This window comes from Notamacropus eugenii, chromosome 5 (genome assembly GCF_028372415.1).
Source record: "Notamacropus eugenii isolate mMacEug1 chromosome 5, mMacEug1.pri_v2, whole genome shotgun sequence".
Taxonomy (NCBI): Eukaryota; Metazoa; Chordata; class Mammalia; order Diprotodontia; family Macropodidae; genus Notamacropus; species Notamacropus eugenii.
In genome coordinates this window covers 311,518,521-311,637,068 of record NC_092876.1, presented here as the reverse complement: position 1 = coordinate 311,637,068, position 118,548 = coordinate 311,518,521, and the positions used below count along the sequence as shown (strand labels likewise).

The 118,548-nt window shown below is 39.6% G+C and overlaps 2 long non-coding RNA genes across 3 annotated transcripts; one reads left to right on the top strand and one right to left on the bottom strand.

The window, feature by feature from the left end:
* Positions 1-21,486: 21,486 nt before the first annotated feature.
* On the bottom strand, positions 21,487-52,155 carry LOC140506321 (uncharacterized). Its single transcript, XR_011967886.1, has 3 exons — positions 51,978-52,155; positions 51,094-51,181; positions 21,487-21,961 (listed from the first exon to the last, which is right to left on the bottom strand). It is a non-coding gene; the product is annotated as an uncharacterized lncRNA (long non-coding RNA).
* A 21,471-nt stretch (positions 52,156-73,626) lies between these two features.
* On the top strand, positions 73,627-110,099 carry LOC140506320 (uncharacterized). Of its 2 annotated transcripts, none has more exons than XR_011967885.1 (5): positions 73,627-75,315; positions 76,246-76,330; positions 83,073-83,182; positions 90,746-90,791; positions 106,501-110,099. It is a non-coding gene; the product is annotated as an uncharacterized lncRNA (long non-coding RNA). The 2 variants fall into 2 exon arrangements; XR_011967884.1 differs by having other exon boundaries at positions 90,746-90,816.
* The last annotated feature ends 8,449 nt before the right edge of the window (positions 110,100-118,548 follow it).

Below are 118,548 nucleotides of genomic sequence, written 5' to 3'. Positions count from 1 at the left end.
TGCTCAAGGTTGTTCTTAAAACAATATTGCTGTTACTGGGCATAACAGTCTCTTGGTTTTGCTCCTTTCACTCTTCATTATTTTGTGCAAGTTTATCCATGTTTTTTCTAAGATTATCAAGCTCATTGTTTCTTATAGCACAGTAGTATCTCATCAACAATCATATACCACATTGTTCAGCCATTAAGTTTAATTTCTAGCTCTAAATTTTCTTATACTGAATCTGGGACAAAGATTTAGAGTTGATTGGGGCCCCAGGAGTCATCAAGCTCAATCCCATTATTTTAAGGAATTGTTTTCTTCAGTGAGCTTTTGGATCTCCTTTCCCATTTGGTCAATTCTGCTTTTTAAGGCATTCTTTTCCTCATTGGCTTTTTGGACCTCTTTTACCATTTGGCCTAGTCTGTTTTTTAAGGCGTTAACTTTCTTCAGTATTTTTTTTTGTGCCTCCTTTACCAAGCTGTTGACTCTTTTTTTCATGATTTTCTTGTATCACTCTCATTTTCATTGACGTTAAACATTGACGTTTAGCTGTTCATTAAAGTAACGTTCTGCTTCCAGGGTGAAGGGTGCCCTCTCCCATTTCAGGGATTTTGTGTAGTTTTCAGAGATACTTCTAAAGACCTCTATGTTTTCAGTCCTTCCAAGGAGGTGTGATCTAAGGAGATGTATTTACTCCTCACCTGACGTGTATTCTAGTCTGTGAGTGACCACAAACACTCTTTTCTGGCCTGGAATTGTGAGGAGGGTCCCCTCTCCACTGTGACCACAAACACTGCTGTGCTAGTGCTCATCCTTACCCTGAGACTGCCACCTAGTAATGGGATCTGGATTAAGTATGGACAAAGCAACAGAGTCCTGCCTCAGTGCTAGCAAAAAGACCCCTGTAATCCCCTTCTGACCGATTGTTCGATCCCTTTACCATCTCTGGACTGAGAGCTCAAGAAGCAGCCACTGCCACTGCTGCTGATTCAGTCACTCCCAAGGCCTGCTCCTGGTTTGCTGGGGCCAGGGCTGTGCAGCCTGCGCTGAGCTGTGCTCCACTCTCAACCAGGTGCAATGGACCTTTCCTGCTGACCTTCTAAGTTGTCTTTGGCATCTGTGGGCTGAGAAGACTTGTAAGTTCATTGGCACAAGAAACCTGGAGTAAGGGGACTTCCCTCTATCAAGGCAGGTCTTCTTCTTTACTGAAACGTAGCTTTTGAGAGCTTCTAGGCAGAGCATGAAAATATTAAATAACTTTCCCTGTCACCTAGCCAGAGTATGTCAGATGTTAGATTTAAAGTCAGGTCTTTCTTGCTCCAAGGCGAGATCTTTATCCGCTAAGCCATACTGCCTCTTATATATGTTCATAGATCAAATAAAAACCAGACTGAGTACAAGTATCTGAATTCTGGTCAAGTTCCAACCCTCATCTTGGGAATGTGGCCCAGTTTGTCCTATCATGGCCTTACCAACTGAACCTTAGTGACAGACAGCTAATCCTGGGTAGCACTCCCCTACCCCCCACCCCTGGGTTGGAAATCTCCCCCTCCACTCTATAGAAGGTAGTCTCGATTTTTTTCTCTCTGCCTCTTGCTATTCACCTCTGATGTTTGTTTCCTCTGTCTCAATTCTGACCTCATGGTTCAGCTGAAAATGCTCTTTCCAAAGTTTCTCATGATCTTTTAAATTAAATAATTAGATTAATCAGTTAATCCCACCTTCTACAGGAAGCCTTCTCCAGTTCCTCTTAAATCCATCTCCTTCCCTCTGCTTATTTTTCCCTATTTAAACTGAACACAGCTTGCTTTGCACATATTTCTTTGCACATCGCATCCTCTATTAGACTATAAACTGTGTGAGAGCAGAGACTGTCTTTTGCCTCTTTTAAAAATCCTCAGTGCTTAGCACAATGGCTAGCACATATTTGGTGCTTAATACATGTTTCTTGATTGAATTCTAGGCCTTCCTTCTTTTTGAAAAAATAAATTTATTTTTTACATCCTTTTTTAAAAAAAATTGAGTTACAAATTCTCTCTCCCTCCCACCCTTTCCCCACCTACTGAGAAGGCAGGCAATATAATATCATTTATACATGTGAAATCATGCAAAATATATTTCCATATTGACCTTATCCCCAAAAAGACAAGAAAAATAGAGAAAGTGAAAAATTATACTTCAATTTACATTTAAGGTTTATCAGTTCTCTCTCTTGAGGTGGCTAGCATTTTTTCATCATGAGTCCTTTGGAGTTGTCTTGGATCATTGCATTGATCAGGGTGGCCAAGTGTTATGTGGTTTATCATCATTACACAGTTTCTCCTGGTTCTGCTTACTTCACTTCATATCAATTCATAGAAGTCTTCTCATGTTTTTTTTTTTTTCCTGAAACCATTCTCCTAGTTATTTCTAATAGCACAATAGTATTCCATCACAATCATATACCACATTTTGTTCAGTCATTTCCCAATTGATGAGCATCTTAATGTTCAATTCTTTAACAACACAAAGAGCTGCTACAAATATTTTTCATATGGATGAGTCATTTTATTTTTTTTTAAATCTCTTTGAAGTACAGAAGGTAGAACTTCCTTCTGATGATAATTTCCTGTTCACACCATTTATAGTTTATGTGTACATAATCACAATCCATTAGATGGTGAGCACCTCCAAGGCAGGGCATGTTTTTTGCCTTATCCCCACACAGTGGCTGGCACACAGTAGTCACTTCTTGTCCACTCATTTTTCAGTCAAATCTGACTCTCTGTGACCCTATCTGGGGTTTTCTTGGCAAAGACGCTGGAGTGGTTTGCTATTTCCTTTTCCAACTTATTTCACAGATGAGGAAACTGAGGCAAACAGAGTTAAGTGACTTATCCAGAGTGTCTGAGTCTAGATTTGAACTCAAACCTTCCCATCTCCAGGTCTAGTGTGCCACTTAGCTGTCTTCAGGCAACTTTGTAAGACTATAAGTCAGTCACTCACTTAGTGAACAAGATTGTATTAAGCAGTTACCATGTGTCAGGGACTGCGCTAAGCCATGGAAATACAAAGAAAGGCAATAACGCAGTAGGAGCTCACATTCTAAAGGAAAAGACCATATGTAAGAAACTACGTCCCGCCAAGATATAAGCAGTGTAAATGGAAGGTGATTGTGGCTGTTTGTCTTTCATTCCTAACGAGGACCATTACATCAGGGAAATGGAAGGTAATCCAAGGAGGAAGGAGTGAAGGAACATAACTAAGAAAGGTCTCCGATAGAAAGTTGTGTTGTTTGCCCTTTGTATTTGAAGAGGACCCTTGGCATCGTGGGGTGTTTGACTCAGTGTTTGAGTTGAGCCTTGAAAGGAAGCCAGGAGGCAGAGATGAGGAGAGGGAGTATTCCAGGCATGGGAGACAGCTAGGGGCATAGACAGAGTCCAGAGATGGAGTATCACGTGTAAGCAACAGAAAGCAGAGCAATGTAGCTAGATCAGAGAGTTCATGGAGGGGAGGAAAATATAAAGAAAGATTGAATATGAAAGACTTCCAATGAGAAATAGAGGATTTTGTATTTGATCCTGGAAGTAAAAGGGAGCCTTAAGGGTTCCTTGAAGGGTGCTTAGCACATAGTATTTGCTATGTATTTGGTGACTTTACTTAGGAAGTTGAGTAGGGGAGAATGACCTTCACTTATGAATGAGTTGCCAATCTGAATAGGAGGACAGTTTCTACACCAGGAAATCAAGGTCCTGACTTCCCCAGCCCTAGTTCTAAAAGGAAACCTGAAGGCAGCAATCTTTTTGTTTCTTGAGTCTCCCAATGTTGGAGTCCCGCCCACCTCCCCCCCTCCCTATCCTCTCCCCATCCCCCCCAATGTTTGGCGTGTAGTTAGTGTCTAAGAGGTACTCTTTAAATTGAACAGAATAAAATTTCACAGATTCAGAATTGGGGGGACCTTAGAGCTCACCTGGCCCAGCTTTATCTCTTTGAGTTAAAACATTCTTGCCCACTTTGTAAGCAGTACCCGAAAGGACAGCCCTTTGATTATGTGACACTGTGGCTGCATGCGTATCAGAGACTTGACTTCTGATTGACTGAGGGAATACTGAGCTGGGATTTTACATGTCTGCATGAGGGGAGAAGGGCTCTTTTTAGACGATTAGAGGAATTTGAGAAGTGGTCATGAGAAGCAAACTTGAACTTTTGGATGTCTAGGGCTCTTGGGGAGCTTGACCACATCACGTCCCTTGACTTCCAGTGCTTGCAACTCCAGATAGTGCTGAGAGCAGACTCTTCTTGGTGAAACTGTTCCCTTAGCTAGTAATGAGTTATATTTCTTCCCATAGACACAGTCACACTGCATCATGATCATCAGGCTGTCCTTCAAGGTATCATTCACAAAGTGGCAAAGATGTTTCCTATAGGCATGGAAACTGAGACCCAAACACATGAAGTGACTTGCTCAAATCACTCAGGGAGTGAAATAGCAGATCTGGGATATTAATGAAGGTCCTTTGACTTTAATTCAGGGTTCTTTCCATTACACCAAGCATGGAGAACACTGTGTCCCTCAATCATTTCTCTTAAATAATGACTAAACTAGAGATAGATTACCCAGGAACTAGCAGATGTACCATGGGAAAAAAAAAGAAAAAGTCAAATGTGGCTGGAAAAAAAATTGGCCCATGATTTCCTACGTATTAGCAGGGCCCTTTGTATACAAAACAGGGCTGGAGGACTGGAGCTTTGCCAGGGGACTGAAGGTAGGTCAGATACAAAGTGCTTACTATAAAGGAGAAACCAAGACTTTTTGTCCTGTTTGTTGTTGCTTTGAAATAAAAAATTCCCTTCTGAAGTCTCCTCCCAGCAGGGAAGAGGGCGGAGGTGGTCCAGGTGATATCTTGTGAGGTTCTAAGGTGGGGCCACTTGGAGGGGAAAGCTCCTTCAATTCACTAAGCATTTATTAAGAATCTACTGCATTCCTGGCACTCTACCACACCGTGGAGATACAAAGTCAAAGATAAAACAATCCTTGTTCTCACCGAGTTTACATTCTATTGGGGGAGGGGGGCGGCATGGAGTGGGAAGGAGCACAGCATGTATACAGGTAAATAAATATATATGTATGAAGACTTTGGGGGGGTTGGAAGAGGGATTGCATGGAAATCCATCAGATTCCAGACGAAGTTTAAAAATCGTAATCCCCAAGTGGGGAAAGGTCTTTAGCGATCATCTAGTCACTTCCTCATCTTTAAAAAAAAGGTTTTTTTAACAGAAAAAGAAACTGTCTTGTAGTAGAAAAATGACTTGTCCAAGGTCATACAGTCAGTAATAGGCAAAGCCAAGACAAGAACTCTTTTCTTTAGATGTTTGTTTTAGTGCTTTTTCCATTGGCATGGACTTTTCAAATGCTAGTGCTGATTCTGATCAGGCACCAGTGCTAACAGAAGTATACAGATGTGTATCTTGTGTCTTTGACTTTTGTGGGGGTGGATTTTGACCTAGGATGGGAAATAGAGATAGGAAGTATAAAGAAGAGTGTCTTCAGTAAAACCAGAGTTTAGCAAGCATAAGGCGACTGTAAGATGACTAAGAGCAAGTTATAGAGCTGTATAAAGAAGCCAGGTGTCAAATGAGGGAAATTTCAAGGAAGACCCCATGAAAAGTTAGAAGGCTGAATCCACTTGGGAACATTGGTCAAGGTCATGTGCTAGAGAAAGGGAGAGGCTAACCTCTTAAGGTACCTGTGGCTACATTGGAATTGAAAAAATGTGAACATATGGAAAGTAGTTTCAACTTGGAGCATGGAAAAGACCTTGATTCCTCAGTGACCAGGAGAATTCAGAAAATATCTTTAGGACTAGACTGGATGCAGAAGAGAGAGCTATGAGAGGTGGCAGAAGAAAGGGTAAGCAAAGGTAAATCTTTTCTTATCCCTGTGGGAAGATTTAAGGATTGTGGCTACTGGAGTGTACCATCCAACTTGAGGATGAAATTGGAAGGGCCTAGAGATTTTCAACAGAGTTAAGCTGGCTGAGTAATATGATACTGATTCCTTGTAATTTGCCTAGTCTGTATCTAGCTTGTATCCCAGATATTTAATCCTTAAATGCTTTAAAAAATTTTTTTTAAAAAAGCAACTTAAAAGCTGACTGTTGAGGACATTGTGAGAAGAAGAGACATGAAGGGGAAAGACTCTGGATATTAGGAAATGATCTTTGGATAGGAATTTCTCCATCCCTCTTCTCTCCATCGGCCCATTCTTCTTTTCCTCCATTTGTACTTTCCACCTCTCCCCATTCAAAATATTCTTGCAAGGAGTTTTCTCTTGGCTACATGAACACATTTCCATGACAGTGGGAAGGACAGAAATATGCAATCAAACAGCAAACACTAATCAATCCTCTACAAAGACAAAAATAAAACATTCTCTGCCCTCAGGGAGCTTCATTTTATTAGTGGTGACCATATAAACACATATGATGACACTGACCTGCTGTGATTTCATATACTACATGTAATAACAGTGGACACCTTGCATACATTGTATCATTTGAATTTCACAGCCTTAAGAGGCATTTGCTATTATCATCATTTCCTTGCAAATGAAAGAAAAATGAGGTTTAGAAATGTTAAGTGACTTGCCCAAGGTAACACAGCTAGCAAATTTTAGAATTGAGATTTGAACCCAGATCTATCCTGACCTTAAGTACCATACTTAAAACTCCCACTGTGCAATGCATGATACCTTGTCCAAGAGATTTGCTTCTTAACTGAACACCTACAAATAGGAGTTATATTAACTTTAAGGGATATTACTTATTCGAAATGTGTTTTGTAAAAAAAAAATTATATATATGTATAAAATAAACACATTTCATGTATATGTCATTCTACAAATATATAGGTCATACAAATACATGTTCTATGTATAGAATACATGCATATATATAAAATGAACATATTCTCTCTCTATATGTCACAAATATATATTCTCTCTCTATATGTAGGTCATTATTGACTGAGAATTAGGGGAGGAGAAGGTGGCTTTTGAGTTGAGTTTTGAGGAATGGTAGGAAATTAAGAAACAGAGGGCAAGGGAGGAAATTCCAGGTGTGGAGAACAGGCTAGCAAAAGTCCAAAGGCAATAAGAAGGGCTGGTTTGTCTACACAAGACAAGGCTGGCACTAAACCGTAGAGGGTCTTGAATGCTAAGCAAACTTTACTGAGTAGGCAGTAGAGAACCTGCTCAAAGGCTTTGTTGCCTCCAAGGAACATTTTTGTTGCTGTTCATGATGTGTTCTTGAAGAGGATCAAAGGTGGATGAAGGGAGATGTCTTGACTTCTATGTGAGCTGGATTTAAGTGAGGCATGGCTGTGAAGTCACCTAGGGAACTGTGAAGAGCAAAGGCAAAGAGGTGAAATGGAGACAAAGTGTGCAGAGGACAGTGAAGAGGAGTCAGCTCTAATAGAATGGAAGCTTCATGCTGAGGAGTAGTGAGAAGTATTAATGATGATACCTGATAATAATTCATGATTATACATCTACACAGCACTTTATATTTCTTCAAATGCTTTCATATGCTTTATGGTATGTGATAAATAACTTACAAAATCCCTGTGAAGTATATAGAAAAAACTCTGTCCTCACTCTTAAAGGAAAGGAAACCAAGGCACAGGAAAATTAAGTGACAGCTGAGTTAGTGGTAAGTGGTAAGTAGAACCCCAATGTCTTGATTCTTGGTCCGGTGCTCATTCCAGTGCTTCCATCCAACAATCTATTTGACTCAGGTCCAAGATTAATGAGAGTGTTTGTCATGGAGTCAAAATCAGACAAAATGTAGGCTTCCTAAGTATTTGTCTTTTCTTATTATTTTTATATTTTATTATTATTACATTTTTTATCATAAAATAATATTCCATTATAGTTTTATACTATTCCATATACAATAGTATAATATTCCATGTACCATTATATTCACATACTATTTTCAGTCTTTCCCCAAACAATGACTACCCACCAACTTTATTTCTGGTTCTTTGTTATCCCTAAAGAGTGTTACCATTAATATTTTGAGTACGTTTGATCTTTGCTTCTGTCTTTGACTTCCATGGGGTAAACCTGACAAATAGCATAGCCCAATTTATTTTTATTAATCTTTAAATGTTGTAAATTATATTTCTATTGAGCTGAATTCTGCTCCCTATGACTTGCATCTCATTCCTTATTCTCCTTTTTGGCCCTGGGATCTCATTGTCAAGAGACCAGAATTTATTCCTTTCTATTCAGTAATTCTCACTAGGGGAAAGGCAGATTCATGAGAAGGTAGAGCTCTCTCAAAGCATTTGGGTCAGATTCTCTAAGGTTACACACTCTTCACAGTCTCATGTCACCCCAGTTCTGTTTACCCAGGAAAGATAATCAGGGATTGTCTAATCAGAATCTTCCAGGACCCACTCCTTCCTAAAGTTCTGGCCAAAGGTCTTAGGCCAGATGTGTCTCCTCCTGGGATCCCTGCTTCCCAGCCCCTGGTGAGTCAGAGGCCAGATCACTTTATCTGGGACCTTTATTCTGGGGCTGATTTCTGTTCTCTTAATTCAGAATACTCTGGGATAGACATCTATAGACTCAAGGCACAATTGCTGGTTCTGGCCAGACTTCCTGCAAACCTAACTTGATCAGGGTGCATGTCTCCTTGTACCTGAGAGTTTGTTCCACTGAAGTCAGAGACACAAGAGTGCTCCAGGATGTGAACACAACTATCCAAGGCTGTCACCAGGAATACGTAGCTGCACAACACAGGTCTCCAGATTCAATTAGATCTGGAGGGCACTACCATCCTCCCAGTAGGGAGCCTAGACTTGCATGGATCACTGAACAATAAAAACTTCTGACAAATGTAGAGCACTCTAAGGTTTGCAAATTGATTCATGTACTTTATTACATTTGGTCTTCATCACCCTCTGAGACAAGCATAGCAGGTTTTGTTGTCACTCTCATTTTACAGAGGATGAAATGGAGGTTCAGAAGATTTAAGTGATTTGCCCATGGCCATACAGCTAGGATGTGTCTGAGGCAGGATGTGAACCCAGGTTTTATCTAATTGCAGGCCCAGTAGTCTGTCTACTATACCCTCAAATCCTCAGTTTACTTCTCAAACCGAGGTTCCCAATCAGCATCTCTTGTTGCCCTCATGATGAATGGCATGGCACAAAGAACTGGTTCCTGAGGCACTTCTTTCCTTTCTTTTCCCCTTTGCCCACCAACTCCTTTCCTCATGGCCATTTCTTTTATCCATAAGATGGGTTTTTATCCCTTGTTATCACTCCAGTTTCCAGAACCAATAACCACTGATTTATTATGGGATATAGAATAATCAACCCAACAGATGCCTAAGCATGTGTCCGTCACAAGTATGTTACCTCCTCAGTGGTTAATGAAGGAGAAGTCATTGAATTGTCAGGGCTTGTTTCTCCCACTGACTTTCACTGGATCCACTTGAGGGAGAATTCTGAGAAATTCAAAGTCCTCATTCTGGGTGGAAATGAGAAGGCAGAGAGGAGGAGGGCTATTGTTACAACATAATAAACATAGTTCTCATCTTTATGGCACTTTAAGGCTCACAAAGTGTTTTCCTCACCAGAACACGGTGGAATAAGTTATGTAAGCATATTTATACTCATTTTGCCAGTTGATAAACTTAAAGGGCAAAATTCACAGTTGTTGGATATAAAGAATGAGAATCTGAATGTATCTTGCATGGATCTGAGAGGTCACAGTAGAAATATATTGGCCAGGTTAACATATGAAACCCAACGCTACCGGGACCATATTAGTATGAGAAGGTAAGTAATATGGAAAAACAGAATGGAGACAGATTGTGATGGGTTTTCAATGCTAGAAAGAGGAGTGTTTCTGTCTTATCCCTGAGGCAATAGGAAGCCACTACTGAGATAGGTGATTCATGGAATGTCATGTGTCTCAAGAAATAGCAATAAGGATAGTTTGACTGGAATGTAGAGTTTGAGAAAGGGAATAACCCATCATCAGCTTCAAAAGCAGTGTGGAGCCTTGAAGGCAATAACTAGAAAAGCCAATCTACTGACTTGACCCTGAATACAGTAATAATAGCTCACATTCCTACGGGGCTCCTTAGTTGACCAAGCATTTTCCTCTTATCATTTAAGGAGTATAGTAGAAAGATTATTGAATTTGGATTCAAGTAACCTGGGTTCAAGTCTTGGCTCTGATGCTTATTCCTTCGCTAAGTCCATTATGGTTTCCTCCTGTGACATGAGGGCCTTGGACTAAGTTCTCTCCAAGGTACCTTCCATCTCAAATCTATGATCCTTGATTATCTCCATATTACAGGTGACAAAACTGAGGCTCAAAAAATGAAAAGAACTCACTCAAGGATATTTCAAGAGTATAAATAAAACTATTAGGGAAATACAAATTTCCTGCCTCCTACATTGTTTAAGTCTCTCTGTGCTGTACTCTTGGTGATAGGGTGTTTGAGCATGGACCAATTTATTATGAAAATATGAAATCCATGTTTCACCATTTGTCAGCTCTGAAAATTGGATGTCAGAAAGTATGAGCCCTATTGCTAACTAAGGATACTCCTTATTTCCCTGGCTAGAAAGGAAGGACTAGGGACCACAGATAAAAATGATTCTTTGTAAAGAAAGGAAGATAGAAGGAAAAGAGAGAGGAAGGGAGGGAGTAAATAAAGAAAGGAAGGAAGGAGGAAGGAGAGAAATAAGAAGAAAAGAAGGGAGGGAGGAAGGCAGGCTTTCTGAAGTGTGCTTTGGATAAAAACATAAGAAAGAAAAGAAAGACTACCTACCCTCAAGGAGCTTATATTCTAATGGAGGAATATAGTTAAAAAAAAAAAAGAGGTAAAAAGGAGGGGCAGGGGGACTGAAGGTACCCAGTGGAAGGGCATAGTTCTGAAGTCAAAATCCAGGAACAGGACTGAAAAGGGGATGGACAAAATGGAGAAAGAGGAAGAATTCCTCCATGGGAAGGAGTCATTAGCAGCTGAGGAGATCAGGAAAAATATTAGATAGAAGATAGCCCTTGAGCTGAGTTTTGCATAATCTAGGGATTTTAAGTGGGGGAGGTAAAGAATGAATGAGTTCCAGGAATGTAGGATAGCCTGTACAGAAGGATGGAGATGAGAAATGGAACATCATGGAACATGAGGAACAGCAAGGCTAGCCCAGAAAGAGCGGACAGTGATTTCCTTAGAACCATTTTGTGAGGTGGATGGGTTGTAATATCTATTTTACAGATGAGACTGAGACTCAGAGAGGTAAAGTAACTTGCTCCTGGTCAGGTAGCTAATAAGGGTCAGTTAGGTACTGATCTCAGTTCACTTGACTCTGAATCCAACTTTCTTCTTTCTTTCCTGATATAGTCTAACAATCTATGAAGGCTTAGAATCAGGAGACAAAAAATTAATTAGACTAGAATCAGTAAGGGTAGGACATGGAATTTAGATGACTGGGCACCAGGACAGACTCAAGAGGTGATTTCATAGCCACAGGAATGAATCAGAAAGTGGATCATAGCAAATAAGATGGTGGGTAGAGAGAGGCATATTGGGATAAAATAGACAGGAGCATTCAGGGACAAGCAAGAGCCTCCAGGACCAATTAGAAGACAGTTATGAGACATTATGCCCCATCCAACAATTTGTAGGTAGATCTTAAACTCAAAAAGTGTCATATGACCAGAGAGCTAGTGTGGTGTAGTATGATAGACAGAGTTTCAGACTTGGAGTATGGAAGATTTGGATTAAAATCTATCCTCAGACTTTGTTGTTTTCAGACGTATCTGACTCTTTGTGACCCCTTTTAGGGATTTCTTGGCAAAGATACTAGAGTGATTTGCCATTTCCTTCTCTAGTTCATTTTATAGATGAGGAAACTGAGGCAAACATGGTTAAGTGACTTGCGCAGGGTCACACAGCTACTGTGTTTGAGGCCAGATTTGAAAGTCTTCTTGATTCTGGACCAGTTGCTCAATCCACTTTGCCACCTAGCTGCCCCCATCCCCCACGGGCTAGTCATTTACTTCTCAGATCCTCCTATCAAATGAGTGGGCAGGAGTCCACACTGTCTGAGGTTCCTTGCAGCTTTCAATCTATGATTCTATAAACAAAGTCAAAAGTCCCACTTAAGAACAAATTGCAGGGAGGTCTCTTTGACCCTGAAAGCCCCTCCCAATGGGGCTACAACTTTCAGCAAGATAAGACTCTTCCCCTTTATTTAGTTCCATATTCTTCTGTGAGGATTCTCTATTACAGATGTATCAAACTTGAAACCCATAAAATTCCCAGTGCATCCTGAGCCAGACTAAAAGGTAATTGGGAAATGTTTAACACAATAAATAAAAGTAGAATACAATATCAATGATGTTAATCTGTGGTTTTCTAAGTCACTATACACCCTTCAGGGACCCATTTCTATTTGAGTGTGACACCTCTACCCACAGAAATTGAAAATTGCATCTATGGTCCCTCTGGGTAAGTAAAATGAACATCCTCAGAAGGCTAGAGAAGCCATCAGGGCCACACCTCTGCTTGGCCCCTCTTCCCCACTTCTGTGCTTCAAAGATTTTCCATTTTCAATTGGGAAATACCAGAAGAGAAACTGTTCATGCCATCTGTTCATTTATAGAGTGTACTGAGGTTAGGACAGGGAGGAGGTATGCATTCAGAAACAAATGGGATGCAAAAGCAAAAGATATCAGTAAAAATTATTTTAAAAAGAGAGGAAAAAAAGAAAATGTTCCAAACATATACCAGGTACTAACACTAACCAGTAGGAGACTGTGTGGTGCTGTGGAATTAGTAAGGAGGCTTGGGTTTAAGAGTGAGCTCTGCCAGGTGGCTCAGCGGATAGAGTGCCTGATCTGGATAGAGTGCCTGATCTGGAATCCAGGAAGATTGAGTTCAAATCCACCAATCCAGTTGGGTGACCCTGGGCAAGTCATCTAACCTCTGTTTGCCTCAGTTTTCCCATCTATAAGACTGGAACAATAATAGCACTCATCCCTTCATAGGGTTGTTGTGAAGATAAAACAAGATTTTTGTAAAGCATTTTGCAAACCTTAAGGCACTATATAAATTCTAGCCCTCATTAAGCACTACCGCTTATTCTGTGCTAGACCTTGTGCAAAGTCCTTGATGTCCCTAATGAGCCTCTGTTCCCTAATTTCTAAAAAAGGAGTAATAACCACAGTTGCACTAACTGCCTCTGGGGGTGGGGGCTGCCAGAAGAACCATATAAATGTGATCTGTTGTTAAGAACAATATGGATGGGGGCTATTTTTATTGTTATTATTAGATGGAACAGGACCTTTGCCCTTAAGGGAGATGCTAATCTTCCATAGCAAACCAGACACAAACAATCCTAATGTTTATATATATACAAGTGACTCCCAATAAGCACACCTTTGGGTCAGTCTATTTATTTAATGGGGAAAGGCTTCCTGGAGAAGGGTACTTCGCAGTGCAAATGTAGATCATGGGCTTCAAAAAAAAAAGTTATTAAAAAAGAGTCTGCCTGCTGAATTCATATCTTTGGGATAACCCTGCAGAGTACTCACCAGAATAGATGGGGAGAACAGCACAGCTTTGGGTAAAACACAGCAAGGAAAGTAGGAGTAAATGATTAGGTTAGGCTAAGAAGAGAAGTAGCCTACAGTATTTACTGAGCATCTACTGTGTGGGCCATCTTCTAAGTGCTAGGAGGATAGAACTTTTGGTCCCTGTGCTCAGGGAATGTATAGTCTAGTAAAACTGAACCAACACCAAGGAAACAGCTGGGGAAAGGTATAGAACCAAGTTATTTAGATCAGGGATGGGGAACCTGCAGTGTTGAGGCCACATGTGGCCCTCTAGGTCCTCAAATATGGCCCTCTGATTGAATCCAGACTTCACAGAACAAATCCCCTTAATAAAAGGGTTTGTTCTGTAAAACTTGAACTCAGTCAAAAGCCTGCACCCAAGGACCTAGAAGGTCACAGGTCGCAGTTTCCCAACCCCTGGTTTTGATGATAAAAAACTTTTCAGAGAAGGAAGGGCTGGGCATTTAGGGGATGTGTTTGAGAGTCTGGGACCTGAACTTAGTTTTGAAGAATGGACATAATTGGTAGATAGCAACAACTAAAGCAGACATTTATCAAGTACCTATCATATGTGGAGCCTTGCAGTAGGTGCTGACACAAATAAAGAGTTTAGAGGAATAAGATGCAGCCCCTTTTTAATGGAATTTAGGGTGTAGTAGGGGGATGGGCAGATAGGTGGCACAGTAGATAATGTGGTCTGGAGTCAGGAAGATGTGAGTTCAGACCTGACCTCAGATACTTACTAGCTGTGTGACCCTGGACAAATCACTTAACTCTGCCTCAGTTTCCTTATCTGTAAAAAAAGATCTGGAGAAGGAAATGGCAAACCACTCCAGTATCTTTGCCAAGAAAACCCCAGATGGGGTCACAAAGGGTAGGACATAACTGAAACTACTGAACAGCAACAAGGAGGATGGAAACACCAACACAGATAGCTTTCTATGGAAAATATGAGTCTCACCCAATAGCTTGCTAGCCCACGTTCTGTCTGAGATATTTTGGATAATCATAATTATTAAGTTATGACTCAAGCCCCCAGTGTAATGACTATTTCTTCATAGATCAAGAACAAACCATGTATCTTATAGTAAAACATTTAAATATGATCATAAGCCTAGAACTGTAAGATAACTCAGCGGCTATTTAAGCAACTGATGGTTCATTGGTTAGAGTCTGGGCCTGGAGTCAGGAAGATCTAAGTTCAAATCTGGCCTCAGATACTTACCGATAGTGTGACCTGGACAAGTCACTTTACCTCTGTTTACTTCAGTTTGATCAACTTTAAAGTGGGGATACTAATTGCATCTGCCTTGCAGGGTTGTAGTAAAGATGAAATGAGATGGTATTTGTGCATATAAAGTGCTATATAAAGGCTTATTCCTCCTCCTTCCCATCTAGCCTAACACCCTCACTTTATCAGTAAAGAAACTGAGATCTAGGGAAGACAAGTAACTTGCCCAAGGTTATGGCAATAGCAATTATCAGAAGTAGGGGTAGAATATCTGATAAGTGATTGGGATTCTAGATCAGATTCCAGAGCCTGGGTTCTTGTTCTCTCTGCTGTAGAGAAATAATAACAAAGTAAATGAACAGGATAATGACTGGGTATCAAAATAATTTTCAGCTCTCCTTAGACAAATGTGTATTCCTTTATATTCTCTGGAGGGTCTGACTTGCCTAGGGTCACACAGCTAAGTATATGAGAGGCTTTGAACACCAAGTCCAAAAATACTATCCACTGCACCAGCTAACTGTCTTGAAATCCTTTCCCCAAACACCACATTTTTGAAAGGATATTGTTCAGAGGACAGAGACCAGATCTAGAAACTGAGTTATATGAAATTATATGAAGAATGATTAAAAAAAATGGGGATGTTTATATTCCAAAAGAATGAGGGCAAGGACCTTTTCATCTTTGTCTTTGTATACAAAGAGCCTAGCATGGTACAGGACTCACAACAGGTACTTAATAAACACTTGCTGATTTATTAATTAATTGATATTTAGCCTGAATAAGAGAAGAGAGGAGCTTGACAGGTCTCTTCAAGGTTTTGCAAGGCTTTTTTGTAGAAAAGAGAGAAATTCCAAAGGGTAGCATTAGGGCTAGTGGATGGAGGTTATGGGGAGGCAAACTTTGATCCAAAATATAAAACAATTTTTAACAATTGAAAGTGTCCAGTAATAGTAGTGAGTTGCCTAGCGCCGGAAGTGTTCAAGCAGAAGTTAGGTGATTGTCAGGGATACTATAGAAATGGTTCCTGCACTGGTTCCCAGCTGACCTCCAGGAGCCCTTCAAATGCTAAGATTATGCCATGATTCTCTTCTGGCAAATGAGAAGGATTCTGGAGGTGAGATGAGTGAATAATCGCCATGGCTCCCTCAGAAACATGCCCTTATACAAGAGCCCCCAGGTGGAAACAGGGAGGGGCTCTGTCTCCTGCTCTGTTTGGCTCTAGGCACAGGTGAGCCAGAGCTCTACTTGGCAATGCCATCAGGTTGACGTGAGGCCCTGAAACGGTTCCATATTTCAAATAAACTTATATTGGATGCCACTGGGATTTTTTCCAAAAACAATCTGTCTTTGAGAATGGAAGCTGGGACTTGAAAAAGCTGGCCTGTCACAGTCCCTTTGAGATAGGATTCTGTAACTGAGTGAGAGGGCCTCTGGGGGTGGTAGCATTCCTTCTGAGCCTTCCTTCCAGATCCCAACCACAGCACCTCTCCTTCCCCCTGCCACCCAATGTCTCTTTGAAGCATTGTAGCAATGCTGGCAAAAACAAAAGCACCGAGTTTCTTGGGGATATTTACTTGCCTGTGATCATGTTGAGACTGAAATAAGATCACCCATGGAGAAGCCAGATGCTTTATAGGAAGATGAAGAGGAGGAAAAGATGGTGGTAGAGAAGAAGGGTGAAGAATACGTAGAGTTATAGAAAATGATGGAAGCTGGGAGTGGAGGAGATGGAGAGGAAGGGGGCTAGCTCATTCTCATGACAGTGGAATTGTTTTTTGACTGTAAATACTGCCAATGGCTGCTGCCCCAAGGACAATTCCCTTTCATGAGATCCTTATGCAATGGGGCCCAAGGTGTGCCCCATTTTGGTGTGGCAAGATGGAGGGGATAGAATTGAAAGGGTTGTTTGATTTTGTTCAAGACAAAAGGCTTAGGTGTGTTTTTGGAAGGCAGGCCAGAAAGGAAGGGACATAGTTTGACTCTTGGCTGCAAGCCCTCACATCACCTTGATTACAATGCCAGGCAGAGTTCTAGCTCCCTGTGCCTGGAGCCAAACTTGGAGGCAGAAAGACTTTCCCAGTTTCTGCCTGATGTGGGAGTGGCATCTCCGAATGGCATCCAGTCCTGTTTTCCCATCTGGAAGTTCTTATTAGCATTACTGGGTCTTTCTAACCTTATCTTGTGATCCACAGCTCACAGAGGGAGAAGGAGAGGAGAAGGAGGGAGAGAAAGAGGAGAGGGAGAGGGAGAGAACAGGGAGAGGGAGAGGAAGATGGACAGAGAGAGAGACAGAGAGAGAAACAGAGAGATACAAAGAGAAAGAGAGACAGAGAGAGAGAGACTATTTTGGGGCAGCTAGATGACACAGTGGATACAAGTGGATAGAGGGCTGGGTCTGGAGTCAGGAAGACCTGAGTTCAAATCCAGTCTCAAATGCTTACTAGCTGTGTGACCCTAGGCAAGTCATTTAACTTCTGTGTGCCTCAGTTTCCTCAACCATAAAATGGGTAGAGTAATAGCACCTACCTCCTAGGGTTGTTGTGAGAATCAAATCAGATAATATTTGTAAAGTGTTCAGGACAGTACTTGGCACATAGAAGGCTCTATATAACTGCTTATTCCCTTTCCCCATAATACCCACCCCCACCCCCACATTCATACCCACACATAGTTATTAAAGCTTAAAGCTGCACTATGACTTTTGGGGCCCCCTGTATAAACCAAATTGTAAACATAATTAGACTTCAGAGAACTTAGGGAAGGCTTCATGGAAGAAATAATTCTTAAACTGAGTATATGGATGGATTTTTTCTATATTTGTTGTATTTGTATGTGCTTTATTGAATCCTATCTATTCTTCCTGTCCTGTCTCCAATGTAAAATCTTCCCTGATGATTCTCACTATTTTTTCTTAATTCTCATAACCTTACATGTCTAGTTTGATCATTATTTTGTGTGTATTGGAGTTGGCTGCCTCATTAAATTTTAGGTTCCTCTAGGGCAGGCATCATGTTTTAGTCTTTCCTTGATTTATTTTATTTTATTTAATTAAAAAACAACAACACCCAAACCATTAATGTCCATCTAGTTCTGTTTGTAGATTACACTGTGCTGTTTTTAGCAAGCTCACAAATACCGAATAAGATCCATGACTACTCAAAAGAGTTTGGCTCAACAACGCACACAGGTCAAATAGATTGGTTGAGGAATGTCTATTGCTTAGAACATGATAAGTGATTGGAAGGATGGTCCATTTTATTAGTTTATCAGTATGTATATGCTGGGCAGGCACTGTGCATAATTGCACAGGACAATAGGCTAGTTTGGTTTTGGGGAAAGAGCAACACTTTTGATGATACCACATTCCTCTCTGAAATAAATAAATAATTGTGTGTGTATGTGTGTGTGTGTGTGTGTGTGTGTTTGTACATATATCTATAGTTATATATATATATATATATACATATATCTTTTAATCATCAATGTCTTTTCAGTGATGCTATATGATTATTTATCATGAAACACTATAAATTTCACAGAACCAAAATAGCTAAGGAAACAAAAGGCAATGGAGAGATATATAGTGAGTGTTAATTGGCTGCAAAATATTATCCGTGGAGGTCTGTTTGCAAGAAGCAGAAGAAAAGACATTGTCCAGAAGATGTAGAACTGAAAAAAGAGGTGGGCGATTGTACAGTGAAAGTAAGATGTAAGGAATGGACAGCCCAAGGAGTACACTGGTACTCATGTAATGTTAAAAGACAGAGAGGCAGGCTCCTAGAATATTGGGTAGGCCCCTTGTAGAGGATTTGGGGAGGACTTGGAAAGAGTCTTCCAGAATGAAAAGGCAAGAATGGGTGCTAACCTATACTCCGTTGGACTGTGAGATCCTTGAGGGTAGGAACTGTTTTTTGCTTTTCTCTGTATCCCCACCACTTAACACAGTACTGGCATGTAGTGGGTCCTTAGTAAATTCTGTCTATATCATCAAAAGAAATATTCTCACCAATAACATCATGTATCCATTGAAGAACTGAAGGCATACTCAAGTTTTTGTTCCTGGGTCTTGAGATGCAAAGAAAAATGTCACACAGACGCTGCTTTAAAGAGCAGAAGAATGTAAAAATGGGAAAACTACATGTATACAAATTATTATAATTAAAAAAGAGAATGAAATGAACACACAGAGGTACAAATTGAGCAGTATGAAAAGTCAAGGAGAATCATGACTTCAGAGGACTTCTCAGAAGAAATGTGGTGAACTCAGGTTCAGAATGAGACAGGCATGTCAGACATAGGCAGTGGAAGTGGATTGATTTATGCTGCTAAACTTTATTACAAATAAGGGTTCTACTCTGAGTGGGATAATTGGTAAATGACAGTAATATGTTAAAAATAACATCAATAAATCATTTTAATACTGGAGGATGGAGAGATCACTTTCAACTGTAAGAACAGGGTAGGCCTCATAGTGTACATAGCCCCTAGATTGGCCTTAGAAGGAAGGAGCTTCAACAGATTGAGATGAGGTAGGGATGAAGGTACTTCAGGAATAAGGGCCAGTGGGAACCAAGTCAGAGAGATGTGAGAAGGCAAGTTGGAGAATTATACAGTTGGGTCGGAATATGGCATATGTGCAAAAAAGTGATATGAAAATAGATTGGAAGTATAGTTTGGAGCCTGATAATGGAAATCTTTGTCTTGCTAGCCAGGTCTGGCAAAGGCCTGAGTACATAGTAGGCATTCTACAAAGACTTGTTGACTTACCTCCTATGATTGGGACCAGTGTGCTCAGTGGTCCCTGGATCCTGGACAAGCCAGCAGGGCCTCATTTCTAAGGTTGCAGCAGTCCTTTAGGGTACCCTATCAAATGCACCTTCGCTGTTCAGCACGGACAGAATGTACCTAAGAAGTGAAAGGAACAGGGAGTGGAAGGTGACAGAAGGAATGGAAAACATTAACTGAGAGTGATTATCTGGCAATGGCCCTGCCTGTTTTGGAAACCCATGAAATCTCTCCCTCGTGAGTCACTCTCTGCTTCTCTGACCGCTTAGTGCTTCCTTGTTGACCCTATGACAAGGAAATTGTTTTCATTTCTCATTAGCCTATTTTGGAATGATTAACTTTTCCCTTTTTCCCTCTTTCTTCCATTCCTTTCCTTTTTTGCTCCCCCTAAACTTACTCCCCAAGGCACGAAGAAAAATGACCCATATGCACAGCATGCAATGAGGAACCTGGAGCTCTTTCTCTCCATCTCTTTGAGCAAGTGTAAGGCCTGGGCCTCCGCAGAGTACTTTATTGGCTGGATTGTTTCCATCTCCCTTACTTCTGTTATAGGACCATAAGACAGGGCCTTAGAAATCAATTAGTGCAAATATTATTTTTGTTTTTCATTTGCTTCAGTCATGTCTAAATCTTCATGAACCCGTATGGGATTTTCTTGGCAAGGATACTGGAGTGACTTGCCATTTCCTTCTCCAGCTCATTTTACAGGTGAGGAAACTGAGGCAACCAGGGTTAAGTGATATGTCCAGGGTCACATAGCTAGTAAATGTCTGAGGCCAGATTTGAACTCATGAAGATGAATCTTCACTCTATCCGCTGCACCTAGCTGCCTAATTCTGTACCTAACAGATGGCTTAAAACATGATTATGGAAAGGTGGAAAGGAGAATGAACCAATTAGAGGCTGATCATAGGGTGTTCACAGAATCCCAGAAATGGCTGAAAATTAGCACCAGTTGTCATTTATTCCTTCTTTCCCACAAAAGACTGATCGGAAAAAAATGGACAAAAATTATAGCTCAAAGGACTGAGGCTAGCTATGAGGTATCTAAGAGGCAGAGGGGCTTTCTTCTTTGTAGGCTTTTAAGTAATCCAGGCAACCTGTGCTGCCAGGTGTTAGCACTGGACTGAAGCCAACAATGGAACTAGAAGTTTGGAGAGCTGAGTTCTAATACTAACTCTTCCCCCAACCAGCTTATTTTCCCTTAGTTTTCTCATCCATAAAATGAGGAGTTATCTTAGATCAGTGTTTTCCAATCCTTGTTCTGCAGAATCTATGGTTTTCCGTGAAACAAAGGGTCTATAGGAAAATTTCAGTGCTGGTGCAATTTCCCTTCTGAACTAAAGCGTTAAATTATGAGCGTGCTTAAATGAAGAATCCTTGATTTCGTTAGATTGCTGTCTTCTGTCTATCCATGAAGATTGTGCCTCTTCTGCCCCTTAGAGGGCTTTCTTAGGCCTTGCTGGTTCATAGATGACAGACGTGATCCATTATTAGATCCATCCCCAAAGTCTTTCTGGCTTGGAAGAATCAGGAAAATTTGTCATCCACTGGCAGAATCTTTGAGAACTCAGGGTTGTCTCCTTTGTAAAGTAAGACTTCTAGCAGAAGATTAGTTATGAATTAACATTTTGAATGTATCAATATATTTAATCATATACATATGTATCAAAAATAATTATTACATGTAGTAATCATTCAGAATGAAACTAGTGTAGTCTTACTCTGAGCTCACTTTCTCCGAGCAAGGCTGGATTCATTTTCCCCCCTCTAGAACTCCGAGGTTCTACAGGTAACCCTGAGGGACAGTGCAATGCCTTTCTTTAATGCTAATGGGCCAAGTCCCCAATTTGGTGTGTCCTCCCTAATGTTAGTTACCAGTGATTTGCATCCCTGTTTAGCATGGAATCAGGAAGACCTGAGTTCATATCCAGACTCATCCTTAATAGCCATCACTTCACTTCTGTTTGTCTCAGTTTTCTCAGTTGTATAATAAGGATAATACCAGGTTAGAATAACACTTATCTCTTAGGATTGTTGTCAGGATTAGATGAGGCAATATTGGTAAAGAGCTTAGCACATATTAGGTACCAGATAAATGTTTATTCTCTTTCCCCTTTTACATAAAGGGATATTTATTTCAAGGGTCAAACAGATTGTTCCTCACTGCATGGCTTCCAGAAAAACCCTAGCGTTGGCTTCAGCTCCTAGACTCCTGATGGTTCCCTCTCCAGACCTTCTAAAGTTCAAAAGATTGTAGCTGTCTTCACTCCTTCACCAGCACCTAGCCCAGTGCCTGGAACATAGTAGCAGCTCATCTTCCTGGCTTGAACTCCAACCTAGCAGGAAAGAGCAGGGAAAAAGAGGCTCATTTTGTCCATGTAGTGTTTGCTGAATGCATCCCATTTCTGGTGCAGCAATCAGCCTATCTCTTTATTACCTGGTTTGTGGACTGGAAGCAGAAAACATTTGTGCATTCCATCATGTGCAAAACAGTATCACGCCCTGACCTCTTCCAGATGTGCTGGTAGCAGACAGGCAGTCAACAAGCATTTATTAAGTGCCTACTATGTGCCACTCAGCTAAGTGCTGAGTGGACCAAGAAAAACAAAAAACAGTTCATGATCTCAAGGAGGATATTAGATCAATGTCTCTTCTAACTCTTATATATTATCATTATGGGGGGTTACTGAGAACCCATTTAAGTGCTTAGGTGCTTTGATGTGAGGTAAGGACCCATTAGATGGCACAGTAGACAGAGTGCTAGTCCTGGAGTCAGGAAGATTAAACTTCCTGAATTGAAATCCAGCCCCAGCCACTTGTTAGCTGTGTGACCCTGGGCAGTTCTCAACCCTGTTGCCTCAGTTTTCTTACCTGTAAAATGAGCTGGAGATGGAAATTTTAAACTGTTTTAGTATCTTTGTCAAGACCCCAAATGGGGTTATGAAGAGTCAGACACAACTGAACAACAACAAATGGTGTGAAGTGCAGAAGGGAAGGAGAATATAAGAGGAAATCTCTACCCTTGAGGGTCTCACTGCCTAGTTATAAAGCACTTGACAACATCAGAAATAATATAGAAATACATATAACAAAGAAAATGTGTAATTAATGATTATATTTTATATTCCAAATGTCAAAGGAATTAATAGAAAGGTCAGTAAAAGTTTAAGTCATAGTGATGATGCACATTTATTAATCACCTATTTTATGAAACTGAGTAACTCTATTACTGTGTAAGGGAATGTACAAAATTCATGTAAAATAAAGGGCTGGACTTTATGGAGCTGATAGTCTAGGAGGGGCAAGATATTGACATGGATATTTCTTCCTTCCCTTCTCCTTCCTTTTGGAACTTATCCATGATTTCATCTTTGTAGGGAACTCCTGTATTGATTGACACAGATACTCTCACCCTTGGAAGAAAGTCTGAAATCTCATCCCAAGGAAGAATTCTCTAAAGTCTCTAGTGTAGCGATCTGAAGACCGGGACATCATAGAGGCTGACAACTCCTCTTATGTTGGCTTGCTTCCAGAGTCTTTCTCCCCTTTCAGCTAGCCACCTGTAACTTCAACCCACCAATCCATTCATCAGAAAGTACTTACTTTGTGCCAGGCACTGTGCTAATCAGTAGGGATACAAAGAAGAAGAAAAAACAGCCCTTTCCTCAAAGGGGGAAACATAATATGTAGGTGGGAAAGGCCATCTCAATTTGGCCCACAGGGAGGCAAAAGTAGATATCTCTAGAGGCTCCTCAAAAGAATAGATATCTCTAGAGTCTCTAAAGAAAACTTTAATTCCTGCCAGGAAGGGAAGCAGAAGATTGGGGCTTGAGGCCACCACTCTGTTCTCAGAGTAAGGAAGTACCAAGCTAGAATTATATCTACCTGCCTCTTAAAATGTTGTTAGTCTAGGGGAAGTAACTTTCAGGTTCTTGCTGAACTCCTGATTACTATTCATTAATGGGGAAAGAGGGCCTCAAGCTTTATATACAAGATTTGATTGTCTTCCCACAAAATACAAGTTCAGCAATAAACACACATAGCAAATACCAAAGAAACCCATTTATCCAAGTATGCAGCAAAACAAAAATCAGAGAAAATATACATATGAGAAATATGTAAGATGACATATTGAAAGAACTTTCCTTTGGAAATGAAATAAATCAGCTCGACTAAGAGATACAGAGTCTTAGATATCACCCAAGGGGAAATTCCTTGAAATCCCTAGTGTAATAATCCAAGGACAGGGACATGAAGGATGACTCCTCTTATGGTGACTTCTGCCCAGTATCTTTCTTTCCCTTCAGTGACCTGAAGAGTGTCTTCAGGCATTGCTCTCCACCTATGCCAATGGGCTTTGGGACTCATTACCTATAAATAAGTAGATATGGTAAAGGTGTCTGTATATAGATTTTTAGGGGCTAGATGAACTTGAATGGGAAAAAAAGAATCCATCTTTATTTTTACTCTCCTCCAACTGAAACTTGGCATTTATTTCAACTCTGAGAACATCATTCTAAGAAGGGATCCATAGGCTTCACTGTAAAAAAGGAATCAGGATACAAAAAAAATGTTAAGAACCCTTGACTGACATGATAAATATAGAGTAGATGGGAGATAGCCTTAGAGGAGAAAGGCACTAATAATCTTAGAAATTTGCTTGGGCATGAAGTGCTGAAGTGATTGATCACACAGCTAATAAGTGTTATTTTGAACCCAGATCTTCCTGTCTCCAAGGCCAACCCTCTATCCACTATACTATGCTGTCACTTACAAATAACTATAATCCTCCATATTTCACGATAAATGCATTAGAAGGTTACCAAACAAAATACTTTGTGAAGTCTGATGGAAAAGGTCATTACTAACCCTCAAAAGACTTCATGACAAAGGTAGAAGAGCTGAGTCTGGAAGGATGGATAGAATTTGACGAAGTGGACAGGTGATGGAAAGATGTTCCACACTAGGAAAACAATGGCCCCCATGATGTGCAGGTGGCAGTGATCATGGTAGAAAGGAGTACCAATCAGCCTGTGGAGAGATGGACCTGACTGGAGCTTGGAGTTGGTGTTGGAGAGCAGTAGAAGGAGACAAGGCTATTGGCAATATGCTATGGCTTTCCTTTGCCCCTACTGAGGAGAACCCTCTAACTCAGTAATTCCATATGGTCCACTGGGTCACTTAGAGCAGCTGCCTGAGTTGGCTGCTGAGTACTGGTTTTGAGGGTGGTTCAAATTACTCTCTGATGTTCTAGGGCCAAACCATGTCCCTGGCTTGCGTCCCAGACTCCCCCAGGGCTTGGCTTCAAGACACTTTGTCCTGTCCTCAGAAGAGTTGGCCTTTGAGCAAACTGGACTGAAAGATTAAGTTTGCCATCTCTGCTTTTGAAGGTTATTTATTAGTAGTTATATGAGGATCAGTTACAAGAAATGAGGATATTTAGCCTAAAAAAAGACTTGGGTGGGACAGACCACCTTCAAATATTTAAAGAAATATCGTATAGGAGTTGACTCATTCTGACTAATGAATGTCTAGACTAATTCTGTGACTAATTCTCACTCTGGAAAGGAGAATTAGGTATTAGTTATATAGGAGGTAGAATTTGGTTCAGTATAAAGAAGATCTTTCTAATAACTAGAGTTGTCTATGAATGGAATATACATAATGAATTCCCCATTACAAGAAGTGACCAAGCTGAGTCATCAAACATTTGCCAGGAATATCATAGAGAGAATTTGTTCTTCATATAGGGGTTGGATTGGATGGCTTCTGGGGTCTCTTGTGATTATGAAATTCTAAAAATCAAATGGATGGAGCTGAATTTAGAATAAAATAGGTTGGGAAAGACAGAGCTCAGAGCTGACCTGTGGGGTTAGTGGAACTGAGGAACATGATGCTAGGCTCTCCAAATCATTGGAGTGAAAGTATGATCCATAAAGATGAACTATTATATTTCTTTGTAACCTTATTTGGTATTTGTCTGCAACATCAGAATACCTTACATTATCCATATTGGTGTATATTCTCTACCTTTGATTAATCTACCAATCCATCAGAAATTCTTGAGGTCTTATTATGTGTAAGACTGAGGATTGACCCAATGGGAAGTAAGATAATGTATGACACACTCCTTCCTATTAAGTAGCATATACTGCATATAGTTCAGAAGTTTTTAATCTGAGGGTCTGTGAACTTTTTAGGAAAATATGTTGATATTAATTTCAATATAATTGGTTTCCTTTGTACCATGCATTTAATACCATGCATTTTACTTGGTGCATTTAAGAACATTATTCTGAGAAGAGCCCCACCAACTTTACCAGACTGCTGGAGGGATTCATGACACACATAAAAGGTTAGGAACCTTTGCTTTAGTTGGAGGGACAAGATACATATATACATATATGGAATATATGTACTAAATGCCACAGATGGTTCAGAGAAGGGAGAAATCACTGGGGATTGGGGCAATCAAGTAAGACTTTGTAGAAGATGAGGAGTCCTTGAAGAATGTATAAAATTGAGATAAAGGACTGAGAAAGGCCTTCTAAGAAGTTGAAATAGTATGGACAGAAAAAGGAAAATAACTGCAGAACTTTTGGAGGATGACTACTAAACTACACTAGTTGGCATACAGGGTTCATGCTAGGGAGTAGCGGGTTAGGATAATACTGAAAAGATTGAATGGAGCCATGTTGGGGAAGGATCTATGGTCAGCCTGAGGAATTGGAACTTGGTCCTATAGCCTGCAAATAGAGGATTCTAGATCAGGGAACAGCCGTAATAAAAAGTAGTTTTTGCTACACAACATCCAGATTTGAGAGCAGAAAGGGAAGGAGCCACTGTTATTGAAAAGCCCAACATATGATTGGAATAATTTCCATTGGGAAAAAGTTAGAAAGGAGGTAAACAAGGTTGTTTAGACAAGATCTGACTCATGATAGATCTTGTACCTTCTTTTAAAAGAATCTCTTTTCCTCATATAACAATGTGCCTTCTTTTAGATTTGTATAATGGAAGCAAAAAATATTCACCAATGGACCACATCTTCACCATCTCACAATTGACTGAAAGAAGTGGAGAATATAAGATCTCATTGTATTTATTGCTTGTTGATTACACAATATTAATTAATAGGCTCTTTTACAACAAGGTGTCTCCCATCTCTATATTAAAATCATCCCGAGATTCTTTGGAAGATGTAACAACAGAATAGGAATAACTCTTTTCAGTAATCTTTTGGTAATAAATACCAGGCAAGGCATAGAACAGGGAGATGTATGCTGTCCAAAAGTATTTGCCATTTTGATGGAGATCTAGTCATGAGTCTAGGTTAAGGAGGGATTTCCTGTGGATAATGAAGTCCTCCAGATATTGCTGTTTGTGGAAGACATTGTGCCAATTGAATGAAGCCCTAAGACATGGCAGATCCTCTTGGAAGAGATTTATAATCACTCAATGTGAAGAATATCTATTGCTCAGATTTCAACATGCATCTGAATGGACAACCTATACGGTTTGTGTGATGATTAGTATTTCTATAACTGGGAGAGATAATAAAGATAGAAAATGATCTAGGCCTAGCATTGGAAAGAAAGAGGAAAGCTGGATTTCTTTTGGGACATTGTAAAGTGTTTTTACTGACTCCAAGCTTCTTCTAACAGTGTAGGACCATCTTTTCAATTCAGATGTTTTATTCCTATTACTACTGACAACCAGGCTTGGAATTCCATGCTTCAGAAGAATTAAAGATGCCCAAAGAGGGCACTAGAAAGGTTCATGTGAAGTATGAGTAGGCTGAAGCACATGAAATAACAAGGAATAAAGAATACCATCAGAGAATTATATGATGGAAACGAAGATGTATTTGTCCCATGGAGAGAGCAAGGGATTACAGGTAGTCAGCCAGGTGAACCATTGGTATCCTCAGGATATCATGAGAGAGTGAAGAAGGGCTCCAGCCTGTTAGATGGATCCCCTATGGTAAACTTTTGGGAGGACTTGGATGAGAATGGACTGTTGGAGGGGACTTAAGAACTGATGAGATCCCAGCTTATGGCAGCAACAACATCCTCATCCCTCCTCCCAAACAGGTTAAACTAATTTTTTTACCTTAAAAGGTATTAAGACCATCCTTGAGATTTGGTCAGTTCAGGCAACTGAAGGCTTAGACTATTGGTATCTCTTCCTTATCCCCTGAAGACAACACAGCCACCACGAGGAACTACAGACACTCTATGACACTCAGCTGGTGGATCACAATGGAACTTTAGACAAAGGGAGCTTTTCTCAGGTTAATCCACTCTAGGCATCAATGCCCATCTTCCTTGAATATCCTTCCCCTGTTATGGATAAATAGCTATAAGGTGGAGGCAACTAGATGGTTTAACGGATGGAACACTGGACTTAGAGTCAGGAAGATCTGAGTTCAGATTCAATCTGAGACATTTACTAGTTGCATGATCCACTTGATTGTAAACTCCTGTAGGACAAGGACCTTCTTTTGGCATTTTTTGTATGCCCCTCACTTAGCACAGTGCTTGGTGCACAGTAGGCATTTAATATTTATTGACTATTAATTGAATGATCCTAGGAGCAAGTTGCAGCTTTTGTTTGCCTCAGTTTCCTCATCTGTAAAATGGGAACAATCGTAGCACTTCGCGTGGAGGGTTGTTATGAGGATCAGATGAGATAATGATAGTAAAGCACTTAGCACAGGGCCTGGTACAGAGTAAGTGCTCTGTAACAATAACAATAACAAATTATTGTTATTCATTATCAAAAGACAAACAAGTATCTCATTTTGTTCCATTATTGAACCTAAACTACCAGGAGACCGGCCTAAGTCAGGCCCAACCTGGAACACATGCCTATTGGAGTCTAATGGAATCACTCCTAATTTAGTCAATACTGCCTACCTGAACAAAGACTCTTTGGGCCCTGTGGGGTATTGTTTCTATAAGTGAGGGCCCCAATAGCTACTGTTCTGCTTGTCTATATTTTGCTCCCAGAAGACTAGGTAAAGGGAAAGAGGGGTAATTCTTGAATGAGGGAAGGGGGAGGGAAATACATGATTTGTTATTGTTCAGTCGTGTCCAATTCTTTGTGACTGCATTTGGGGTTTTCTTGGCAAAGATCCAGGAGTGGTTTTCCATTTCCTTCTCCAGCTCATTTTACAAATGAGAAAACTGAGGCAAACAGGGTTAAGTGACTTGCCCAGGGTCACACAGGTAGTAATTGAGATCAGATTTGAACTCAGGGAGATGAGTCTTCCTAACTACAAGCCTGGCACTCTATCTACTGCACTTACCTAGCTGCCTGAAATAAGTGGTCTCTGTAATAATATATAATTACCAGAAGATTCTCTTTTCCAAAAATATTCCCTACAGATTTTCCATTATCTAAGGGAAAGAACAGAAACTCAGGAGTCAGAGGACATAGGCTCAAATCCTAACTGATGTTACCACCCATGTGACCTGGAGTAACTGCCCTGGGTCTCCATTTCCACATCGATAGAACGGGGGTTGAAACAGATGATTTTTGAGGTCTTTTACAACTTTAGATTGATGATCTTCTGAGCCTATGTACTTATTACATATCTTTTAAAAATATAAATGAAGGTGATTTTAGCCTCATTAGCATCTTAGTGTGTTCAACTATGTAGTTTTTATCTGCAGGAAAGTCTGGGCAGATAGGTGGTACAGTGGGGGCCTGGAATCAGAAAGACTCATCTTCCAGAGTTCAAATCTAGCCTCAGACACTTATTAAGTGACTCTGAGTCACTTAACCCTGTTTGCCTCAGTATCTTCATCTGGAAAATGAGCTGGAGAAGGAAATGGCAAACCACTCCAGTATATTTGTCAAGAAAATCCTAGATGGGGTCATGGAGAGTCACTACTGAACTAAAACAACGTCGAGGCAAAATCAGTGGCATTGAACTTGGAGTTTGGCTGTCATTTGTCAGACCCTCCTCTTGAACCCAGAGGTATGGGCCTCTTGCCTGTCTAGGACTGCACTGAGGTTTGGATGGGGTTAGTCTGGGACAGAAGCATGAGCTCCAGATCCTCCTGGGGTGCAAAGTCAGTCACGCACCTGCTAGTTTCAGGTGCAATGTGGTTTGCAACCTGGCAATCTCAGGTCCAACCTTCTGCCTTTCCTTTCTTCCTTTCCTTCTCTATCAGTGAGAAAATCTGCATTACAAATTGTAAACTTAGCAGTACAACTTTGGGGAAGTTTCCAAGTCAGTCAGATGATTTCAGTGAATTACAAAGGTGGGAAGAGAGCCAACTTTGGTTCAGTGAGCCCGAGGGCAAAATATTATTAGATGGAGAGGACTGTGGTAGCTGGGGCCAGGAATGAGAGGGAGTGGGATATGGAGGTGATCTAAGACATGGGGCAAGCAGAGGAGGTAGCAACCTACCTGTGTCATTAGAGGGACACCAGAAAAGTCTACCACCCATTCCAAAAAGAAAGAAAATCTCTCCTATCAGCCTAGTGCTTTCTACACTGTCCTGAAAACTTTCTTCCCATTGTTGGCAGGATAAAGTCCAAACCTCTTTCCCTGGCATTCAAAACCTTCCACAGTGTGACATTAACCTACATTTGCAGCATTATCTCCCACTACGCTACTGCACACACTGCTCCAGGCAAACTCATTTACTCACTATCTCCTGAAAAGAGCAGGACAAGTCCTGGTTCCATCGCTTTACACATAAACTTTCCCTGGCCTGGAATGCCTTTCCAGCCCTTTCTTCTAGAATTAGATGACGCTCTGACTCTTCCATGAAGTCTTCCCTGACCACTCTTGTGTTTCTCTCCATTCACTCTTTGAGCCCCTACAGAACTCACTGATCAATTAACTAAACAACAAGCATCTATTAAGCACCTACTGTGTACACCCCCACTAGGTGGCTCCTATTAAGCACCAAGTACCAGGCAGGAGGTAGCTAGGTAGCTCAGTGGCTAGAGAGCTGAGGGTAGAGTGAGGAAAAACCTGTGTTCAAATCTGCTCTCAGACATCTACTAGCTATGTGATCCTGAGCACTTAACCTCTGTTTGTTGTAATCCACTTGGGAAGGAAACGGCAAACCACTGCAGCATCTTTGCCAAGAAAATCCCATGGACAGTATGATCCACGGGGTCACGAAGAGTTGGACAGAGTGAACAACAGGGCACTTATGCTAGGTGCTGGGGATTCAACACCAAAAATGAAAACAATCTCTGCCTTGAAGGAGCTTGCGTTTTATTAAGGACATCACTTCTCATCCCCTGAGGTAGCGAGGTGGCCCTGAGCTGGGTTTGGAGTCAGGAAGAAAGACCTGAGTTCAAATCCCACCTCAGGTATTTAATAGCTGTGTGACCCCCGGGCAAGTCACTTAACTTCTGCCTGCCTCAGTTGCTTATACTATAAAATGGGAATAATACAGTACTTACCTCACAGGGTAATTGTGAGGATCTAACAAAGAAAATTTTGATAAAGCACACAGCACAATTCCTGGCACATAGGAGCTCTGTGAAAACTTCATCCTTTCCTTTTCAATTTGGCCTTTCATCAGCACTTCCCTGAAGCTGCTCTCTAAGGTCACCAGCTCTCTCTTTATTATTTAAGCCAAAGGTCTTTTCTCATTCTTCAAGCTTCTCTATCTTCCCTGTTTGATACTGTTCATCACTTCCTCCTTCTGGTTACTTTCCCATCCCCTTGCTTTTTTTTGTAACATGGTTCTTTGCTGGCTCTCCTACCAGACTGACTGATCCTTCTCAATCTCCTTTGGAAGATCATCAACCATGTCCAGCCTCTAAGACTGGAAATGCTCTAGGACTCTTCTCCCTTTTCCTCTCCTCTCCCGACCCCCCTTCCAATTATTCTTCTTAAAGTGAATTTTTCTTCAACTTCCCTCTTCCTCTCAGGGGTGCTAGCATATTATCATTCTTCCAGCCATCTAGGGTAGCTTTTTAAATTCTTCATTCTTATCCTGCCCCCCCTCCCCATATCCATTCCATTGCCAAGGCTTATTGGTCCTACTTCATCAACATCTCTCATATCGGATTTCAGTGCATGCTAAAATAATTATAATAATAGTAACTCACATTTATATAGTGTCTACTGTGTGCCAGGCACTATGCTAAGCACTTTGCAAATATTATTTGGTCCCCATGACAACCCTGGGCGTTGCTATTATTATCCTTATTTTACAGATGTGGAAAATGAAGTTAAAAGACTTGCCCAGGGTCATGCAGCTAGTAAGTGTCCAAGGTTGGATTTATATTCAGCTCTTCCTGATGCCAAGCCTGGAACTCTACCCACTGTACCATCTATCCAACCCTATTATAATAGCCCTCTAATTGACATTTCTATATCTATTCTCCAATCCATCCTCCACAAGGCTACTAAAATGATATGCTGAAGACATAAATCTGACTATATTATTCCCCTGCTCAAGAAGCTTCCATGACTCCCTATTGCCTCTAGGATAAAATAAATTCCTCTTTTTGGCACTTAGGGAACTTTACAACTTTCCTTTTCTACTTTTGCCAGCTGATTGTATATTACTCTCCTTCATGCAGTCTGTGTTCTAGTCACAGTGGCCTACTTGCTATTCTCCATTCATGAATTCCCATCTCCCACTTCTGTGTCTTTGCCTGAGTTGGGCTCCAATGCTTGGAATGCATTTTCTCCTCATGTCTTGAAACCCATACCTTTTTTAAGGCTCAGCTTAAGGGCTAGTTCCCATATACAACCAGTGTTCTATGGGTCACTACCCAAATCACCTTGTAGATGTTGTGTACGTATCTTGCATTTGGTTATTTGTGAATATGTTGTAGTATCCTCCCCCTTCCAAAGGACTGTAAGCCATTTGTGGACAGACACTTTCTTGCTCCTGTCTTTGTGTCCATAGTACAAAGCACTCTGCCTGGTGCATAGGAAAGCACTCTGCCTGGTGCATAGGAAGGTGCCTCTGACTTAGCAGAGACTTGTTGGTGGATTCCCTGGCTTTCTATGACAAATCATTTGGCACTTAACCTACATACAGTGACATGTGTTATTCTTTTTTCTTTAGTGTGTGTCTTGTCTCCACAGATTAGATTGTAAACAGCTGGAGGGCAGTTACCATGTTTAAATCTTTTTGCATCACTAGCACAGTGATTCCGTTGGTGGTGAGGATCCCCACCATTCCGCCACTGGAGACTCATTCATTTGGGGTATTTTTTTTCCTCCTGTGATCATTTTTGAAAGAGAGAAATGATTTCAGAATAATAACTCATTATGTCACTAGCCCTTAACTGTGAAGGAGTTTATCAGGGCATTTCCTTCCTGAAAGGAAGAACTGGGGTAAAGTGAAAGTCAGAGTCATTTGTTCTAGTTATTCTGTTGTTTTCAGTCAGACAAGACTCTTTATGATCCCTTTTTGGGATTTTCTTGGTGAAGATACTAGAGTGGTTTGCCATTTCCTTCTCTACTCATTTTACAGATGAGTAACTAAGGCAAACAAGGTTAAGTGACTTGCCCAGGGTCACGTTGCTAGTAAGTGTCAGAGACCAGATCTGAACTCACAGAGATGAGTCTTCCTGACCCCAGAGCCAACACTGTCCACTGTTCCACATGGCTGCCTATAGGTCATATGATGTCAGAATTGGGAGTAATAGAAGTAATAGAATGTAGATATATCGCTTTGTGGAAGAGGCCCCCTCACGACCCAAAGAAGCACTTTGGAGAATTTTCCTATCTTTGACTTAGAGTTCACACTCAGGTATAAGCTGGAAACTTTAGATACTTTCTCACAAAGGTGGCCATCAGCTGGCCTTAAGAGCAACTGAGCTCATAAGGTTTCAAACATAGAAGAGTTAAATTTACACAATATAGACTGGAATTTAAGCCCAAAGCCAAACAATCAGCCCTTTTAATGGAACACTCTTTCTTTAGGGTGTCTTGAATTTCTATGACTTATAATACTTCCTTGGGCTTCGTAGTGGAAATGGGATTTGATCTGAGTCTTGAAGAAAAAGGAGTGATCAGCTGGATGAAGAGTGATTGGGGGAAAGGGGAAGCATTTATGTTGGAGACAGAGTTGATCAAGGGGACAGATAAGGAGGAAACCATTTGGGATTGGTAGAGCAATGATTGGGACAATTTTCAATATTACTTTTTATAAATGGAAGTTCAAGATTCATATATTTTTAGAAGTATAGGTCCAGGAGACTTTAGAAAGGACCTTAGATCAGTTAGTCCAACTTTCCTTATTTTATGCTGAGAACACAGAGACCCAGAATGATTATCTGACTTAATGAGAAATTTTAGAAAACAGCAGAGCCAAGATAGATCTTTTCTTGTTCTTAAACTTCTGCTGATGAAAGGTTACCTTGAAAAAATCACCTTCACTTTTTGAACCTTAATCATGTTGAGAGCAGAAACTTGGTCTTCTCTTAATATCCTTGCTAGTTATGTAGGACAATCCATATACTCAGTGAAAACTGCCTCGGGTCTTGGTGAGAAGAAATGGTCCTCTCCAGGGCAGTTGAGTTCCTAAAACAGGACCTGTCTCTGGACTGAAAATACTTTTATGAAGAGATCCACATCATTTGCATGGGTGAGGGGTACTGACATCTCTCTATTTTGGGTGCATCTGGATAGCCTAGGCTGATTTCTTCTTGGGAAGTTCCCAAATTAAATACTGCTACCATTCACAGGACTGGTTTTTTTTCCCCCTCTCTCTTCAGTAACTTCCTTCTCCTATATCTAGACTCCTTGATTCCATTGCTTTTCATTCCTCTTGGGGCATTGAAAGCTCAAGTAACTTAGGGCCAAATAGCCAGTATATAGCAGAGGTGAGATTTGAACATAGGCCTTCCTGATCCTGAGATCACTGGCTCTTTATTCACTACACCCATTCTTCCTTTCTTTGTAAACCTTAAACCTTAAGATAAACTTTAAACTTTAATCCTTTTATTAAGGGGATTTGTTCTGTGGAGTTTGGATTAAATCAAAGGGCCACACTTGAGGACCTAGAAGACCAAATGTCACCTCAAGGCCACAGGTTCTCCAGCCCTGCCATAAAGGAATAGGAATGATGTAGAAAGAGTATGGGCCCTGAAATCAGGAGGACCTGAGTTCAAATGTGACCCCAGACACTTATTAGCTATGTGACTCTGGGCAAATCACTTAACTCCAATTGCTTCAAAAAAAAAAGGAATATTAATGAGTCAGTCAATAAACATTTATTAAGCACCTTCTGTATGTCAGAGACTATGCTAAGGGTTAAGGGGTTAGGAATATGATGAAAGACGAAAGATTTCCTGTTCTCAATGAACTCAGTTTAATAGAAGAGACAACATGCAAATAACTATGTACAAATGACATATATGTGTGTATATAGATATATATACCTATGTTCATATATTAATATATACCTGTATTTCTATACACATAGGTATATAGATATATATGTATATATGTGCATATAAGTAAATATATGTATTCTCTCTATATATACACATACACATACACATATACACATACATGTACATATACACACAGATATACAGGATACATAGAAGATTAGCATTATGGGGGATTGGGGAAAGCTTTTTGCAAAAGGTAGAATTTTATCTGGGACTTGAAGGAAGCTACTGTTATGATGATAAGGACTACAGATTTAGAGGCAGAAGCTGGCTCAGAGTTGTCCAATCCAAGGCCTCCATTTTATAGGTTTCGTGATTTGACCAAGTTCTCATAAGCAGTAAGCTATAGAATGGGATTGGAAACCAGGTCCTCTAGCGTGAAACTTTTTTTTTTTCCTACTGTATCATAATAAAGTGTGACTATTGTTAATGCTATAAGTAATAACAAAAAATAAGAATTAAAAATAACAATATGTAAGAGTTTTATAGTAAATAAAGCACTTTAAACAATCTTGCCTTATAATGAATTATTACTTATGTTTTCTATAGGGATACTTACAGCATGAGATTGAAAATCCCCTGAGGGCATGGAATTTGTCTTCTATTTCTTTGGTATCCTTTCCTACATGTCTTTCACAGAGCATAAAATGGGAGACTATCCCTACTTTACCAAGTCATATCTTCTCCTTTGATATACCCCTTTCATTTCAGTTCAATTCAACTTTAGTCACTTGCCCAATTCTAATTTTTAAGGAATTATTTTTTTCAGTGTGATTTTGTACCTTCTTTTCCATGTATTCAATTCTACTTTTTAAGATAGTCTTCACTTTAGTGGACTTTTGTGCCTCTTTTACCATTTGGCCTAGTCTGTTTTTTAAGGTGTTATTTCTTCAGTACTTTTTTTTTTTTTGGTGTGTGTGCCTTCTTTACCAAGCTGTTGACTCTTTTTTTCATGATTTTCTTATATCACTCTCATTTCTTGCCCCAATTTTTCTTCTACCTCTCTTAGTTCATTTCAAGCTATTTCAGGAATTCTTTATGGGTCTGGGACCAATTTACACTTTTCTTTGAGGATATGGCTAGAGCTGTTTTGACTTTATTGTCTTCTTCTGAATTTGTATTTTGATTTTCCCTGTCACCATAGTAATTTTCTGTGGTCAGGTTCTCTTTTTTTGTTGTTGTTGTCTGCTCATTTGCCAGCCTATCTTTTGACTTTTAACTTTATGTTAAAGTTAGGCTGTTGTCCCAGGGTGGAGGGGGCACTATCCCAAACCTCAGATCTTTTCATGCTACTGTTTTCAGAGCTAATTCTAGGGGTCTATAAGCTTTCAATTCTTCTAACATGGTATGATCTAAGGAGAGGTGTGGTTACTGCCCTTCTGCCCTGTGTTGTGTTCTTTAACAATCACAAGCACTCTTTTCTACCCTGGAACTATGAACAGGGTGCCCCTTCCCTGTGGCCACATGCTCTAGTGTGCTGGTGCTGTTACTATCCCTGGGACTATGACCTAGAATTGCATATGGGCAATACAAATGAGTCCTGCACCTACTGCCAGCAAAAGCTGTAATCACCTTCTGATCCATTTTCTGATCCCCTTACTGTTTGTGGGCTGAGCTCTCCAGAAGCCACTAATGAAGACTGCTGCCAGTTCAGTCCCCTCTAAGGTCTGCTGCTGGACTGTGCTCCATTCTTACCCCAGTGAGACAGATCTTTTCTGTCAGATGTCTAAGTCATCTTGGGCAAGAAAATTGTTTCACCCCAGCCTTTTGTTGGTTCTACCACTCCAGAATTCATTTTAAAGCATTATTTTAGAGTTGTTTGGAGAGGAATTTGAGAGAGCTCAGGCAAGTTCCTGCCTTTACTCCTCCAACTTGGCTCCACTCGAATTCAACTCCAGTCAAAGTATTTATTGAATGTCTCTGATAAGGGTGGTGGTGATGACACAGGAAAGAGGGTGGGGGAGACACCTCTGATGTGTGTCTTTCAATTCAACTCAATTCAACTCCAACCAAAATATTTACTGAGTGCCTATGGACTGTGAGGGACACAGGAAAGGTATATGATACAGCCAATACTTCTGAGGAATTTTTGGTACTATTGGGAGGCAAGAATATATCATAGGAAACAGTTGCAGAGTAAGAGAAAAAGTCTAAAAGACTAAACTTAATCACAAATGCCAAGAAATTTGGTAGAGTAGACAATAAGCTTTATGAGCAGTCAGGGGAGAGAGAAAGAAATTCTTATTAGGGGTCATTAGGAAGCCCTTATTGGAACAGGTGACCAATGGGCCTAGTAGAGAAAGATGGGTGACATCCCTATTACTCCTCTTTATGGGACTTCAGGGTTTCCCAAGTGCTTTTCTTACAATGATACTATATAGTACATAGGATGATCATTATCTCCATTTTATAGCTCAGGGGTTGTGACTCGATCAGGGTCATGATTTGTAAGGGACAAAGACAGGATTCAGACACAGGTCTCCTGACTCTACTTTATCATCCCAAATTGGGGGGGGGTGGATAGTAAGTGTAAGAACTCAGGGGGTTAATGCAGTCTTGGTGAGGCAGTGACATTCTTTGTGTTTCTGCTTCCTTTTCTGCTAAACAGGGTGTGGGGAAGGGGAGATTAATATCTGTGTTTCATCGTGGCTGCTCCCCTGCTTCTCTACCTTTCCCTTGACCTTCCCCTCACCTCCTTTGGTGTCATGATACTCAAGGGAGATGTCAGAAAAACAGTCTGAGTTCCTTGGACCAGAGTCCTCATAAACACTCCAAGCCGCAGGAGCAGAGCTGCCTGCGCTGAGTGACAATTCTTGATAGAACATCAATATGATGCGTGGCTCACTGCCGCCATGAGATTAGGTGGAGTCCCTGCATTTGTTCAGGTGTATTGGCTGAGACACTGGAGAGAAGGGTGAGGCAGAGGTGGGAGGGAAGTTAAGGGGGAATAAAAATGTAATGGAAGATATAACAATGTTTCTTCCCTTCCAGTTCTGTTGAAAAGGACAAACTATGCTACTAGTAACATATTTATATGTTATGATGATATGAATGACATTATATTACTTTATTTCGATTATAATTTCAATTTATATAATTAATGTATATTAGTTGGAATTAAATTAATAAAATGGAGTTACATTAATATAATATATAATTGTGGAATTATATATTAATAGAATTAAATTAATATAATTAATTGGAATTAATGGAATTAAATTAATATAATTATGTATCATAATCTATTGGGCAGCTAGGTGGCACACTGAATAGACTGCTTGACCTGGAGTCAGAGAGACTCTTCATCGTGAGTTCAAATCTGGTCTCAGACACTTAGTACCTGTGTGACCTTGGGCAAGTCACTTAACCCTGTTTGCCTTAGTTTCTTCATTTGGAAAATGAGTTGGAGAAGATGGCAAACTAGTATCTTTGTCAAAAAAATCCCAAATGGGGTCATAAAGAGTCAGACAATATTGGAAAACAACTAAGCAACAACAAAATCGCTTATAATTGGAACTATTATAACCTACTTGTGTAGAATCAGTTCAATTCCAAAGGTCATAAGTCTAGAGCTAGAAAGAAATTCCGAGACCAGATAGGCACACCAGTAGCAAGTTTCAGGGGTAAGATCTGGATTTACGGGGTTCTTATCTGATATTAATATGTTGAGGCAGTAATGAAGAAAATACACAAATATATGTTGTTTATGAAATTGACCCACCCACACAGATCCTCACATATGATTCAGTGGCCTCCATTTCTATTAGAGTTGGGCACCACTGGGTTAGAGCATGTGCATGGCCTACGGAAAAAAGCACTAAGCTATGCAATCTGAAAGCCCTGGTTAAAATCTCATCCTCCACTTATTATTCTCTCTATGACCTTGGGGAGGTCCCCTATCCTCCCTAGGCCTCAGCTGTAAAATGACAAGGGGGGAGGAGGCGGGTTTCACTAGATGGGCTCTGAAGGTCCTTTCCAGCTCTTTACTTACATATGTGTGTGCATATAGTGTGATGTCTGTAATTCTATTTGCATGCATATGTACATATATGTATTTATAGGCACCTACTGCTATTTCCTCTTCCCCTCTGGAGAACAGGCCAGCTCTAATAGATCCTACCAAACTGGAATGACAGACCGTGTCTCTCATTCAAGGACCAGCCCATCCCAGGTCAGAGAAATTCCTTACCGTGGGGCTTGCCAATAGGGGTGATGAGTATTTGGAGTTGTAACAACTCATGAAGAACGTGTGCAAGGATATGGAGGGGTTGTAACCTGTCTTGAGAGTAAAAACATTTCTATGGGTGAAATAAAATCATGACTCCTTGAAATATTGAATAAAATGTTTTAAAATAAATTTTTATTGATCTTTTTGTTTTCACATTGCCTACATTTCCCTCTATATCCCTCCCCCTCCAGATAAAGCATTATTCTATCATCATCATTGTCAAACTTGTCTACATAGATGGATCGATTCAGATATAGCGATAGTTAGATATGATACATAGATATAGATATATAGAGAAAGATGTAGACAGAGACAGAGAGATTGAGACAGAGACACACAGAAAGAGAGAGAGATAGAAAAAGAAGGGAAGAGAGGGAAAGAAAGGGAGAGAGGTAAAAAGAGAGAGGGGGAGGGAGAGGAGGAAAGAGGGGGAGAAAGAGGACTGAGAAAGAGGCAGAGAGAAAAAGTAGGAGAGTGAGTGAGTGAGCATTTGTTAAGTGCCCATTATATGCCATGCGTTGTGCTAAGCACCCAGGACACAAACACCAGGAAGTCAGACAGTCTTTGCTTTCAGGGAATCTATACTCTAATCACTGGAGAAGACAACTCAAAAGGGGGAAAGGCTAAATAAAGGTGTATAGGTGACTGGAGAGATGTGGAGGCCTGGCTTTGGGTAAGATAAAGTGACAGTTCTCCCTAGCAGAATCCTGTGTCCCAGGGACAAGGTGGGCAGAGATGAGGAAGCTGGCCAGAGCAGAGGCAGCATCTGAGGAAGTGACCAACCTTAAAGGTCATCAAGACCTACCCCCCTCATTTCAGGATTAGGAAACTGAGGCTTATAGCTAGCAAATGTCAGAGATGGGGTTGGAACTTGACTTCTAAGACCAGCCATCACACCATTTCAGAATGTGTGTATTTTTACAGTGGGAGTGGGAGACTGATAGCTGGACATCAGAAACCAGACATGGCCACAGATTCTTCCTCCCCAAGTCGCTGGCACTTTTCTTATGGGTTCTCAAGTCTGTCTCAGACTAAAGGTAAAGGGTAAGCACAGAGTGAGGAGACTGGAATCTCCCAAGCTGCTTTGCTCTTGGCAACTCTTGCCAGGTGGGGCTGTGTTGGCCGGGGCACATGCATGCTGGCACAGGCCCTGATCTACCCATTAACAGTCATCACTCCAAAAATGACACTGGGAATTCTGGGAGAAGAGCAGAAACGGGGTAGGATGGAGGTTGAGAAGGTGGTTGTAAGGATCTTTTTACAGCAGATCCTTGGGTAAGCCCAGGGGCCCAGGAAGAGCAGAGAACGAGAAGTAGCCAGACTTAGACATCCAAATAGAAAACCAACAAGCAACCTCAAACCAAACTACCTCATGTGGCTGCCAGCTCTCATTGCCAGAATAATCAATATTCATTGTCCTCCCCAGACAAATGTTCCTTCCCTACCTAGCAGTCATGTCTGATAGGACAACAGGTGATGAGTTATATCATGTGGACAGACAGAGGTTCATAGAATATGTTCCCAAACATTGTCCTATCACAATGTTGAACAACCCAGTGTAGTGAGTTCATGGGAATGAAGGTCAGACACTGGCTGGCTGACTGGAACTCAAGGATCCCAACTATTAGAAATCACCCTTTTCTGACACTCTTGTCAGACCAGGGTTCTTGTCCAGACTGCATTTACCTAATTCTTGAGCAAGCTCCTTCACCACCCTAATCCTTGGTTCCTCATCTGTAAAAATGGAATTATAATAGCACCTACCTCACAGGTTTTTGTGAGGATCAAATGAGAGGGTATTTTGCAAGCCTTAAAGTCCTGTATAAACATGAGCTATTATTGCTATTTCCTCATCGGTAGAGACAGCATGGTGTGCTGGATAGACAGTAGACCTTGGTGCCAGGAAGACTGGGTTCAAGCCCTACTTATGATACAAGTTTCAGAGGGGTACCAACTTCCATTGGTAGAAGGAGTTTCCACATCTAGAAGTTCTGTATACTGATGAAGTCATGACAGTCAATCTTTATTCCTGTCCTTCATCTTCAAAATAAGCTAATAATGTCTGACTTTTGTATGTCATAGGGCTTACTGAGATAATAGAGGTAAAAGGTCTTGGAGTGTGCCCTTTGATCCGGTGATACTGCTAGTAGCTCCCAAAGAGAGCAAAAAGAGAGGAAAAGGACCCAGATGGACATAAGTATTTATATCATCTCTGTTTGTGGTGGCAAAGGCCTAGAAACTGAGGGAGTAATGGATGAACAAGTTATAGTAGATAAATGGGTTGGAATACCATAGGAAGTGAGGAAGGGGATGATGTCAGAGAAACCTAGGAAGACCTGCATGAAATGGTACAGAGCAAAAGGAGCAGAAAAATTTATATAACAACAATAATGTTGTAAAAACAAACAACTTCGAAAAACTTAAGAACTCTGATCAATGAAAGGACCAACCATAATTCTAGAAGAATCATTAGGAAACATGCACCTACTTTCTGATAGAAAGACAATAGACTCAGGTTAGGTAGGTGGTGCAGTGGATAGTGCCTTGGCCCTGGAGTCAGGAGGACCTGAGTTCATGTCAGACTTCAGACACTTACTAGTGTGACCCTGTGCTAGTCACTTAACCCTGATTGCCTGAAAAAAATAAAAGATGATAGACTCAAAGTGTAAATAGAGATGTACACATACATGTATACATATATACACGTATATTATGTATCTGAACATGGCTAATGGAGGATTTTTTTTCACTTGGCTATATATATTTGTTATGAGGACTTGCTTTTAAAAACTTTCCCAGTAAGTGGAGGTAGGAGAGATGAGGATTTTGGTTAATTGAAAAAAACACAATTCTCAGAAAAGCAAAAGACACATACAAATATCAGGTATTACTATTATTAGAACTTTCTCCAACTCTTGACACTTGTCTAGCTGGGCCACAGCCAGCTATATGAAGGACAGAGTGTTCATTCATCAATTCAGTCCCAAAAAGGACCTAAATCATACGCATTACTCAGGTACTAACTCAAGTCTCTTCTTTTCCAAGTCTCCTGCCCTGACCACTTAAGACCATAATGATGGCTCCACCTGAATTCCCAGAACAGGTTTTTTTGGTATCACTGTTTCGATTAAAATCATCAGTCAGGGAACCTGGGCTTCAATTCCAACCTATTACTAATACGTACAGCTCTGGGTAACTCATTTTGTCCCTCTTGGTCTCACTTTGGGCCTGAGGGGGTTGTATTAAATGGCTTATAAGTTCCTTCCTATTTCTAAATCCTACCCTAAATACCATGTCATTCTAGAGGTTTTTTGTAGCTGTCCTGCATCTTTCCAACCAGATGTTAAATTCCTAGAAGGCAAGGAAGATATACTTTTCTTATGTTGCCCACAGCACCTAGCATAGGACTATGCACATAGTAGGTCTTTACTATGCTAGTTGAATGACTAAATGAAAGTCAGTAGAGAGGTGATTGGGGAAAATCAATTTAAGTGAACAATTAGATTATTCAATTGAATGAACTTGAGATTAGTTCCATGCTTTTATCTATCCATATCCATTCTTTCACTGAATTATTGTTACAGAATAATATGTACCACACTCTCATTATATGGGGCTATAGAGTTGAAGAATTTCAATCTGGATAACCTTAGAGAGCATCTAGTCTAATACTCTCATTTTGCAAATGAAAACCCAAGGTCTAGAAAGGTGAAAACTTGCACAAGGTTACAGAGGTCAAAAAGAACAGATTAAATCTAATTCTAGTGCCTCCAAATTCATTGCTTTTTCCATGAAGTATATTCCTGTCCTAAAGTACCATGAGTTTGAGTTAAATGATATTAAAAATTCCTCATATTTTAACTCATATCCTTTGTCTCCATTCTGCCACCACATTCAGGCCCTTGTCACTTAATTCTCCATATTGCAGAAGCTCTTAACTGGTCCCCTGATCCAGCCTCTTCTCTCTCCAAACCTTTCTCCAAAGCATTTGCTAAAAGAACTATGTAAAACACAACACAGATGCCCATGACCCCACTGTTCAAAAGCTTTTAAGGGTTCTTCTGCTAAAGGATAATGTATAAATTCCTCAGCCTGTTCAAGGCTTCCCTCCTCTAAAAGCTATGTTTTTTTTTATCCTTATCGCTAAGTATTCCCCCCATATACCCATCCCTTAGATAAACCAATCTCTTTTTTGTATCCCCAATGTTTATTTTCTTCTTTGTCTTCCTAACTGGAATATAAAAGGACAAGAATGGTGTCCAATTTATCTGAGAACCCTTTCAACCTCTGTTTGTCATAGTAGGTGCTCAACAAGTCAAGACCAGTTGAGTGCCTATTATGTGCCGAGTACCATTAAACTGCTAGTGCTAATACAAATGTAAGAAGGTTAGTCCCTGCCTTCAAGCTGAAAAGGGGGAGGGGACATTGGAGAAGGTACTTGGGGGGGGGGGCGGGGAACAGGAGGCATGGTGGAGAAAGTCTGAAGAGTCAGGAGTAGAGCCCAGAAAAGAATGTGGTCATGGCTGGCAAGGGGGTTCTGGGAGGAGCCAACACATCAGAAGAAGGATCTTCAGGGACAGAGTGAACCTCTTTGGGACACTATTACATATATTGAGTATATTTGTGTGAAGGATGTTTGTAATTGTGTTCATATATCTTGTGTGGGTTTCTTGTCAGGTACACTCTCAGGTATTTTATACTGTCTGCTGTTATTTTAAATGGAATTTCTCTGTCTCTTGTTGGTAATATATAGAAATGCTGATGATTTTGGTGGATTTATTTTATATCCCGCAACTTTGCTAAAGTTGTCTTGACTAGTTTTTTACTTGTCTCTCAAGGGTTTTCGAAATATACTATCATATCATCTGCAAAAAAGTGATAGTTTTTGTTTCTTCATTTTAGTGCTTCTTACTCAATTTCTTTTTCTTGTCTTATTGCTATTGCTAGTATTTCTAGTATAATATTTAATTTAACGTTATACTGTTAATAGAATATATAATACCATATGTAATGTATAGTAATTATAATATTAATATACTATTTAATCTAGAATAATATAATATTTCTAGTATAATATGGTGAGAGTGGGCATCCTTTCTTCATCTCTGACCTTACTGGAAAGACTTATAGTTTATCCTCATTACAGATAATGCTTACTCTTAGTTTTAGATAGATACTACTTATCATTTTAAGAAAAACTACATTCATTTCTATGTTTTCTATTGTTTGTAACCTATTAAAATACAGGGGCAGTATTTTATCAAATGCTTTTTCTGCATCTATTGAAGTAATTATATGATTTTTGTTGTTTTTGTTGTTGATATGCTGAATTATGCTGGTAGATTTCCTAATATGAAACCAGTCCTGCATTCCAGGTATAATTCTCACCTGGTTATACTATGTCACCTTTGTGATATATTGAGGTGATCTCCTTTTTAGTATTTTGTTTAAAATTTGTATATCAACATTCGTTAGGGAAATTGATCTACAGTTTTCTTTCTCTGTTTATGCTCTCCCTAGTTTAGGTGTCAAAACTCTATTTGTGTCATAAAAGGAATTTGGAAGGACTCCTACCTATTTTTTCAAACAATTTACATTATATTAGAATTGTTTTTTAAATGTTTGGTAGAATTCACTTATAAACCCATCTGATCCTAGGGTTTTTTCTTAGGGAGTGAATTTTTTTTTTTTTAACCCAATAGGCATTTGTTTTTTCTTCCCTCTCCTCCCCATTGTGGGGAAATATGAAGAAGAACAAAAGCCTTGTAACAAGTTGGCATAGTCAAGCAAAACTAATTCCCACATTTGTCGTGGCCAAAAATCACCTGAATCATTTTGTATCTTGAGTTCATCACTTTTCTATGTCAGGAGTTAGGTAACATGCTTTATCATCGGTTCCCTGGAATTATGGTTGATCATTGAATTGACTAGAGATCTTAAGCCTTTTAAAGTTGTTTGTCCTTTCAATGTTATCATTACTTATTATATAACTATCTCTATGTGAATAACTAGCATTTTAAGGTTTGCAAAGTGCTTTACATATGTCATCTCATCTGATACTGATGACAACTCTCTTAGATAGGTACTATTCTTATTTCCATTTTGCAAGTGAGGAAAATGAGACTGGGTAAAGTTAAGTGACTTGCTTGGAGTTACACAGCTAATTGTGTCTAAGGCAGGATTCAAACGCAAGTCTTTCTGACTCCAAGTTCAATATTGTCCATGACACATTTTTCTCCTGGTTCTGCTTAATTCACTTTTAATCAGTTTCTACAAGTTTTCCTAGCCTTCTCTGAAACCATCTCATTTCAGCACAATATTCATATACTATAATATTTATATACCATTACTTGTTCAAATATTCTCTAATTGATGAATATTCTCTTAGTTTCTAATTCTTTGCCACCATACAAAGAACTGCTATATTTTCATATACATACATTTATGTGTATAATATACATATATACATACATATATACACACACATACATGTGTGTTTGTGTGTGCATGTGCGTGTGCGTGTGCGTGTGCGTGTGTGTGTGTGTGTGTGTGTGTGTGTGTGTGTGTGTGTGTGTGTGTAGGCCTTGCAGTGGTATCATTGGGCCAGAGGGGAGGTATCATTACTGATTTCCGGGGCAGAGTTCCAAATTGCTTTCTAGAATGGCTGAGTCAATCCACACCAGTTAGTAAGAGTTAAGGTTAGGTTTCCAAACCAGTTCTCTCAGTTTCCAAGTCCAGTATACTTTGCATTCTTTTGGACTTCCTAGGATAAGCAGGTTTATTGGTGGTTTGAAGGATGGGAGGGACTTTGATGTGTTAGCATGGGAAGTGATGAGCCCTGACTTCAATTTCCAGCCCTGGATTTTTAACAAAACCCAAAAAATCTGTGTGTTTCTGATTTAGAAACCAATTTGGGATTTTTTAGAACCACAAAGACTAAAATAGTAGTTAAGAATCTGTCCTCTCTACTTCTAGTTTAGGAGGCTAAGGACAGTCACAATGTTGATTTTTTTCTGCATCCTTGGGACAAATCAAAGGTGAGAAACGGATTCTTTCAGTCTTCAGAGTGTGTTGAAAGTACAAGACTGGGTGTGGGTTTAGGGGTAATTACTGGGGTGTGGTGCAGAACATTATGACAAGAATCAGTATTCAAAATACATTTCCTTCATGACCTGTTGATACAACAGGTCCACCTGTGGCTTAGAGAAAAGGAAGTTCCAGGTGAGTTAAATTTTGGGGTCTAAATATGTGTTATTTGAATCAACTACCTATATCACAGACTTTCTTGATAGTATAGGAAAATGGTCCATTGCCACAATATGGTAGGGTAAGTAATTTATGAACACAGATGTTAGCTTTTATTCCCTTGGTCCAAATTTCAAAGTGTTATGAGATCTTACTCCTGGGAATTTTTATCTTTTCCAGAGTGACTATCTTTCTTTCCTCCCTTCCTTCCTCCCTCTTCTTTTCCATCCCTTCTTCCTTCTCTTCCTCTCTCCATTATTTCCTTCTCCACCTCCTTCTTTGCTTCCTTCCTTCCTGCCTTCCTTTTCTCAGATTCTCTCTTTTTTAGGTCTATTAGGGAAGAATTTATTAGCACTAAGTATTGTTAGCAGAGTAAATCCTTTGTGCCATGCCTATTGAGCAGAGTTTTTATTGTTGAATCATCCATGGGTTATGGGTTATAGTTTTAAATCCCTCTATGACAGGCACTTTGACTGTAGTTGTAAAAAGTACAGTACTCAATTCAGAGTCTGAGGGCCTGGCTTAAAATGCTAGCTTCACATCATGTGTGACTTTAGGCAAGTTATTCAGGATCATAGATTTAGAATTAGAAGGCCTCTTAAAAGTTGTTTAATCCAATCTCCTAATTTTACAAATGAAGAGGCCAAGAAAAGACAAGTGACTTGGTTCAGTTTTCTCCTTTGTAAAATGAGAGGTTGGATTAATTGATCTCTGAGATTCCTTTCAGCTCTAAATCCCAAGATCTACCACAGTTAACAATCTATAAACAAACACGTGTACTTAAGGAAGTACCTTTAGGAAAGCCTTTTGAGATATGAATTCCCTAATCTGTTTCTTTTAGAACAGGCCTGTACAACATAGGACCCTAGAGGCCCTTGAAAAATGTAGAGGCTGTAAAAGAAAGTAAAGAAGTCTGTGCCTTGCTTAACCTGGCTTCCACTCATCACTAGTGTGTCCATCATGTAACTTTTTGGATGGGTTGCCACTACATACTCTCTTCTGTTTGTCACATGAAATGTGGCAACCAACCATCAACAGTCTGTCTCTAGTCTGAGAGGAGAGAAAGTCTTCTGTTTTTGCTGTGTTTTTGCTTGTTACTGGTGTTGACAGGGACAAAGTGAGTGTAGCCATGCACCAATGCAGCCCACCATGTGATGAGTGACAACAACTTGAGGGCTTCTTCCTTTCCCTTAGTTTGAAGTCTGCCCCCAAGTCACATGAGTGTCTGGTGCTCTCTCCAAGGTCAGACACTCAGTTCAGTATTTCTTTGTATGTGAGCAGTTTCTGTGGAGATTTTTGAGTTCTAATACTAAAGTTTTTTGGGTGACTTTGTAAAATGGATGATAAAAAGAAAGGGAAGATCGAATCAGAACATGGAGTGTTTAATCTGGAATGGACAAATAGATACTTGTTTGCTTATACGAGATACAAAATATTGTCTCTTGTTTGCTGAGAAGTAATAGCCTTGTCAAAGGAATACAATCTTCGTCGCCATTTCAGATCAAAAGATCCTGACTTAAGCAAATTGAACACCAATGAAAAACAAATTAAAGTATCCAAATTGTTGAAAAATCTCAGCTGATAGCAACAGATTTTCAAGAAAGTAAACTCAGAAAGTAAGGTGGCAACTAAGGTTAGTTTTCAGATTTCTAAAAAAATCGATTTCAAACATGATTCCAGAGTACTATAAACTGTTTGCTGACAAGAAGTGTAATACATCCCATTAACTAAATACAAGCAGTATAAAAACCTGAAAAATGTATTAAAACTTGTACCACTTAACAAAGTAATTTTTTAATGTTAATGTGATTTCATGATAAATGAAAATCTTAAGTATTAAGTAATTAGCTGATATTAATTTAAAATTTCCCTTTTTAAAAAATATGGTTTATTTGCAAAATAGGATAATCATTAATTTTACCTTTACTTGAAAAATGAACTGCTAAAAACCTACCTGCAGCCTGAAGAAGTTCAGCATATTTTATTTTTTTGCATAGGCCTGTTTTAGAAGTTTAGGACTTCATAACATTTTATTTAACATGAACGGTTTTTAAAAAAATAATGGTGGTTTTGCACTATCCTGAAGCTTGTTACAAATGTTCCATCAACACTTTGGAACTGTCAACTCTTCCCACTGTCCAGGATACTAATAATTACAGTTTATCACAAGATTTAGAGCTGGAAAGGACTTTTCACTGTTGTTGAATTGTTTCAGTCATGTTCTACACTGTGACACCATTTGGAGTTTTCTGGGCACATTTCACAGATATGGGAACTGAGGACTCGAGGTATAGGTGAAAGTAAGTACATGGCAAAGCAATACTGGTCACACACACATTCTTGAGCAAAAGAGCTGAGATTTGAACAAGGGTCCTCCTGAAGCCAAAGCAAGTAGTTATGTCTTCCACATCAAGGGGGTTAGAGGCTCAATACTTAACTCTTCCCTTCTGTCCTTCCCCCAGCAATCTGGAAAATCTGCAAATTTTTTTGCCCTCCTTTCACATCAGAGAAGTCTGATTTTCTTTTCTTTTTCTTTTATGGGGTGTTTACCATACCTTATTGAAAAATTTGGGTAAAGTATTTGGTCAGTCTATATTATAAAATATCATATATATATATATTATGCATTTCTGAGTTTCTAAATTTTTTCTGTTTCATTTGTTGGCCTTTGTGTGCCTTCTTCAGTTTCTGCAAAACTCTCCCCAAATTCACATTTAATTTCCTATTCTGACCTGTGATGGGGAGAATTTAGGATAACAGTATTCTTTCCACGTTGCCCCCAACACATAAAACAGGACCCTTCACCCATAGCCACCAGAAGGTTTTATTGACTCTAGAAGGGATGATTGGTTGATCTTATGAAATCCAGAGAAGAGCATGCTGCCATTTTATGGGGCCTAGATCAGCATGAATTAATGAAGGGATTGCCCCATGGAAACCTGGACTGTATCCAAGAACCATCCTGGACTCTCTTAGTTAAGTGTTCAACTTTTCTTGGCCAGAGAAAGCTAAGTTACAGGAGTTTGGCTTCCAAACCCACAGGATGCTTCAAGTAGAAAATACCGTGATGGTGGGTGTCTCCAGAATTCCATCTATGCAAGCTCTCTTATCAACCAGAGGAGGCTTTGCTGGCGCAATGATCATTGCCAGAATAATCACCCTACTCCTAAAAGAGCTAGAACCCACGGATAGAACCCTGGGCCTGGAATCAGGGAGAACTGAGTTCACATCTGACCTTAGACACTTAGTAGTTACATGAACCCAGGCAAGTCATGTAATTTCTGTTTCCTCAGTTTCCTCAACTATAAAATGAGGATAATAAAAGCACCTACTTCCCAGGGTTCCTGGCACACAGTACATAGCAAGTGCTTAGTAAATGCTTTTTATCTTTCCTTCCAAATCTAGACTATCACCCCACTTCTAGACCATTTACAGATCATGCTGCCTTCAGGCATGACCCAAGGATACATGGCACACTTCCTTTCCAGAGAACTTTAGGTGTTTTTATAAGCTTCTTGAGGGTAGGGACTTTGCTTACTTGTATTTGTAATAAAGTAATATAGGAATTGATACATATTTAACATGATAAATATCTCTGTCTGTCTTTATCTATCTATCTATCTATCTAATCTATCATCTCTCTCTCTCTCTCTCTCTCTCTCTCTCTCTCTCTCTCTCTCTCTCTCCCTCTTTCTCTCTCTCTGTTCATCCATATCTATGATCTATCTACCTACCCAAACCAGATAACAACAAAGACAGGGCCCATCTTCCACATTAGCATCAGCATGGTATAGTGGAAAGAAGACTGAACCAAGTTGTTAGTCCCTGTTCTTCTGTTAGTTGTGTGACCTTGGAAAAGTCATTTCCCCTCCTTTGGGTTCCGTGGGTTGAATTCAATGATTTCTGAGGTCCTCTCTAGCCCTAACATTCTGTGATTCCTTCTGGATAATGCTGCTTATTACTCTGGGAGAATTTGAGTTAAGTCCTCCCTGGTAAAGATGGGCTTATCAAGTCTTCAACTGGGAGATTCTTTGAGGTTAGGGGCTGATCTTTGTACTCTCTCACTTCTCATTTCTATACTCTTCTCCTCTGTCCTCTAAACTCAGTACATTAATACTCTTTGGTTCCTCTCCCCTTTTCTCTTGCTCAAACCCACTCCAGAGAAAGGACCTGATAAAAGGATTACATTTTGAGGCTAATAAGTATACCTCAGTCTTAATGCCATCTGCCTGCAGCTACTCTGCCTGGATTAAGACCCTTTCCAACTCCCAGAAGGTCATCCACTGGGGACCTACAGAATCCTTACCTTCAGGCCCTGGGGCAGCTTACCCATTAATTTTGGAATTTCTGCACTGGGGCCCAGACATTTGTGACCTAGTACAAATTACCTCATTTTATCTAGCTGCCCTGGCACCCCAGACATACTTTGTATCCCATCCAATTGTACACCAAAACCATATTGCATTTGTTTGCATACCTCCTCCAGGTGGAATGTATGGGGTATTCAAGGAGGACTTGTACCCCTGGCTTGAGGGCTTGCCCAGCCCTTCTCAGGGCTACTCATCCACTTTTGGTCCCCACCTGGCACTCATTTCTCACCTGTGGCTCCAAGGAACTGTAACACAACCAGCAGCCAAACCCTGGTAAAAGTGCCTCAGCCGATGGGCTAAACCAGGTTGAAGATAACCTAAAGGATAAACCCACAGGGAAATGAGAACAATTTGTTCCAAGGTCCTTGAAGGTGACTGAAGCAGGCGATGGGTAATGCTTAGAGTATGGCTAGACATCTAAGACACCCATGTCATGCGCTGCATCTTGGGCCATCACCAATCATCCTGACTTTTGTCTTGCCACTGGACTTTAATGGCTTTGGAAGAAAGAGTGAGGCTGATGACTTTATGCAACTCTGCCTCACTTATATCCAGTTCATCACCCCATAATGTCATTGGTCCTCTTTGAAAACAAAGGACAAACAACAACCCTAAGCCCCCTTTCCACTTCTTATTTGAGGCACAGTAATGAAATTAATAGTATCATTGTTGCTTTTAGACAGTGCGTGTCAATTGTCTGCCATATACATCAATTCACTATGAATGTGACTGCCTTCCCTTGGCCACCATTCTCCAAGGACCAGGATGTTCCTTAACCAGAGTCTAAGCAAACTGTTAGAGGGCTGGCAAAGCTTTCTTTTGTATTTGTCTTTCTAGGCTTAGCATAATATCTGCCTCTAGTAAGCCTTAATAAATGTTTTTTCATTCATTCATTCATTTATTCATTCATTCATTCATTCACTGAGGTGCAAATAATGGATAAGAACTCCTAATGCTAACCTCACCCAGATCTGTCTCCGTTTTATCTGAAGGTAAGAATTCTTAAACTTAAGGGAAGAATAGTAGTAGAATTACAGACATCAAAGTAAAGGGTAGAGGAGATATCTGGGGGTTGGCAGAACAGCCCTTCAATCCCATTCCAGAGGCACTCACCTATTGCATCTACATTTAAGGCCAGCTCTGATGCAGAGCACATCTGTTCAGATACATTCTCTCCTCTGGCTACTGTGTTCTGTATTCTGAGCAAGATCTAAGGCAAACTTCTGACCCTGACAAGATGGGCCCAGCCTGTTGGAGGGGAGGAGGTTAGCACACCAGCAGGTTTGGGCACTCTGTCAGTTGTTCTAGGACACTAAAACATTTCTCTGACAGATGCATTACAAACCTAAAACAAATATAACTCCTGGTCTGTGACACAGTGGCAGACTTGTGGGGCAAGGTCATAAACCTGAGAACAGAGGTGGCTCCTATTGGCAGAGATTACAATGGGGGGAGGGGAGCAAGACTCAATTAGAATTCTAAAAGGCTGTCTTTAAAAGTAATATTGCTTCCTTGATACAATTTGAAGGAGGGGGAAAGACTTCTTGCCCCCAAATATTTTTTCCAACTCAATTATAGTTCTGTGAAATTCAACCATTAGAAATTAATTTCTTTCTATCTCAAGAATTTTTCCCTCAGGTCTTCAGTTAAAATTCATCCTGATTGGGGGAGGAGAAGAGGAAAGGGAACAGATCTTTGTTAGCTAATTCCTTAGTGGTTAGCTGATAATAAAGAGACTGGCATTAAACTGGCATTCTTTGTGTATATGATGTCTGAAATAGTCATGCCCATGTGGAGGGGCATAGCGGGAGTGGGGCCAATGACAGGATGAGATTGACATTATGATAGAAGTTGAATTGGCCTTTAGGGGGCATCCAAGAGAACATGAACCCAGAGCTCCCCTGGAATTCTCCCAGGGACTCCAGGGACTTTGTGACTCAGCAGGATGAACCCCTCAGTTGCCTCCGGCTAGGCAGTTGTCTGTAATTGATGTGGGTGATTAAAAATGAAGAAGCAATCATCTCACTGGCCACTGAACCAGAAGGAATTGATGACTTGGTAGACTTCTTAAATGAAGAGCCTGCTTCTTGCTCACAGTCTCTCTAGTCTGTGTCTAGACACCTGAGTGGGAACATGTGTAAAACTCCTTTTCCCATTCTGCTTCTACTCCCACCTGTGGACACAGTAAGACAAATTTGCCTCTGGGGCCCAGCTGCCTTTTCCATTTTGTGTTTTCTTTCCCGAGGAATGATCAAACTTTGTTTGGGGGAGTGGATGAATCCCTGGATCTTATTGAGTTAGAGCTGACCAGCAAGAGGGGAAGTTTCCCTGCTGGAGAAGATGGTTCCTCATAAAAAGATTGGCCTAAGCCCAGCTATTTTACTACCAGACGTGTTCAGTGTTGTTAAATAATAATGATACTAGCTGACTTTTGTATAGCACTTACTCTGTGTTTTACAGTTATTCTCATTTGATCCTTACAATAGCACTGTGAAGTAAGTGCCATTATTATCCCTATTTTACAAATGAGGAGAAACTGAGGTCACATAACCAGCTGCTGTAGATCTAGAACACAGACTCCGTTCTCCTGAATTCTGATCCATTGTTCATCCCTATTGCACCACAGAGTCTCTCACTCACACTAGAATCAGAACTTTCCCTGTGGCAGGTAAGAATTCTACCACATAACGACTAAATAGAAATGTGCTTATGGGTACCCTGATTTACTACACTTCTGGTGGTAACAGTGGTTACACTAAACATCATGGGTTTAGAATATAAACTCTGCTCAATATGGTCCCCAAAATGGAATGTAAATCAGATCCTGTTTTCCTACTGATTCACATGATTGTTACAGAGACTCTTTAAGACTAAAAACACTTCTTCCCCTTTTAACCCAGAAAATTCCTTTGATTTGTCCTTGGTTAAGAAAAAAAATTCACAGGAGATGTTTCCTGTATATCCCAGTAGCCAGAAAATCTTATGACTATATTTGTTACAATGACAGTTTGGAAAATCATGATATTTTAGAGCTAGAAAGAAAGAGAAGAGGAATATTATAATGTTGAAGTTTAAATCTGGTGACTCCAATGTTATTGATGGAGGATTGAGTTAGTTCATTTTTTACCTACCTTTTCTATTTTTTACCTGTTTTTTGCCCTTCCAGGTTCATATTTAAATGCCTTGAGGCTGATTTGGCTTAGGTAGATCTCTCAAATTTTTTTAAAACTTGTTTTTCTTTCTTCTTATTGTTTTATGAAGCAATACTATTCATAATTTTCTGCCTTTGTCTTCTTCAAGGTTTTACAAAGAAGTTTATATTCCTAAATTGATATTGTCATTGGCTGCCATATCACTCTGCTTGGCAAAGAGATCAGTTATTTGTTTGACAAATCTTTGACAAGATTTCTAGACTCTTTTAGTGTTTTTATTTTGGATTTACACTGCTTAAACTACCTTAGGCTATTGTGATATTCCATGCTAATGTCTTTCCTTTTATCTATTTCCTAATTTTTTTGGGCCAACAATTTATTTAAATAGGTCAAGTTGAAGCTACCTCATATACAGGAAATATTTTCCTTTTGATTTTTATTCTTTGCTCTAATTTGGTGCTGATTTTGACCTTGCCTCTAACGATAAATGGTCTGAACCACGGGTAGGGAGCCTTCAGCCTTAAGGCCATGTGTGACCTTTTATGTCCTTGGGTACCATGTTTTGACTGAGTCCAAGTTTTACAGAACAAGTCCGAAGTTTAGATTCAGTCAAAGAGACACACTTGAGGACCTAGAGGGCCACCCATGGCCTTGAGGCAGCAGGTTCCTCACTCCTTATCTGAACACAATTAGGAAATGATTCACTCATTTTTAAACTGGTCCTCCATCAATAACATTGGACTCACCAGATTTAGACTTAAACATTATAATATTCCTCTTCTCTTCATTCCTAGCTCTAAAATATCGTGATTTTCCAAACTGTCATTGTAACAAATACAGCCACAAGATTTGCTGGCCACTGGGATATATAGGAAAAGTCTCCTATGAATTTTTTTCTTAACCAAAGAAATTTTCTGGGTCAAAAAGGGAAGAAATGTTTTTAATCTTAAGGAGTCTTTGTAACAATCGTGTGTGTGTGTGTGTGAGGTTTCTGTATAAGCCTTTAGCTTCTCTTGTTTCTTATTCCTTACCACATTTTTTTTTTTGCTGTCTTTTTTTTATACACATCTTCAAATTGATGCCAAAAAGTATGGAAGCACATGCTGACATAATTTGGAGGGTCATGTGTTCTTGATAGATTTTCTTTAAAAATTTTTTATTGCTACCTTCTGCTTTTTTGTCACCTATATTTCCCACTGTAGTGTTCCTCCCATCCCTTCCCAAAGAGTCATCCTTTACAACAAACAATTTTTAAAGGAGGAAGAGTTCTGAAAAACTAGCCAACATGTCAAAAAAAAGTCTGATGCTACATTTAGCATTCCATATACGTGCTTTCACTTTTTCTGTGTTTCTGTAACTCAGCTTTGAAGCTGTCTAGTCATTATAGTTTTAGAGCCTTTGGTTTTAATTGTTCTGCTGCTCTTTCCTTTGACATTGTTATTGTCATGGTGTACATTGTTTTCCTGGTTCTACTTCATTTTGCATCGCTTCATATCAATCTTTCCATTCTGTTCTGTTTCATTATTTTTATCATTTCTTACAACACAGTAATATTCTGTTGTGTTCATGTCCCACAATATCTTTAGTCATTCCTCAGTGGATGGGCATCTACTTTATTTGCAGTTCTTTGCTTTGCTATTATCCAGTCATTTTTCAGTTGCATCAGACTCTCCATGACCCCATTTGGGATTTTTCTTGGCACAGATACTGGATGGGTTTGCCATTTCCTTCTCCATCTCATTGACAGAAGAGGAACTGAGGCAAACAGAGTTAAGTGACTTGCCCAGGGTCACCCAGCTAGTGTCTTCCTGACTGTAATCCCAGTTCTTTATTCACTGTGCCACCTATCTAAAAATTGTTGTTGTTCAGGCGTGTCTGATTCTTTGTAACCCCATCTGGGGTTTTCTTGGCAAAGGTATTGGAGTGATTTTGCCATTTCCTTCTCTAGGTCATTTTATGGATGAGGAAACTGAGGCAAGCAGGACCAAGTGACTTGCCCAGGGTCATAGTTCTTTGCTACTACTTCCTAATTCTCCTACTTCTTCATCCTCTGTGACGTCCTCTGGTCAGTGCAATAAAAATGGTTCAGGGCGTGTGTATTGAGTAGTAGAAAGTATATTGGACTTGGCCTCAGAAGACCTAAGTTTGAGCACCAACTCTGACACTTCCTTGCTGTATGATCCTATGAGAATGAAGATTGTTGTGCTCCTTAATTCAGAGGATTGTTATGAAGAAACTTTGTTAACTACAAAGTATCAGAAAAAATGTTGTTATTCTTGTAGGTCTATGCACTGCAGACCCAATAACTTTTTTTTTTTTTGCTATTTCATTCACTCACTACTTCAGACACTTTACTAGAAGCTAGCTAATGAGACATCTGTTCCCTTGGATAGGAGGCTTTAGATTCAAAATTATGTCACACAAGATTACATTGAAGAAACTGGAGAGCTTTTGCCTGGAGAAGGAAAGATTTATAGGGGACACCATGGCTGTCTTCCACCTTGTGGAAGAGGGATTAGATGAGCCTGGCGTTACTCCAGCCTGGCTTCTCCTAAAGCAAATCTGACTGCCATCCTCACCTTATGATGTCTGGGAAGAGGATCAGAAGGGACAGTTGAACAACCAAAGCCAGTTTCTTTCCTTCCTTTTTCTACCCACTACTTTAGAGTAGTGGGTTATAAACTTTTTTTTAACCCATATCCCTACTGATTAAAAAAAATTGAGTACTACAACATGTGTTTTTTACTTATTTGTAAATTATATACATATTACTGGTATACTAATAATTATGTGCATTAGGAAATCTACACAAAATAGAAATTGACACAGGATGAGGCAAAGATGAAATCGTATTTGACCCAAGAGTCATCAGTGAGCCACTGGAGTCTACTGACTAGTGGACTGACAGCCAGACTTATGCTTTAGAAAGATCATTGTAGCAGCTGTGTGGAGAATGGAGTAGAGAATTCAGAGGTCAGAGACAGGAACCCAATTAGAAAGCTTGTGGAATTGTCCAGGGAAGCTAAGATGGTGGCCATGTGAATGAAGAGACAGGGTTGATTGTGAGAGACGTGGAGGAAAAGGAAAAAAAATTGCATTTGATTAACTATATGTGGTGAGGGACAGTGAGAAACAGAAAATAATACTGAGATTATGAACCTGAGTAACTGGAAGGATGATGGCGCATTATTAGGGGAACTTGGAAGAGCAGTGGGTTTTGGGGGAAAATAATCTGTAACAACCTATTCATGGCTGCTGATCCTGAACAAAGTGAAAAGGAGGGAGATGAGGCTTATATTCACTTCTGAAGGGTGCTTGCCACAGGGCAGCCCTGATCTGGGAGGGGTGATGGAATTTTCCAATAGTACCTGTGCAGCTTCTGCTGCTCTGGGTACCCAGATAGCAGTTGGGTTGTAACTGCCCAGAAGAGCCAGCCTGTGACTCAGAAGGAAGAAAGGACCTATTTTTTTGATCACTTACCCCATGGGGTCGGTCCACAGTCACCCAGAGGTCCCCTCCTCCACTTTATAGACCACTGCTTTAGAGGACCAATGGGTAGAAGTGACAGGAAGGCATGTTTTGGCTAAATACAAATACATCCTTAGAGTCAGTGTGCAGGCCCTTTTATATTTGTGATGCTGAGGACTAGATCACCTCTGAGTTCCCTTTCCACTCTGAGGTTTTATTGTTCTATGAAATTCCAGGGTTCAGTTCCTATCAAGAAATGCTATTTCCCCATTCCCCCTGAAGCTGTTCCCAGACCCTCTAGTCTGATCTTTATCAGGAAATGGTTCTTCTGGGTGCAGGAGAGAAATAAATGTGGCTAGAACTGGGGCATAAATTGCCTCAGTGGTTAAGCTTATCTTGGTTCTGGTGCTATGTATCCACCTTTAGTTTGTTACTGTTCTTCCCTTCCCCAAACTTTCCTCCGTATGCTCATCTGAAATTTGGATTAATCTACACAGTACTCTAGAATCATAGGTTCAATTCACTTAAATAAATATTCATTAAGAGCCTACTGTGTAACTGTGTTAAGTGCTGGGGATAAAAACAAGAAAAAAAAAAGACAGTTCTTGCCCTCAAGGAGTTTATAATCTAATGGGGAAAGACACACATTCCAGGTATATAATGGACCTCAGGAGTCATCTCCATATAACCCCCTCATTTTATAGATGAGGAAAGTGAGGATGAGAAAGCCCAGACATAATGAGTGACTTGTCTGAGGTCACTTTGTTAAAAAGGAGCAGAGCCAGGATTCAAACCTAGACTCACAAGTTCTTGTTCATCTTTCCACCTAGCTCTTTCTTCTGTACAACACTGCCCTTTGTGGACAAAAAGACTGGCTCTCATTTATCTGTGTTTGGTTGTTCCAGTCATGCCCAGTTCTTCATGATTCCTTTTTGTGGGGTTTTCTTGGCAGAGATACTGGAATGGTTTGTCATTTTATTCTCTAGTTCATTTTTTTTTTTACAGAGGAGGAACTGAGGCAAACAGGGTTAAGTGACTTGCCCAGGGTCACACAACTAGGCTGAATTTGAACTCAAGAAGATGAGTCTTCCTGATTCTAAACTCAGTGTTCTATCCACCATGTCACCTAGCTGCCCCATCTCTCTTTGAGCTTAATACTCATCCTCATCATTCTTGTGTGGGCACTTACAAGGGCTGAGCTCCTTTAATGACTGAGCCCAGACCCTTCTCTGGATCTTCTTATTCCTTGATGTCTTTGGCCTTTGTTGAGATTTCCCTATTTCCAGATGCCTGCCTGATATCTAGGGTGTGAGCCAACTGTGAGCTCAACCGAGATTCTCAGCAACTCAAATGCCAAGCTGTTTCCAATTGTCCTTTAAAGGGGACCCAACTGAAGGAGAAAATACTAAACAAGACCAGGGCAGGAGATCAAGAAGGAAAACCTCACATATCTTTATTTAGCCCCAGGGACAGTAAACAGCTGGCGGGTTTCTATAAACAGAAACTGGGGTGACCAATGGTTTAGATACTAACAAAGGGTTGAGAAAAATTGGGAAACTAGCCTGGAGCCATAAGTTGGACAATCTTGAATGTCTACTATGTTCCTAGCCCTGTTCTGATTAAATTAGGTACGAGTGAGACATAAATATTGTAAGAGGTGGCACTGAACTGAGCTTTGAAAGAAGGGAGAGTTTCTAAGAGGTGAATGTGAGGAGGGAGAGCATTTCAGGAATGGGGTCACAGGCTGTGGAAATGTACATATTCGGGCAATGGAACACCAATTTTTAGGAATAGCAAATAGGTCAGTTGGAATGTAGCATGTATAAGGGGAGTATAAGGTAATGTAGGTTGGGGTCAGTTTGCAAAAGGATTTAAATGGTGAACAGAAGCATTTGCATTTTGTCTCAGAAGCGATAGGGAGTCACTGAAAACTCTTGAGCAAAGAAATGATATGATCAGGCCTGAGGTTTAGGAATATCAATTTGACAGCTGAATGAGGGATGGATAAGAGAGAGGAGAGAGATGGGAAACAGGTCTACCAATTAGAAAGCTATTGGAATAGACCAGGTGAGAGGTGACGAGGGGACAGATTAGAATGGTAGGTGATGTGAATGAAGAGAATGGAAAAGATTGCAGGTGTTGTAGACCTTTGTGGTAGGGTTTGAGACTTCCCATAAACACTCTCTTATTATTACCAAAATTTCTCCTTTCCAGGTCTCCTTTTTCCTGAAGCTTCTAATTTGTCACTTCCTGGTTTCAGATTCTTTATAAAGTGTAAACGTTATCGAGAGAAGAATATTTCAAGCCATTAATATATATTGACTAGGACATAAGACAATTAATTATTAATAAAATCAGCATGTCGCATTTATGTAGTTCTTTAAGATTTTTTAAAATGCTTTCCTCATAGCAGGCTTGTAAGGTAGAGTGAGTAGCTTTATCCCCATTTTGCAGATTGGACTGTGACTCAGAAGTAAAATGACTGCTCATGATCATACAGCTAATACAGTTTAAACCAGGATCTGGGATCCAGATTCCATGCTTGTTCAAGTACACCGTGGAGAGACAGCATCAGGCTAGAGAGTAGGGAAGGGAGGCCTTCTTGGGGAGGGCTGGCCTATGTAGGGACCTTGGCTAAGTAAAAAGTTGGAGTTACTTTGAGGGCACTGGATACCTAGAGGGGAAGGGGTGCTGGAAGGGAGAAAGGAAGTCTAAGAAGGTGAGTTAGGAAGTTTCTGAGACAAGCTTTGATGGCTTCTCAATTGTGCCAGTACTTGGACCTGGCTGTCTATCACCACATTATTACCAGTAGAATGAAATCTCTCTGGGGTAAGGATTGCCTTACTTTTGTATTTATATCTTTAGCACCTGGCACATAGTAGACCTGGCAAATAGTAGACCTGATTGACTGAAAAGTAAAAAACTGTACTTGAGCTTCCCCAAATCTTTCCAAGTGTACGCATCTGTGAGACAGTTGACCAGGGGATGTGTGGTCCATGATAATGGAACAGAGGTTTGTCTGAGGAAAAATAGCTGTCCTATATAGGAATTAAACCCATGACCTGGGCATTGTTCACACTGTTCAGTCTAAACAACTGTTCCCTCTGACCCGGGCATTTTCATTATTATTGTTGCCAGTGAGAAGCCTTCCATCATTTTTATCAATAATTAACTTCTCTGGGCTTTAGATTCCTCATCTATGAAGTGATGGACTCCCATTCAGAAAGACAAGGTGGTGTCATAGAGAGAGCACTAGTTCTGAAGTAAGGGGATTAAGATTCAGGTCCCCAAAGTCACTAAGGCACTCTGGTCTTCATTTTCCTCATCTGTAAAATGGGGAGGGGGAGAAGGCTGGATTAGATGTTGAAGGTCTCTTTCAGCTCTTGATCCCAAGAAACCTAATGAACTGTGTGATCCTGGGCAAGTCGCCTCTCTGTGACTCATTTTCCTTGTCTGTAAGACAAGAGATTTGAGTTGAATGGCCTCCAATGTCCTTTCTGGTTCTAAATATATGATCTTAAAACCTCTTATTGCTCTGATTCTAAATTGGACACCAATGAGGCATCCCAAGGTGCTCACTTTCAATAGCTAGCCCTGAGCATGAACCCTTGACTGGTGCATCATAAAGTGGAATAGAAGACGCTACTGCTTCAATTGCTAGATCAAAGAAAAGACCGATCTGGAAGCTGGATTCTCCTCCCAGCCACACCCCTGATGACACAAAAGCCCGGAAGTGATTCTGTATTTAAAGATTGAAGGCATTTGATTTTTTTGAGGTTAGCAACAATAATGATGATGATAACTGATATTTTAATGTTATTTAATTATTTTCAAAGTGCTTTATATATATATTATTTTATTTGACCTTCTCCATAACCTTGTGAGGCAGGTACAAAGGATATTTTAATCACCATTGTGCAGATGAGGAAATTGAGGCTCAGAATGGTTATGTGTAGTAGCATAGCTAGTAAATATCAGGCATGGATTTTGAACCAATATCTCTCTTAACTCTCCTTTGCCACTTTTGTAACTCCACTGATCATATTTGAAATTTCTAGCTTGAGTTCCAACTGGGACTGGGAATTGATGAAGTATATGAGAAACAGAGCATTGGACCTATAGTCAGAGAATCAGTATTTGAGATTCAGTATTTGAGTTTCAACTTTGCCACTAACTAGAGTCACTGTTTTGCATTAGTCATATCTGACTCTTCAACTTTGCCACTAATTTTTGTTGTTGTTGTTAGCTATATCTGACTCTTCATGACCCCATTTGGAGTTTTCTTGGCAAATATACTAGTCTGGTTTGCCATTTCATTCTTCAACTCATGGGGAAGCTGAGGTAAACAGGATTAAGTGACTTGTGCAGGGTCACCCAGTCAGTAAGTGTCTGAGGCAAGATTTAAACTCATAAAGATTAGTCTTCCTGATTCCAAGCTCAGTGCTCTATCCACTATGCCACCCAGCTGCCCCATATCTTCACCTATAAGGAGATTGGACTAAGGAAACTCTAACCCCTATACCTCAGTCAATAACTCTATAACTTCCCAAAGCTATCCTCCAGTGAAGTCCTAATTTGAAGGTTAGTTGTGGTATGGACGTGTGATCTTGGGTCCTCAGAAGCAATAGCAGTGGCACAAAAACTCTGTCAGGTCTTACCAAGCTAAGCAGTCTTCAGGTATAGGTATGCCCAACAATATTACCTTTGCAGCTCTGAAGGTTGTGAGTTGCTCTCCTTGGCTTCACCCTTCAAAGCTTTGTGATTCCAAGGTGTAGTTAGCCTAGTCAACACTCTCATCTCTGCTCATCACTCCTTACTCCCTCATACTCATTCATGTCAGCCTCATCCCTCCCATGTCCCTATCTCACTCTTCCCTCCCTTTCTTGTGCACCCTCTGAAACTTCTGATCTATCTTCCTCCCAAGTAATTTTGTGTTTATTTCGTATTCACTTATATGTGCATATAGACTGTAAGGTCCATGAGGGCAAGGACCATTTTATCTTTGTATTCCCATCATCTAGCAAAGGAGATGAAAAAAATAGAAGATTGCTGAATTAAGCTTTTTGTTAAATACTAGACTTTGTGTCTGTCCTTTTAGGACAAAACATCACCAGAAGGTTGACCAGTAGGCAACATGGAACAGTGGAAAGGACATTGACTTTAGAGTCAGAGATCCTTAGCTTGGATCCTTCTGCTACCTTGTAATGGGCAAGAAACTGTACTCCCTGAGCCTCTGTTTCCAGAAATGTCAAATGAGGGGGTTGCACACCCTTCTTTCCAGCTATGGATCTATTGTATGTAGAGAGAAGAAATGCAAAGAGACTGTAATACATACTGATGGAAGATACCCCCACACACTGATAAAATCAGACATCTCTCCAAAGACCCAAGTAAGTTATATTGTCTAGACTGAGTGTGATGAGAAGGGAAGCAGAGCCTTACCAAAGCGCTGACTATTTTTTAGTCATTTTCACAGGTACTTAGGAGCAGGCAGGATGGATGTCTGAGGTCAAGCTTGGGTTTGTGCTTTCCTTTGACCTCCCTTTGCCCTTGGCAGAAACTCCGATCGCTGATCGTACAGAATGATGGGAGTATTTGCAATTTCCTCCAGGACCAGGAGCAACTTTGTTGTATTTCTTAATCTGTGGCTCTCCCTAGAAACCTTGACTGACATATTCACTTGACGGGCCTCTTATCCCTGCCCTGGCAAGCCCTAACTGCGTCGTAACCTGGCAGTCATTCCCCTGCTTTTGACACCCACCTGCGGGTGCCTCACCTGCCTTGGCATTTAAGGTTCTGCCCCTTGCCTCTCAGGGTTTCAAACAAAGAGGCTATTTCAGCAAAAGAAATCACCCTCCTCCTCAGAGGCAGGGAGCAGTGGGGCCAAGCCCAGTCACAACTGTTCAGTAAATAAGCTGGAGCCTGGGTGAGTTGGCCTGACTCCCTGGAGAAGATGGAATGCCAGTTCCCTGGCAATCGCAACTAGATCACTGGTTTCCTGTGTGGGGGCCAGTGAATGAGTTCATATCACTGGCAAAAAGAGGAGAGCAATCACTGAAGGTGTATTCCTTTGGTATATATCCTGTACTTATTTACCTGTGAGCCTGCAGAAGTAAGTTTCTTGAGGACAGAGAATATCACTTTTGTATTTGTTTTTCTGGTGCTTAGAGAAGGTGCCTCGCACAGAGCAGGTGGTTAAAAAATGCTTGTTGATTGATCGGTTGTGGAAGCAAAGAGTTCATTATTTCTTACTTTGGGGAGAGGATCAAGACCTGTGATCTCATTCACTAGGAGAATTCTCTGTGTGGAAACTCCCTCCCCTGGGGAGGGAGCAATCCATAGCTTATCTATAATATCATTTTTATGCACTGTTTGGGGACGCTGAGATTGTACCATGCATGGTAATTTAGGCAGTTTATGTCAGTCTCAGAACTGGAACCCAGATCTTCTTGATTCTAAGACTAGCCTTTTATCCACTCTTCTGGTATTTGCATTAACAAAGTGCTTCATAATTAGTAATAGCTTAAATACTTTTTCATTCATTCATTAATAAATTCATTCACTCATTCATTTACCACATCACTGTTTTTCTAATTCTCTCTAACAGTGTCTTTAATTTAGAACCTTAGAATCATAGAACACAGAGGTATCAAGCTCCAGTAGAAATTGATCCCTGTAAGTAGCATGCTGGCTTAGAAAATCACAAATGAATATTATTTATGTCTTAATGTATTTTATTCATTTTATAAAACATTTCTTAATTGCCTTTTCATTTGGTTCAGGCTCACTTGGGAGTTTTAGGGCAGAGAATCTGATGTCTCTGGCCAGACCAATCCCATCAATTTGCTGCTGAGGGAACTGAGATCCAGGGAACTTGACAGCAGCTATTAGAGATAGGTGCCAAGTGGCAGGGGTGAAGTGTGTGACCTTGAAACAGAGGGGAGTTTATTTGGAAGCATGACCTATGCCCTGGATCAGATTATTGTTTATCCTTTGTCCTCCAAGAAGACCAGTGACATCAGGAAGGTAATTTGCAAGTGAATTGGATTTAAGTGAGGCAAAGCTGCACAGAGTCATCAGCCTCACTCTCTCCTCCAGAATCATGGGAGTCCGATGGCAAGCCATAGGTCTGGACAACTGGTAATGGCCTCAGATGCAGTGGGAGACCATGGCCTTTTTAAGTGAAGGTCTTTCCCAGGGCTCAGTTTGTCTGAGGCAATGCTTTGGACCTCATTTAGCATGAAAGAAGCATGGAAAGACATTTTCACTAGAACACATTAAATAACCAGAACTAGGAAAACAAAATAAGTGATAAGCGCCAGAAGGGACGAAAAATAAAGCAAAACTGAATGCTGAGTAATGAAAATGACCACATTTGGTTCAGAGAAGAATTGAGAAAATATATTTCCCTCCTAAGTGGGAAACTAATTGTATTGTATTTAATTTCAGATTCAGTTGTGCTGGCTGGTTGGGCTGAACTCTTTTTCTTTTCTAATTCTTTTAAAAATCTTTGTTAGAAGGAATGGTTTGCTTTGGAGGGAAGGGTTAGGGTATATTCTGAAAAGAAGGTCACATAAACACGTAAGTCATCAATAAAAATAAGGTAAATTAAAATGACAGTTTGTGTTGCTGGAGCATTTTCTTCACACAATAACCCTCTGAGGTATGTAGTGCAAGCATCATTCTCCCTATTTTACAGATAAGACTAATGAGACTCATAGGTTAATTGGTGTGTGTGTAGGGTCAGAACAGGCATTTGAGTCCAGGCCTGGGGTACCTCATTACCCTGGAATGCCTTTCATCAGGACTGATCCATCTGAGTGATTATTATCATTCAAAGCAGTTACCTTTGGGGGTAACCTACTTCATTCAGTGATGGTTTCACTGCTTTAAGCATCTTGGGGTCACCTCTTTTGGGAACTGATTTTCAGAGTCAGTAAAATCAGTCCTATTCCTTGGCGACTTCACCTTGTTTTGATATCTTAAACAAGGGAAAAAACAGATAAAGAAAGCGAAAAAACAGATAAAGAAAGAGAAAATGACTTGAATGAAAGGTAGTAAGCTTCAGAGGTGGGAGATAAACCCAAACTTTCCAATTCCAGAACCAGAGCTCTTTCTCCAGACCATATAGCACTTATCCTTCCCTCTTGCACTCTCCTTTGGAATCAGAAGTTTAGAGAATGTCTGGAGCAATGGCAACCTAGGTGGAAGAAGTACACAGACTGCCAAGGTAACTACTTTGAAGGGGACCACAGCAGTCATTTGGATGTGAAAGTTCTGATGTCTTGGTTGAAAAACCTGTGTCATTGTGTCATAGTCATACCTTAAATGCATAAGACTTGAATGCATGGACTTGCTTCATTGAGCAAAAAGAAGTGTGACAATGGCTTGGATTTTATTCCATGCAAAAGACCGAGACAACTGTGCTGTCAGCAACAAAGAGAAACTGAGGGGACTTGGTGCTGAAAGCAGGACATCTAGTGGCTGCATTTGTCCAGGTGAAGGATGACCAGGGCACAGACTAACAACATGACGAGAAGGCGAGGGGGAATTTCCGTCTCCCCATCCCCACCCCCTCTGATGGGGCCAAGGGTTGTGACTGAGTTGGGTTCATTGAGGCTTCTCCAGTGGGGAGATGGGGGAGATGAGCAGCTGAGAAGTTCTCTCTGGGGGTGGTGGTGGTCAGGAAACCTGAGCAAAGGAGCCAAGATAAAAAACAACTGGGAAGTCATGCCATGGAGTTTAAAAGAACAGGGGAGAGAGAGAGACAGAGAGACAGAGAGACAGAGACAGAGACAGAGAGACAGAGAGAGACAGAGAGACAGAGAGAGACAGAGAGAGAGTCACAGAGACACAGAGAAAGACACACAGAGAGAGACACACACACACACACACACACACACAGAGACACACACACACACACACACACAGACAGAGACTCCAAGACAGAGAGAGATGGAGGAGAGAGATGGAGGGAGGGAGACAGAAAGAAAGGGAGAGAGAATGAGAGAAAGAGAGAGGCAGAGACAGAGAGAGGAGAGAGACACATACACACAGAGACAGAAGAGAGGGAGAGAGAGAGAGGGAGGTAGGGAGAGAGACAGAGGGAGGGACGGAGAGAGAGAGAGAGACAGATAGAGAGTGTCTAAAGTGGAAACAAAGTCACAACAAAGAAGGAAGCTCATCCAAAGTCCGTGAAGCCCCAGGGAGAGGCAAAGGCTAGTGTCCTGGAGGCCAGGGTTCAAAACCCAGGAAGCTATAGAGGTTCATGCTAGACCAATCAATCTTGGTGGAGCCTGCTAGGCTCCTAGCACATATGAATTTTAAGCCTAGTCCAATGGGACCAGACCCTGCCTTCCAGCCTTACCTAAATTCCCTTAAACTGGATAGGTCTTACAAGAATACAATCCACTCCAAATATAGGCAAGAGGAAGGGGCAGACATAAAAGGTATCACAGAGTTAAGGAGAATCTGTATCACTAAGTTGGTTGCAGAGAGATTAATTTTTCAGGTACAGTAACTTTTAAAGACCACACCACAGAAGAGTTGCTATCTACATAAGAGCCTGGAGTATTCACTTAGAGGGAATCAGAGATCTTTGATATGTATTTAAGAAGAGCCTGAAGGAAAACTACAACAATGACAGTTGACATTTACATGTTGATTTTGGTGCTCTTCCTAAGAACCCTTACGAATTAAGTAAAACAGATATCATTTCCCCCATTTTACAGATTAGAGGATAAGTCTACTAGAGATTTAATGACCAGCCCAACGTCACAGAGAGTTGGAATTGGAGGCAGGATTTGAACCACTTCTTTCCCTGACTGAGTTTGATCTTCTTTCTACCTAGTCTTGCTATGTCTCCATAAACCTTAGGAAGAGTATGAATTTGAATTATTATTACAACATCCCAATAAATGTTTATCCAGCCTCTACCTGAAGGCCCCCAGAGTCAGGAAACTCAAAACCTACAGAGACACTGTATTCTAGTTTCAGACATCACTAAATAGTAGGAGTTTTCCTTTGTGCTAAAGGAATGTATGGGAAGACTGCTCTTTGCCTTGTGGCTAAAGTTGGTCTTTGAAGGTACTATTTGTGTGTTGGACTCATAGATCTGTTGACTGTTGTGGTAGGAGCAATATCTTCCAGGTAGGTTAGGCTAGTTTTTCCTTAAAAGGTACTGAAACCAGTTTTGAGATGTAATTTCCTTAAGGAACTTAAGGTTGGTGGCCCAAGTACAAAAAGGAAGCAAAGTCTAAGATTCTAAGTACCAGGAAGCAGAGGCTGCTCCTTCCTTGGGTTTCTGACCAGCTGACCATCGTGGCCAACACAGAGGCAGGGAAACTATACCCAGATGAATCAATGCTGTATCCTTGCTGAATATACTTTCCATGATATGTCGGGGTAAACCACTTTTTGTTAACTATTAGATGGTTGGTAAATGTTTCACGTCCTTCATGTTTTGAATCTGATGTACTGGAATTGCCCTGAATCATGTTCTACCCACAATAAATATAATCTATCTTGGGGTAAGAGTCTAATGAAGAAGGGTAATAAAGGTAGTTGGTATGATTTTGTGATCAAAACACTTTCTGGGTTACATTTCCTGCCCTTTGTTCATACTTGTTTTGTGACTTATAACCTTAAAAAGTTGCCTATAACACTAAGAGATTGAATGAATTGTCCAGGATCACATGGCTAATATATATCTGAACACATATCTGAATATATATCTTGAACACAGGTCCAGCTATTTATTCACTATGGCACATGCTAGCTTTCATATTACATACTAAGTGTGCTCCCCACATTTAAAAAGTGGACTAAATGGAGAGACAGAGGTTCAAATTGTTGGAACTGAGGCATTTCAGTGACAGAGCCCTTTCTAGATAGGAAGACTGTCGGATATCTTTCTCTACTCTATCACCCATCTCCCCTCCATTCCCTTTTCAGAAGGAAGTGAGGATCTCTAGGGTACTGGGTCATATCTAAAATATCTCTGTGATAGAGGAGTCCTCAGGCTGTCACTTCAGATTGCCTTATATTTACTTAACTGTATTGATGTATTTCTTTAATAGAATATAAGCACCTTGAGGACAGATACTGTTTTATTTTTTGTCATTATATTCCCAATGCCTAGTATTGTATCCTGCACATACTAGGTACCGAATAATTGTTGGGTTGAATTGTTTGGGAAGCAGTGGTCTAGTGTGTGCTATGTACAGCAGCTGAATGATCTTTATGAGTCCAGGTCCCATTCACTTTCATTTTCAATGCAGATTTAGGGTCCTGCTACAGAGTATTACAAGCACCTTGCTGGGTGCTAGGGTGATAAGGATAAAAATGAAAGGAACTATTGTAGTTTGGGTGGGAAGGCATGACAAGGGTGAGATGTGCCACATTCTGAGGAACCGCAGGATGTGAATTTCTGCCCTCATAGTTGATTCTTCATCTTCAACAGTCATCACAGAGCCTTCCAGTGGGATGGAGAGGCCTGGGGTGGGTGGGCTTTGTGCCAAGACATACGAATAAAAACCTAAAAACAAAAGTCTTCATACTTGTGGTTTCTATGATGCCTGAACTGATGAGGTTTGGGGTGAATGCATAGAATGCTGTCAAGGTGATTTGAGTTCCTGAAGGACCCTGGGGAGCCAGTAAGGGCTGTCACCCAGGTCAAGGCAGCCCCTTCTTCACTTTCTTGGATTAAAGGAGCCAGGAGCTAAGGAAACATGGATTGTTTTATCACTTTTGTGCTGACTTCAATTCTTGGGCCTCCTTTCCTCCATTCTTCCCCCTTATTCCCCCCAGACACACCTCTTTAAACACTAAAAAAAGCCCCCAAGGACCAACCCATCCTGTCAAAGCATCAGAAGACCTGGATTCTGTTAACGTTGTTGTTTAGTCTTGCCAGATTCTGTGTGACCCCACTGGAGGTTTTCTTGGCAGAGGTACTGCAGTGGTTTGCCATTTCCTTCTCCAGCTCATTTTACAGCTGAGAACTGAGGCAAATAGGATTGAGTGACTTGCCTAGGTTCATTCGCCTAGTAAGTGTCTGAGGCTGGATTTGAACTCAATCTTCCTGCCTCCAGGCCTAATGCTCTATCCATTGTGCCACCTAGCTGCCTACAAACCTGGATTCTAGTCAAAGTTAAATACTAATTTCCTATGGAACCTTGGCAGGTCACTGAACTCTCTGGGCCTCCAGTTTCTCATCTGTAAGATGGGACAAAATGTTTGTCTCACCCAATCACAGGGTGTTTTGAAGACAAAAGAAGACAAAAGGCACTTTGAAAAGTAAAAATCATAACAAAAAGAAGATATATTTCTTATTTATTTTTTCTGTTGGTATGTCAGTATGAGTTACCTTGTTAGGGTTACTCTAGATTTCCTAGAATTATATAATATTGGAGCTAGAAAGGACTTCAGCAGTCTTTTAATCCAACCCTTCTTCTTGCGCTTAGTTATTGTATTTCTTTCAATCTCATGTATAAATACTTGAGTTTAATTTAATCAATATTTATATAGTTGTTTCAATTGTTACACACTTGTAGGAAAAGAAATACTTGTAGGACTTTTACTAAATGCTGTATCTTAAACAGTACTAGGAGGAAGAGACTTGTCATTAGACCTATCCTACTTTAATGGGCACCACTGTTTAAGTAATGATATCCACAGGAGTTACAGGCATAACAGCTCAGCGATATTAACCAGGACCTATGGTGACAAGCTGGTAAAGTGAGGCCTGTTAAGGACAAAGTTAACAGAGACTGAATGTGGCCAAAAATCAAGCTGGGATTAATTGTGAATTCCAAATGGTAATACCTAGGGAAACAATGGTTCATTTTAGAAAGGAAAATGCAAAAAGGGCTATTAGGAGAACCCTAATAGCAAAAAGAAAGCAAAAAATTTCCACTCTTCATCCTCCTTAAAAAAAAAAATCCTTGGCTAATCTGTGATTAATCAAGAAATTACATTTTTATGCAGGTAACACTCATCTTGAGGAATTACTACCTCGATTCAAATGACTTTGCTCCTTTGGGGATTTGAGGGTGATATAAGGTTAGAACATTCCCTTGGCTTCGGAAATTTTAAGCACCTTAAATAAATAAATGTGGAAAAATAATTACATTGAACAGCTCAGGTGTATTTCTGGGAAAAAAAAATATGATACAGGATGTCTGGTGCTGGTGGTGTTGGTTATAGCTGTCTATGATATATGCTTGAGGGGCACTGTGAAGAGCCTCTCACCCCCAAAATATCTTTCATCCTTTCCCCACAGAGTTCAAACTTTCAGAATTAGAAGGACCATTAGGGATTGTCTAGTTCAGGGGTGGGGAATTTGGGGTCTTGAAGCCATAGTGGCTTTCTAGGTCCTCAGGTGTAGCCTTTAGACTGAGTTGAAGATTTACAGAACAAATCCTTTTATTAAGGGGATTTGTTCTGTGAAGTTTGGATTTAGTCAAAGGGCCACACTTGAGTACCTAGAGGTCCACATGTAGCCTTGAGGCCACTAGTTCCCCACCCATGATTCTAGTTCAATCTCTCATTTTAGAGTTGGGGAGACTGAGGCATGGAGGAGTGAAGTCATTTGTCCGAGGTCAGACAGCTGGTCATTGAAAGAGTTGACTGAGATTCCACTCAGGGTCCATTAGGTACCCCATCCATTAAGATATCCTCAATTGCAAAAGAAGAGATATACCTTGAAGGATTAGTAAGCAATCCCTGTGGGAAACACCCTTTTGGGACACAGGAGAGGTAACTGAAGGGAGAAGTCTAGGAAGGAAAGGAATAAGAAGAAAAGAGACTTAGGAGGACTCCAAAGACATAACTTTGTATTTGGAATTAGAATTGGGAAATAGGCAAAAGAACATTCTCAGCTCACAAGGTTTAGAGTCAGGAGGGATATTGGAGATAATCTAGTTCTGAGGTTCTTAACCTAGAGTCCAAAAACAGATTTCAAGGCAACAGTGAAATTGTATAGGCCAAAAGCGTATCTATTTCAATAGGATTGGTTTCCTCTTAAATCCTATGTATTTTTCCTTATGCATCTGAGAATCTTATTCTGAAAAGTACATAGATTTCATCAGACTTCCAAAGGAAGACAGGAAGCAAAAAAGGTGAAGTGTCCCTGCTCTACTTCAGCAATCTCATTATACAGGTCCATAGAGGTTAAGTGGTCTGCTGAACAAGAGCCCAAACTGGAATCTGGGTCCTCTTTGGGAATCCATACACTGATTGCCTCCTTCGCAGGCTTGTTTCCTTCTAAAGCTTGTTTTTTTGCTTACCAATTTGATCCTTGCTGCAAATTATTTTGACTAAATTAGAATGTTTCTACAGGCTTAGTAAAAATTATCTCATTTGTTGTTCCTTGCCAGTACATATGAGCCCGCACCAATGGCTCTTTTTGTGTCATAAAACACAGCTCCCATTTGTAGAGGATGTCTTTGGTCTAGGAAGATTGTCCATAATTCAAAGAGCTCCCAGGATGATGTATTTGGATGTTGGCATTGATTTTTCTTCTTTCTCTTCAACTCTATTACTGTCATCTTTCAGAATTGTTAGGCAGCTCTGATAAAAGGTTCTGGAGCCTGAGGAAGGTATGGGGAAAGTTGAATGTAAAATGGTTATTCTGAATAGTTTTAGGATGTCTGTTTTGGCAATAATTACTTCTCTAGTATACCAGAATGGTCAGAAATCATAGTATAATGGAAAGACTACTGTATATGAGGTCAAATGACCTGGTTTCAAATCCTGACCCTGCCACCTCATAACTATGGGAACATGTGTGACTTATGACTCAGTTTCATAATTTATAAAATGAGGGGGGTTAAACCTCCCCCAAGAGAAGGACCCATAGGTATAAGAATCTTTTTAGCCATCTTTTTTATGATGTCAAAAAACTGGAAACTAAGGAGGTGTCCATCCATTTGGGAAAGGCTGAACAAATTAAGGCCTTTGAATACAATGAAGTATCATTGTGTTGTAAGAACAGGCATACCTTGTTTTATTGTACTTTGCTGCACTTCACAGATGATGCATTTTTTTTTAAATAAATTGAAGGTTTATGACAACCCTGTATCAAACAAGTCTTTTGGTGCCATTTCTCCAACAGCATATACTCACTTCGTGTCCCTGTGTCACATCTTGGTAATTCTCATAATATTTCAACCTTTTTCATTATTATTATATCTGTTATGGTGATCTGTAATCAGTGATCTTTGACGTCACTATTGTAATTGTTTTGGGCACCATGAACTGTATCCTAAGACGTTGACCTTAAATGTTGTGTATGTTCTGACTGCTCCACTGACTGGTCATTCCCCATCTCTCTCCTTCTGCTTGTACCTCTTTATTCTCTGAGACAACAATGTTGAGATTAGGCCAATTAGTAATCCTACAATGGCCTCCAAGTGTTCAAATGAAAGGAAGAGTCAATGATAAGGCAAACACACCACTACTGTCTAATTATTAGCTTAATCAGCAGTCATCAGCCTTGAGGGGAGGCCTTCCAACTTCAAAAATAATATGACTTACCGAGGGCTCAGATGATTGTTAGCGTTTTTTAAGAATAAAGTATTTTTAATTAAAATATATTTTTAGAAAAGATGTAATACTATTGTACACTTAACAGACTACATTTATATGCACTGGGAAACCAAAAAATATGTGTGATTTGCTTTACGCCACTATTTTCTTTATTACAGTGATCTGGAACCAAACCTATAATGTCTCTGATATATGCCTATAATGATGAAGGGGGTAGTTTTAGAGAAACTTGGGAAGATTTGTATGAATAGATATAGAGTAAAGTGAGCAGACTAGGAGAACAGTTTATACAACAGCAGCATTATAAAGACAAACAAACTTTGGAAGGTTTGCCAACTCTGGTCAACATAACGACTGACTGCGATTCCAAAGGACTTGAGGAGGGAGCATGTTGCCCACATCCTGACAGGTGACGGATTCGGAGTCCAGACTGAAACATATTTTTTGAACTTGGCTAATGTGGAATTTGTTTTGCTTGGCTATATGTTAGTTACAAGGGTTTCTTCTTTTTTATATAATTATGGGGGAAGCAGGAAGGAGAGAAAAAAGATTTTTGATCATTAAAAAATTAAATTAAAAAAAGAAAAGTAATAGATCACCTCTAAAGTCTGTTCCAAAACAATATCTATGATTCTATTACTAGGACATCTAAGAAAAGATATGTTTTAATTCCTAAAATACATTCCTAACTAGTGTGTAAATTTCATAAAGTTAGAGACTGATTCTGTGAATCCCCTCACAGCATTTAGAAGAGGGTTGGGTATATAATAGGGAATCAATACATTTTTAAAAATATTAATGTGGCAGCTAGATGATGCAGTGGATAGAGTACCAGCCCTGGAGTTAAGAGGACCTGAGTTCAAATCTGGCCTCAGACACTTAAAACTTACTAGCTGTATGACCCTGGACAAATCACTTAACCCCACTTGCTTCACCAAAAGAATAATAATCACTCCAAAAAAGCCAACTGAACTTTATTTTACTCGTGTTTTATTTGATTATTTCAACAGGTTCACAGGAATTGACACTGAACCTGATGGGGTGGTGGGTCCTTGACCCAAAAAGCCCTAAGATCATGTCTCTGAAAGTAATCCAGCTCCTCCTGCTCCCCAGAGAAAATTTTCCCTCATTGCAGACCTGACTGTAACTCCCTTATCAGAACAGACACAGGGGTACTGACCCAAGAACTCTTTCCCAGCTTACCTGCCTAAGGATCCAGTCTCTAGTGCTTGCCCAAGATCCACTCCTCTGGCAACTAAACAAAAATCTGTCTTTTCTCCCTCAGTGTCTGGTATACTCCCTATACTTTCCCATCCATAACTCCCAAAGACACCTGGACCCTTAGATTATCTAATTAGCATCCCTGGCATTCTTTTTCCATTCTCTTTTTCTATATAACCTCTAGATTCACATTCATTAGGGTGCAAGTTCCCAAAAGGGACTTTACCTGCTTATATTGGCATTACAGTAAACTGTCTCTTGACTGAGAGATGGCTTGAGTGTGTGAATTCATTCCAAGTGACTCTGCCTTGGCATTCTTGGGGTACCAGCACACCAAACCTCTTCAAACCTTTTAAGAAATCTTATAGTAAAATGGAGGGATAATTTACTTTGAGTAAATAACTAGGTGAGGGGGTGAGTGAAGGAATGGAAGGAAAGAAAGGGAATATATAGTCATCTTCGTACATTTGTTTAAAAGGAAAATTAAGAATTGGAATTCAGGAAAATGGAAGATGCTGTTGCTCCAATTTGATATTCACAGCCACTACAGAGTAGATGTGAATATCCCAGCAGAATTCTGAAATGCAAAATACAACAGACTCTCCATATGGAAGGCAGAACCAAAACATTTATTTAGACACCAGAAAGCCAAATCCCTCATAGTAACAGACATCTATACACAATAACAATGCAGACAACAACACCATCCCCAAGCCTTCCCCCTGCTAGGCTCCCCACAAACCACCTTCCTTAAACAAAATCACAAACAGGCTCTTTCACTCACATTAGCCAGCAGCCTGCTTGCCTGCATCCTTTCTAGCTCTGACCACTCTCTGACTCACTTCCTCTCAGCTCTATTCTAGCTCCACTTCTTCCTGTTCCACCCATTCTACAAACTCCTCCCATCACAGGCTCTATGTGACTCAGGCAGGTCACGCAGGTCTCTTAATGAATGGGAAAGATCTTCCCATTTAAATTACCATTACAGATACAAAGACTCAGAGCTCTGGACGGACAGCTTAAAGAAACTGAAAGCTGGTTGGGGCATTTTGTGCTGAGCACAGGTGAGTGAAGCAAAACTTACTGTGAAGTATTCTTTAGAAGCAGCTGATTATCAGCTAGAAGTGGTGGACCTAGAAGCCCAGAATAAAGCCTGAGACAGCCTGTGGGTGAGAGAGAAAATCAGAAGGCAAATATTGAGAGAAATGGAACTTAGAACATTTGTTACTAATTCTGTTTAAGTGTAGAAAGCAGAAGTTAATCAATTCATATGGTCCTATATAAATAAACAATTAAAAAATTAAGAGGCACATGGCAGGACATAATCTTTAACTTAGACTTGCCTGAAATAATTACTGATTCTGTTTACATGTAGAAAGCAGATGTTAAGCAATTCATATGCTACTATATACATAAGCAATTAAATTTAAAAGACACATGGCAGGACATAATCTTACCTCCCTAATTTATACTTATGGCAGCTAGGTGGAGCAGTAGATAGAGGGACAGGCCTGGAGTCAGGAAGACCTGAGTTCAAATATGACCTTAGACATTTACTAGCTGTGTGGGTAAGTGAATAGAGTGCTGGGCCTGGAATCAGGAAAACTTATCTTCATGAGTACAAATCTGGCCTCAGGTACTTTCTAGCTGTGTGACCTTGGGCAAGTCACTTAACCCTGCCTCAGTTTCCTCATCTGTAAAATGAATTGGAGAAGGAAATGGCAAACCACTTAGTATCTTTGCCAAGAAAACACCAAATGGAGTCACAAAGAGTTGGACAAGACTGAATTGACTGTATATGACAATATACTTGCTTGAAGTAATCCAAACTTCTGTACCTATACCAGTTAAGTTACCATAGTTTGTGGCAATTGTCAGATGGGCAGGCAACAGTACCTTTGGAAGAGTTGAAAAGACTATTTGTTTTGTACTGAATCTAAATCCTCCCCTCTTCCCCATGCTTGACAACCCTCCCCTCCATTTGATAATTTTAGAGAGGCTGTATGGTGCAGTGTATTGAGAACTATGCCCTGAACCAGAGTCACAATGACCCACCTCTGCTAAAGATCGTGACCTTAGGTAAGTCTCTTAATTTCTAGGTGTTCCAGACAGCACACCGATCAATCAATAAACATTTATTAAGCATCCACTATGTGCTGGCATTGTGGATGTTGCAGAGAAAGTGAATTGGAAGAAGAAATTCCTCATCAGGAGCTCCTCAGACAATCTAAGGACACATCTAGCACAAAACACACCATAACAAAAACAAACAAAAAAAACCCCCAACTCTAAAAAACAAATATTTATTGAATAACTGCTAAGTATCACAACTTCCATAAGGGCTTGGCGGCAGCTAACAGAAGAGTAAGAACTAAGTAAACTGTAAGAGAGATGCAAAAGAAAGAATCTGCTAAATAAGCACTCCAGGCATAATGGTTCTCCTGGACCCTGAGTCCTGGGGATGCCAGAATGTACTGTTGGTGTACATGGGATGGCCTGAGGCATTGCAAAGTCATCTTGGGTGTGTCCTGATGTCCTGAGACTCTTTTCTTCCTTTGCTCAATTTATAAAGGGTTGGGAAGCATGGAGGGTAGAGGTCACTAGCATTCTGGTAGAAACATAAGAGAATAAATCTAGTAGGCATGCTTGTTTAATGTCATTATAGAAAGAGGGATGTGGATGTAGAGATGGCTGAACCAGAGGCTGGCAGGATTAGATAAAGAGGGCACAGCAAGTTCAGCCTTGATACAAACTGAAATTTGAGGCCATTCTGTACTTGGTACAGGAGGGAAAGGCCAAACTCAGTTTTCTGAGAAGTGGGTAGAGATTGTACCCAGAGGAAATAGCACGTGCATACCAAGCTATGAAGTGAGGGAGCAGCTAGCATCTATGAGAGACCAGAAAGAATCAGTGAGCACCATACTGGCAAGTACCAGAAGGGATGAGTGAGAGTTAAAAGTTGAGGATGACTTCTGGGTTGGCAAGCTGGGTAATGGAAAGAATGAAGGATCTTAGGAGAAGGGGCAGGTTTAGAGGAAAAGATAAGTTCTGTTTAAGACTTTTGTAAAATGAGATGGTTAGATTAGATGACCTCTAAGACCTTTTTCCAGTTATATGATCTAAATCAGATCTAAAATCTACAATTCTCTGATTTCATTCCTTTTCAGAATATCTGTTCATAGAATCATAGATTGCTAGAGCTAGAAGTAACAGTAGACTCCATCTATTCCAACTTCAGCATTTTATAGATGAATAAGCTGAAGTTCAGAAAAGTGGTTATTTATGTTATCTATCTATGTTATTAACAGCAGAACTTGTACCCACGTCTCCCTACTTACAATGCAGTGTTCCTTTCACCATTCTGGAGCTTCTCATTCACCTGCTATTTCAATGAAGCCTCCAGGAACTTTATAAAAAAGAAATGTGATCCTGTTTTGGGGAAGATTTGGGGGATGATAGTAGACCTTAGGTTTGTGGGTGAGGGAGCAGGGGGGTAAGGTAAGGGAAAAACAGAAGAAACCAAGTATCTTGTTTTGAGTGTCTTGCAGAATTAACAGTGTTTTAAAAATTTGTTTTTCATTTAAGGGCAGTGTACACTCATTGCTTTTTATGCTGAAAAGTCATTTTGTCCTTAGTTTTTTTCCTGTTAGTTTTCTATTTTTTAAATAGAGAAAAGGATTGTTCTAATTCAATAAGTTCTATGAGTTTAATCATTAACTATACGGCTTGGTCTGTGCTGCAATACTTTATCACAACTGAATTTTCCTTTCAGGATCATTTGTTGTGTTGCCTTTTCTTTTTGAATCTTGTTTTGTTACTTTTTTTGATGTGAGCAAAGGCTTAGCTTTACTTTTGTGAGTTTTTTGATTCTCAAATTCTAGAGGCTGCCTGTAACCACAATGGAAACTACATTTATTACAGATGTTACATAAAGAATTTTAAGAATTTCATTTCTGCATGTACTTTACTTCCTAAATTAGAGGCCAACATTCCCCAATGCACTCCTGGCCACTGATGTACTATTGTACCTAGTGTTTCCATTCATTCATTCATTTATTCACTCATTCATTCATTCATTCAATAAACATTTAAGGGCTTACTATGCACCACACGCTGTGCTAAGCATTTTGACATTTTCTCTGTAGTTGTCTTTTCCTTACCATTTTCTATTCACTCCTAGATAGTACCCTTGTCCAGCCTGACATGCGTAAAATAGACAGAGGCTCTGCAAAAAAATAAAAATAATTTTAAAAATTTTGTCCAGGGTCTCTTCCATACACACACACCTTAGGCACAGCTTTGATGAGGATGTTAATATAAATTCTTTCAGCCTTGATTTCCTCATCTGTAAAATGGGGGTAATAATAACAACTATTGCACAGAAGTGTAGTGGGGATCAAAGGAGATAATCTATAGGAAACACTTTTGTAAACCTTAAGCAGTATGTAAGGATTAACTATTATTATTATTATTTATTTTTGATGTTATCATTATTAAATTCCCCTAGTGACATATTGAGTTAGATAAAGTACCAACAGTTAAAAAAATGTGTAGTGATTATATGAAACCTGACTCTTAGCACCTTCTGCTTCTGCTTCTGCTACCATCACTGCAGAAATAAAAGAGGGCTGCATGGGAGTGATGGCCACTTTCTATTTCACTTGGTTTCATGGGTTGTTATGACCAGTTCACATAGAGGATAGAGTGCCTGACCTGCAATAAGGAAGGTTTGTGTTCAAATCCTGCATCACACACTTAAAAGCTGTGTGTCCCGGGGCAAATTCCTTAACTTTCTCTGAGCCTCAGTATCTTCATATGTAAAATAAAGGGGTTAGACTTGATGGCCTCTAAGGTCTCTAAATCTATGATGCTATGACCTAAAATTCATTTCCTAATGACCAGCCCTCTGGTAATGGGTTTCTTTACACTAAACTAGCGTGGCTCTTTGGCTACAGGGATAGTCTGCTCCTTGAGCTATATTTGAAGTCTTTCTATCATGGTATATCCTGACCAAATGTGCATTCCACTCATGCTACTTTTGAGAACCCAAGGTCATCTCCAAAACATGATGAAACCCTGGATTAAGTCTATTGTGGAATCTGTAACACATACAAGTATACCTCAGAGATATTGGGGTTTGGTTCCAGACCACCTCAATAAAGTGAATATCGCAGTAAAATGAGTCACACAAGTTTTTTATTTCCCAATGTATGTAAAAGTTGTATTTACACTATACCATAGCTTGTTCAGTGTGCAATGGTATTATGTCTAAAAAAACCCCCAATGTACATACCTCAATTAAAAATACTTTATTGCTAAAAAGTGCTATGAGCAGGTCCGTGGAATAGTTAGAATGTCCACAGCATGTATGAGTCCACACATTTCCCTCACCTTTCTACTCCCTGGCAGAGAGATCCTAGTTTTCCACAGTCTTAACTGGGAGTGTGTGTGAAATTCCTCTTCAGAAAGTTCAGCAATCCTCTGGAGGGTACCATGGAAGCCCTCTTTCAATGGGCATCTCTGACTCAGACTCCATCGAACACCTAAGTTCTCCATCCCTACCTGAAGTCACCAAAGCCCCCACCTGGGCAGGACACCAAGTGCCTGTGAAATCACTGCCACCTATTGTCACCCTACAGAGAACACAGAGTGTGTCAGAGTCACCCAGAATAACATGTTCAAGGATCATTTCCCTCCAACTCACTTTGCAAAAGATTGAGAGCTCAGATAGAAAAGACATATTTGCAGCTGGTCAGAGCTGGATGGAGCTGGCTTTATGTGAAACGATGGTGATTAAATGAAAGCCCAGGGTGTTCAATTTTTCATGCTTCTCTTTTTCTCTGTCTCACTTTTGTCTTTGTCTTTTTTTCTCTTGATCAATCTCTCTGCTTGTTTCTGTCTTGTTTTCTCTTTTCTCTGTCTCTGAACTTCCACCTCTTAATTTATCTCCTCCGCAACAGAAAAATAGACTCATTTGAATAAAGAGAAGGATTTATTTGTTTAAGAAGAACAAATATTTTTTTCCCTGAGTTGGATTTCCAGATGAGGTGATCCAACTGCATCAGTTTTTAAAACTGGTCCTTGAAAATGACAATAATATGTCGATAGACATCCTGGGTCAATCATCCACTTTGGAATTGTGACTGTGGTAAGTAGTCCACTGAGATTCCCCAGGCCCTGTTATCTCTGAATGCTAACAATGCCTTCAGAGGTATCCAGGTGACACTTTCAGGCAAAGGGAAAGTAACTGAAGATAATGATCAAGAAGGATTCCACCTGATGGAGTAGAAGACATAGAATATTAGAACTACAAGGAAATTAAGATAACACCTAGGCCAGTCCTGTTATTTTATAATTGAGAAAACAGGTTTAGGGAAAGAAAGTGACATGGTGTATGAATGGCAGATATAGGAATGGAATTCATGTTTTCTGCCTCCCAGTACAGTATTCTTTTGACTGTTGTTATTTAGTTATTTTCAGTCCTTCATTTTCAGACTCTTCATCATAGCTTTATATTGTGGGTTTTCTGGGCAAAGATATTGGGGAGGTTTGCCATTTCCTTCTCTAGCTCACTTTACAGGTGAGGAAACAGAGGCAAACATGGTTAAGAGACTTGCCCAGTATCACACAGCTAGTAAGTGTCTGCACTTGGATTTGAACTCATGAAAATGAGACTTCTGACTCCAGGCCTGACATTCTATTCACTATACCACCTAGCTGTATCTTGCTAATTCTTTTTGCTCTTTCCAAAGTTACTGATCATCTCTTAGTCACCAAATCCAATGACCTTTTCTCAATTCTTGAGCTCTCCATAACTTTTGACACCTTTGATCACTCTTTAACTTGATATTCTCTTCTCTCTAAGTTTTCAGGACACCACTCACTCCTGGTTTTTCTCCTACCCCTCTGATTGCTCCTTCTCTGTCTCCTTTGCTGGATCCTCCTCCAGATTACACCCTCTAACTGTAGGTGTCGCTCAGGGTTCTGTCCTGGGCTCTCTTCTCTTCACCCTCTATACTACTTTTCTTGCTGATCTCTTCAGCTCCCACTGATTTAATTACCATCTCTATGCTGAGGATTCTCAACTCTACCTTTCCTGCCTCAGTCTCTCTGCTGACCTCCATGATTCTCTCATCTCCAACTGTCTTTCAAACATCTTAAACTGGAGGTCCACTAGACCTTAAACTCAGATCTTAAACTTAAGCCATCTTATACTCAGTGTGTCCAAAACAGAATCCATCATCTTTCCTTCTAAACCCTCCTACTTTGCCTATTACTGAAGAGGACAACACCATCCTTCTAGTCTTGGAGGCTCATAACCTAGGAGTAATCTTGGACTCCTCACTCTCTCACTGCTCACTCCCCCCAACCTGCCTAAAAATCCAAGCCATTGTCAAGACTTGTCAATTTCACCTTTGCAACATGTCTCCTATACACCTCCTTCTGTCCTCTGACACTGCCACCTCTCTAGTGCAGGCCCTCATCACTTCACACTCAGAGTATTGCAATAACCTGCTGGTGAGTCTGCCTGGCTCAAGTCTCTCCCCACTCTAATCTATCCTCCATTCAGCCACCAAAGTGATTTTCCTAAGATGCAGGTCTGACCATGTCATACACACACATACACACACACATACTCAATAAACTCCCTTACTACCTTCCTATTGCTCCAGGAGGAAATAAAAAATTCCTGTTTAGCATTCAAAGCCCTTCATAACATAACCACTTTCTACCTTTCCAGTCTTCTCACACTGATGCAGTGACACTGGCTTCCTGGCTGTTGCAGAAACAAGACACTTCATTTCTCTACTTTGGCTCTGGGCATTTTCTTTGGCTATCCCACCTGCCTGGAATGCTTTCCTTCCTCTGCTCTGACTTCCCTCCCTTGCTTCCTTTATGTCCCATCTAAAACCCCACCTTCTACAGGAAGCCTTCCCCAAGCCCGGTCCCTTCCTTCTATTATTTCTTATTTATCCCATATATAGCTTGTTTTGTACATGTTTGCTGGCATGTTGTCTCCCTCATTAGATTAAAATCTCCTGGAAGGTAAGGACTATATTTAGTCTCTTGTGTCTCTGATGCTTAATATGATGCCTGGTACATAGCAGGCTTTTAATAAATGTTTCTTGATTGATTGGGCCCCTCTCTGTGTCTCTCCTGCTGTCTGTAGAAGTAATACAGATGGAACACTTGGTAATATGGTTGACACCTTAACACTTCAGAGTAAGTTTCCTATAGTGCCCACGCTTGTCATCTGCATAAGTAGAGTGTATGGCTGTCAATTTGGGATAGGTTTAGTGATTCCATGAGGCTAAACCTGGTCTTTAAAGCCTATCTCACTAGTCTTGCTGAAGGACCTTTCTATCTAGTTTGAATTTCCCCCCACAGAGGCCAACTATCTGTATCAGACATCCAAAACAAAGTTACTATTTTAGGAAGGTCCCTGTTAAAATGTACAGAAATCTCTAATATCAAAGGAATCTTTCTGCCTATCCTTTTTCATATTTCAGGATTAGTTTTCCAATATTAGTTTCTACTTGACCAGATGGGCTAGTATTCACCTTGGAAGAATGAGAGAGCCACCACATTGTAGTGGTTGTAGAAGGGCAGATGTTTTTCTGACATTCAAAAAAGGCAAGTGAATAATAAAGTGTGCAAACTGCAGGGCAGTAAGCTTTACTTTGATTCCTAGCGGCATTCTAGAATATATTATTAAAAGGATAGTTAATGCACATCTAGAAAAGGAAGCAGTGATAGGAGTCAATTTTTCTTCATCAGGAACATTGGTCATATAAAAGCAATCTTATTTCCTTTTTTACAGGGTTTACTAACCTGACAAATTGGAAGAAGTTGCAGATGTAATTTACCCATATTTTAGCAAAGCATTTAGACAAATCTCTTAAGCTATTCTTGAGAAAACCTTGGAAATAGGTGAGTTTGAAAGATTTGTAATTGACGGAATGTTTAGACCTATAGAGTGGTCACTAATGTCAGCTTAGAAGGAAATCTTCAATGAAGTGCCTTCTGTGCTTGGCTCTGTGTTACATGATATTTTACCAATGGCTTGAGTAAAGGTACAGTTGTTGTGTCTTGAATGATGCAATCCCAGAGATCACTTTCTTTAGTTACTCTTTGGCCAGTAGCATCAGGGGAGACATCGAAACAACAGTGAGAAGTAAGCTGCCAACAATGTTTGGTACGGTCCACTGTCATGAATGATGTCCTGTGAAAATTCCAATCATAAAAGGGATTTCCTGTTGGTGAAGTCTTCCAGATATTCCTCTTTGAGGCTGACATTATGCTCATTACATGAAGTCCCAGAATGCTACAGGACCTCCTCTGCGATACAAAGCAGCTCAAAAGACATAGGTTTAATAATCTACACTAGAAAAACTAAGTGGATAAATAGTCTATGCTGTCTAACTTATGACATTTTTTGGAAGGGCAGCCCACTAAATTAGTCCATTAATACACAAATCTTGGACAGGGACTATATGCTCAGATGGACAATGAGGTGGGCCCAAGTTTGGATAGAAAGAGAGAGGGCTAGATTGTATTTGAGGGATTTTACAATGCTTTTAATTATTCCAATTATTAAATATCCTTATATCATCTTTTTAACACCAATATTCTGCTAGTGACAATACAAAGTTGTGAATCAGTGAACACGACAGTTTCCAAAGAATAAAAATATAGTTGACTCAAAGGACAATGGAGAGATGCATGATGGGCATAAAGAGACTATATCACCAGTAGTGATTTGGGTACCAAAGAAGGACCATAAAACATGTCATGATGGAAACGTATGATAATGAAAGGATAAAGTCCAGGCACGTAGCCAGAGCAATGGATAACAGCTGAGGAACTTGGTTGCTACATTGAAACACACAGAATATTAAGTGACCTATAGGACGGTTTGCAAAGTCTTTTGAGATGATCTTGACGAAAATCACAGAGGAGGAGAAAGTATGTGTGATCTGTGACATTGGTTTCAGTACCCACATCAGTGTAATAGTAACATTTTAATTTTCATTTTCTATCAAAGTGTGGAAATATTTTTATTTTTAGTATTTTAAAAAGTTTGCCTTAGCATGAATTAGATTTTTAGGCAATTTCCCTTTCTGAAAGTGGGCTGGGGTCAATGTAGTAAAGGAGTAGAAGTCTTGAATTAGGGAGAAAGATAATTTTGGAGCCTCTGTTGCTATGTCCAGGAGGACTGCCTTGGGCAGGAGGGATGAGAGAAAGCTGGTCACTCAGCTGTTCATGAATGTCATTTTTGGTAAAAATTGTGGGGAAAACTGAAAAGCAGTATGGCAGAAACTGGGCATAGACCAAAATCTTACACCATTACCAAGATAAGGTCAAAAAGGATACATGACCTAGATATAAAGAGAGATTTTACAAGAAAAGTAGAATATATGGAATATATTACTTATCAGACTTATAGGTAGGTGAACAATTTATGAATAAATAAGAGATAGAGAAAAAAGTAAGGGGTAAAATGGATCATTCAGATTATATTAAATTAAAAAGTTTTTTTTCTTTTACGAATAAGACAAATTAGACAAGAAAGCAGAAAAGCAAAAAATTGGGGGAAATTTTTTATAGACAGTTTATCAGATAAAGAGGTCTCATGTCTAAAATATATAAAGAATTTTCTCAAATCTATAAGAATAAAAGTCATTCCTCAATTGATTAATGGGTCAAAGGATATGAATAGGCAATTTGATTTCTGAAGAAGAAATCAAAACAATTTATAGCTTTATGAGAAAATGCTCTAAATCATTATTGAAGAAATGCTAATTAAAACAACCTTGAGGAATCATTTTATACTTACCACACTGGCTAAAATGATAGAAAAGGGAAAGTGACAAATATTGGAGGGGATATGGAAAAACTGGAACACATTCATTGTTGGTGAACTGATTCAACCATGCTGGAGAGCAATCTGGAATTATACTCAAAATGTTATTAAACTAACAGAGTTTAGTTTAGTCCCCCTTTGACCCAGCAATACCATTATTGGTATTTTCAAATCTATTTCCAAAGATAATTAGGGAAAAAATGTTGATAGCAGCTCTCTTTGTGGTGGTAAAGAACTGGAAATTACAGGGATGCCCACCAACTGGGGAATGGCTGAACAAATTGTGGCATATAATTATGACAGAATATTACTGTGTTTTAAGAAACGATGAGCTCAGTGATTTTAGAAAAACATGGAAAGACTTGAATGAAATAAGGAAGAGCAAAATGAGCAGATCCAAGAGAACATTGTAAACAGTAACAGCAATATTGTTTTAAGAATGACTTTGAGTGACTAAGTTATTTTGACTGATATAAATATCCAAATTAACTATAAATTAACTATCCAAATTAACTATATAACTATAACTATAAAATTAACAAATAACCTATATATGAAAAAAGATGTTATAGAAAGAACTGATAAATAGATGTATAGAATAATTATATATATGTATATATATATTATATATATAATACATATCCACATACATACATACGCACACCTATTTGTGTCTAAGGGTAGCCATCTCTAGGCCAGTGGGGGGAAGGAAGAAAAAGAGAAATTTATATGATAAATTTTTATATTTGAAAGGAATAGCAAATTTTACATAGTATACTTATACTTTCACATACAATTTTTATTGTACTGTTATGGAAATGCTTGTTTTATCCCACCAATTAAAAATAAAATATATAAAAAAGAATGTCAGATACGAGAAGGGAAGGTTGATAGGGCTAAGGGACATTGGCATAGCCTCCTGCATAATTTCCCTGCAGAAGGATCAACCTTGGCATGTACTTTGATATTAGCCTCTCTTTTTCATGAACAAATTGTTTTATTTTCTTCAACAGCTGTCTTCTCATGATAGCTCCATCTTAGGTTGCTTGTATGGGCAGTCATATGCCAGTAGAGTTAAACCTCATTTTGCTTCTGACAAATATTATAAATCTTCTAAAAGTTACTGCCATGTTGGGTGACTCAGATTGTCTTCTAGGCCCAGTGGAATACATGATTTCACTAGGAACCTTTAACTACTTTCAGGGACAATCAATATACCGTGTAAGAATGATTTCTTGATCTTCCCTTTGAAGTTGTGTAAATTAGGGCTTCTTAAACTTTTTCACTTGCAATCCATTTTTGCCCGAGAAATTTTTATGCAAGTCCAGGTATCATAGGTATATAAAATCATAAAGAAATTTATTTTAAAACAGTTCTTTGATATACATACATTTCTTAAAGATGAAAGCAAGTTTGCATACTAATGAGTTGGATGTGCTTGCTTATTTTTACATAAAGAATTAAATCTTGGTGGAATATTTGATACTACAGGATGTAGAGCATCTTCAATACTTTTCTGAGCTAATTGATATTTTGATTTTATAATCATCAATTTTGAGAACACCACTTCACATAAATACATAGTACAAAATGGCAAACGTATGTTTAAGGCCATTTCAGAAACTGTTGGAAATTCTGTCCCAATTCCAAGACAAAATTTATTTAACTATTTTGTGTAAATACATATTTAAACACTGTAAATTCACAGCAATTCATAACATACAACTCTGAAATCTGAGCCAAGGTATTTCTGGCAGAGTTTGTTGGTGTTGTGTGGCATGATAGCATGTGCTGTGCAAACTGCACATGTGTGTTCAGAACCAAGGCTGCTGTGAAGTTGTACAATACAACATGGACAAGCATTGCCAGAAACACCTTGAATTCATTACATGTTTGATTTTGAATTAATTTTTGGTCATTGTGCCTTCAGAAACCTTTTATGGTTGCCAATTTTTTTGTGACCCCCACAGGCAGTTGTGAAACCCCAAATGTTGTCGCCACCCGCAGTTTAAAAAGCCCTGGTATAAATTATCTGATTGGATAAAGTTGTGGTGTGGCAAGAGGCTAAGAGAATGAAACGTTGTATTCTAACCAATCTTGACTTCAGAGAGATGGCAATAGAACGTGCTTCCCTCCTTTTAGCAGAGAGGAAGTAGACCATAGCTGTAAAATGAGGTTATACTTCTTTGCTATGAGAAAGAGTTCTATGGTGGGAGTGGAGGGAAGGTGATTAGGAAGTGACCTCGTCCTTGCTTTTTTTTTTAAAGACATCGATACTTGGATAAAAACAAAATAGAGGACTTTCAGTTGAAACAGCAATGTTGACAAGTCATAGAGGAGCCTAGTTCTCCCATGTATGTTTTAGCAAAGATTTGAAAAAGGGTACTTTATCAAATAATGATCATGAAATCCAGTGAGAAACCAGAGTGATAAACACACTTATCCAGCCCAGGACTGCAGTGAGCAATCATAATAAAGAATGTGGATTGTAGGAATTACCCACAAAATGGAAAAGAGTAGTAGACTAGATTAGGAAGAAGAATACCACAATATGTTGTTTACCAGAGAAACACTTGAAACATAAAGATTCAAATGGAGTGAAAATAGGTGGCTGAAGCAAAATCTATTATGCTTTATGAAGACTAAAAAAAAAAAGGCAGGAATATCAGCGATAACATCAGATAAGACAACCGTAAAAATAGGTTTAATTAAAAAAAATAAGCTGAAAAATTGCATTATACTTAAATGTACCCCAGACAGTGAAATAATATGAATGTTTAATATATATGTGTCTAATGGCAAAGAAAGTATTTAAAGGAAAAATTTAATTCCTGAAAGAAATAGGCAGCAAAAGTATAATTAGGGACATCAATTTGCCTTATTCAGACCTGGACAAGTATAACAAATATATAAGAAAGAAAGAAGTTAAGGACCTGGATAGAATTTTTTAAAAGATATGACAAATCTTTGCATTTACTAAGTGGGAATCAAGAAAAGCATGTATATTTCAGCTGCGTATGGCAAACTTTGCAAAAACTAACCATGTTCTAGGACGTAAAAACCTCACAGATAAATATAGAAAAGCAGAAATATAAAAGATATACTTTACTGGCAACAACACAAAAATTAAGATCAGTAGAATTTTTAAAGAAAAATTTCAAACATAAGTGGAGACTAAGAAATTTAATATTCAATAATTGAAGAATTAGCAAAAACAGAAAAAAAACTATGTAAAGAAAAATAATTTTGGAAGAGTTACTTTACTAATTTCAGTGAACAAGCAGCATCACAAAGGGCTGAAAGAGAAGTCACAGACTAAAGGTACAGAATGAGGCACACGTTTTTAGACATGGTCTTTATGTGGATTAGTTTTGCTCAACAAAGCTTATTTGTTAAAAGAGTGGGTTGGGGTGTTGTTGGAGTGAGTCAGCGACTGGGATACCAAAAATAAAAGATAGAGCTAAAAAAGTGTTAATGAAGCATTTAAAATTGGACAGAAGAAAAAACCCAACAAGATAGCTTTGAAACTAATATGTTGAATTGATTACACATTATGAAAAATGAAAGAATCTGAATATAGTGGAGAATTATGGCTTTATATACAAACCTCTTTTTCTTTTGTTTGTATGTATAGATGTTTGTATTTATTGATGTTCATAAATTTCAGAAAAATAAAAAGTTAAAATTTTAAAAGAAAATAAAATAGAGTTACCCCTTTAGGTCTGGCATTTAAGGACTTCTATGGTATGATCCTACTTACCTACACCATTGTAGTAGTGTGTGGGTTGTATGGGAATGGCCTTGAGGATTAGGTGAAGGCAAAGATGAATCTCATTGCAAGCCCCACTATACTACCTCATCTCCTTCTTCATCCCCAAACATATTCTTGGCTCCAGAGAGACTGGCCTCATCATCTGTATGACTTTGGGAAGTCACTTTTCCTTTCTGAATCTGCTTCCTCATATATAAAATGGGACTAGAAGACCTCTAAGGACTCTTCCAGCTCTAACATTCCTTGAGGGGCAATAGCCTTCACCATGCCCTGTGACCCACTTCATGCCTTTGCACCTTCCTCCTGACTAGAATGAATATCCCCTTCCCTTTTTTGTCCTTTTGGTCTAGCTCTTGTCCATTTCCTTTATCTTCATGATCCCTCAAGTCTTCTCTAAATGCCTTAATCAATTCATTAACACTTATTAAGCATCTACTGTGAGTCAGGCACTGTGCTAAATGCTGGGGATACAAAAAGAGGCAAAAGAGAGTCTCTGCCCTCCAGAAAGAAGGGACAACATGCAAACAGATATATACAAACTAGGTACAGGATAAATAGGAAAGATTTTTCCCCTTATTTATCAAAAATTATTTTGAGTTATAGACATACACAGTATAACAATAGTTAACATTAGTTTCTTTTTAAGAAGATTATTATTTATTTATTTTTAGCTTTCTTTTCTTTTTAGATTTTGAGTTCCAGATTTCTCCCTTCCTTCTACCACTCCCCCATTCTCTGAAAAGGTAAACAATATGATATCAATTATATATGTGAAATCAAGCAAAATATATTTTCATATTGGTCATATAGCCAAAAAAAGCAAAAGACAGAGAGAAAGACAGACGAAGAGAGACAGAGAGATAGAGATGAAGAGAGAGAGACACAGAGACAGAGACAGAGACACTGAGAGAGAGAGAATTATTTCAGTTTGTACTCAGAGTTCATCAGTTCTCTCTCTGGAAGTAGATAGCAGTTTTTCATTACTGAGTCCTTTGGAATTGTCTTGGATCATTGTATTGATCAGAGTAGCAAAGTTTTTCCACAGCTGATCATCATACAAAATTGCTGTTACTACACACAATGATCTCCCAGTTCTTCTCACTTCACTTTGCATCAGTTCATGTGGGTCTTGGTATGTTTTCTGAAGCCACCCCCTTGTAATTTCTTACAGCACAATAATACTCCATCACAATCATATGCTACAAGTTATTCAGCCATTCACCAATTGATGGACATTTCCTCAATTTCCAATTCTTTGCCACCACAGAAAGAGCTGCTATAAACATTTTTCTGTGTATAGATCTTTTTCCTTTTTCTTTGACCTCTTTCAGGTACAGACCTAGTAGTAGTATTACTGCATCAAAGGGCATGCACAGTTTTGTAACCCTTTGGGCATAATTTTAGATTGTTCTCCAGAATGGTTGAACCAGTTTACTGCTCCAAAAATAGTTAATGTACCTGTTTTCACTCATCCCTTCTAGCATTTGTCATTTCTGATAATGGCACCTCAGAGTTGTTTTAATTTACCTTTTTCTAATTGATAGTGAGAGCATTTTTTTTCATATAACTATAGATAGCATTGATTTCTTCTTCTGAAAACTGTCTCTTCATATCTTTTATCATTCATCAATAGGGGAATGACATTCACTTTTCAAAAAAAATTTTACTCAGTTCTCTATATATTTGAGAAATGAGACCTTTTATTAGAGAAATTTGCTCTATTTTTTAATATTACTTCATTGTCTATGATACTTTTAGCAAAATATAGTTTCCCTGATTATCTCTTTTAATTAGTTCTACTTTTGCTTTGTCTGAGATCATGATTGTTACCCCTGTCTTTTTTTTTTTTTTTTTTTAGGTCAGCTGAAACATCATAGATTCTGGTCCAGCCCTTTATTTTAACTGTGAGTGTGTGTCTTTCTGTTTCAGGTGTGTCTCTTGTACATAACATATTGTTGGGTTCTGGTTTCTAATCCATTCTGCTGCTCACTTCTGTTTTATGGGTGAGCTCACACAATTATAATTACTGTGTGTTTTCCTCCATCATATTTTCTTATGTTTATCCTCTATCTCTCTTTTTATCCTGCCCCTTCTGAAAGGTTTGTTTTGGTTCTGATCACTGCCTTTCTTAATCCACCCTCCCTTTTATAATTCTCCCTCCCCTCCTCCCCCATATCTCTTATTCCCTTCCTCTGCTATTTGCTTATTTGGTAAGATAGATTTCTATACTCAAATGTGTGGTGTGTGTGTGTATACATGTATATTTTCACTCTTTAAGCCAATTCCAATGACAGCTAGATTCAAGCATTGCCCACCGCACTTGCTCTCTTTCCCCTCTATTATGAAAGCTCTTCCTTGCACTCTTCTTTTATGTAAGAAAAGCTTCCTCCTTCTACCTCTCCCTTCCCCGTTTTCTCAGTGCATCCCTCTTTCTAATCTCTACATTTTTTTTGAGATAATACTAACATAATCGACTCACATATGTGTCCTCTCTCTGCACAAACTCCATCTAACTGCCATAACAATGATAGGGTTCTTAAGAGTTACGTGTATCATCTTCCCATATAGGAATGTAAACAGTTTAATTTTTTGAGTCCCTTATGATTACTCTTCCATGTTTTTACATTTTTATTCTTCTTTCAAGTACTGTGCTTTCATTTTGGAATCTCTTTCAGGTGGTGATTAGTGGATTCTTTCAATTTCTATTTTACCCTCTGGACCTAAAATATTGCATCACTTTTCCTTTATAATTCTTGAAATGTGATGTCTAAGGTCTTTTTTTTTGACTGAGGCTTTCAGGTAGTCTAATGATTCTTAAATGATCTCTCCTCAATCTGTTTTCCAGATTAGTTGTTTTTTCAATGAGATATTTCACATTTTCTTCTATTTATTCATTATTTTTACTCTGTTTTATTGTTTTTTGATATCTCACAGAGTTGTTAGTTTCCACTTGCTCAGTTCTAATTTTTAAGGAATTATTTTCTTCAGTTAGATTTCGTATCTCTTTTTTCATTTGGTCAATTCTGTTTTTTAAAGTGATTTTTTTTTTACTCTATATCAGTGAATTTTTTTAAACTTCCTCTTCCATTTGGGCCAATTCTGTTTTTTTAAAGGATTTCTTTTCTTCAGTAATATTTTGTGCCTCTTTTACCACTAGACCAATTTTTTTTAAGGTATTATTTTCTCCACTGTTTTTTTTTTTGCCTCTTTTAACCAAGCTGTTAATTTTCTTTTCATAATTTTCTTGCATCACTCTCATTTCTTTTGCCAACTTTTTCTCTAACACTTTTATCTCTTTCTTTAACTTTTCCAAGAATTCTTATTGGGACTGGGTCTAGTTAGCATTTTTCTTTGAGGCTTTGCATGTAACTGTTTTCACATTTCCTATATTGTCTTTTTCTAAGTTCATACCTTGGTCTTCCCTGTAGTGGCTTTTTATGGTCAAGTTCTTTTGTTTGTTTGTTTGCTTTTTTCCCCAGACTATTTGTTGGCTTTGAACTTTATGTTAAAGTTAGACTTTGCTCACCTTAAGTTTGGGAGGCACTATCCCAAACTTCAGGCTTTTTAATGTTGCTGTTTTTAGAGTTGGTTCTAGGGGTTTACAAATTTTTTGGTGTTTCCAAGGTGGTGTGATCCTGAGAGAGGTGTGGTCACTGCTATCCTGGTTTACTCTCTCCTCTTTACCCAGGAAAGGCTCCTGCTCCCGTGAAGCTGAAAGCATTTCTCTTTGCCTTGGTACTAATAGCAGTGCCCCTGCTTTCCTATAACTGTCCACTAATGCTCCTCTCCATCCTGTAACTGTGATCCAGATAATTGTGTATGGACCATAGAGTTGCCAATCAGTACCAGTTATACCTAGTGCCAGCAAAAAGTTTTCTGTAATCTCTTTCTGACCAGTTGTCCTGCCCCTTTACCATCTCTGGGATAAGTTCCTGAAGCTGCTGCTGCTGCTGCTTTTGTTGTAGTCACCTCCAAGGTCTAGTGCTGGTGCTCCTGCTACACTCTGGGCCAAAAAAATGTCTCCCTCTGACCTTTCGTTGGGTCTGACACTCCAAAATTTGATTTGAATCATTATTTTAAAGTTGTTTGGATGGGAATATTGGGAGCATTCAGCTGGGTTCTAGCATGTACTCTGCCCTCTTGGCTTCATCTTCATAAATTGAAAATAATTAGCAGAAAGAAGACACTGGAATTAAGAGGGCTTGGGGAAGGCTATCTGTAGAAGGTGGGGTTTTAGATAAGACTTAAAGGAAGCAAGGGAGAGAAATCAGAGTGGAGGAGGGAAAGCATTCTAGGAATGAGGGACAGCCAGAGAAAACACCCTAAGCCATAGCCAAGAAATGGAGTGTCTTGTTTCTGCAACAACCAGGAAGCTAGTGTCACTGCATCAGAGTGAGAAGACTGGAAACCTGGGAGGGGTTAGGTTATGAATGACTTTGAGCAGTTTGTATTTGCTCCTGGAGGCAATAGGAAGCCAGTGAAAGTTATTGAATGTGTGTGTGTGTGTGTGTGTGTGTGTGTGTGTGTGTGTGTGTGACATGATCAGACCTGTATTTTAGGAAAGTCACTTTGGTGGCTGAATGAAGGATGGATTAGAGTGGGGAGAGACTTGAGGCAGGCAGACTCACCAGCAGATTATTGCAATACTCTGAGTGTGAAGTGATGAGTGCCTGTACTAGAGAGGTGGTAATGTCAGAGGACAGAAGGAGGTGTATAGGAGACATGTTGCAAAGGTGAAATTGACAAGTCTTGACAATGGCTTGGATTTTTAGGCAGGTTGGGGGGAGTGAGCAGTGAGAGAGTGAGGAGTCCAAGATTACTCCTAGGTTGTGAGCCTCCAAGACTAGAAGGATGGTGTTCTCTACAGTAATAGGCAAAGCTGGAGGGTTAGGAGGAAAGATAATGGGTTCTGTTTTGAAAATACTCAGTCTAAGATGGTTTAAGTTTAAGGTCTGAATTTAAGGTCTCATAGACTTCCAGTTTAAGATGTTTGAAAAACAGTTGGAAATGAGAGAATCAAGGAGGTCAGCAGAGAGACTGAGGCAGGAAAGGTAGAGTTGAGAATCCTCAGCATAGAGATGGTAATTAAATCAATGGGAGCTGATGAGATCATCAAGAAAAGTAGTATAGAGGGTGAAGAGAAGAGGGCTCAGGACAGAACCCTGAGGGACACCTACAATTAGAGGGTATAATCTGGAGGAGGATTCAGCAAAGGAGACAGAGAAGGAGCAATCAGAGAGGTAGGAGAAAAACCAGGAGAGAGTGGTGTCCTGAAAACCTAGAGGGAAGAGAATATCAAGTTAAAGAGTGATCAAAGGTGTCAAAGGCTATGGAGAGGTCAAGAATTGAGAAAAGGTCATTGGATTTGGCAACTACGACATCGTTAGTAACTGCAGAGAACAGTTTGAGTGGAATGGTAAGGTCAGAAGCCAGACTGTAAGGGATTAAAGAGTGAGACGAAAGTCAAGAATTATAGATGGACCCAATTCACAATGCTCTCTTTCCCCTGCATCTGAACTACTGTAGCACACCATGTCTTCCTTGTTGTTGTGTACTGAATTTGTATAACTAAGTAGTACTATTGTACTAAGTAAGTAGTACTAAGTACTTAGTACTAAGTAGTACTATTATACTTGTATAACTGAGTAGTACTATTGCCATTTGCCCCATTTCAAAGAAGAGGAAACAAGAGTTTGGCCTGCTGATTGTAAGTCTAGTGCTCTTTCCACTACAGCTGGATCTCTGAGCTCAAAAACTGTCTCTCTCTCTCTCTCTCTGTCTCTGTCTCTCTCTGTCTCTCTCTGCCTCTCTGTCTCTCTTTTTCTCTCTGTCTGTCTGTCTGTCTGTCTGTGTCCATACAATCAATGCCTTGCACATGTCTGGGCACACTTGCCCCACAACCTCTGTTGTGGTCATTGGTTGGTTGTCTTTAATCAGAGCTTCTCTTGCTGTAGTGCAGATTCCTTTCTCTTTTCTAGACACCCCCTCTTCTCCTGCCTGGCACTGTTCCCCTTCTGAATACCTAATTCTTCCCTTTTCTGGGAAGCTTTTACACTGGAAGTTTCCATACATATACTAAGGTTGGATTTGAAGGCCAATCTCTGGGGTTTCCTGACCTGTGACATCAGAGACAGAAAACGAGTTAGACACAGTGGAGTGTCACCCCCCTTATAAAACCCTCACCTGGAGCTGGCTGTATCACTTGTCATAGTCACTTGTGTGTGTGTTTTGGGGTGGGAGACAGGGTGAGGAGGAAGACAAAAAAAGACTTAAGGGTCTCCACCACCTAGGAGGAATGCAGAGAGATTGGCACATCCAATGTGCCTAGAGTGGGTAGCCTCTCACAGGAACATTGTTAACCCTTTCTCTTCTCATGACCTGGAGACCATTATGCTAAAAAGTACATGGTCCAAATTCTCCTTTTACCAACACTGCTTCTCACATCAAGCTTCGTAACAGGGTCTGAATATGTAAAAATATGTAAATGGAATATGGAAAAAATATGGCATTGGGTGATGCTGACATTCCTGCATTGGTATTATTACTAACCTTGTTATAAGGAAGAGGTACAGAGATGGAAAGTAATTAGCTTAAGGTCACACAGCAAAGTCATGGCAGAGGCATACATAGAGCACATCTCATCCTAGCTCTGTCATTTCTGTCCATGTGTGCTTTGGGAATTGCTCTTCTACTTCCTCACATGTAAAATGAATAGGCTCAGCTAGATGATCTTCTGTAATGTTCATGCGTCTAAGTGCCAGGAAAGCTTGGCAATATCTTTCCCTGGCATTCTTCATCTCCAGGGATTAAGCCTTAATGGAACACAGAGGTCTAAGCAGCAGGTTTGAAACATGAGGCCAGACATCAGCCTGTGTTTAAAAAGGCTTATTTTTTCATTATTTTAGAATTCTTTTTAGATGGATTCAAATTAAAAAAGCTTAAACCCAAGAGGTCAGGCAAGGATTCTTGAGCCTAATCACAGATTTAAGCTGAAAGTAGCTTTGAAGATCACATGATAGAAAAGGAATCAGAAGACTTGGGTTCTAATTCTGGTTTTGTCATTTCTGGCCTCAGCCAGAGGGTATTAATACAGGGTCTATGTATGCATCTTCTAAAAATTTTAAATTTGTGAAATAAATTATTTCATGAAATAATGAAATAAATATATTAATTTATGACATAATACAAGGTTTTGCATAACACAGTGTGGGTGTGTGTGTGTGTTCGTCCTTCGTTGCCGAAGAAGACCTTGATATCAGAGAAATAATGACATGACTTGCACTTGACTTTGTTTTGAGTGAGGGAAGGCTGTGCAGGTCACCAGCCTCACTTCACTTCCAGAGCCATCTGAATCCAGATATTCATCAGGATGACTGGAGATGACCCAGGATGAAGCAATTGGAGTTAAGTGACTTGCCCAAGGTCACACAGCTAGTGAGTGTCAAGTGTCTGAGGTGAGATTTGAACTCAGGTCCTCCTGACTCCTGCATTGGTGCTCTACCCACTGCACCACCTAGCTGCCCCTCATAACATAGTAGAATTTTTTTAAAAAGATAGTTGCATATGAAACTACAAATCAATTATGTATAACTTTAAATATATAATAAAGTTATCAAGTAACTTTTCTTTTTTCTTCCTTCTCTCTCTTTCCCTTTCCCATCCTAGGGATGGCTACCATTAGACACAAATAGTAAAAGCATTTTAGACATAGTTCTATTTATCAGTTCTTTCTCTGAATGCACATAGCATCTTCCTTCATATACCCTTTATGGTTAATCTATGTACATGTTTAGAGAAACATTTTGATAATTGTTTTCACATGCAGTTGGTTGTCTTTATAATCTTATGTATTTTATTTTATGGCTTAAAATATTCTGAGGAGAGGTCCATAGGTTTCACTAGTCTACCAAAGGTGTCCATGATGGAACTCAAAACTTGAAAACACAAAACCAAAACCCAAATGTTCAAATTGTTTTTACACGTAATTAGGGAAAAAAAATAAAATATTTTTTTTAAAAGGTGTCCAGGATACAAAAAAGTTAAAAACCTCTTATATAGAGGGACCTTTGAAGTTCAAGCTTATCTAATCCAGGAATTCTTAACTATTTTCGTATTAAAAGATCTTTTGATAGTCAAGTTAAGCCTAGTAGAGATTAGGGAAAATGAAGATGTAGTTTCTATTGTTGTTCAGGCATTTCAGAGTCTTTGTGACCTCATTTAAGGTTTTCTTGGCAAAGACACTAGAGTGGTTTGCCATTTTCCTCTCCAGCTTATTTTTACAGATGAGGAAACTGGGGCAACCAGGGTTAAGTGACTTGCACAGGGTTGCACAGTTATTATCTCAGGCCAGATTTGAGCTCAGGAAGATGAATGTTTCTGAATTCAGGTCAGGCAGTCTATCCATTGCATCACCTAGCTGCCCAATGTAATTTCCACCCCTCCTCCTTCCAAGTTCACAAACTTCCTGAAAGCTATCCATAGACCCCTGGTTAAGAATCCCTTAGCTAATCCGATGCCCTCCCCCTTTTTAAAAAGATACTTTTGGTCTCATGACACTATTACTTCCCAATGATCACTTTCCCAGATTTGTACCTAGTGACAGAACAACAACAAAACAGTCGAGCAAAGCAAACTGATCTAGCAATCTCATCTGACAGCACATGCAACATTCTCTACCCTTAGTCCATTTCCTCTCTAGGGCAGAAAAAATATTTAACATTGTTCCTCTGAAAGCAAGACTGGCCACTGCATTAATTAGTTGCACTAATTTGCATCAATTTGATTTCTGATGAGCTGCTGAATTTTCATGGTGTTTTTAGTTTAATTATATTAGTCAGGTCATTTTTTACAAGATCACTAGATGGGAACATCATTTCATGGGGCACTTGGGTTATCTCATCTCACAGTCCTCTTGACAGGCATCAGCAAAAAAACCACCAGGAAGATATTGGCATCTTACATACAGAAGATCAAGATATACATACATACGTATATACATATTCATGTATATGTCTCTATATACATACGCATCATATATAAATGAAAGCAGAAAGACAGATATTTGTTTTGGGGGTCAAATTACCATGTCCTTATTCTACCCTCCCCCTCAACTTACGTACCTTCTCCAGTGCCTTGTTTCCCCAAACATCAAATGACTTTGTTCACTAGGAGACAAGGAGAATATCTCCTTTGTTATGAGATATTTTGGGTTTTTTTAATACACTGGCATAAGATGTATCATGATATAACAGACAGAAAGATAGGCTTTGAATTAGATCGATAGATAGATATCTCTTGCTTCTGCTTTCTTATCTCTGCATCAATTTACACAAGCCTTCTAAGGGGTCTTTCTTTCAGAAGTTACCCATTGGTTTGTCCCTGTCACCAGTACAAATGACCAGGGTCCATTGGCCTGGAAAGGGTCCTGAGGGCAAATATATCACGTATATTTTTGTCTTTCCTGATGGCATCATTATTTATTGATTGTTTTTGAAATCCATCATAATTTCATAAATTTCAAAGAAAATAGTGATGATACAAAATTCTTCCAGCTCTCAACCAATATAGAATAATCAGTCAAAGAACCACCAATTTTATATTGAGAACAGACTATAACAATATTATAATATAATTCTTAATATATGTACATGTTGTATGTTTAATGAATGTACAATTCTGAATATGAATTTGTGAATTCATGCTATGACTTGAGCCTTTGAGAACTTCTGACTCTATATATTCACTCCTATGCTTAATAGTATAACAATTCAGTCTCATCTTGTTATTCACAGGCTCAGCTGTCCTGAATCAATTATCTAAAAAATGTAGCTGTTCATTATTAAAGTTAGATTTGGGAATTCTGGGAACAAGTTTATTATGATAAAGTATATATCTAAATTTTTTTAGTTATTTTTAATTACAAATGGTTAAATGACCTGTACTTTACTAAAGTACTTTGTACTTTACTAAAATTACAATTTGGTAAAAATATTGAGCTGCATTTTCTCTTAGTTTTCAAATAAATAAGATCTTGTGTCAACAAAAATTTTAATACTTGGCATTTTAGAGGAAAACAAAAAGCAATGGCTATAGACGTAGCTAATTTTAAATAGACCACATTATTTCACTGTTGCACTCTTGGTCCAAGGAGGGATGGAGGACTGCAAGGCATAAAGGAGCTCTCTGAGTCCACCTACCAAAGCTTAGTGCCTGCCTAGAAGCTATAGTCAGATAGAAAACTAACTCTTAGGGCATTATAAGGGAGGGGGAAGAGGAGGAGAAGAATTAAACGCTACTTTAGCCATACAGATTTTATTTTTATGGTATTTTTGGACAATGAAGTTATCCGAATAAACCCTTGGTCTTGCCTAGAAGGCGGGTGGTGGGAGAGAAAGGTAGAGGGGCCCATAAGACTCTTCTGAGTTGCCTAGATGATTAGAATGTAGAGGGTCTGAGGCAGCTCCCCACTGGCTGTTTGCACCGTTAAGGTTTTGGGTTTTAAAGGCTAGGGCTTGTCTTAGTATTATTATATCCTGAATTCCAAAGGATGTGGTGCAACAGTCTTCCATGAATCATTAACCAGAACATTTTGTCTGCTAAAAAATTAACAAGGAAAATGGCTGAGTCTGTCAGAGGACAGAGACCCATTTTGGTTACCCTAAAGTGGAGACAGAATGGTTCAATGGTGCTGGCTTCTAGTTCTGGCTCCACTTGCTCTATGACCTCAGGTGAGTCACAACTTTCTGTGACTTGGTTTCCTCATCTATAAAATAGATATAATTAATTTTTGTCTTTCTTCTCTCATAGAAATGTTATGAGGACAATGTAAGAGATTAGTAATGAATGTTGTTATGAAAAATAATCTAAAAAAATTCTTTCCGACCCTTAGGAATACCCCTTGGATAGTCATGGTGGCAATTGAATAGATAGCTTTCTTTCCATGGTGGGTGGGGTGGGGTGGAACAGGACAACTGGTGAATATATCCTGCGTCTCTAGACTAAATAGGAGCCTGCACATCAATATTGATTAGGGCAGGCTCTCTAAAGCCTAGATACACAGTATTATAGATGTAGAGCTAGTAGGGACCTTAGGAGCTCCTCCCCTTTTTTCTCATTTATCAGATGGAGCATACCTGAGACACAGAAGGTTAAGTGACTTGCCCTCAATCCCAGAGATTATAAGTAAATGGCTGAGGCAGAGTTTGAACCCAGTTCTTCCCAAATCCAGGTCCAGAGTTCTTTTCACTACACTATTCTGTCTCAACCAGAGTCAGAGTTGGAATGAACTTAAGAGGCCATCTGTTCCAACCTGCTTTTGTCCAGGAATCTTCTCCAACAAGTGAGTCACTAGCTTTTACTCTAAAGGCTCCAGGGAGGGGGATTAATTAACACGGACAATTTAAAAATTCTCACAGTGATGGGATATGGCAGTGGATCACCAGAAAGAAGGGAGCTCTAAAGAACAAAAACTGCAAGTAATCTTCTAGTAATGGAAAAATTCCTGATAGATCTAAGTATGTGGTTTTTGTTACTGAGTCATTCCAACTGTGTCCGATTCTTTGTAACCCCACTTGGGGTTTTCTTGGCAAAGTTACTGAAGGGGTTTGCCATTTCCTTCTTCATCTCATTTTGCATATGAGGAAACTGAGGGAAACAAGGTTGACTTGCTCGGGGTCACACAGCTGGTAAGTATCTGAGATAGAATTTGAACTTAGGTCTTCCTGACTGCAGCCCTGGCACTCTATTTACTACACCACCTAGCTGTGCTTGCTTTATGTTATATTACATTATAATATACTAATAATATTGTATTGTACAAGAAATTTTAATTTGGAATGTTTTGGAGCAAGCATTTTGATTATAATTATTATCGGTACTTAATGCATAAATCTAAAAGAATATTATGAATAGTGTATTAAATTACTCTGGGAGTTCACAGCATATTTTGTTGTTGTTGAAGGATCAGAAAATATTGGTAACCACTAACTTAGAGCAAGTCATGGCCTCTCTGGTCCTTAGTTACCTTGTCCATAAGATGAGGGAGTTGACTTTTAACTTGCTTTCCAACTCTCTATCAATGACCCTATTGTATGGACACTATGGGAGAATGGACACTAAGCCCAGTTCTGATGAACCTGTACAGGGTGCTTGGCTTATGCAACCCCCACACGGACTTTGGAGCATGCTTAGACCTTCTGTAACTGGTTCTGATTTGTGAACTACCTGGTGAAGAGGAGACTATTTGATTGGCTGCTTAGCTGGAACTGGGGAGGAGGGGAGATGGGGAGTGGGTAGGACGTTCCAAAAGCATTAGCTCTTTTTTTTTCTTGGTTTGACTCCTTCCTTCCTGTTGGTGTTCCAGTGAGAGGAGAGACACAATGCAGTAAGGACAGAGGCCTTGGGCTCTCCCCATTCCAGGCCAATATGGCTCATGAATAAGGGCCTCTGTTCTTTACCTCAACATTTGACCTTTCTTTTTGGGTGAAGGTGATTGGAGGCTGAGGCCTTTCCAAAGATCAGGGAAGTGAGCAGCCAGGAAGTCCAGGATGGAATCCATGTTGGGGGTTGCAGCCAGCCAGTTCAATTTTGAGGTCCTAAGGATCAAGGAGCACCCTTTAGGACTCAGCCCAGAGGTAGCTAAGAAGCAGCGATGCTGTATTTGAACATAATCTCAGTGGGATCAATATTATGCAGAATCTGTGTGAAGCATGCACGAGCCCACTCTCTTAGAGACTGAGGTGGTAACAGTAAAAAATGTTTATACTTCTGTCCCTATTGTATCTTCAAAAGAAATAAACCTTTGTAAAAGCTAACTTGTTAAATGGACTCAGAATGTTAATTGCTGCAGCTGACAGTGATGAGAGAATGACAGCTTTAAGTAATACCTTTAGGAAAAAGTGATCCCCAATCTCTTAGGAGTACCCTTATAATCCTAACAGGTCAGAGGTAGCCAGTTTCATTGATTACATGATGAAGCATTGAAAGCATCCCATTCCGCTTTGCCATGGCTCTAAGTGTTGGGATGTTTTTCTTTACCTGCTTCTCTGTAACTTTTCATTCATTGCTCCAAGTTCTGACCTTGTCTCTCTCCGCTCAGTTCTCCAGCAGTGATGTCATCCCACTATGGCAAAATTTGAGTTGGTTAAAATAAGGGAGAAGCTGCTTCTTATTCTCTGCCTAAATGAACACATTTTTTACTTATCTCACACTCCCACCCTTACCTCCCAACCCCAGAATTCTATGTTTTTAAGGCAAAGATACAGAAAGTCATAGAAAGTAGGTTATGCTTTTTAAATTTTATTTTTTAATTATAAACTTGGTAGCATCATCAAATGTGAACAAAGAAGATTGTATGTGAAAACATGAATTTCTTAGTTACCACTTATTTTAATTTTAACACAATAGTATCAGCATTTTCTTGCTTATCTCTGTCTGCTTCTGAACTTCCTTTTTTCTTCTATATATTTTTTTTGATGTTTCATTGATAATCTTTTCTCCTTTTTTTATTGGGGAAAGGAAGTAAGATTTTCACAACCTCTCCTACTTCTCACCTCAACTTTCCACCTAAAAAAAAAAAGCTTTCATTTGTAATAAATAAGTATAGCCAAGCAAAACCGTTCCATGCATTGGGCCTGCCCCCAAATATATGTCATGTTCTGCCCTCTAGTCTATTACCTCTATGCTAGAAGGTGAGAGGCATACTTTATCATGAGTTTTCTTTAGTCCAGATTGGTCATTGTGATAATTAGAGTTCTTAAATCTTTCCTTAAGTGTTTTCTTTTACAATGTAGTAGTTCTCCTGATTTTACTCATTTTACTCCGCATATAAGACTTTCCTATTTCTCTGAATTCATCTTTTTTTGTCATTTCTTATGACACAATATTATTCCATTACATTCATATACCACAATTTGTTTAGCCATTCCTCAAGTGACGGACATCCCTTCCTCTTCCATTCTTTGCTCCAACAAAAAGTGCTGCTATAAATATTTTGTACATGTGGGCTCAGGGAGCACTTTATAAATTTTAAAGGAAACACTATAGCAAGTATTTTTAAATGGAAAAAGTGAGGTCCAGGGAGTGTTGCCTGATTCCCAGATGAATTGATTGCAAGACTGAAAATGGGAAGTGAATTACCTGAGGTCACACAGAATAACTGTCATGTCACACAATGATGCTTTCAAAGAAAGCTGTGGTAACTGCGACACTAACTCCTAGGAAGTTATGTAGCCCAGTGGGGCAACTAGGTGGTGCAGTGGATAGAGCACCAGTGTAGGAGTTAGGAGGACCTGAGTTCAAATCTCACCTCAGACACTTGACACTCACTAGCTGTGTGACCTTGGGCAAGTCATTTAACCCCAATTGCCTCATCCTGGGTCATCTCTAGTCATCCTGATGAATATCTGGTCACTGGATTCAGATGGCTCTGGAGGAGAAGTGAGGCTGGTGACCTGCACAGTCCTCCCTCACTCAAAACAAGGTCAAGTGCAAGTCATGTCATTATTTCTCTGATGGCATGGTCTTCTTCAGCAACGAAGGTCGAACACACAGACACCTAGGAAGTTACAGAGGGAGCAGAGCCTCTGAACAAAGGGTTATTTAGGTGGAGAGTGGGACATTGGAACCTAACTCTTGCACTGGATTAAAAACTGTGGCATTTCAAGTCCTAGGGTGCAGGACTGAATATGGGGGAAGTACATCCTAAAAGGACTAGACAGACTGACTAGTATCTACGAATTCTTTAAACCCTCACTGGTTTTTTGTTGTTGTTTGATCTAACCAGAGAGTCAGACATGAGAGAAAAATGACTGAACAGTATTCAGAGAGGCTTTTCATAAAGAAGATGCTTTGTTCCAATCTTTTCTTTGTTTGTTAATTCATTCATCAATTCTTTTGTTCATTCATTCATTCATTCATTCATTCATTCATTGTAAATTGAACTATTCTGATAGTCCCCAGTCCAGTGTTAGGCTCCAAATGGGGATCTAGAACAAGACCTAGTTTCCTGCCTTCAGGGAGATTAAAGTCTCATTGGAGAAATGAGAGATGGGCACATGAAATTATTAGTTATTAATTGCCAAATAAGAATTGGACAGGATCATATGTATTATCTACCTTCAGAAGGATTAAAAAGAACCTTTCTCCTCATACAAACACCTTCTCTGATGTTTAAAATTATTCCTTTGACAGAGGACAAATCTCTGGAGCCCATACTGAGAGAAAAAGCCTAGCAAATACAAACCCTTTTGCAATTCATTGACGCTGAGCTTTGACTGGGTAACATGAGTTCCACTGCTGAACATCGGAGATTCAGAGAGACAAGAGGTCACTGAAAGCCTGAAAGGGGGGCAGTGACAGAAGGGGAATTAAAGGGAGGGAGAGAGGGAAAAGATATAGAAAGGGAAGGCTTGAGCTCTGAAGACAAATGCTAGTGACATCACAGTTTTGCCCTATTCTAGCCTTAGTCACAACTGATTGGGAATGTGCAGCAAAAGGGATCAGAGGTAATTTAACTCAAAAGGTAATTTAGCAGAAGTTTTCTGAAGGAGGTAAGTTCTGAAGCAAACTTTGCCGGATGTGGTGAACATGGATAAGCAAAGAAGAAGACTGGAAATTATTCCCAGAATGGGTTGTTTTCAGCAAAGGCACAGAGACTGTGACACAAAATTTAATCTCATATCCATTGTACCAACACCAGTTTAAAATCTTGCTTAGTTTCTACTCTCAGTTTTAGCCCTGTCTCTTTAAAAATTCTTCTGGTTGTAACCCTAGGTAGCTAAGCAGGGCTATTAATTAACTAACAAGTCACTCTATAGAGAAGTTAAGAAACAGGAGGTGGACTGGGGAGGGGGTTGGTTCCCAAAGGTGGGAGAAGACAGATGTAGGAGGAAGTCATAGTTCGCATTGGGGGAAATCGAGAGCCTATTTCTAGGTGTGGAGGAAGAGAGAATGACACTAATGATGATGTCCGTATCTTTTCCATTAGAGGTTTGAATCCCAGCTCTGCCAACCCAGTACTTGTGTGTGACCTTGAGCAAATCATTTTGCTTTCCTATGTCACAGTTTTCTCATTTGAATAAGGAAGGAGTTGGCTTAGGTAATGTCTATGGTGTCTTCTAGCGCTAACCTCTTAGGATGTTAGGGCAAAGAAGAACTAGAGAAGATCAGTTTTGTCTTTCTAGCTAAGAGGGTCTTCACAGGTGAGGGAGACAGCAGGGAGGAAGAGAGGGAAGTCAGAAGGACAGAGGGGAGAGGGAAGGAGAAGGGGAGAGAGAAGGGGAGGGGGGAGAACGGGACAAAGGGAGAGAAACAGAAACAAACAGAGTGACAGAGAGAAGAGGATTAGGAGGAGGAGGGGAGAGAGAGAGAGCAAGAGAAAGAGAGAAAAGATAAGAGAAGAGGAGAGAGGAGAAGAGAAGAGAAGAGAAGAGAAGAGAAGAGAAGAGAAGAGAAGAGAAGAGAAGGGAGAAGAAAGAGGAGAGAGAAATGAGGAGGGAAGAAGAGGGGGGGAAGAGAGGGGAGGGAAAGAGACAGAGACAGAGATAGCCACAGAGAGAGATAGAGACAGAGAAAGACAGAGATCTTACCCTGTGGTTTCCTTTAAATGAGACAGAATATAGACAAGTTAGCTAATCTTTTTTCCTTCTCCCTGGGTGAGGCAGAAGTAGTCAGAGAAAGAGCTTCTTTTTTAAAAAAAAATGATTAATTTATTTTTGATTTTCAACCTTCACTTCCACAAGATTTTGAGTTCCAAATTTTCTCCCCATTTCTCCCTTCCATCCACCCCAAGACAGCATGCATTCTGATTACCACTTCCCCCAATCTGTCCTCCCTTCTATCATACCCCTCAGTTCTCTTATCCCCATCCCCTCTATTTTCTTGTAGGGAAAGATAGATTTCCATACCCCATGGCCTGTATATCTTATTTCCCAGTTGCATGCAAAAACAATTTTTGAAATCCATTTTTAAAACTTTGAGTTCCAAACTCTCTCCTTTCCTCCCTCCTCACCCACCCCTAATGAGAAGGCAAGCAATTTGATATAGGTTACATATGTGTAGTCATGCAAAACACTTTCATAACAGTCATGTTGTAAAAAACTAACTGCATTTCCCTCCATTCTATCCTGCCCTCCATTTATTCTGTTCTTTCTTTTGAGAAAGAGCTTCTTGATGGAAGAAAGTCATGTGCAAAACTTAGAGCTGATGAGAAGATTTGGAGGGATTTGATTCAGAGGGGTTGTGAAGGTCACAGAATGAAGCCTGACTAATGTAGATAGAGGATTAGCCTTGGAGTCACTAAAGAGACATAGATTCAAGTCTTGTCTCTGACAAATGTCACCTATCAACATGGGCCAGTCCCTTAATCTCTCAGTCGCCCTGGGCAAAAAAATCTATAAATTAGAGATGGGTTAGTATTCATCACTGGAGGGAATTTCCACATACGTTTTTCTATGCCTTTGAAATCACAGGTTCAGTTTTTCCCCTTATCCTAAATAAACAAAGAGATAAATAGCTAGATACATACACACACATATACATAAAGGTTTAAAGATTTAGAGCTGAAATGAATCATAGAGGTCCCAGACAAACTAATTCAATCTTTTTATTTTACAGGTGAGGAAACTGAATCAACGAGATATTATGTGAATTGCCTAAATCCACATAAGTAGTGATTTAGACAGAATTTGAAACCTGATCCTCTGATTGCAAACCCACAGTCTTCCCACAGCTATAACGATCATTCAGTTGACAAAATTTCACTGAGTATATATAGGTCCTATGCCATACATTACAGGGGGCTGCAGGATAAAGCAAGGTTTCTTTCTACTAAGAGATTACAATGTCACTGGGGAAACAAGAAGAAGGCACAAGAAGTCATAACGGAAACAAAACAAATGTTGTTATTTACATGTAAGTCATTTGTTGCTGGTCAATTGTTTTCAGTTGTGTCTTACTCTTTATGACCCAATTTGGGGTTTTCTTGGCAAAGATACTAGAATGATTTGCCATCTTCTTCTCCAGCTTATTTTCCAGATGAGGAAATTAAGGCAAACACCATTGAGTGACTTGCCTAGGATCACACACCTTGCAAGTGTCTGAGTTCAGATTTTAACTCAGGAATACTCATCTTCCTGACTTTAGACCCAGCGTTCTATCCACTCTACAACCTAAGTATTACTTGTGAAAGACATAGGAGGTCAAAGACTCTATGAGAAGTCTTTGTACCTTTACAAATCCCATCAGAGTGCTTCTATAGCAAGTACTTGAGTACTAGTTGTTGATTGATTGATTAATCTATTAGATCAATGTTTTCCAAATATTGTTTCATGAGATATAAATGAAGTTAGGATTGGTGTTACGCATGTATCAAAAATACGTATGATCGGTTAACTTGAAGGTATGAAAATAAGTTGGCCTTCTGTATCAGGCTCCAGTTCTCCCAAACTCCATTTATCCTGGGGTTGGTCTGTACTGTCAGACTGTCAGGGAAGAATTTATGACTTCCATAAGTATATTTCAGACCCCAAAGCATTTACAGGTTAAATTAGTTAGGGAAAACATGTAGTTAAAAGCATGTGGAAGATTTCTCTTTAGTTTTTGTTTATTGCGTAGGCTGTATTTCTGACATCGTGTTACTGAATAACCAACCCTTAATGAATATATTTTTGTACAAGGTTTTAGCTTGGAAAATACTGCTAAATCTTTTATTTCAAAGACATTTACAGTTTTATGAATTTTGCATAGGGACACACAGCCATGCCTCTCTACCGACACCTGGTGGCTATATCACTAAATTGCTGGCATGATTCACTTTCATGGAGCATCTCTGTGTGCAAGCAGAGGTAATTTTTTACCACTTCTGTATCAGAGAAAACTCTAAAAACCACTTATTCCAACTCCACTATTTTAGAGGAGAGGAAACTGACTCAAAGAGGATACAAAAGATAAATGCTTGATGATCCCTGCCCTCAAGGAACTCTCCTAAGCTATTATTATATAATAAGATAACATGATCAGCACTGAAAATACAGAGGGACGCGAAAAGGAAGCAGTGTGGCATATTTGGAAGGATATTGGATTGGGAGTCAGAGAGCTTGTGAAAATTCTGAAAGTAGATTTTCCATTTCCTAGCTAAGTGAACTTAGGCAAGTTACTTAAACTCTCTGGGTCTTAGTTTACTCACCTCAAAAGCAAGGGGGTGAGATTCAATGCTACCTCAGGTTCCTTTTAGTTATGATATGCTGTGATTCTGTAGATCACATTCCCTGACCTCAAGGAGTTTATGATCCAGTTGGGTGGGCCATGATTTGCACAAAAAGCAACCAACAGTATAAGGCAGTACGTCATATTGTCAAATGAGTGGTCCAGACATTAAGTTGTGCAAGGGATTAGGGAAAGAATATGTCACTGTGAACTTGGACAGTCATTGGATGGTTTCATAGAAGAGGTGAGTTTTGAGATGGGCAATAAACGAATTATAGTCTGTAAACAAACATAGAGGGTATAGTAGATTTGAGGCAGGGGGAATGGGGTAGCAAAAGTAAGGAAGTAAGAAACTGTATTATATATTTGAAGACAGTGAATAAACCAATTTGGCTGAAGCAGAAGATTATTCATGTAGAAGAATAATGAAAGACAAGACTGGTAAGGGAAATTGAACTGTATTGGTGGAAGCCTTGAACACTAGACTAGAGAGTTTGGCATTTATTTTATAGATAATAAGGATTCATTGAAAGATTCTGAATAGTTGAATGATATATTTTTAAAATCCCCCCAACAACAATAGAATTTAAGAAGACTAGTCTGGTAACCGTATGTGAGATAGGGGATGGATTAGAGAGGAGAAAGACAAAGGGAGACTCAGTTCACTGTGTTGTGTGAGGTAAACACCGAAATTCCATCTGAGGTGATAGTTTTGTGATACTTTGTATGGGGAGGGTATTGATTTCATTGATGAGTGAACAGAAGTTGCTAGTTCTTTTTTACAGTGAGTAAAGGTTCTGTGGTGATTTCATGGACCATGATGGGCATGAAAATAGTTGAAAGAAATGGAAAAGAATTAATAGAAGAAATGGATAATAATATAAGAAATTAATATAAGAAATAGATTTAAGAAATGGAAAAGAATTAATATAAGAATCACATAATAAAACAAAGTTAGGGAGTAGCATCTAAGACAGAAGCAAGGGAGTTTACAAGGTATGTTTAATGCCTTAAGGCTTTTTTGATTGCGTATAAATCACAAGAAAGCTAAAATAGCCCCTGTACCAAGAGCTAAAAGAGATGATACATATCCAACATAGGAAAGAGGCTTTACAGCAGCTACAATTCAGAGGAAGACAAGTAAGTGTCAATGGAGAAGAGCTCAAGACTTGAAGAGAACAGTCCTGCAGAAACTTCAGCAAATGAAGGTACTACACTGCAGGGTTTCTTAAACTTTTCCCACTTGCAGTCCCTATTTGCCTTTAAGCAGTTTGTTGGCTTTGCATGGCCTGAGGGCATGCACAGTGCAAAGTGTGCATGCTTTGTGTTCAGAACCAAGGCTTCAGTGAAGTTACACGATGCAACACAGGCAAACGCTGCCAGAAACACTTCGGATTCATTATGTATTTGGTTTGGAATTAAATTTTGGTCGTTGTGCATTCAGAAACCTTTTACTATTACCAAATTTTTCTTGACCCCAAATGGGCTTGTGACCCACAGTTTTAAGAAGCCCTGTGCATAGAGGAACAGCTAGTAGGAGCAGTGGAGAGAATAGTTCAGCATATAAATGATCACCTTGTAGCCTACAAATCAATGATACTAGAGCAGAATACAAAAATATTCTGTAGGGAAATAAGCAACAGGACATGGAATAGTGTTCCTTGAGGTTATTGCTTTAGGTTTGTGAGTTGCTGTGGCTCTAAATATTCCACAATCCTGTATTCCTCCCATGTTTGCCTCTTCTACATAGTCCCCACATGTGTGTCCTTCTCCACCTACATATGTGTCCCTTACTCTCCATGCAGATTCCTTGGCCATGTCTCTTTCCTACATGTATGCTCTCTATCATAGTGTTCTTTCAACACACTTATTTCCCTACAGATGTTCCTTTATGCATTCTTGGTATGATAACTTTTAGGAGAACAAATCACTGTGTGTAAGTGGCAGAATTTTCCTTGTTATTTGTTTTGTTACAATGTTTATTTTAATAAAATATGTTTTGTTTTGAACTAAGGTGTTTTCCCATTGCTTTTGACAAAAGAAACATTGGTGGGGACTCACCAGCTGTGGCTTTGAGGGATACTGAGTCAAAGTTTTAAGGGGAGGCTTGAATGATTCTTAAAAAATTTCACATTCCTGATTTAATAATCTCTTTTATTCATATAGAGTTAATTTTTAATGGTGCATTTATGTCTGTTCTGCCCTTTGATTCACATAATAATCATGGTGATTAAGAGGCAATATAGCATAGAGTAAAACAGACTGTATTTGGAATGAATGAACTTGTTTATATCCTTGTTCTGCATTTTTACTCCCTGTGTGACTGTGAGCAAGTCATATAACCTTTATTTTCTAAGTTTCCTCATCTATAAAATAAAGGTGGATAGACTTGATGACATTCTGTGATTTCCTGATTATCATACCCTTACAGAAGATGTGGAAATTGAGATACAGTGAAGTGATTTTGCCCTGTGAGGCACTCAAACAGTGAGTTAATGCAAGAGCAAGGGTAGAAACCTAGTTTTCTTAACTTGAAACTCAGAACATTTACTGTTAGACCAGAGTCTGCCTGATGCACTAACTGGAGAATGGAGAAAGATAATATCTGGGTATTCAGTTTGGTAACCTGGACAGAACAGATTAGAAATCACTTTCAGCATCAGAAAATTTGAAGACTTAAAATCCAATTAAATCACACACACACACACACACACACACACACACACACACAATCATTGGATAGAGGGCTGGGCTTGAAATAAGGAAAATTCATCTTCATAAAGTGGAACTCAACTTCATTCACATAGTAACTGTGTGACCCTGGGCAAGTCACTTAACCCTGTTTGCCTAAGTTCCTCATCTGTAAAATGAGCTGGAGAAGGAAATGGCAAAGCACTCTAGTATCTTTGCCAAGAAAACCCCAAAAAGGATCATGAAGAGTTGACTATAACTGAACAACAACATAGGCTCATAGATGGAACCTTAGAAGACATTTAATTCAGTTCTTTCACCCTCTCCATTTTAAAGATGAGGAAACTGAGGCTTGGGGAGATCAGGAGATTTTCTGAAGGTCATATAAGTATTATATATCAGAGATTAGGATTTGAACTAATACTCCATAATTTCTAAAGAGGCTTCTCTCTTTAGGTATATTTTGGGCTAGAGATTCTCTGAGCAATCTTCTAACTCTGAAGTTCTGTGACTTGGATTTCCAAAGACCACATTCCTTAAATGAATGAACACTGAATCAGACACATTTTACTTTACTCATTCCACCCCATACAGAAGACTGGAATCTCTAACCAGTGGGGAAGTCAGCTTTCTTTTCAGCTTAGCAGCCACTTAGGTGAAAAGTCTTCGCTGTACAGTTCATGTATTTGGAAAGGAGTGGGATGACCAATGTGTATCTGTGCTCCTCCATGCAGAAAAATACCTCTGAAAGGTCAGGGGTATGTGCAGGTAGTGCTAACAGTTCCCTTTGACAGATCTCTGTTCTCTTCTGATCCTTGCAAAGTGAGTCACAATGGCATCACTCTGCAGTCTTCTGCTATTCGCTGTCCCTGGCTCAATTTTTCTCTTCTCCTGTTGGGGAATGTTCTTCCCTTTATTCAACTTCAATAGGCCCCTTCCCTTTCCCTGTTCAATCTCCCCAGTTCAGCTGAAATATTCTGGCTCTGCTTTCTGATTCACTGCAGCCCCATATGAGTATTACAATCTACAAAGAAGTATCACAGTTTAAAATTAAAAGACCCCAGGGTTGGCCAGGTCTTGAGAGGTCATTGGCGCTATCCCATTACCTCCAGGTAGATCTGTGATTCTGCCATTTCATATAGAGCAGAGTCTTAACCTCAGATTTGCATCTGATTTTCCTCCTTAACAGTAGTTACTTGGGTTGAATATTAGTAACTCACATTTATACCTATAATGCTTTACATTTTATAAGGTACATTCCTCATAACAACTCTGTGAGGTAGATAGTATATGATGATTCCTGCTTTAACAGATGGGGAAGCTGAGACTCAGTGAGTTGGAGTGACTTGTCCATGGTCACATAGTAAGAGGCAGGATTGGAGATATAAACCCCAGTATCCTAACTCCCAGTCCAGTATTCTTTTTGTAAAAAAATTATTTATTTATTCTTTCAACATTCATTTCCACAAGATTTTGAGTTGCAAATTTTCTCCCCATCTCTGCCCTCCCCCACCCCAAGACACCATGCAATGTGTTTACCCCTTCCCCCAATCTGCCCTCCCTGCTATCATAGCCCTTCCTTTCCTTATCCCCACCTTCTCTCTTTTCTTGTAGGGAAAGATAGATTTCTATACCCCATTATCTGTATTTCTTATTTTCCAGTTGCATGCAAAAACAGTTCTCAACATTTGTTCCTAAAATTTTGAATTCCAACTTCTCTCCCTTCCTTCCTCCCCACCCATCCCCACTGAGACGGCAAGCAATTCAATATAGGCTATGTATGTGTAGTTTTGCTAAAGACTTCCATAATAGTTATGTAGTGAAAGACTAACTTTATTTCCCTCCATCCTATCCTGCCCCCTATTTATTGTATTCTCTTTAGACCTTGTCCCTCCCTTAAAGTGTTTACTTCTAATTGCTCCCTCCTCTCATTTACCCTCCCTTCTATTATCCCTCCACCCCACTTGTCCCCTTCTCCCCTACTTTCCTGTACTGTAAGATAGATTTTCATACCAAATTGAGTGTCCATGTTATTCCCTCCTTAAGTCAAATGTGATGAGAGTAAACTTCACTTTTCCCCTCTCACCTCTCCCCTTTTCCCCTCCATTGAAAAAGCTTTTTTTGCCTCTTTTATGAGAGATAGCTTGCCCCATTCCATTTCTCCCTTTCTCCTCCCCATATATTCCTCTCTCACACCTTAATTTTAAATTTTTTTAGATATCAACCCTTCCTATTCAACTTACCCTGTGCCCTATGTCTATATATACATGTGTGTGTATGTGTGTGTGTGTGTATGTGTGTGTGTATGATTCCTCCAACTACCCAAATACTGAGAAAAGTTTCAAGAGTTACAAATATTATCTTTCCATGGAGGAATGTAAACAATTCAACTTTATTAAGTCCCTTGTGATTTTTCTTTCCTGTTTACCTTTCTATGCTTCTCTTGATTCTTGTGTTTGAAAGTCAAATTTTCTATTCAGCTCTAGTCTTTTCATCAAGAATGCTTGAAAGTCCTCTATTTCAATGAATGACCATTTTTCCCCTGAAGTATTATACTCAGTTTTTCTGGGGTAGGTGATTCTTAGTTTTAATAGTAGTTTCTTTGACTTCTGGAATATAATATTTCAAGCCATTTGATCTCTTAATGTAGAAGCTGCTAGATCTTGTGTTATCCTGATTGTATTTCCACAATACTCAAACTGTTTCTTTCTAGCTCTTGCAATAGCTTCTGCTTGACCTGGGAACTCTGGAATTTGGCTACAAAATTTCCAGGAGTTTTTCTTTTTGGATCTGTTTCAGGAGGTGATCAGTGGATTCTTTCAATATATATTTTGCCCTCTGGTTCTAGAATATCAGGACAGATTTCCTCAATAATTTCATGGATGACAATGTCTAGGCTCTTTTTTTGATCATGGCTTTCAGGTAGTCCCATAATTTTAAAATAGTCTCTTCTGGATCTATTTTCCAGGTCAGTTGTTTTTCCAATGAGATGTTTCATGTTATATTTTATTTTTTCAAACTTTTGGTTTTGTTTTCTAACTGCTTGGTTTATCTCATAGTCATTCATTTCCCTGAAATCAATTCTCTCTTTCAGAGAACTATTTTGTTCAGTGAGCTTTTGAATCTTCTCTTCCATTTGGCTAATTCTGCTTTTTAATGCCTTCTTCTCCTCATTGGCATTTTGGACCTCTTTTTCCAGTTGAATTAGCCTCTTTTTAAAGGTGTTATTTTCCTCATCATTTTTTTGGTTCTCCTTTAGCAAGCTGCTAACTTGCTTTTCAAGATCTTCCATTGCCTGAGCCTAGTTTACATTCACTTTGGAGGCCCTGGAGGCAGGGGTCTTAGTTTCCTGTGACAGTAAACCTCGTTGTTCCTCATCCCCAAGGATGGAAGCAACCTTCTATGGTCTTATTTTTTCCCCTCTTTTTGGGCATTTTCCCAGCCAGTTACTTGACTTCTGAATCCTTTTTCAAGAGATTGGACTCAGCTGCTCGATTCCCCTGGGCTTTGGGCAGGGGGAGGTGAGGCCATCACTCACGGCTGGGGTTTAGATCAGCTGCTCCCTACCACCAAAGACTTTAAGCTGAGCTGCCTGAACAATGGATCCAGGTTGCTTCCTGGCCTCCATAGCTACCTGCAGTCTGCTGCCACAGCCTCTGCCGTTGCCTGGCACTATTGCTGGAGAAACCCCATTCTCTCTTGCCCAGCTGGGAAATCCCTCCCCCATTGACTTTTGGAGCTTTCTTTGTCACTTGTGGGTTGAGGTATCTGGGACCTTCCCTGCTAGGAACTCTGCCCAGAGGTCTGTTCAGATCCTGCTCTTCCCAGTGCCACGTGGCTGTGCTCCATTCTGCTTAGCATCCTGTGAGATAGACCTTTCCTGTTGGCCTTCTGGGTTACCTTTGGATGGAAATTTCTTTCACTGTTGTTCTGTGGCTTCTAGACTTTGTTGAGAGTCATTTTTACAGGTATTTTGTGGGCTGTGGGGGAAGTGCTAGAGTATATGCGTCTTTCTACTCTGCCATCCTGGCTGGGCCCCTCCTTCAAGTTTTTGATAAAGTAATCTCACTCATGATACTTGGAAACACATAGGATGTTGCAATATTTATCCAGGGGCCAAGATCACCTAATGCATCCTGGGCCATCTCCAGTCATCATGCCTTTTGTCTTACCACTAGACTTTGATGACCATAGAGGAGACAGTGGGGCTGCTAACTTTGCCCAGTTCTGCCTCACTTAAATCCAATTCACAGGTTAGTCAAGATGCCTTGTGATGCCATTGGTCCTCTCCAAGAATGAAGTACAAAGAACAACAACATTCAGGTTCTTGTATTCCGTTGCTTTTTGGGAGTTTATTGTCCACTTGTAACTTCAGTGACTGTTGGCTCTCAACCAGCCAGCAGCTAACATGCTGGGGTATGCACACAGGTCATGAGTGAAGCTATAACTGATACTTTGTAACTGAGGATAGGTAGAAAGATAATGACAGGAAATGTGGAAATGTGGACAAGTGTACAGAATTCTGAATTTAGAATAAGAATAGTCCTGGGTTCAAATTTTGCTCAGTCAAGTCCCTGCTAAAATCCCACCTTCTATAAAAAATCTTTCCTGATTGCCTTTAATTCTAGTGCCTTCTCTCTGCTAATTATTTCCAATTTATCTTGCATCTAACTTGCTTTTACACAATTGCCCACAATTTTTGCTCTCTGTCTCCTCCATTATATACCATGAGCTCTTGGAGAACAAGACAGTTCTGTATCTTTCTTGGTATCCTCAGAGCTTAGCACAGTGCCTAGTACAACACAGCAGATGCTTAATAAATGTTTATCGATTGACTAGGAAATGATTTTGATGCAAAATCAAAAGTCACCAATAAAACATTTTAAAAAATAGAATTCACAGATGCTAAAAACCAGCGTATTAGCCATCAGGTGATAAACTTTTTGGTCACAGCAACACTAGCAGACCATTCACCAAGGATAGTGGGGATTTGATCTGCATAGGTGAAGGAAGTAACCACAAAAATGGAGTGTTGAAGCAGTTATGCTGAAACACCTATCAGTGTAACAGTCATCCAGGCAAGGCTGGGACTGGTGGCTTTGTGAGCCAGACTGAATTGCTGGGAGCTGTACTTCTTCCCACCTTAAAAGAGATGAAGGAATTTGTTGCAAGATTAGAACTGCAGGGTAAAGTTTTCGTTGTAGCAGCAGCTTTTAAAATCTCTTTAAAGAAAGACTTGGAGGAAGATTTGGAGAGATGGAGGAAAGGAGAAGGAAGTTAGGAGGAGCAGCAGAAGCTTTCCGGGAGACTGACTCTGAGCCTTTCAGAGGGTGGAGTCTAAGCCTACCTGCACTGCTACTTGGCTTGTTAAGAGAACCCTGAAGGGAGTTCAAAGGCAGGAGTGTGCTGGAGCTAGAGCTAGCCAGACTGAGAAGCAATTGTTAAATTTTCAATGCGAGCATTAATTCTTCAGAAATTGTAATAGCTACAAATCAGGTCTTGATATATCGCTTTGTTGATTGTCTAGACTTAAGAAAGTGTTAATAGTTCAGATTAAACTTAAAAGTGTGTGTGCATACATGTAGAGCCTGGTTGTTAAACATTTACCAGCACACGCCTGAACTGCTCTAAAAACTTTTCTTGAGTTCATCTGGAGGGCAGTGGAAGGCTCGGGGAATGAGATCATGGCCACCCTGGAGGCCTGGAGGCTAAAGACAGCGGCAGCGACTTATTTATATAACACTTTGAGGTTTGTAAAATACTTTACATCTGTGAGGTCATTTGACCTTCACACTGCTCTGGGATAAGGCACTATTTCTATGTGAAGAAGCTGTTTTCACTTCTCTCCCTGCTTCTCATCCTTTGATGTTTTACTTTAAAAAACTATTAATGTATTTAGTTTTCATATCATCTTCCCCTCCCCTACCCAGAGAACCATCTCTTATAGAGAAGAAATTTTTAAAAGTCGAGAAAGGTAATCAACACATTAACTGAATATATGCGAAGTTCCACACTCATAATCCCTCAGCTCTGCGAAGAAGGGAAGACTATGCCTTTTCTTGGCTCTTCTTCTAGGCCAGATTGGGTCTTATATTTATACAGAGTGTAGATTAATTTTTATTGTTGCTCTTTTCTTTTGTTGTCCTCATTATATATATATATGTGTGTGTGTGTGTGTGTGTATGTATGTGTGTATAGACACACACTGACATAAACAGAAAACTAGGAACATTATATATATGTATGTTTATATGTGTGTGTACACACACACACACACACACACACACACACAAACACACACAGTATGTTCCTAGTTCTCCTTATGTCAGTAAGTCAGTCAATGAGCATCTATTAAGGACTTACTGTGTACCAAGTTCTGGGTATACAAGGAAAGGTAAAAATAGGCCTTGTCTTCAAGAGACTCACATTCCAGTGGGGGAGACAGCATAGTAACAAGTAGGTACATATATACATGATATATACAGGGCAGATGGAAGGTAATCTCAGAGGTGAAAGAACTAGCAGTGGATGGCATTGGAAAAGACCCCTAATGTATTCTTCATACTCATGATTTCATACATTGTAATGATACTCGGTTATTTTCACGTACTTGTCTATTCATTCCTCAATCAACAGAAATCTGTTTTCAATTCTCTACTACTTCAAAAAATGTTACTACAAATGAGTGTTTGTGTGTGTATATGTATATATTATGATTATATATGGGACCTTCTATCTTTGACAGCCTTGGAGTACATGCCTTTCAATATATCTGCCACATAGTAGGCACTTAAATGTTTATTGATTCTGGTTCTGACTCATCAAGGACATCAGAAGTTGATTCAACCAGATGAAGCTCCCCTGTTTCTGAGTTGCCTGTGGGGGTTACCAGCCAAGTATCAGAAGAGACTAGAACTTTTTATGGTTGTTTGTACTCAGAGGCTATTAAGAAATAATGTCAGTAGCTCGAGCACTTGGTCCCCTGAACCAATTAAGTCTCAAAGATAGTTTTAATATCTTTTAAGGAAAAATCAGATTACAAGAGGCTAAGCAGTTAGGATATTGCTCTCACCAAACAAGCCCTTTATCAGACCATGTGTACACTGATTTGGTGTATGGAAAATATGATCTCCAAGATCACGTATAATACATGACTTGCAAATCCTGAAATCCTGTTTCTATAATTTTTCAAATTTGAATTATTTAAAATTGTCTTGTTCCTGTGAATACGTTGTTCCTTACTAAATGCTTTTGGTATTTATTTTTAGTATTTTAAGACCTTGTAGAGTTTTCCTTACATATATATCCAGTACACTGTACAACGAGTACAAGGCCATCCAATTGGGCAATACATTTCTCATGAGGCAACTTTTGAAAGGGACCCTGAAGAGACTCCAGCTGGGACTTTCATTACAGGATACCCCTGAGGGTTTGGGGTTTCTGCTGTCTGCTGTAGTCCTCACTGTTAACTTCCAGCGACTAGCTCTCCAATTCCATGTAACCAATTAACATCAATTGGCTTTTATAAAGAAATATTGACTTCAAAAATATGGCAGTGACAAAGTACAGACATCCCCCCTCAACATCTGGGGAACATACTTTCTCCCATACGACTTCAGTCCCTGAAGACTCAGCCTTAACACCATTTATACTTACTATTCATTGTATGCAACATTCCTTCTCTTACTCCTCCACCTTAGAATGTTTTCTCTCCTTATCTCCATCCTTTAAAATTCTTCTTGCTGTTTAGCTGTTCCAGTCTTGCCC